We start from the raw sequence: 121,896 nt of genomic DNA on the forward strand, positions 1-121,896 counted from the left end.
ATTGGACACCACTCGACGACGACGGGCCTTTCTGCTGCTGCTGCTGTAGCTGTTGCTGCTGCAGCTGTTGCTGGCGCTGCTGCACGAGCGAGGTGCCCGAATTCTGTACTACGGAGTTCCACGGAGAATTTTCGGCGCTGGGGCCACCGCCGTCCGCTCCGCCGTACCCGCGTTTCTGTGGGTTGGAAACCCGCGGAAAGGCAATGGACAAAACGGAACGTTTTAAAAAATTTGAAGGGACACGCTTAAAGTCCGCCTTAAAGGGAGACTGAAGCACTTTTTCTGAAAATCGGGCTGGCAGCAGCATCCTATAGTTTTCCATACTGTATGCTGGAATATCGCATCCAAATAAGGCAAAAACAAGTGCGAATTGCCTTTTTTAGCCGAAATATGCGGCCTGTGCCGCGGGGCACGCCGCGCGGCGCGCCGCCGCCCGTGATTGGTCAAGAGAGGTCGTGACGTCACTTTGAGGACTGGAGAAGCTGCCGATGCGGATCTGGCGCTGCGTTGGGGGCAGATCGCAGCTTTCCGTGTCGTTGTAACAGCGAATACGGCGACTATTTTTTTTTACTGACCACCGAAGAAAAGGATACTACAGTTTGCTCATTCCACGTATCGCCTGAAACCAAAAAAGACACAAGCAAAAAATTCTATGCCTAGCACAAGCATACGATAGCGTCAAAGACGCGATACAGCACAACATCGGCTCGTATTCTCGGAAAGGAGGGAGGGCGCCACCAGCGCCACCGTGATCGGCTGTGCGCACACCGAGCTCCAGCAAAATCACGTCTACGTCCAGGTTCCTGACCTCGGATCGCCACCAACCGGTCTATAGGAGTGCTACTTCATCGCCTGTACGCCTGGTAATCAAAATTCCAAGCGTTCTGCGCCGTTTTCTGGCACATCAGCATCTGGCTGGCCGCCCACGCCGGGCGCGCTAAGCCAAGCCTACATCTGCACCGCCGGGGCAACGCCCCCCGCGCTCGCCAGCATGCTCGCAGCCGGAACGGCGGGGAGCTCGCCTAGCCAGTCAGCAGCCCAGGCGCTGAATCACAAGCACTGTGCTCCCGCGGTGACACGCCTCTTATGCGCGAGGAAATCGATGGAACTGTGTCATGGTTCAGCCGCGCCTTTTCGACAGAAATCTCCAGAGATCACACTAGGACAAGCTCTGCCTTTAGCCGCTCTTACGAAAGTGTTTCGAGCAGAGTAAGCTTGCTTTAGTCGGCTTGAACTCTTCGTCACAGCAGCGAGCGGTTGCGCTGCGAGCTTGTGGTCTTGCGGAAAACAGTGGAAGACGACACAGTCGCGGTCGTAGTTGTTCGTGGACACGAACGCGGAGTAGCACCTGTTGAATCTGATTCTCAAGGTCGGCTGACACGCTTTGTACGTCGCAACGCACGTAGTACGAGGAACAACGCATGCAGCACGAGAAACAACGCGCGCTGAAAGCGCGCTCGGGTGCGCCGAAGCATCCCCGGCTCCTCAACATGACGTCACGCAGGCCGACATGGACGAGGTTTCCCTCTCCGCTGTTCCCCTCTCCTGCGCTCGCGCGGGGCGCGGGAAATTTAAACATCGCGTTTTAATTGGTGATTGCGCCACTGTTTTAGCCAAAATCGAAAAAATAATTTCACAGACGTGATCAGCAATGACACTACTTCAAAACCCTAGAAGGTTAGCCGATTCGAAAACCGCCTCAGTATCCCTTTAAGGGTATGATGCGACAGCGTTAATGAGTGAATGCCCGTATATGCGGAATTGGTCACTCTGGATTTTCACCACTCCTGGTGCAGTGGTGCAACGGTTAAGCGATGCGCCACACTCTAAAAAAAAAAAAAAGGTAGTTGAGGTTACTACATTTTGGGCTAGCAACAACCGTCACATATATGACTACCTATGTAGTAACTGTGCGTAGTAACTGGAAGGTAGTAACATTTACTACCTCTGGAGAGGTAGCAACAGTAACTACCTGCAGTAACATTTGCTAGATTGTTAGATTTGCTGCCATTCAGGAAACCCTTTTCATTATATAAAAACATGGGGCACTGAGTAGCAATGTCACCAGGAATGTTAGTGTACATACGTGTGCATATTCCTATCATCTATTTCCAGATCAACGTAGTAATGGATACTACCAGGGTTATAATGAGGTAGTACAAGTGTAATGACTGCCAAAAAACGTAGTAACAGCAGAAGTCTCTACCTTGTTACTACTTAATTTTCTTTTGAGGTAGGAACAAGGTCGTAGGAACAAGGTCGTAGGAACATAGTACACAGGTAGTAAGGGTTAAAAAAAAGGCTGCAACAGCAGCCGTTACTACGTTTCCACTACCTTTTATTTCACTGCCCTGCCATGGCATGTGCTGCCACCGGTGGGTCTTGCGCGACCCAGGTTGCTCTTCCCGAGCAACCTCTCGCAAACTATAATTAATTTAACTGCCACCTACCACTGTGGTCCGCCTGCTCATAATCCGGTGGGCAGATTGGGATGACGACACACGGTCACGTGACCTAGTCGGCCCACCTAGGCTGCTTCTCTTGGGATTCTTCGCTCATAACGCCGACGACGGCGGCGAATTATCTGGGGAACGGGAGCCTTAAAGCTATCGCGTTAAAATTAGGGACCCACTACGGGACACGTGGGATGCTCTGAAGCGATACTGGGGAATTCGTTTGACGCTCTAGGGTAGCTGCTGTGTATGGTATTCCGCAGGGAGCTTCTTTGAGGGACCACTTTTGGAGCCGCTGCGGAACCACTCGTTTTGGTTTGGTTTGGTTTATGGCGTTTAACGTCCCAAAGCGACTCAGGCTATTAGGGACGCCGTAGTGAAGGGCTCCGGAAATTTCGACCACCTGCGGTAATGTCAGTGCACGTTAAAGAACCCCACTCGTTTTGGGATAGCTAATCGAATGTAAGGTTAGACTCCTGAGAAAAGAAAATGCGCGGGAACTTCCGCAATAAGATCGCACAGCGACTGGTTGTAGCTAAGCGCCGCTGTAAGGGGTCTGGTATTTCGATGGTTGCAGATGTCGAGAAGTCAGCCTTGCTCGTTCGGTGGAGTTCGCGGAGATCTCTGGGGTTCACGTTTGGGAAAGGGGTCGAAACGCGTCTCTTCTTTTGTCCGGTTTAATCACGGCAGCTATGCGAGGGGCTAAAAAGCACGTTAATTTTTCACGCTCACGAAGTTACGGTCCTGCATCTTCGACCCCTTCCAGATTGTGGACCGAACACCAAGGAGGACAGACCGTGAAGACGAAAGCTCGCGCTTGCCGCATCCGTGATCGTTTTCGCTGCAGTGGAATAAGTTTTCTGTCGCGACATAATGCCTCGACGAAATGCGGCCCCAATGATGTTTGCGCAGAGGAAAAAAAATCCTACTGTCGTAAATTAAAGAGGTGGTTAGAGCCAAACAAAGATTGCTGTTTTTCTGTAGATTGGCCCCCTACTTCTGCATTAAGAAGAGGAAGACGAGAAGCCATGCTCGCGGCTGCGCTCATTTTTTTTCTGTGCCTTGGCCACTCCCCCGTAGTGGGTATGTGCCATTTTGTTTGAGGCCGTCCAACCAACTCATGGTTCCATGCCGCACGAGCCAGCAGTCCACGTCGCCATCTACAAGACTGGTCGCTTTCCCTAGCAGCCATCTTTCTCGGATCTGGACTAACTGGGCGTTGCTCTAAGTGTACAGCATCACCACCATCATCATCATCAGCCTGACTACGCCCACTGCAGGGCAAAATCCTCTCCCATGTCTCTCCAATAACCCTGTCCTGCGCTAGCCGCGGCCACCATATTCCCGCAAACTTTTTTATCTCACCGACCCACCTAACTTTCTGCCGCCCCCTGCTACGTTTGCCTTCTCTTGGAATCCACTCCGTTACCCTTAAGGACCAGCGGTTGTCTTCCCTTCGCATTACATGCCCTGCCCAAGCCCACTTCTTGCTCTTGTTTTCAACCTCTTGCCATATTTGCATTCGGGCTGGAAGCACTATACGTCACGGGGGTATAACTCAGGTCGATCTGCACTGAGCGGCCGTAATTGACCTAAATCTGGAGCTGGACTACGAAGTGCGCACGCATTCAAACCGCTTTCAACTCTCGGTCCCGCCTTGGGGAAACCGTCCGTGACGGGTAATGTGCAGCTGGGTTTATCAACGTTGATGAAATCTTGCGCAAGGACCGCCGTTCATATGAGATGCGGTGCGATAAACCACAGGTGCAGTGAATAGGAAACGTCACAGCGGAAGTACCATATGTTCCTTTTTTTTTCCTTTCTATTCCTGGCTTGTCTCGTTGTATATCACAGTGAATTGACCAACTTGCCCAGCTTTATAACCTTTCTAATCGGGGTGCAGGATGGACGCTGGTGGTTTGGCTAGCGATCTTCAGGACGGCGGTTTGTTATAGCTCTTCCGTAAATGCACGGGTAATTGCCATTGGCCGGTGCTCCAGAGAGAAGTTTATAGGCTGCTGAATAGTTCTCACCCATAGGCAGGATAGTTCTTACCCATAGGCAGGCCCATGAAAATCCTACTTTTGTAGGGGAGAATTTCTGGGCAGAATTAACGGCCTAGTTCCATCCCCAAACGTTGGTTGAAAGTATACATTATAAAGCTGATCATCCAAAGGCTCAACTTCGAAGAAACCTTACCGGCATTCCTCAGCTCTAAATAGATGGCGAGAGCGTTGTGCACGTAGGCGATGGCCACAGTACTTCGACCATTTCTTTCCTATTGTAGCCTGCTGAGAAATAAATTCCAACGTTTAAGTTGATTAAGAATGGAGGTATACCCTTAGATCACGGTACTCGGTTGACAACTCTACATTAAAACGGTAACGCATGGACACCACAGCCCGTGGTGTCCATGCGAGGTGGGCGCATGGACACCACGGGCACTTACTACAGTCCATGTACTTGGGGTTTACGTGCCCTTCTGTGCGCTCCTTCCTCTTATAGAGAGACCTGCCTTATAGAGACCTGCATTTTCGGTTTGCGAAATTTAGTGCGTGCGAAATAATCTAACGGCGAAATCATTAGCAAGACTTTGAGGTATAGAATAATAAGTTTGCAGTATTCGCCGCAAAAGTAATGTGGGTGGTCCGTTACGGTGAAGTGATAGCATTCGACACCCCGCACTTCCGTTTATATACTCGCACAGTCAGATGTTGTCACGAAGGCAAAAAATGCACAGGAACACCTAATTACATTGACTTTTAATTCGATAGCATTAGAAGCTGTTGAGGGCCGCCGCGGTGGCTCAGCGGTTATGGTGTTCGGCTGCTGACCCAAGACGCTTGTTCGATTCCGGCCGCGGGGATTGAATTTCGATGGAGGCTAAATACCAGAGGCCCGTGTGCTGTGCGATGTCAGTGCACGTTAAAGAACCCCAGGTGGTCGAAATTTCCGGAGCCCTTCACTACGGCCTCCCTCATAGCCTGAGTTGCTTTGGGACGTTAAACCCCAATAAACCAAACCAAGCTGTTGATATATTTAGGGATGTGACGTCACTTCCGGTCTAGTGATGTCCCTGCCCTCCAGCCAATGGGAATTATCAGGTGTGGTGACGTCACCTTCCTCCAGCCAATGACCCGGTCTGGTGAGGTCTCTTACCACCAGCTAACGAGAATGACCAGGTCTGGTGACGTCATTTCCCCCAGCCAACGGGAATTATTCGCTCTGGTGACGTCGTTTTCCTGCGGCCAGCGGTATAATTTTATGACCGATGGCACAATTTTTTTTTCCCCGATGACACTTTTATTGCCATCGCAATAACACTCCAGGCTTACTCGTGGGGAGCCGGGTAAAATTATCCTTCATGGTGCCGTGAATGACGCAGGCGTGATCGGTGCCCTGGTGGCCACCGCGGTGGACCTGCTGGTGTTCTCGGCGAGCCCGCCCACCCTGCAGGTGTAGATTGAGATCCTCATGACGGTGCCCATCCTCTGGCTTCCTACATACATCGTCACCCGCGGACTGGTAAGCTCCATGTTCTCGATGCGCTGTTAGAGCCCCGCGGGAGTAGGTCAAGAGCAAATTCAAGCACTCCTTAGAGCTGTCAGATCTTGATACTCGTTGGTGAACACCGGGCAGGGCCGGATTAAGAAAAGTGGGGGCCCTGGGCTAATGCGCATCTAGGCCCCCTCTCCCTTTTCCTCCACTGATCCCCGTGCCCCCTGCTGCACTACTCGAGCCGCCGCGGTGGCTCAGTGGTTATGGCGCTCGGCTGCTGCCCCGAAAGACGCCGGTTCGATCCCGGCCGCGGCGGTTGAATTTCGATGGAGGCGAAATTCTAGAGGCCCATGTACTGCGCGATGTCAGTGCACGTTAAAGAACCCCAGGTGGTCGAAATTTATTGGCAGTCTGCTATCATTTTCTTGTACTAATGAATTATTTTTTGGGGCAAAACGTAATGCTCTTGCTTCACTGTCGGGCGACGTCCTTTGCAAATTTGTAGCTTGACACAGTAGAAAGAAAGACTGTGCATCCATCAAGGCGTTACAAATGCAAACTGTGGGCTTTGCACCAGATCTCCTTATTTGTTATTCAAAGAAAAGTCGTGGGAAAGTACATAATACTTGCCAATTAATGCTCCAAAGCTAGACAGAGGACATTGAAGGATGCCCTGCTGCGGGGTCCAGGTTACTTTTGACCACCGGCAGTTTTGTAATGTGTACTGGCATTCATGCATTTTAACAAAATATTGTTAAAATGCATAAATGCTGCTGTCAGTGTAGTCGGCATTAAGAGAAAAAATTCCGGTGGCCCTCCTGTCACTAAGTCACGTGACCTTGTGACGTTATCACAACCTGGATCTCAGAAACCCCACCAGTGGCTGTGTTTGAAACAGCCGCTGTTCCAAACATAGCCACCTTCTGTGGCAGTGGCACATCACTTAACCGCTCCTCCACTGTGCCAGGATCGGTAGGAGGACTTCCTCCGTTCAAAAAATGTAAAGTAGGGAATGGCCAATATTGCATACTTGGGCATGTAGGTAGAACCTAGGCGACAGAGAAGGACTACTTGTGCGAGAGGTATCAGTAATGCTATTGCACTGTATCCTTAAGTGTGGGTTAAGCGTTACGTGATGGCGAAGTAATTCTTAAGTTCAGGTTAAGCGTTACATGATGGCGTAGGAATTCTTAAGTGTAGGTTAAGCTTTACATGATGGCGAAGGAACGAATAGTTTCCATGGCTGTGAAGTGATATGCCAAGAAAACCCTAGGCCCCTGAAGGGACCATTTACGCTATCACATCATACCCTGAAGGCGGGGCTTAAATGCTCCATCAGGTTTTTGTCCCTAGCTAAATGCATATGAGCATTGAAACCGTGGTGTGGTGCTCGTCAGCTAAGTGCCTAAGCCACTGAGTTTTTGTGTAAACATTGGATTAGGGCGCTTAGCTTGTACTAGCTAAGTACAATAAGCCTCTTAGTAATCAACTTGCCTAACTTTGTTTTCTGGTGGCAAGATGTATTAGGCTGTTTCATTTCGACCAAGTTGTCTATCCACTGGAGAGAGAACTTAGAGCAGTCAGAATAATGAACACAACAGGAAGGGCACTTCTCACTGTACTTCCAGTGGTTGACCCTCTTGTCTGTCCTGGCTTCACTTGTTGCATCAAGTTGCTGATTGTATGGTTCTACACAGGGCGCGTGGCTATTGAATACTTGGATCCAAACCCCGAAGTGCAGAAGAAGTACGCCTTCAAGTGTCACCGTGCCAAAGACAGCAATGGCATCGAGCTCATCTACCCTGTGAACGCAACTGTGAACGCATTCCACAACTTGTACAACACATTTGCGGCGGGAGACAGTGACGGCCACGTGAACATCTGGGACGCCTTCAACAAGAAGCGTCTCTGTCAGTTCCATAAGTACCCATCGAGCATTGCATCCCTGGCCTTTAGCCATGATGGCTCGCTGTTGGTTATTCATTCCTCTGCGAACAGGGCGAGATTCATAAAAAACCGCACGACGCCATCTTTGTGCGTCGTGTCACTGATCAGGAGACAAAGCCGAAACAACTCCATTATCACTGACTTGTTTTTGTTTTATTTCTTTATTTTATTCAATAAACATGAATGTTTAACTCTGAACACCTGTACTGTCTCCACTTCAGCACCCCTTTTGAAGTGACCTTGTGAATTGTTCTTTTTCCGTTTTCATTTTGCTGGATGACTTTTGAGCTTATAAGCTTTTAAGCAACAGGCATTAGCTGCATATGGAAAGTGTACAGCTTGGTTGATTTCAAGAAGCAAAATTGGTTGTTAGTAAGTGGAGCTCAATGCTCACTGTACTTTCATCCAATATTTTCCTTGTTTGCATTAGCTGAACTCAAATTAGAATATCGAAAATTCGAACTCGCCAGAATCGAGCTTTTGGTTCATTCGAACTGACGAATTGGCCGCGTCTGAATTACGTGTATATCAGTAAGAAAAAATGCCCACTAATTTGAATGCACGAGCGAGTGCCACTGTTAATTCGCTCAGTCTGAGCTGAGATTTGCCATCGGGCATCCGCAGGCCAGAAGTTGAGTGGTCGCACGGCGAACGAGTAACCACGGCGAACCACGGCGAACGATTGCATAAGCTGCCACGCGCAGTCTGCTGCGCTGAAATTGGCCATGGTTTCTTTGCGGCAACCGAAAGCTCCTCGCGAACATAAACGTAAGCCCAGCTGTGCTGCTGAGAAACGTAGCAAAACATTTTAAAATTCTATGTTTTTGGGCATAGGAACGTTTCTTTCCGCTTGGTAAGCGGCTTTGGGCAGAGTTTCGTGAGAATAGTATGGCAACACTGGGATAGCAGACGGCGAGTACGTCTCACGAAACTCTGCCGCGGCTTTTGTGGAAACCCTCGCACATTGACTTACATTAGAGGAGTGAAGACTGTCACCAGCGCTGAAATCACATACACAGCCAGTTTAAACCACTAGAGTGGTTTATCACTGAAACAATGTTATTTATTTCTGTCACCAATATCGGGTGACTCGTATCCCCATCGAGGCGCCCAGTTGTGGACGTGATGTCACTGCGTTGTTACCGTGGTGGCAGTCGTAACTTAAAAAAAAATATATCTAGAAAATCAGAGCTAAATATAACGATTTACTTGTAGTGGCAAACAAAAAAGTCAGTGGTGGGAATGCTGCGGCGATTGCGCAAACTTGCGCCTTTTTATTAAATCTGATACATGCTGCTACAAAGTGCCGAGGGGCTGCACATGCGCGGGAAGGCTTAGCGCGGTTTACGTGTCCGCTGTTTAGAACGCCTTTGTCGGTGACTGCTTTGCACCCGCCGCGGTGACTCAATTGTTAGGCGCTCGGCTACTGTGCCGCAGTACCTGGGTGCGAACCCGACCGCGGCGGCCGCGTCTCAATGGAGGCGAAATGCGGAAGGCGCCCGTATTCTGCGATGTTATTGCATGTTAAAAATCCTCAGGTGGTCGAAATTATTCCGGAGACCTCCACTGCGGCACCGCGGGTGCACAGTACCATGTAGTAACTGAGCTGACGTCGCATGAACAGAGGCTTCGGACGACGTAGGCGGGACTCGTCTCAGGATATTAGGGACGGAAACTACCTCGACCGGGTAGTTTTGCCGGTAGAAATCCGTCAATGCATTAGAGTCGGAGCGCTCCCTACCCAATGGGCATTGGAAGTCCCATGGATGTCCTGCGGACGTTTAGGATGTCTGCAGGACGTCCATGGGAGGTTCAGTGCCCATCGGATAAGAATGTGCTGGTGGGTCGTCACGATAGACGGAGAGGGCCAAGGCGCAGCTCCTTAGAGAAAAATACTCGGGGGATGGAAGCACCGTGGAGTCTCTGCTGGGAGCATTTCCCGCAAGGTAGTAGCCTCGGCAGTTACGCGAGCAGAGTTGGGATGGCTGAAGAGGATACTACAACGCTAGGAATTACTCAGGAAGGCGCCAGCACCATTCTTTGCGATTACAAGACGGTCCTCCGCAACATTGCGCGAGGGCGAATCTCCGCCACCGAGTACCACGATGCCAAAAGGCAGGAAAGTTATTGGCCTGGTTTGGGTCCCGGCTCATGAAGGGGCCGCTCACCAGTACGCTCGAGGTTTTGTCAGCCGTGCTGGTGAGGAAGACTCCGACGCGGGGACCTTGCGAATTGAGACGCTGGACAGCTGCCAGGCCATTGCGAGTTATTACAGAGATCTTAGGGGCGAGTCTGCCTCCCCCGAATACGTCGCTGAGCCGAGATCAAGCCACCACGGGGAGGCGACTGCAGACACGGTCGCTGCCAAATTCATGGATCAGTGCGAATATATTTCTGATCTAGTAAATCCTTACTGCCAGCTTTGCGGTGAACTAGCAACGCTGGATCACATAATTTGGGATTGCGCGGAGGATCTGTCTCCAGCAGGCCTGGTTATAGCTCCCTCAAAAGCATGGGAAGCGTACAGTCCAAGGCCGTGGCAAGAGTGCAAGAGGTAGCCAGAAATATTTTTCGAGGGTGTCATTCGCCGCCGGTAGAAAAGTAAAAGAAAGCCTTAGCCCAAACAGTATCGTAGTCCATAGAGTTAAAATACTTTTAATTGCTTTCATAAAGCCGAAGGGTCCGTCGTTTCGTTCACTCTAACCTCTACATAAAATACTTGTGCACACAGGATTGCGTGAACTTGATTCGCAGAGAACATACGTAAAAAACGAAAAGTCGCGGCAGTTTCAACTATTTTCATGTGATTTACAACACAAGAGCTTCTGCTCAATAGCAAAGTCAGCAACTGCGAACGAATGGTATTTGTCAAAATTTATACTTCATGCATGTAAACCTGCGCCCGGCCGCAGAGGCGCTTAAAAAAAGCACTTTTTATTTTCGTAATAGTTTATGATCATTTGAGGACAACGCAAAGGATGAAAAAGTAGGCTGACGTGAAAAGGTATGTTTAATCGGGTGAACTGTGCCTACTGTTAAAAGGAGTGCCATACTTCGTGCGGTAGCGAAGAGGTGTGATTCTTCTCAGCAATAAGTTCCGCTTCCTATTCTAGAGCCACGACAACGTAGTACATACATCGATCTTTTCAGGAATAAACCGACACTCTTCTTATTTTTGCTTTTACATTTTAATATATCGATGCGGTGTGTAAATAGCATCGGCGAAATAAAAAGGCCGAAAGGTGTGTGAGAGAGAGGAGATGCGGCACTCAGAAAATTTCGGGGGGGGGGGGGGGGGGGGGAAGGGGTGCTCTGGCACTGACCCCGCAATGTGCAATATTCGCAATATTCGCAACATTCGCAACATTCGCAATATCCACAATATTCGCAATGTGCTTTCCTTCACTGTTTATGCTCTAGTGATATAATGGTAACGTTCCAAGGCGCCCGTTCAAGTGAGCGCGGTTTCATCGATAACCTGCCTTATTCCGTTGCCGTCTCTCCTATCGGGGTGAATAGGTGACGTTGCACTTGCATGAAGCAGCCTGAAAAAAGTCAGTCGAGCGCGGTAGGGCGAGAGCCTAAAACTTAGGTGAAACAATGCGATCGCCGCCTAAAAAAAAAGAAACAAAGGTTTTTGCTGTAGCCTCAGATGGAACACGTGCGAAGTAAGGCAAAATATAAGGTCACACCCGCTTGTTCTCGGCACGGCGGGCGAGAATTCGCGAGATTAGGCCTAAGTCTACCGGGCAGTAGCGATGCGGCGGCAGCATGGCCGCGCCCTTTCAGTGGTGTTCGGGTGTAATTATCTTAACTATTGGTGACGTTGTTGGAAACTGACCTTGACTGAGTGAACTAATGAAACCCTTCCTGCCTCGCTCGTCGAACTGTGATGTCTCCTGAAGACCTGCATTAATTGGGGCCTTGAAACTATTGTCAAGTTAGAGTCGGACCAGAATTGAAGAACCCAGCTATTACCGCGGCGCCTGACAACGTCGTGTTTGTGCCACCTGTTCGCCTGTCCATCGCTAAACACGGCGGATAACCTCTTCAATCACGAAACAATGAACTTCTGCAAAGGTGCCACTGCTGCCAGCCAGTCAACGAAGTGCGGTGTTTTCGGCGTCGCCCCTTCAAAGGGGGAACTCGGCTTGCATGGACGATGCCTTCCCAAAGCTTCATCCGCGGCAGCAAGAACGGTAAGTGCGATTACAATCGGTCCGTTCTGCTACTCGCACTGCTGGATTCGCGAGTTTTGCAATACTCGAGCTTCTGTTAGCGTAGAAAATGCGCTGAACGCACTTACGAAGATAGCGTAACAACTTTTATCCGGAGTGATTTCTGGCGCCAGTCGCAGAAGCACAGCTAGCTGTAAGCAGGGATAGGCAACATGCGATCATGTGTAGCTGAGGGGTGATCGCGTGTCTGTTGTTGGTCTAGAAGTTAGGGCACAGCTGCAAGCAACGATAGGCAGCACGCAGTGATGTGTAGCTGAGAGGTGATCGCTGATCTAGAAGTCAAAGGCACGCCCTGAGACGAGCGTCTCTTCTAGAAAGCTGGGAGGGAAGTAAGCACCGAAGTTGTCGCTCAGCGATTACTGCAGATTAAGGAATTAGAAGCACTGTTTTTCCCGGTACCGCAGGGATGGAACTTTCGTACCAGTGGGTTTAAGCATTCTCCTTTAGGAGAGAAAAGGAAATGTGGGGAGGTTAGCTGGAAGAGGACACCGGATCGATACCCTGCACTGGGGGAAATGGATGAGAGGATGTCAAGGTGCACGAGAAACGGTAAAGCGCTGTTCTCTAAAGAATGAAAGAGCCGTTCCACTTCGTAACACCTTAGAAGCCTTCATTTTTTAGGTGATAGAAAGGCACGAGATTGGCTAGCATCGGCCCGAATGCTCCGTCTTTTGCATCGATTGCACTGGCACGCATATATTGACGAGGGGGCCCGAAGTTTCGCCGATACTTCAGCCCACTCAAGTTGCGCTACTATGAACTATGTCGAGGGCATTTTGTTGGCACTGTGTGGAGGGGGGTGGGCATTTTGTTGAACTGCGTGGAGGGCATTGTGCTGCCGGCTGCGTGCCTCAGCTTGATGTGCCGCTCTGCGTTCGCACAACAGAGTACGCGGCCCTGTAATTAGCCACAATGTGTACGCAGAAGCAGAAAACCTTCGCAACGTTGTCGCAAAAAAGCCCTTGGCGTGAAATTCCTAACTATTCGGCTCCGGCATACATGATCGTATCGCACAGGTCTTCATTAACTAGTCGCGTTCTTTTATTTTTGATACCTTTTGATCGGCCACAACAAGAAGTAGGACCAGATTCATGCCAAGCTGTCGCAGACACGATGCGCTGCCAAGTTCCAATGCTATCGGGATTTGTTCGCCTATCTACGTAGCGGTTTGTTGCGATTATCTTTACAGTCACCATTCAGGTTCATCACCGCCGACGCGCGGCCTTAGCAATCGTCTTTCGCCAGGACTCGCGTATGCGCGCCAGACGTGATTAGAAGGCTGGCGAAATATCGCAGTTTTGAAGCGAAAAGCTTTACTACCCGCACTACAGCCGCGCTTAGCGTGAGCCGTCGGAGCCAAGATTTGCCGCAGCTGCGCATGCGCGAAACCGAGCGACGTCACGCGCGGCGCAGGTGGCCGCAGCCGCCGCCGCGCCGACTCCGCCGCCTGACCGTTCGGCGCAGCCGCGCGCTACTGCGCATGTGCGCCGCCTCCTCACCGCCGCTACTACTGCGCGCTCGCCTCCTCGACACCGTTTGACCTTTCGCTGCAGCCGCGTGTTTACCACAGTTACTACGTATGCGCAAGGAGGGCTATATAGCGGGCTTGCCTACACCGTTATCGTGATGCTCCCAGTGCATTGTGCGCGAACTGCGACAGCCATGACGTCAAGCAAAGCATAACTGCAGCTTTTCGCTTGTATATCCAGGCTTAACCAGAGCTAAGCCACTGCCATTTTTTTTCACTTATGATTTCGCAATGTTAGAAACGGTTCGCAGAGAAGTATGTATACGGGCTTTGCCAAAAACACCATATATGTTTCACCTAAGATGTTCAGCAATTTTTTAATATGGGCTTTTTCAGTTAGAAGAGTGCTTTTTATCTGCATAGCATTGTCAGCGGTATAGCTCATCAGAGTACTGCTAAAACATGCTAACTTGTAGGCTGGTTAACTAAACTTTGCAGTTGCTCATTTTTATTTAGTGAGATGCGTGAAATCCGTCGTGAGTAATATCCATGCCAGTTTTTAGAATTTCGAAAACGCATTTACTTTCGCCCCGCCACGGTGGCTCAGTGGTTACGGCGCTCGGCTGCTGACCCGAAAGACGCGGGTTCGATCCCGGCCGCGGAGGCCGAATTTCGATGAAGGCGAAATTTTAGAGGTCCGTGTGCTGTGCGATGTCAGTGCACGTTAAAGAACCCCAGGTGGTCGAAATTTCCGGAGCCCTTCACTAAGGCGTCCCTCATAGCTTAAGTTTCTTCGGGACGTTAAACCCCAATAAACCTATAAACCAAACCAAAAGCATTTACTTTCGGTGCTGTGAGCCAACAATTTTGCCTACGTCGCGTCAAAATACACGCGCTCTCGAAAATCTTGCAGGCGAAGCAACCCCTGCAGTGCTCGTAACTCGTCCAAATAGCCAAAATATGTTGGGCCATAGCGCGGAGAGCAGCTGCGTTTCAATTCTAAAAACTGATATTCATATTATTTGCGCTGGGCCACATGCCTATCAGTAAATAAGGAGACTAACAGTAATAATTAAAAGTTCACTATTTTATATCAGTTACCATCCTACTAGTTAGTAGTTCTTAACTGTATTCTGATGCGCTACACTGCGGACAATGCTGTGCTGAAAAAGCGCTCGTGTAGCTCAAAAAGCCCATTTTCAAAACTCGCAGGTCTTCTTAAGTGAAAAACTCGGTATGTAGTACAGCCTGCCTAGTTCGAATCCGGGCCATGCACCGTGGCTCGCTTTGGCGGTCCAAATCTGTCGGCTGTGAGGCGAACTGTTGCTCACCTGTCCGGGACTTCCCAGAGTGCTATAGACAGCCCCAGTACATGACATATAAACAAACTTTTTTTGGCTGTTTTCCTACAGCGGTTGCATAGTCCAGCGCAACATGAAGGTTCACTGTCGCTTAGGCCGAAAGGCACCAACAACTTTTTACTGGTGTAAGGTTCGTTTACTCGCCAGCCAATAATAAAAATGGCGGTACAGTGTTGAGAAACCTAATGACTAGCTGTGCTGATGTGTGCTGTACTCAGCCTTCTTGAGGCATTGCACAGCGTTAGAGTACTTTAATTTAGGTGAATTAGGCCCGAAGTGATCGCCTGCAAATCGCCAGACTACGTATTATCGTGCTCAGCATGCAGTTCAGCGCCTGCATTCGACGTCGACCATGCAGCGGTATGCGCTACGCGGTCGCAAGGTTAGTTGGTGGAGCGTTGTCTAGGAAAAAGTAAATATAGCTGTAATTTAAACGTACACTGAATAGTAATCTGAACTCGTCTTTTTACCGCGGGAACTCGATCTACACGTTCTAGGAATTCTTAGAAATTTCGAATTATAGTCCTGTGCGACCGATTTCCTCAATTTAAATCGAATTAAACTTCCGTCTCCCGCCTTTTTTTTGAACTCGCCGCAGACGGTAGGAGGAGTCAACCGATATTTCAACCAGTTCCGTGGCGGCTTGCCGCTCTGCCATCGGCGGAATGATACGTACCGGTCGGCGAAAGCAAAGAGTCCGCGCGTATTTTTATTTCTGTGGGCCTAATTTGCGGCTATGTAGCCTCTGGCTGGAGTAATTTATTCACGGCAACCTAAAAAACAAAATACAAGCGAAAGCGAAGCCGCCACACGACCGCCTGAAAGGCACTTCACGCGTTAGTTGACTCCTCCTACCGTCTGCGGCGAGTTCAAAAAAAGGTGGGAGCCGGGACGTTTAATCCAATTTAAATTACGGAAATCGGTCGCACAGGACAATAATTCGAAGTTTCCATGAATGCTCGGAACGTGTAGATCGAGTTCCCGCGCTAAAAAAACTAGCTTCGATTACTCTTCGGTGCACCTATAACACACACCACACAGAAAGACTGACGGGACGGGACGGGCTCCGAACGACAGCGCCCGTCCTGTCTGCCTTTCTGTGTGCTGTGTGTTAAATTAGCCCTGTTTTTACCTTTTGTTAGATAGACACCGCTTGAATGTGTCGTGATGGACACTGCAGAAGACCATGCACTTTCTAGTACCAGCTGCGTGTATAACTTTCCGACACCGCCGGGCGACCGCTGCTTTGTGATTGGAGCTCCGCCTATAACTTGAGTATTTCAAGACATAGTGAGCGCCATGGTGTCCGTTCATGGCGTCTGTGGCAACAGTGTTCAGAGTTTCGCTTGAACAGCGTGGGATCCCCACGACTGTATGGTACACGAGTCACTGTCGCTGCTATGTCGACTTTCTTTCGATGATCCCAGGCAAAAGTTAATTCACCCAAGAAATGGTTTGGTTTGGAAGTCACATTTACAGACCTGCCTGCATTTTGTAACCGTTACGTAACTCTATGCTGAGCCACGTTGCAAACTTTACTACGTTTTCTGGCGTGCAGGGGCTTGTCAGTTCTGGTGAATGACCGTGACGTTTTCTCTTTACCGCAAAGTCAGTTTTTTTTAGTGCTTCGGCAGTAGACGGATCAGTACCGAGGCACTTGATCGTCATTACCTATGGCGTCCTAAAAATCACCTTCAGTTCCCTCTGCCTGCCAGGTAGCACCGAAGCATTAGACCAATGTGAAATTTTTCTTTCGGTCAAACGTTAATTAAGTTTTCTTAATGACCTTTTTTAATAATTTCTTTACGTTACAGATGAACATCCTAGTAAACTTTTTCTAACATTAATTAAACATTATAACAACGTAAATGTAATATTGTCGAAAATAATGAAGCAACCCTGCACTAGTATGCAGGCCCACCATTGTGACAATTTAATCAACGCTTTGCAAGGACCAGCAACGAAGGCGACACTTCGTCTCCACAGTAGAGCACAACATGCGACTAGAATGTACTTACCTCCGAAAGCATGCAGTGGAGTCAAGCTTACACGCCCATTACTGAGAGGTGTCCCATGAGTGGTAGTAGCGAAAGGATAATAAGCAGTTTAACAAAATAATCTGCTTGAGCATGTTACCTATGGCGGGCACAATCTAAGAGATTTAGTTGCGCGAAGCACTGCTAGTTGAAAAACATGTTTACTGTAAAATTAGTGGAGAGTGTTCTGGGACTCGGTGCTAGAAATACATCTGCAGTGTTTTATAGTTATGATTCAAATATAATAATGTTTAATAAACAATAAGGAGACATTGCTGACTTGGAACGTTAAATATATGTTTATGCTGCAGCGTTTACCATCATTTGTTCATTTTTAACATTATAACAAGAGTTGAAAGCCAGGATTGGAATAATATTTATGTTCAGTGTTAAACTAATTTTTATGTGTAACATATAAACTTAAATATTAATTTCTAACAGTTAATGCAACGTTTCAATGTAACAATGTTACTGAACTTGCATAAATTTTTCATAAGATTGTTCTAATTTTCTCGTGCTACCTGGGCGTGGCCAGCATATCGCCTTTGACACGTGTGGGGATGTGGGAGGGACAGCTTTATTTTAACAAAAAGGATCCTTTGTTCTTGACCAAGAGTCCAGGCGTCTGTGCTTCACTGAGAACTCTGTACACTTGCCATGATTGGCTAGCTGGTTGAGCAACTAGCAGAATGTCATTCCATGAGGAGGCGAACCGGTTGGGTATGGGGGACCTGCCATCGGTTGGGGGCATTCCCACACCGTGTACTGTGCGATGTCAGTGCGCGTTAAAGAACCCCAGGTGGTGGAAATTTCCGGAGCCCTCCACTACGGCGTCCCTCATAGCCTGAGGCGCTTTGGGACGTTAAACCCCCATAAAACGTCCCACAGGTTGTGTATGAGGGTGCCTTGGCCGCCCCACATGTTGAGCAGAGTAGGGAGGTCAAGGTGGGGTGGTGGCGATGAAGGAGGTGCGATGAATGTCTGCAGTTGCCGCCAGACTGCACTGTATTTTGAATTTCGTGTACGGTGAGGTGGTGGGAGGGTAAGCGCCTGTTTTTGTAATAAGTGGTTTTTTTATGTGAGAAGAGCCCGAGAGGATTCCTGCGTGGGTTTGGTTGTCCCATCTTCTTGGGGCCTGAAGGATAGTTCTCGAGTCAGCGTATGAACACGCTGGTTACCGGGGATCGATACTTACCCAGGAACCCACGTGAGGGTTATCTCTTGGGTAAGCGTATGTCCTGATGCGAGAATGCGTCGGGCGATTGACGTGATAACGCTTTGCTGAGTGACGGTACGCAGCTTTGGAGACGGTGGAGATATCCGTGATGTTGGGATCTTGTGCATAGTGTATAAGCACCAAGCCCATGGCCGCGCCTTCAGCCTCCGTGGGGAAGGTGGCTGCGGCCCCGATGGTGCCATCCTCGATAGTAGGCGGGGACAGCGGCATAATAGCCCGGTAGGGTGCGTTGTGCCGCGTTTACATACATGTCGGGTCTGCCTCTGTAGTGCTTGTTGTAATACTAGGCTCGTGCCTGGCGTCTGGCCCCGTGTAGCTCGGGGCTCATATTTCTGGGTAGAGGTTTGATGCGCATTGGACCCTGGATGTCAGGTGCAATGATTTGATAGTTGGGGGCAGGTGAGCAGGTAGATTGGAGCCTGGCGAAGATGCCGTAAGAGATGTTGCCCGGTTTCTGTGCGGGTTAGTTGAAGTATCTGGTTGTCTCGTTTGGCTTCGTGGAGTTCCGAGATAGTTTTGTAGGTGCCCGTTGAGAGTAGTGATTTGTGCTAAGCGACTGTGGTAGGCGGAGCGTTGAGATTATTGCCTTTCTAATAAAAACATCAGCTTTGTCTTGTGAGAAAGCGGTAAGGAACGTGAGAAGTCGTGTCTGGTGATGAGGGCGTCTGTCATATTAAAGGTTTCCCTCTCCGACAGTCCATGGTTGCATGTGGCTACACTGTGGACAAGACCCTCGATTTGTTTGGTTCGCTTCTCTAGGAGTTGTACAGGGAAGGTTGCATCCAAAGCGTCCTGTATGTGCAGTCCAAGGACCTATGAAGTCAAGGACGTTGGAGTCCAAGGAGTCTATTGACCAACTCCAGGGGACCAGCGGTATGTGGTCGTCGTACATTCGGAGGTGCATGCGTGGATCCCGGGGAAGTGGTCTGATCATCAGCAGTTCCGATTTGAGCGGGGAGCACATAAGGCCCATATTGGTCAGGTTCGAGGTGATGATATCAACTGCCAATTGTAAGGTGTCTTGCGCCTCTCCTGTGGAGCCTTCAGTCGTTGATGTCGGCGTATATTGCCGAGTGGAGGTCAGGTATGTTGGTCAGTTGTTTGGCCAGCGGGGCTAGAGTTACAATAAATAAGAGGGGGGAGAAAAGAGCTCCTTGTGGGGTGCGCCGGTTGGGGAGGGAGAACGGAGGTGACGGTATAGTGCCGAGTTGGATCTGGGCCGTTGATTGTGTCTTATTAAGAAGGCTTGGATGTAGCGACACATTTGCGAAGGTTATGTTCGTGGCTAGTATTGTTTCTGGCTACTTTAACTATCTTATCCATATTTTTATTTATTTTATTTACATGATACTGGAGACCTTTTTGGTCCAAGCAGGGAGGCAAAAGCAAATTGTACAAGAAATTGTTACAGAGCATTGAACAAATGCAGCTTACGTACATACATATGTTTAAAATTCATGCATGCAGCTATAAAAGCACTCCGAGATACATCTTCGTCATATCTAAAATAGTCACAAATGCAAGTTTCAGAAGGGCATTTTGAGTGGTTAAAAGATATATATTGCTAATGACATTTCCCTCTTTGTCTCTTAGCGCATACATCTAGTATCTACCTATGAGTAGTTTTTTCTTCACTGCTTTTAGGCTACCTCCGTTCCACTCCTACCTTTATTCCTTCCTTTGCGGCGCTTTTCGGGTTGTCCACCGAGGTGTGTGATGCAGTTACTGCATCATTTCATTTCCTTAGAACCAATTCTCAAACTAATTTTGTTTTCTTCAGGGCTCGGCTTAAAACCTCGAAGTCCGTCTCAAATACAGGAAGCATCCAGTAGCAGCCGGCCTCAACACGATTGATTCCTTGTTGCGTGCTGCCCCTTTCCATGTTGATCGTATTATTAACTCTTCCTCAAAACACATTAAAAAAAGTAATCAAATCAGTTCCAAAATACGATGCACAGAGCGATCTCCACAAAAGCGATTGGCTCTCCGAAGCGCGCGTCCCGCCCTACAACTTTGATAGGGCACACTACACTCTCTCTTAAAATTAAAAAGAAAACAAACTAAACTGACCCCGGAGTTGAGTTCTACACGGGTCTATCCGGCGCCTTCCTAGAACACATTCAATTATGACCTCCCGAGCGTTTCCCACGCTTAAGACGTTGCCGTAAACCGGAAGGGTCACTGTCGTGCGATCTCCCCTTCGGAGTGTGGGGGGGGGGGGGGGGATTTGTAGTTGGCCGTTTGCGATCTGCTGTCGCTTGCCGTTCTGATCATCTTTCTTAGAACTGTCCTATCTCCTACTCTCTTCTTGGTTTTTCCTTTTTTCCCGGCAGCGAGGGCTAACATTGTGTGGCGGACGACCCTGTTTCGCGCCATATTAGGTTACAGTGGTGGTGCGCAGTTGGCGTGCGTAGGGCTTTTTAAGGGCTCCTGTCCAGTCCCCATGTTGGGCTCCGCGGTGGGCGGCTGGCGCCTTTGTTGAACACCAAAACTTTTTTATGGCTTCTCATTTTTTAACGCCGATCTCCGCTGCAAAAGAGGGCGCACCGAGACAGCAAAAGTCTTCCCAAATAACCAAAACAGCTTAGAACGGTTCCACGAAGTGCACTCTGAACACGCAGAGAAGAACGGCTAGATGCATTACACCATTTTTTGTCACCAGAACTTTCACAGATAGCATAGGCCAGGGCTATAAGATAAAAAAAACCAGCAAACGGTGACCTCCTACTAGTAATCCTGTACAACCACCAGCACGAAAAGTAAGCAGAAGTCACCTCTTTTGGAGACACACCTGTGACACTCAACCCACCCCGATCCTTGAACACAGTGCGAGGAGTTAACGCAGACGACGGCCTTAGGCATGTAACAGAAGTACTTCTTGAAGGACTAGAGGAACAAAACGTGACTAACGTGTAGAGAATAAAAATGAGGAGAGGCGACCAAGAAATAGCCACGAAACACATCATCCTGACTTTCGCATCAAGCATATACTCCCAGAATCCGTAGAAATCGGCTGTATGAAACTTCACTTCGGGCAGTACATACCAAACCCACGACGTTGCTTTCAGTGCCAACGGTATGGCGACAGCTCTCAGAGCTGCCGAAGCCAACTGACTTGCGCGAAGCATGCTTCACACGAACATGATTCTGATAACTGTACACTTGAACCACATCTGTGCGTAAATCGTGAGGGCAGCCATCCGACGTACTCATGTGCATGCCTAATAGCGATATGCGAAATACGCAGCGCCAACTCTCGCCGCTCCGAGAACCAAGTCCTCCGTGTTGGTTCCGTACAGAAAACGAAACCGCGGCCCAGCGTTTCGTTAAAACGGCTGCGCTTCGTTTGAAAAGTGAAATGCCGATGGGCTTTTACGCTACGGTGTCCACTATACAAAGAAACTACGATGCGTGCCAGAACCTGGTGTGTTCTAGCTTGTCGCTTTTCTATTTCTTTTACTCTGTCCCAACGTTCTCCAAATGCCATGCGATCGAGGTACAAACTTAGGCTCTAAGCACGAAAACATTCTAAAAAAACTATAATATCTTCCGCCGCAACCGAGAGCAGGTTAGCAGACGTTCGGATGGCGTTCCCATCATCGTTAAAAATGGAGTTGCATTTCGCGAACACAAGCTTAAAACTAGATTAGAAACTGTGGCAGCCATCCTACAAACATTTAAAACATTTACGGTATGCTGCGTGTACCTGGAGCGACATGTTAATCTAAGCAATCATGAATTAAAAGACCTTTTGGAGCAGCACCCAGAGCCATATCTAATATCTGGAGATTTTAACGCGCACTCCAGCATTCAGGGTACTGACAAAACTGACACCAGAGGACAATTCATTGAGGATGTTATACTGTGTAATGACCTCTATCTATTAAACACTGGAAAACCAACCTGTTGTTCTCCTAGCTCAGGACAAATGAGCTGTATAGATTTATCTTTTAGTTCGCCATCTATTTTTAGATACAAAATTTGATGACCTAGATAACCCACATGGAAGTGATCATCTGCCTATACTAATCAACATCTTCACTAGAAGTCACTCCATCAAAATCATGACGTTGGAAGCTGCATCTCGTCTACAGGGCACTGTTCCGAGAAAAGGCCAGCCTAGAAAAAAAATAGTTACCGACAACCTCAGTTTTAGACAACCTTAACGAACTTTTCACGACGTGTACTATTACCGCTGCGCGCCTAGTCATCCCTCAGTCCTCTGGAGTAGGAAAACAGAGTAAAAAAGTATTGCATACAAGAACGTAGGGAAGCTAAAAAGATAGAAAAGAATGCTTGGGGATTTTCCCGTAGGTATGCAACGCAGGATAATTGAACAAACTTTGGTTTGATTTTTTTTATGGGGTTTGTCGTGTCCGGTCGCTGTGTTGAATGCAGCGAAAGACGCACACGGTACTTTTAGACTTCGTTTATTTAAAGCCGATGAGGGTGCGACCAGCGTCGACCGAGGCAGGAGCCGAACTGGCCGCCCGAAGAAAGGAGGGAGCTGAGAAGCGTCCACGGGAGGGAGTGGCTTCCCAGAACAGGAGGAGGGTGCGGGGGCGCACCGTGGGGGGGCCTCTGGTGACAGCGTGCGACGAAGGGCAAGCGGTCGTTAGGAGGAGGATTGAGTGGTCGTTAGGAGGAGGATGCGAACTGTCGTTAGGAGGGGAATGCGAGTGGTCGTTAGGAGGGGGCGCACACACACAAAAGCAATATGGGGACACAACACTTCCTTCCCCCTTAGAAAGTTGCCTGGTATCGTGCAGGGGGTCGGCGCTCACGCGTGGAGGCGCGCTGGCTTTGTGCGCTCGGGGGAGAAACACTTGTAGGCTGGCTGTTGTTCGCTGTGTCTCCTAGGTCTGTCCTGGGCGAAGTCTCTTCTTCCGGGAAGAGGTGCCAGGCTATGTGGGAAGATCGTGCACGTGTTCTCTCCGCTGGCGGACAGCTCTCAGACGGCGTCGTAAATCTACGCAGCTGGTTGAGATGTCGGCGTGCTACTGTGCCATGTATGTTGACGAGCCAAGAGCGCAGGCCTATGCGTCTGACAATTGTAGCTTCCTCCCAGCGTGGCTTTTTCAGAAACTGTCGGGCGAGGACGCGCTGCCCCTCATTAAGCGTGCCGCAGCGCGGAATTGCTTTTTCTTCCCGGAACGTCTCTGCCTTTGGCTCGGGGAGGATGGCTGTGAGCTGGGTTCGCATTTCACGCTCGAACATCATTTTCGAGGGGGTCTCGCCTGTTGTGCTCTGAACCGTCGTGTGCTGCTTGAAGAGAAAGCGCGCAAGGCGGCGCTGCAGCGAGCCTGTCTGATCTCTTTCAAGGGCGCGTTTTAGCTCGGCTACGTAGCGCTCGGCTTGTCCGTTTGTCGCTGGGTGGTAGGGGGCCGATGTAACTGGTGAGATCCCGTTGTCGCGATAAAACTTGAGGATCTCCGCAGACACAAACGGTGTTCCGTTGTCCGACACTACCTTGCGCGGCAGGCCGAACGTTGCAAATAGTGATCGGAGGTTGTCAATGACTGCTGCCGAAGTCGTCTGTCCCATTTGCCTTATCTCAAGCCACTTTGTGTAGGCATCTACGACCACAAGGAAAGTGCAGCCCTCAATTGGTCCTGCAAAATCAATGTGCAGTGTGTGCCATGGTGTGTCTGGCTTTTCCCATTCTGGGACAGGAGCTTTCGGCGGGGCGCTCCGGCTGCTCTGGCAAGGCTTGCATTCTCGCACCACTGTTTCGATGTCGTTGTCAATGCCAGGCCACCACATGTAGCTTCTGGCACACTTTTTCATTGCAACGATGCCCCGATGTCCGGCGTGGATGAGAGACATAGCTTGTGCGCGTAGTTCTCTCGGCATCACAACTCGGGACCCAAATATGATGCAGCCGCGATGGGTGCTCAACTCTGTAGCTCGCCTGCGGTAAGCGTCGAAGTTGTCCCCTTTGAGTTTATGCACGTTGCCTTGTTGAACAGCTGTGTAAACTAGCCGGAGAGCTGCGCACTTCTGCGTAGATGCTGCAACTGTGCCTGCTGTAAGCGGAGGTTCTGGCAGTGCTTCGAACATCAGAACGTCTCCTGGTGGAAATGGTTCGTCAACAGTTGCGTCTAGTGGCAGACGGCTTAGCGCATCGGCGTTTTGATGTTTGCCGCATATCATCACGCCTAGTGGAGAAAACCAGTTTCTCCCTAGAAGGCTTGATCCTGTGCCCTTCACAACAAGCAGAGGTAGCGTATGGGTCTGGCCGTTGTAGTTAACCTGCACGTTGGCTGAGCCCAATAGTGGCAGATTCTGTCCTGACCACGTTCGCAGGTGCGTGTCGTCTTGTTGCAGGGCGGGTGCGTCAGATGGCCATGAAGTTCGGAACGTGTCCTCACTGATCAGAGTACAGGCTGCGCCGGAGTCCACCTCGAACTTAATCAGCTGGTGATGTACGCTTACTTCTGTAAAAATCTTCGGTCGCGTGCCGAGATTCATGGTGTTCAGGTCGTACAACACAGATGGTGTTGCTGATGTTGTTCCATGGAGATCAGATAGCCGCGTATTCTCTGAGGCGTTGACGCTGTGATTAGGCTGGGAAGGTGACTTTATCTTGGCAAGTCTCCGTTTCGTAATGCATGCTCTTTCGATATGCCCTCGCTTGCGGCAAAAATTACACGTGGCTGACTGGAATCGACATCCCTGGGGGTTGTGTTGGTCGTCACACCGCCAGCAGCGTTGTGCCTTTTTGACCGATTTAACAACAACAGAAGGCTTGCGCACCTGGTTGCTTGTCTGGTGTACCGGCTCGGTGTTCCGGCGAATCCCTCTCTGCTGGTGACCGGCGCTCTCCGCTCGAACGGCGATGTCGTAAGCTTTGCTGAATGTGAGGTCCTTCTCAGCGAACAGGCGCTGCTGCAGTGACTCGTCACTCAGTCCGCACACAAATCTGTCGCGTAACATCACGTCCAAGGGAAGCATGGTGGTGTTAGCAGAAGAAGCTGCGTCTCCCTCCTGCCCGGTAGCTGTTGTCGACAGCGTTCCAAAATTGCAGTCGGCAGCGAGCTTCTTGAGCGCGGCTACGTAGGCGCTCACAGTTTCTCCTCCCAGTTGATCTCGTCGTTGGAAGCGAGCCCGGCTGTAGACCTCGGATGGCCTTGGGTCGTAGTGCTTTTGCAGCGCTTTTACGATGTCGTCGTAAGACACTGCCGCTGGTGTGCTTGGCTGAATAAGGGCGCAGACAGTATCGTAGGTCTGCTCCCCGCACAGCGTCAGCAGGTTGGCCCTCTTCAAGGCTGGGTCTGTGATGTTGTTAGCTTCAAAGTAGAACTGAAGGCGTCCAACCCACGATGACCACGATGAGCCGTTGAATTCTGGTATCTGATTGGGAAACACTCGCGTAGCCATGGCTTGTCAATAGCGTTGCGTAGCGCGGGTCGAATCCACTTTCTCGTCGCCACTGTCGTGTCCGGTCGCTGTGTTGAATGCAGCGAAAGACGCACACGGTACTTTTAGACTTCGTTTATTTAAAGCCGATGAGGGTGCGACCAGCGTCGACCGAGGCAGGAGCCGAACTGGCCGCCCGAAGAAAGGAGGGAGCTGAGAAGCGTCCACGGGAGGGAGTGGCTTCCCAGAACAGGAGGAGGGTGCGGGGGCGCACCGTGGGGGGGCCTCTGGTGACAGCGTGCGACGAAGGGCAAGCGGTCGTTAGGAGGAGGATTGAGTGGTCGTTAGGAGGAGGATGCGAACTGTCGTTAGGAGGGGAATGCGAGTGGTCGTTAGGAGGGGGCGCACACACACAAAAGCAATATGGGGACACAACAGGGTTTAACGTCCCAAAGCGACTGAGGCTATGAGAGACGCCGTAGTGGAGGGCTCCGGAAATTGGGACCACCTGGGGTTCTTTAACGTGCACTGACATCGCACAGTACACGGGTCTGTTAAGAAGGCGAGAGTGTTGTGTTTCTACCCCCCCCCCCCCCCCTTTAACTCCCTTTGTGTTATTTATTCACAAAGGAAAATTGGGTCACTGACCAAGTCAAGAAATGAAAAATGACGGTTCTCTTTGTGTGTTCCCGTCACACCTGTGTCCACTTCGGACCACGTGGGCCCGATCAAGCCGCTACCGTGAACAATCGCCAAGGTCGACAACCTCGCGACGACCATGGGAAGTGAGAAGCTTGGAATGCCCCTCCGAGCCTCAGCGGATTAGTGTGGCAGGGATGTCAAAGGCCATTGTCAGCCAAAACCCCAGCGAAATTCCTTGAACGGAGTGCAGCGGCGACGAAGGCAGGCGAGGCCCAGGAGCTATTGTCCGAGCAACCACCGTGAATGCGGAGGCGACCTGGCGGCGCCGTCACGCTGGCGGATAATTGAAGAATTCTGTGTCCCCGACTCGCGTTCTGGGCAATCGGCGGGGAGGCAAGTTCATTCCCCTGCTGAAAGACTTCAGGAGATTCCTTTCCCCGCGGGGCTGGATGAGTCAGCAATCTTCCCCTCTCTTCGACCCAGCTGCGACAGAGTGGACAAGCTCGCACCTGCCCAGCCGTGGGCGGTAACAAGGAGGTCCCCTTCGGTCCATCCGATTGGACAGTGCTCGTCGACCATTTTTCCCCAGCCAGGGATCTGGGGAAACCGGACGATATTTAACTCGGCCGTGAGTGTGGCCGAAAAAAAGCCTGCTAGCTCCAGTCGACTACGGTTGACGAAGACGTTCCCCTTCCACTGAGAGCCATTCTCAGTCCCGCTCTATGTAAATAATGTAATTATGTGAATACAGTTTTCCCTTCACTTCCCCTACTCCCCGTCTCCGGCCCACGTTTCCTTCCTCCTTCGGCACTGCGGCGGTGATCCTGGACCCGATGCCTGGTGGGACACGCATCTAGCATCGACAAATATATCAACTGGTTGGCAGCGGCGGGATCTTCCACGCTTGGTCCTGGCTTCGGCAGTGGTGAGCGCTTGACTTTCTTTGAGAATCTGCCAGGCTTGATAACTCTGGAAATTTATCACTTCCTGTAGATTGTTTTTTCTGCACGTGCTCGCTTAAGCATTTCACGTAGCAGCTTATTTTATGAAAGTCCTCGTTCGGAAGTTGCCATGGATTTGAGCAAGCTAAAGAAGCCAGAGTTGATGTTGCTGTGTGAGAAGCTGGGTATTGAGGCCAGGAAGAGTCACAGAAAGCCGCAGCTGATTGAGGCTATTGAGGAATGTGGTGCTAAGGAGGGAGACAAAATTTTGGAGACCTGGGAAGTCATTCAGGAGGGAATCAGGAACGCTAAGGAGGAGGCCGACAGGGTTGAAAGGGAACGCAAGGAGGAGGCCGACAGGATTGAAAAAGAACGCCTTTACCGCAAGGAAGCCGCTAAAAAGGAGGCTGACAGGATTGAAAAAGAACGCAAGGAGAAGGCCGACAGGGTTGAAAAAGAATGGCAGGAGCAATGCCGTAAGAGACGCGCTGAGCTCGAGGAACTACGTAAACGAGAGCAGCAGGAGCTCATACGTACGACTCAATTTCTCAGACGGAAAAGGGCCCGAGATCGGTTGAGGACTTTTCAGAGAGGCGAGAGCTTCAGAACTTTCCTCGCCAGTTTTGAACAGATATGTACGGAAGAGGAACTAGATCAGGGCGAATGGTCAGTGATGTTGCTGGCCATCCTTCCTTGCGATGTCAGCGCCGTATTAGCGCGACTGTCCGATGAGGATGCCAGCAACTACGACAAAGCGAAAAGTGCCCTCTTCCGATACTTCGGAATTCGTGTACAGACCGAATCTAAAAGCCGAAGTGATAGCAGCGGGCAGCGCTCCCGTCAGTGCGTCAGTGACCAGCCAAAGAGCCTCGCTTGGTCAGCTACGCACAATGTAGTTGCTCAGAAGAACAGTGGCAGTCGGGAAGCTGATGCGATAATCTGCGGCACGGAGCGTCGTTGTCAGTCACCTGACAGCGACTATGGCGCTCCAAGCCAAAGCGCAGCGTTGGCTGAAAAGCGGGATGCCGCAGAGATTGCCCTTGCAACCCAGAAAGGTGTAGGCGAAGCGCCGAGATGTAGTCCTCCAGAAAGCAGTCGCGCGCTGAAAGCGACAGATGAAAGTTCTGCTTTAAGCGAGGAATGCGCCTCATCGCTGCCTGGAAACAATGATCAGTTCAACGATCAGGGAACGACAGCCGCTCGCGACCAAACACCCGAAATTGAGTTATGCGTCAATGAAAACTGCGTGTCTTTGCCAATTGCCTGCGTCGCGATCGAGAGCCCGCTCGAGGTGCGTCTGACCGGGGCAGCCGTCTCCCAAAACCTGCCTAAGCAGCATCCCTCGATTTTCTCAAATCGCTTGGATATGCTGCCCCAAGAAAAAGGCCTTTGTTTTGGAGACAATGCTGCGCAGGTCCTTACCATTTCGAAGGCTCGTGAGGTCGCGGCGCCAGCAGAGCACGTGGTTGAACAGGGCAAACCTCAGCCTGTAAGCCCGAAGCCTGTAAATTCTCACAGTGATGAGCCAGAGCCGGCTCTAGTAAAGACTGGCGATGAAACGGACGCCGGCGACTTAAATTGTGACGGCTCCGCGTTACCTAATGACGAGCCAGCCCAGGACTTACTCACTACTAGCACAGGGGTAAAGAGTACCAACAGTAGTGCAAGCTATAGTGAGTCTTCCGAAGGAGGCGCAAATGATGAGCTGGGGCTAGGTGAGGAACTGAAAAAGAATCTAGTGTTGCCCCACTCAGATGGCTTTCTCGAACTCCTTCGTGTGGACAGGGAAACGTTCGCCGCTGAGCAAGAGAAAGACCAAACCGTACAAAATTTGAGTCACCAAAGTGACATAGGTGTGTCACGGAGGAAAATACCTTTCCAGCTCCGTTCTGGCCTGCTGTACCGCCAGTATAAGGATAGGAAAGGTATCCAATACGACCAACTTACTGCCCGCGTCGCGATCGAGAGCCCGCTCGAGCTGCGTCTGACCAAGGCAGCCGTCTCCCAAAACCTGCCTATGCAGTATCCCTCGATTTTATCAAATCGCTTGGATATGCTGCCCAAAGAAAAAGGCCTTTGTTTTGGAGATAATGCTGCGCAGGTCCTCACCATTTCGAAGGCTCCAGAATTCGCAGAGCCAGCAGAGCACGCGGGTGAAGAGGGCAAACGTGGCCCTGTAAGCCTTATAAACTCTAACGGTAGTGAGCCAGAGCAGGCTGGATCACAAACTGACAATGAGGCGAACGCCGACGACTTAACCTGTGACGGTTCCGCGATGGCTAGTGACGCGCCCCGCAAACCAACAGCGAGGGTTTCCACAGAGCGGCGGCGTATAGAGGTGGCCAAACGGGGAATGTTAATGAAGGGGAAAGTGCGCCTCATGTTGACTGCTGCACAGAAAACCGGACAACCGGTTACCCGCCCCAATTTGGCACCTCAGCGCTCAAGAGTTCGCACGCGCCGCTTGAAGGGAACACAAGCTAAGGGGACGCAACGCGCGAACCCAATCCGAGAGAGACGGATACGCTGGCACGGCATTCGCACCCGTTCGTTCCCTTCTCGCATTCTGCTTTCTGAGCGTCAGCCAAACTTCAGAACCGCGAGACTTGGACGAGGAACAGTTAAGGGTCCCAAGCTGAAATTCCTAGCCTTGTGTCCTGTTGCACCTGCTAGAGTAGCTATCGGACCGCGGCCGCGCAGGGGGCGGCTGAAAAATAGGAACCAGTAAATTCCCTGAGTCGCACCGCTGTTTGCGGGCGGGTTCGAGGAATAACCCGTTCTTGAGTTGAATGCTTGTCTCTTTTGTTCATTTAACTCTCCTGTACAGAAATGCAAGCTGAAATTCCTAGCATTATGTAATGTCTTATCTGCTAAAGCAGCTGTCGGACCACGGCCGCGCAAGGGGCGGATATGACGCATAATCTCATATTGAGTTTAATGCTTGTTTTTGTCTTTTGTTCATTACACTCTCCTATGCGAAATGAGAGTGAAATTTTGGAGCTTGGCATTGCGGGACTCAGTTTACATGCGTTGCAGTAAAGTGCGAGGTAATGGAAACGCTGATGGCCTCAGCCGAAGCTTTCCCGTGTAATGCCCTTTCCTGACTCCCCAGACGTTATTCCGCTATGCAAATTTGTATTTTGTTTTTTTTTTTTTGCTTTAGCGGGAATCATTTTTGTCTGTTTTGTATGTGTGTTCAGCAGCTCCACCTTCCCTTTGTGCTCTCACGGGCGGTGGCTTTCTGTGACATAAACCGTGCTACGGCACCCCCCCCAAAATTTTAGAAAATTTTCCTCCCTTTTGGCTAAACAAGCTCTGTGTATTCTGGTTTGGTCAAACATGTCAACTTTCGGAGGAGGACGTAAATTTCACGCTACAGCTCATTTTCTCTAAAGAGATTTTGTTGACCGAAAACAGCTTGGCAGTTCTTGAAGTCAGTTTGGCGCTTTCTGCTTGTTGGGCTTTGGACTTTGCTGGTTGAGCTCGTTACAGCTGTCAACGAAGCAAGAAGAACCTTTGGGCCCAGCTGTGACCAAAGGCCGAACGGACACAACTCCAGGTCTCTGCGCGCAGCAGCGTTGGCTGCAACCACTACGAGACCTCTTCGGGCGGCGGACGTGCTGTTGTGTTTCTACCCCCCCCCCCCCCTTTAACTCCCTTTGTGTTATTTATTCACAAAGGAAAATTGGGTCACTGACCAAGTCAAGAAATGAAAAATGACGGTTCTCTTTGTGTGTTCCCGTCACACCTGTGTCCACTTCGGACCACGTGGGCCCGATCAAGCCGCTACCGTGAACAATCGCCAAGGTCGACAACCTCGCGACGACCATGGGAAGTGAGAAGCTTGGAATGCCCCTCCGAGCCTCAGCGGATTAGTGTGGCAGGGATGTCAAAGGCCATTGTCAGCCAAAACCCCAGCGAAATTCCTTGAACGGAGTGCAGCGGCGACGAAGGCAGGCGAGGCCCAGGAGCTATTGTCCGAGCAACCACCGTGAATGCGGAGGCGACCTGGCGGCGCCGTCACGCTGGCGGATAATTGAAGAATTCTGTGTCCCCGACTCGCGTTCTGGGCAATCGGCGGGGAGGCAAGTTCATTCCCCTGCTGAAAGACTTCAGGAGATTCCTTTCCCCGCGGGGCTGGATGAGTCAGCAATCTTCCCCTCTCTTCGACCCAGCTGCGACAGAGTGGACAAGCTCGCACCTGCCCAGCCGTGGGCGGTAACAAGGAGGTCCCCTTCGGTCCATCCGATTGGACAGTGCTCGTCGACCATTTTTCCCCAGCCAGGGATCTGGGGAAACCGGACGATATTTAACTCGGCCGTGAGTGTGGCCGAAAAAAGCCTGCTAGCTCCAGTCGACTACGGTTGACGAAGACGTTCCCCTTCCACTGAGAGCCATTCTCAGTCCCGCTCTATGTAAATAATGTAATTATGTGAATACAGTTTTCCCTTCACTTCCCCTACTCCCCGTCTCCGGCCCACGTTTCCTTCCTCCTTCGGCACTGCGGCGGTGATCCTGGACCCGATGCCTGGTGGGACACGCATCTAGCATCGGCAAAATATATCAAGAGCGAAAGATCGATGTATCCGTCACAGTGCCGCAAAAACTTCTCGGCAAAATTATGTGTCGTCATAAACAGCTCAACAACATTAAAACACATATGGGAGAAAGCTCTAAAGATAAATGGCAGCTATTCCCCATTCACAGTTCGCCTTCTGACAGCCCCTGCTGTATAGACAGATATAGAACAGGAAAGCATTTCGGGTGAATACTTTTCTGCAGTTTCCAGTTCGTCACAGTACATAGAAACAGTCCTAAAATACAAAAACACAGCTGAAAAACACACTGACAAAAAGTGGCAGCACAAATGAACCTTGCAATAGTTCAATCACGCTTCAAGAAATCCATGAACTAACTTCCACTGATAAAAAGGCTGCACCCGACCCATATGAAGTACCGTCTTTGTCAAAAGTAACCAGGCTAGATGGTTTGCTTCTAGCTCGTGCAGTGGAGCCCTTACGGCTTCCCTGAAGCTGTAATGGTCGTTAAAGGTAAGGACTGGGTGTCTTCTTACCTTCCAACCTCTTTTGATCTTTAGGAAAGCCCCATGGGCTCCACTATACAAGCTAGAAGCAAACCATGCAGCCTGGTTACTTTTGACAAAGACGGTACATTATCAAATGCTAGCCTATCTCTCCAGATATGTCGTAGATACACTTTGAAGACTTTTTTGTAACAAATTTTGGGCATTGGGGAAAGTACCCGAAACCTGGAGAAAAACTATTATTGTGCAGTTTCTTAAACCAGGAAAGCCACCAACCTCTCCTAACAATTATAGACCCATAGCCCTTACCGGTTGCCTCTCAAAATACTTTGAAAGTGTCCTGAATATGAGATAAACTTTTGTCCTTCTATCCTCCGAACTTATTGACATCCGTCGGTGTGGTTTTAAAAAGGGATGCTCCACTCCAGATCACCTAGTTCGTCTTGAAATGCTGTCCGGGAAGCTCTTGTACACAAACAACACTGCAGTCTCTTTTGATTTAGAGAAGGCATACGACACAACCTAGAGGTTCGGAATTATTCAAGACCTTGCCGAGCTTGGCATCCGAGGCAGAATGTTGACCTGCCTAAAAGACTTCTTATCTAACCGTCAAGGGCGTCCGCAGAATTTTTTGCAGGGGGGGGCCCCATTGGTTGTTGGCGCCGGAGGGGGGGGGGGGGGGGGGGGTATGTTCGTAGCAAAAAGGCACTATTTGCGGAGTAAATTTATTTATTTATATATAAATAAAAAATAAGTTAAATACACACATGAAAGAAAAATTACAAACAGCAAATTAAAGCGTGGCTAGGAGAGATACATTGGAGTTTATCAACGAAGAAACAATCAAAATTAATAAAAAATGCAAAAAGATACTGTCACTTCGTGGAGAAGAGTGCTCAGTCTTGCTGCATACGGGTTCTCGACTCACCCGGATTGATGACCAGCACACAGCACAATATGGTCACAAACACGCAGTCACTCAGTCAGTCTTCCTTGAACAGCAACTGTAGGCGCCTCGGATTTTTCTGGGCGAATTGCGTGATTACACGGGTGATAAATTCATTTCTGTGCTTCATTACACGCTCTCGGTGCACACTCATCATACACATTGATTGGAAAAACGGTTGAACGCGTACGTTGAAAACAAAAGATGACTATATATACAACGAAAACTTTAACACGTTTTGGCGGGCTAGTTGGTTAAGCATCTTGAATAAACAGCGCGAACGAAGACGAGCACAAAAGTCGTCCATTTTCTTGTCTTTTGTGCTCGTCTTCGTTCGCGCTGTTTATTCAAGACAACGAAAACTTGTTTACAAGAAAGGTGCACGCTCGCAGCTTCATACACCTCGCTCCATCTTGCTCGCGCATCCGCACAGTCGAGCAACCGCACACACACTGCTCGCCGCTCGTCGTTTTCTCGTCCGCTGTCTCGGTTGTTTTCAGCTTCGTTGACGACCGGCCACTAAAAACACCGAAGCACAAACACAGCGGCGCGCACACGTGCAAGGGCTTACTTCCGCGCGACTTCCGAGGGGAAGGGACACTCGCCACTCCGGTCGCAAAATTTGTTTTGTGTGTTTTTATGGGGTTCAGAGCCCCAAAACGACTCAGGCTATGAGGGACGGAGTAGTACAGAGTTCCGGATAATGTCGACCACCTGGGTCTCTTTACCATGACATCGCAAAGTACATCGCATCGCAAAGTACATGGGCGCTGTTGTGATTTGAGACCCAGCCAGAGGTGACAGGCGAGCCATGCAGGCAGGCGCCATCGGGCTGCGTTGACCAAAGGCGCTGGTTTTCGAAGAAGACGCAAGAAATGCTGGTGTGGGGGCGCCTCTGGAGACTGCGTCGCCGTGAACAAGAGCAGCTAATCCCCTTTGCCGAAGATTCTGAAAGCGGCGCTTCTACCGAACTGCGCTCTCCCGTGGATCGGAGGAGACAGCGAGCGGCGGCGGCAACTCATCGCCCGCTTGCCCCTGAGCAGCCCGACAAAGAGGGGTGGACACGGCTGATTTGTCCTTCCCTCCTGAAGAGTTCATCGGTGGCCGGCGTAACGAAGGCGAAAACAAGATGCCCTGTGCACTGTCTGCCTCCGTGTCGCTATCTGTCTAGAGATCAAAGAAACAGGCACCCATCTCAAGGCGGCTCGAAACACATGCTCGCCGGTGCCGCTGTATGTCTGCAACAGGTCGCCCTTCAACAGAGCTAACGATGGTGTGGTTTGAAAACGGCGTAAAGACGCGCGCCCGGACGCGGCACTTCGCAGATGTGACCTAAAGCGTGGAAGCGGGGCTGCTTTTGCCCTTTTGGCTGAGCGCACCACCGACCCTGGCGTGCGGCCATCACTCACGGTTCGAGTGAGTGATTTTCCAGGGAGGTGCAGCCGCCCCCCCTTGCCCCCCCCCTCCGGACGCCCATGCTAACCGTTCATTCCATGTACGCCTAGGCTCAACCCTTTCGAGGAATTTCATTAAGTAAAATGGATTACCACAGGGGCGTATTTTAAGCGTAACACTTTTTGTTGTAAAGGAGAACTCTGTTATTAAAATAATTGCAAGGTGCATTATGTATTCACTCTATGTAGACGTTCTTCAGATGGGCTGCACATCGTCCAATGTGCCAACAAGTGAAATAAACTGACAACATGGACAGACAGAAATGGTTTCCGCTTTTCTTTAGAGAAAACAGTGCCCATTTTTTTTCTCTCTGAAACGAGGCTTAAAGGCAGATTCCACCCTACACCTGAACGAAACTGAGCTACCCGTAAAAGATCAACATAAATTTCTAGGCATAACGTGTGACATAAAGCTCCGTTGCCAGCCTCTCATAAACGCGCTGAATAAGAAAGCCTTCCGATCCTTGAGCATACACAAAGTACCTTCACGAAAACACTGGGGGGCAGATAGGACATGTCTTTTAGCAATATACCACTCTGTGGAACGCTCTGTCCTGGTTTATGGATGTATATTGCATGGTCAGCGAGACCATCGTATCATAAACGAGTGGATCCATTACATAACTTTGCACTGGCGCCTACAGGTAGTTGCCCATAAATAGTCTTGATGTAGGAACTAACCAACCATCATTTACAGACAGAAGAACCATGCTTACGTGTTCATATATTCTAGAAATTCGTTCACAACCTAAACACGTCTGTCACCAAATAGTTACAATGTGCCCTTCTAGAATACTTTTTAACAATAAACCGCAAACTACCAGGCCACATGCTTTTGCGTTTTGAAGAGATGTGCCAAAACATCTTCGTAGAAGACACATTACCTGGCATTGATCGAAGACGAGATCCACTGCGGCCCTTGGTACAATTTTCGTGCAATCTGTGATTTCACTCTTGCAGAGTTCCGTAAAAAAACAAACCACAAAGCAACATGTAATAGAAGAACTTCTTGCGCTCGGGGAAAAGTAGAGTACTTTCAGAGCTTTTTGTACAGATGGTTCAGAAACAGATGTTTACGTTGGAAGCACAGTGACACAAGGGAATTTGAATGAAATAGTAAGGCTTCCGCAATGTGCTTCCATCTTCACTGCCGAATGTTACGCCATCTGTGCAGCCACTGAAAGAATACTAAACAAGAACCTCACAAATAGCATTATTTACACAGACTACATTAGCAGGGGGACGTAATTACGGCAGCTTTTAACACATACAGCCGTTCATTTAACAAAAAAAAAAGAACGAAAAAGCAAGAGAATCGCAGGTTTTCAGGTATAATCGGAGTGCTTCCCTTCGAGTCGTGAACAATATTTCTGTGTATTCTCGTTCCATACATATAAATAGTAAATATAAATATAATGAACTATTATCTCCACCTGCATAACCTAGTAGTAGTAGTAGTAGTAGTACAAGACCTTTATTCGGCCAAAATTTACAGGCCGAGCATGTCGACCGCTTGGGCGACCAGGAGTCGCTGTTCTGCCTCCCCTTCAGCGCCAAGCCAGTCGAGCCAGGTGGTGATGGATAAAGAAGGTGGAGGGTAGGAACCCGACTGCTGAACAGCCGGGCAATAGAAGGCCAATGAGCCAGGTCCACATAGATACAGGGGCAGTTGGGACAGGAAGGGTCTGATCGATAGCGATAGAGAAAGAGGCGAGACGGGGTGATAGCTGCATTCATTTGGATGTGCCGAAGAAGGCCAGCCTCCGGCACCGTGAGCGATGGATGAGGGGCCTCTCCCTTGTTCTGGCTCGTAATTCCGGGAAGCTATCTCATGAGACTAAAGATCTGATTAAGAAACGGCAAAGCATGAGGACGTCTAACTCCATAGATAGAATAGAACTAATAGAGCTGTCGAAGTTAATAAATAAGCGCAAGGTAGCCGACATCAGGAAGTTTAACATGGAGAAAATCGAGCATGCTCTGAAGAGCGGAGGTAGCCTAAAAGCAGTGAAGAGAAATTCTAGGCATAGGTAAAAACCAGATTTATGCGATAAGAGACAAAGAGGGCAATGTCATTAGCAATATGGATAAGATAGTTAAAGTAGCCAAACCGTTCTTCACAAATCTATACAGTAGCGATTGCAATCAGAATGTTACTGAGAGAGGCAGTAGAGCACACCAATGGGACATCCCATCAGTAACAAAGGAGGAAGTAGAAAGCCTTAGGAGCAATGCCAAGAGGAAAAGCAGCTGGTGAGGATCAGATAACAGCAGATTTGTTGAAGGATGGAGGAGAGATTGTGCTCGAAAAACTAGCCACCCAGTATACGCAATGCCTTGTGACTTCGAGCGTACCTAGAGCTTGGAAAAACGCCAACATTATCTTAATTAATAAGAAAGGAGACGTCAGGGACTTAAAGAATTACAGACCGATCTGCTTATTGTCGGTTGCCTGCAAGGTATTTACTAAGGTAATCGCTAATAGGGTCAGGACAACCTTAGTCTTCAATCAACCAAATGATCAGGCAGGCTTTCGTAAAGGATACTCGACAATAGACCATATTCACGCAATCAGTCAGGTGATAGATAAATGCGCAGAATATAATCAACCCTATATATAGCCTTCATTGATTAAGAGAAAGTATTCGACTCAGTAGAAACCTCAGTAATCATGCAGGCATTGCAGAATCAGGGTGTATAAAAGTGTTGTGTGAAAATGTTGGAAGATATTTATAACGATTGCACACCTACCATAGTTCTCCATAAGGTCAGCAATGAAATTCTAATAAGGAAAGGTGTCAGGCAGGGAGATACGATCTCGCCAATGCTCTTCACTGCCTGCTTACAGGAGGTATTCCGGGGACTGGAATGAGAACAGTTGGGGAGAAGAGTTAATGGAGAATACCTGAGTAATCTGCGATTCACTGATGACATTGCCTTGCTCAGTCTCTCAAGAGATGAGCTGCAAAGCAGAACGGTAGGTCTTAAAATTAACATGCAGAAAACCAAAGTAATGTTCAACAGTCTGGCAAGGGAACAGCAGTTCGCAATTGGTAGCGAGGTGCTGGAAGTGGTAAGAGAATGGCTCTACTTAGGGCAGGTAGTGGCCGCTGATCCAGATCATGAGAGGGAAATAACTAGAAGAATAAGAATGGGGTGGAGCGCATATGGCACGTTCTCTCAGATCATGAATGGCAGTTTGCCGTTATCCCTCAAGAGAAATGTATATAACAGGTGTATCTTACCGGTACTCACCTATGGGGCAGAAACGTGGAGGCTAACAAAGAGAGTTCAGCTTAAGTTAAGGACAACGCAGCGAGCTAGGGAAAGAGAAATGATAGGTGTGACGTTAAGAGATTGGAAGCGGGCGGAGTGAGTGAGAGAAAAAACGGACGTTAATGATATCCTAGTTGCAATGAAGAGGAAGAAGTGGGCTTGGGAGGGCATGTAATGCGAAGGCAAGATAACCGCTGGTCCTTAAGGGTAACGGAGTGTATTCCAGGAGAAGACAAACGTAGCAGGGGGCGGCATAAAGTTAGGTGGGCGGGCATACGATGGCTGCAGCGGGCAAAGTACAGGGTTAATTGGAGAGACATGGGAGAGGCCTTTTCCCTGCAGTGGGCGCAGTCAGGCTGATGCTGATAATGATGATAATGTCCCCGTGAATGTGTCCATAAAGTTGATTATTCATAGAAACGAATATCCGGGAAAAACAAGCCAATTTATTACGAAAAGAAGTTGGTGACGAGAGTTTGCCTCTGTGCATACCGAGGAGAGCATTATTATTCAATGCAGACAAAGCTGAGCTACGTGAAGGGCGTTCTCTCGGTCACCATTGTCCCAAAGATACTGAAGCGTTTTCTGTGGAGACCCAAGCCATGGCAGCACTCTTCGATGGCTAGATTTAATCCAAGTGTTTTTTGTTTTCTTCATAAGCGCACTAAATTCGCATGTGTACTCGCCACTCTTGCTCTTCATAGAAGCATTCAGTTCCATTCTTGATGATGACGATGAATTCTTATGGCGCAAGGCCATAAGAGGTCAAAGAGCGACACGGCACAAGGTTTTTTCGTTGCACAAGGTGGGGTCAAAGACCCATTTCCCAAGTATTTCACCCTAAAGAAGCCGAGCACCAGGCCAGGGGAATCTTGTGCCCATTGTATCGCCGGTGGGCATCCGGCGGCACTGGGGACATTCAGTTCCATTCTTCCGAACTTCACGCTGGCCATTGTAAGGCTTTCGACTGGCTTCGCATCGCCTTCACTAGACAGCTTCCAAAGAATTTTCTACATATTCATGAACAGCTTGCTTGGTTGAGATGTAGGATGTTCTGGCTGTTCAGAAAGAGTGGTAGCTAGTGTACTGACACCGTCGATGTGCATCAGTGGGTCGAAGTGCAACATCACAAGATAAGCTTACAATATTGTAAATAAACAAAAAAAAACGAAGTTGTGCAGCTTGGTCTAGGCGAGTGGTTGCGTTCCTTTTTCCTCCGAGGAATGCCGCAGTTGTTTTTAGCGTTGGTGGCGTCAGAGTTCAACTCCCTGGACGAGTGTTCGCGCCCTGCTCGTTTCCGGTGTCCCCGTATACCTCCCTATACTAGGTGTGACCGTGGCCGGGGCACAAACAGGTGCTGAGTTTACGTAGCCACGAGCTCAGTGCCACGAGATCATCGCCGCGCGCATTCGTACCGCCTTGTTGACTTCAAAAGTGTGCCATCGGCATTCTCAGTTGACCCAAGTAACGAGCCCATCAGCCTGTATTCTGAGGTTTGTTCACCATTGCTGTAAATTTTCTGCGTGGACACGTCGACCTACGGAATGCGCTGTACGCCTCTTTAGCAGGCTACGAGACGACGTAACAGCTTGCTGCCTTTGAATACCCGCGCCTTGTGCATTCTTGCCTGCCCTCCGCTTGTTAGGGCGGTGACTGGAGAACAGAACAGTGGAGGGGCAACCCACAAGTAGGCGTGAAGTTATCAGCAGATCAGCTCAGGTCTCCTTGACGAGCCGTTAAAGGTTTCAGAGCCGCGGCCGGGCTGCAGCGGGGTGCTTTGAGGGCTCCGGATCCGTGGACCGTGCGAGTAACCCGAGAGACGCTTAGACAGCCATGCTGCTCTGTTGATACTTATGACTTGGAGGCAAGTGCTGTCTCGCTTTTCGAAGAAATTACTGAGCGCTTCTCCCGAGTTCTGCATGTAGTAGAGGGCAAAGGCGTGGTCGTAGTTTCCTGCCTAGCCGAAGGCAAGGAAGCTGTAGGCGTTCATTCTCTCCCTTTTGCTTTTGGAAGAACCGCCGCACGGGAGACAGCAGCGAACGGATTGCTCATTTGGTCCAACCACGTGACAGCTATTGTTTTTTTTTCGAATATTTTATATTGGTTGTACGTAAACCTAAGTTCTTGGTCTCCAGTACCGTTCTGCCTCTATCTAGCAAGCTCCCTCCCTGGTGAGGAAATTCATCGGCCACAAATCACGTCAGCCTCCGGAAAATTAAGAGTAGGGGATCGAGAGAAAAAAAAAAATTTACTCGTGCGCTGCGACAAAGACGAGGTTACTGCTTTGCATTGGTCGAAATGCTTACTGAAACGCAGGAGAGAGAGAGAGAGAGAGAGAGAGAAACAACTTTATTGCCATAGCTTGAGTGGATGCTTGTAGCACGACAAAAAACAGACAAGGGACAGAAGACGAACGGGACAAGCAGCCGCCGCGGTGGCTCAGTGGCTATGGTGCTCGGCTGCTGGCCCGAAAGACGCGGGTTCGATCCCGGCCGCGGCGGTTGAATTTCTTTGGAGGAGAAATTCGAGGCCCGTGTACTGTGCGATGTCAGTGCACGTTAAAGAACCCCAGGTGGTCGAAATTTCCGGAGCCCTCCACTACGGCGTCTCTCATAGCCTTAGTCGCTTTGGGACGTTGAACCCCATAAACCAACCAACCAACGAACGGGACAAGCGCTCCCGTTCTTGTCCCGTTCGTCTTCTGTCCCTTGTCTGTTTTTGTCGCGCTACAAGCATCCACTCAAGCAAAATGAACCAACTCGCCCAGCAAAAAGTGTTATTGAACTTTATTGCCATAGAGTGGCGGGATTTAGGGCAGGTGGGCTTGGTGTGGCCCCCAGGTGGGGGCGACTTCCTGGGCCCACGAAATGAGTGCCAGTTGGATGCTCTTGTCTGGCCTTCTGAGGAGTTGGTTCCATCCTTCCTCGGAGGGAGCTGGCAGTAATGTTCTAGGGGGCGGATTTCGAGCGCAACCCCAGAGGATGTGCGCCTGGGTGGCGATTTCTCCCTGGTAACAATTTTGGCAGACGGGGTCGTATTCCCCGTCTGTGATGAGTGAAAGCCTAGAATGGCTAAGGATGGAGTGTGTCTGCAACCTGCGGAGCAAGGTGGCTTGCGCTCGATTCAAGTCGGGGTGTGGAGGCGGGAACTGGCGTCTCATCTCTCTGTGGAGGTTGGTAATTTCGGCAAAGGTCTGGGGAGCCTCGGCAAGAGCGTCTGGGTCCGTGGGGCCGGCCGCCGGGTTGGTTAGTCCTCGGGCTAGTCGGTCGACCCCTTCGTTTCCAGAGTTTCCCGCGTGGGCGGGTGCCCAGACCAGGTTGGTCTTATGGTCGGGAGTGCAGCCGCGAAGGATGCGTGCAGCGGGGTGGCAGATAACACCTGCCGAGTAATTTTGTATTGCTCTTTTGGAGTCGCTGAGGACTGTGCGGGTACGTGGGTCAGCGATGGCCAGCGCGATGGCGGTTTCTTCTGCCGCTGTCGGAGAGTGAGCTACTACTGCGGCGGCGGTGACGAGAGTAGATTGTGGCGTGGTTGCACAAGCCACGTATGTGTTTGCACTTTGCCGTGCAGCATCTACGTATATTGCGTGTTCGTCGGCAAGGTATGTGGCATCTAGTGCTTGGGCTTTCAGCTGACGGCGCGTATCATGGCGGCCAGGTAGCATGTTTTTGGGGATTGGTTTTATAACTAGGCGGCTATAGACCCCTATCGGAATGGGCGTCGTGGGGTGGACGTCGCCTATGGGGTTGATGTTGAGACGGTCAAGTATGAGCCGCCCGTGTTTAGTGCGGGAGAGGCGGTGCATTTGGGCGGTCTTGTGTGCCTCTATGAGTTCTGTGAGCGTGTTGTAGATGCCGAGTTGGAGGAGGTGCTGTGTGCTGGCGTACTGAGGTAGCCCCAGTGCCGCTTTGTACGCTGAACGTATAATGCTGTTCACAGCTTCCTCGTCCTTCCGGCGGAGCTAGGTGATAGTAGGGGTAGGAGTAGACTATCCTGCTAATGAGGAAAGCTTGCGTGAGCCGACAGAGGTCATCCTCCTTCATACCTCTGCGGCGGGTGCTGATGCGGCGGATAAGTACAGCGTTATGAACGCCGCTGTGAGGTTCTTAGTTTTGTTATTTCATTGCCCAAAGTTTGTTTTCATGCAAAGAAGACGTAAACACACTGAGAAAGTTAGGTCCTTGCGAAAATTCTCCACGTATACATAACGAAGTCCGTACTAGCGAGGTACGACTATATATAATTCCGAACCACGATGAGGGTGAAACGCCGTGCCATGTTTGATGAATACATAGTATAGCGTTGTGCTAAAATAGGCTAGTGGGAAAACAACTCAAATGAATAAAGAAGGAATGAAGGGATGGTCTAGCCAATACCATGCGACTGACATACACGTCGAATGCATAAGCTTTGACTGATTCGGTTGCTTCGTAAGCAGCGTCACTTTTTCCCGGACCATTTGCGTTGGGAACTATTATTTAGACGCTGAACAAATATATTCCAGATGCTACATCACGAATAGTTCACCTACCACGTGTTTTTTTCGCCACATTTTGCATTGGGCTGATCATGGTGAAAAATTCGTGGTCGGTGTCGCACAAATCTATTCACTCAATTTATTCTTTTCATTCACAGTTAGTGAATCGAATCGATTACAAAGAGGCGCTATGGAGTGCATAGGCGCGCAGTTGTCCTCTCCTTTTTAATTTCTCCGGCACCAGTCCTGTTTTTAGTTTGCGATTCTCGTGGGCATGGCTTCGTCATCATTCTTTTCTTTCCCTTTCCTTCTATCATAGGACATAAGTTAGGTTGGCGAGCTGTTTTCGTAAGGATCGGCAGCACACTACACTTTTCTTCAGGCGTTTTGCAGGGGCTTCAGATGCCTTGCAGAGAAGCGAGAGGTTTCGCTCAGGTGGACTTCGACGGGCGAGCCGATGTAAAAAACGCGCATTCCAACCTATGCGCCGTTGTGGCCTACCTGTTTTCACGAGTGTAATTTAAAGAAAGTGGACATTTGTGATAAATAATAAAAAATAACAGCCAAATATACAACGAAGCCGCTTACAAATACATATAAATGGATACAACTTGGTTCTGTCGTGCCTTAATGAGCGTTATTCCTGTCGCGTGTGTCCTGCAAAATTTGTATGTTTGCTCATGATTGTGTTTTTTATCAAACCGGTAATATAACACGTATCATCAAATATCCCTCAAAAGCGACCTTAAAAAGCGGTATTAGTTGCTGTCGACATAGAAGCCATACATAAACGCTCCGAGCTCTCATGCCAGAATACCGGCTTTTCTTCTTGCGTATACTTGGGATAGTGTATGCAATGTCGGGTGCAAAATGTGGTACGCAACATTAGAGGTTGTATGGCTTGCTGCTTTTGCGGCCATTTTCGGCATTTAGGCCAAGCTGGAGCGCCACTCATCGAAACGAGCAAAATGACTTGCCTCTGGATCAAAACGGTCTCCTTCGATCACAGTACACCACATATCTAAGGTGCCGTAACTAGTTGTTACCAAGCTTCTCACATGATTCTCGGTCGATAGATTTTTATTTGCCTACTCAAATTTGTTCTATTTATTTTTGATTTTTTTGAAGCCGGTATCCGACCTTGAGGTCGCTCAACCTCAGATGCTTAGAAACACTTCTAGAAAAGCTACCAGAGCCATGTCTGTTAGTCGGAGAACTCCTCTTTCTGGGGAAGTGGAGAAACTAATCCCAGAGGTCGCATTTTAGAAGATTTTATTCTGTGCAGTAATGTGTGCCTACTGAATTCAGGAAAGCCCATGTACTGCTCCCTAAAAACTGCAAAAATTAGCAGTTTAGATTTATCGTTTAGTTCACCATCACCTTTTAATGATGTTAAATGAGATCTTCTGGACAACCCACGCGGAATGGATCATTTTCCACCCATTATTATACCTGAAGAGATAACTGTACAGCAGCTGTATCCGACCAGTAGTCACATACGAGGCAGAAATGAGGAGGCTAACGAAAAGGGTTCTGCTTATGTTAAGGACGACACAGCGAGCACTCAGGACCAATGCCACTCCGCTAGCCCCGATTACACTGTGGAGGTCGACAGGACCAACACACCGAGGTATAGCCCGCAGGCAAATCGTTTATTTGGGGTGATTCCAAAATACGATAACCGCCCTCGGTAGCGCAGGCAGCAGGAAACGGGCACGGGGAAAGCTCGATGTCACCTGGAAAAGCCGCGTTTGTCTCATGGCTCCGTCCATCCCGTCCATCCCGTCACGCGTTGTCTCATGGCTCCTTCAACTCTCTCCCCGTGGTGGGCTGCCCGTGCGGCCACCGAATACACGAGGGGGAAAGGAGGGTCGCCCACGTGACGATGTGGATGCTGCTTCCCAGCTTTCTTCTCTGCCAACCCCGAGAGAGCCGGGAGGGTAAGGGTCGCTGTAGGCCATTTGAGAGAGTTCGGCAGGATATGCGCCGCCTAGGGCGGTCGAAGGGTAGACTGGATGCTCGCAACTGTTATCCCCAACCGTTCCCAATCTAGGTCTCCGAATACCTCAAGCAACTAGGCGGTGAATAGCATTGGAAATATAGTGCCTCCCTGTCTGACATCCTTCCGTACTGCAATTTTATTGCGGTGGTTATGGCGGACACCTGCGATCCTCTAGTCAAGTGCACCCTCGGAGGGCGAAGCCCTCCTCTAAAATAAGCAAATCACGGAACATGTGCTACTCTCGCTTGCACACACTTCCTTCTCTCGACCTCATCCCCTCGACCTCATCCCCTCCGTTACTCGCATCCCCATCCCCCGAAAAATTAATTTGGGCCCACTGCTCTCTGGAGTCCCGTTGTAGTTTTTTCGGGCGCGTTCCGACTCGTCCTATAGAAACTGCCCCCTTCCATACGCCGACCTAGGACAATGCCACTTCCATTGTCTTATCGCCCTCCCAATACCTATACTTCTCTCAAAATCCACCTAGCGTGCCTGGCTGGGATCGGCACAGCTGGCCGACTAAGTAGCCCTGGGCGCTCTCCCAATGTCGTGCTGCTCTACCCTCCACCATGCTTTTCCATCCGCCACCATGATTTTCATTACAATAATTCAGCAATATGATGGCTTCCAAAATTCCCGTCATAAGCTGTTCTAGTGTGAAGACAGTGGCATTCTTCGGCATTGAACCCCAGTCCTCCGGCTCAGTAGCCGAACACCCTTACCACAGGGCTAAGGCAAAATGCAACAGCAGCCATGGGCTGTGCACTGTCCGGGCGCGTTAAAACGTCGGGTTGTCCAGATTATTGTGAAGATCTTCACTGCGGTGTCTTTCATAGCTCATGAGCAGTTTGGGGACGTTAAACTGAGCACAGCATGTAGCACTGTCACCTTATAAAAGCTGAAGCTGATCCAGGGGTTGCCTGGATCTTTTCTTATCTTGCCCTTAATTCCCTTACTCCCCCCCCCCCCCCCCCCCCCCCTGGTAACAAATTTGTGCAGGTCCGTGCTGTACCCGAGCGCGGGGCTGGATGACCGGAGGAACAGGAGAAGTTGTCCACGTTGCTGCGCCTGAAGCCTTGGGCGGCAGAGCTCACCGTCTCCGAGAACCTGCACACGGTGAGCACATCGCGCAATTCAGCCAAAGCTAAAATGCTGCGGAACCATCTAAATGCATAGTCCGCAGGAGCAGGACTAAGGAAAGCGAACTTTTTTGGATGTCTAGAGTATATGAACTCCCCTTACTGTCACAGTTGTATTGTGGCCATGATGTTCATGAATTATAAAAGATCAGTTGCGTTTGGTATATTTGAAGGACTGGTCATACTTGCAGTCTTGCTTTACATGTTGTTGGCACCTGTGCACTGCTGCAAGCGCGCTATAGTAGAAGATATACGCGCAGTGCAAAAGCAAGGAGGTGACACATCAGGGAAAAAAAAGGCGAGGATCCGTGTGCGAAACTACATATACATGAACTACGCGGACGACTGGGTGCTGTGTGAGTATTTGGAACCCCGGGGCCTGCTGAACTAGTTGCAAGTGAAATTAGTGATGACACATTGGAATGATGCGTGAGTCACGGATACGCTGCGAAAATGCTGAGAATGATTGAGTAATTGGGTGCGATGTCAGGCGTCACTGCAATTCAGCAGTGACGCCGTATGGCTGCTATTTAGTAATTACTTCCTTATTATAAATTTACTTCACCGTGGGGGATTTCCCTAAACATCGCACTACTCCTGTCTTCTAAGGTCCCTATAGTGGCATGCTAATTGATCGCATGTATAAAAAGAGAAAAAAATTCCAGAAACAGAAAAGAACAAAGAAAATACCTGAAGAGAACCGTAGCAGCGTAGTAGCACCGGGCTAACCGTGACGAAAGTTGACAATGGGCTACAGTTTCAAACCCCCATAACGAATTTGCGCAGGTCACGACTGTAGGCAGACACGTGGTTGGATGACTGGAGGTGCAGGACACGTTTTCTACGTACACGAGAATCTTTGGACGGCAGAGCTCACCGTCTCCGAGGACCGGCACACGGTGAGCACGTCACTTATTGCATTCCGTGCGACAATGCCGCAGCGTCAACGAGATGGTCTGTAGAAGCAGCAGGATTGTGAAAATTGCAAACTTGACTTGGCTGCACAAAGTACCTGCGCTCCCCACACTCCCACAGTTGTGTTGTAGCCAGGGTGTTTATAATATATCTCAAGGCAATGATGTTCGGTATATGAACGGACCAATCATGCTCGTCAGTGGGAATTTCGAACTGCATTTTCTATGACTGCTCAACTGTGAGCATTATGGAGTAGTAGTATAAACTTCATTCCGCAAAATGGGACGGGGTTTAGGGGTTGGGGTCTTGAGCAGCAGGTGGTGTTCCTAGGTACAGGGTCCCATTGGTTCTTGCTGCCTCCTCGGCCCGCTCAACCAGCGCAAGCTGATCTTGCGGGTCGGAGCTGGACAGAAGCTCCTCCCGCTGCTCGACTGACGGGTTTGTAATTTTGGGCTCTATCGGGCTCGCCCGACAGCCCAATGTGGAGTGGTAGAGGGTGGCTATCTCTCCGCACCACACGCATTCTGGAGTGTATTGCGAAACACAAGGCGCCATGATGTGAGGAGAAAGAGGCCTAGCTTCTCTTTCGAGGGTGACAGCGCCCGAGCAGTTACTTTTGTGAGACAGGATGAACATCATAATCAGAGAGGGGGGTGGGGGGGGGGGGGGGGGGGGGGGGTGGAAAGGAACGCGGATTTCGCGCGGACTGTTGACGACGCGCAGAGACATTGCAGAATCGTTTGGAGATAGCGACGGCCCCACGGAAACGTTTTCCCTTACAATCAGGCTCATCCTTGCATTGATTCCGCGGAACAAGAATTCCTTGCTGCTGGAGGCTAAAAAAAAAATAATGTGGCTTGTAACCGCTTATGAAGTGAATGAACGTAATGGCCTCATTATACGCGGAAAGCTTACAAGAAGGTTAGGCCCTAGCGTCCAATGGTGCCCATCAGGGTGGTTCCTGTTATCGTGTTCTCCCCGCCTTTTCGGTCGGGTTTTGCACGTTGTTCGGCGGCTGCCGGCATGGTTCACTGGAACAAATTATTCGCTTTGTCGCTTTGGGGACCATAGACGAAGACACGTACAAACTGCGAAAACGAAGTGCCCACAGTAATTTTTAACTGGCTAGCGAAGCAGCACTTACCACCAATTCGTTCTGCACTGTTTAGTTCACACGCTTCTACTGCAAAATTACAAGACATCAACATGACGAAAGCCGGCGCTGTGGCCGCTGGGCCCAAAAGACGCTGGTTCGATCCCGCGGCGATCACGTTTCCACGGAGGCGACATGCTAGAGGCCCATGTGCTGTGCGATGTCAGTGCACGTTAAAGAACCTCAGGCGATTAAAACCTTCGGAGACATTAACTAAGGCATAGCCCATATCGTGAACATGAAGACAGGAGGGACTCCGACTTATAACTTTGTTTAATGAAGGTACAGTCGGGGACAAAAGTCTCCGGACCACGTGTTCCTCTAACGAAGCCGATAGCTTTGCTAATAGTCGGCGGCTGGGGACCACCCTTGTGGAGGCAAAAGTTAAATTTTTGTTCTTTCATCTCCACAAGTGCGGTCTCCAGCTGCTGTCTGATAGTAGAGCTATAAGCTTTGTTTGAGGAACACGTGGTCCGGAGACTTTTGTTCCCGACTGTACCTTTATATTTCTATATCGATCGGCACACTGCTGTAGGTACCGAGGAAGGCCACAGCAAGGACACGTGGACAAGACATCCGAAAGATACCACGCACGCTTTTTTTTTTTTACTGGACGTTTTGTTTCATAAACGTTCATGAAACAAAACGTCCAGTATAAAAAAAAAAAGGTCTGTGTGGTTGCTGCGGGCTTCTGCGGTACCTGCAGCAGCGTGCACCCTCCTCTTGCGCTTCGCTTTTTTTTACCCAAACAACTTATATGGTTCCAAAATTTCCTTGGCCCACCTTTAGCTGCGCGATCAGGGGATTACTTTATTTTACTCTGGACGAGGACCTATACAAGCAGTTTCTATCATCGATAAGATTCCCATTTTCGGTCTATTCCTTCCTCTCTGTTTCCCTGAAGCCACCCGTAGTTGTTCAATGACCTCCTTAAATTCCTTATTGCGTCAGCCTCGTGGTTTCCTTTTCCTTCCCAGCGGTTTGTAACTTTGCTTGTTCCATTTCCATACTGCTGAGTAGTTCTAATTACAATCCCACTTTTCCATGGGGCGTTAATCTTATGCTTTCTCAACGCCTGCTGCTATTAGCGCTATTTGTTGGACGTTGAATTTTGCTTTCGTTTTTTTTGTGCTTTATACATTTCTCTTTTGATCAGGGCACGCATATGCAGAATAATACATCTATGATCACATCCTAGGCTATACTCTCCCTCCTCGTCTATTTACATTTTGGAAAGCTTGCTGTACAGGGTGTTTCACGTAACTTGAACCAGTGATTAAAAAATGTGGTGAATCGGATTTGGGTGCAACCAAAGACATATTGTTTCCCGTCGTGTGGCGCTCCTCAGTGTATCTTTAAAATTCTGTTTAATTAGTTAAGCATCAAATTAAGCAAGTTTCCTAATACTCACTTTAGAGGCACGTGCGTTCTGTTAAGTGTGTAGAGGGGGTTTAGAACGAATCGATTCAGTTTTTTGTAGCAACGTACTTCCTCCTGATCATCATCAGCCTGACTACGCCAACTGCTGGGCAAAGACCTCTCCCGTTTCTCTCTATCTAATAACCCTTTCTTTTTGCCAGCTGCGGCACCCGTATCCCCGCAATCTTCTTAATCTCATCCTCTCACCCAACTTTATGCCCCCCCCCCTCCCCCCCTACTACGTTTGCCTTCTCTTGGAATCCGCTCCGTTACCCTGAAAGATCAGTGGTTATCTTGCCTTCGCATTACATTCCCTGAAAATGAAAATTGGTTTTGAGGAAAGGAAATGACGCAGTAATTGTCGCACATATCTCGGTGGACACCCTAACCGCGCCGTAGGGAAAGGGATAAAGGAGGGAGTGAAAAAAGAAAGGGGGTGGTGGTGGTGAAAAGCATTTATTCGGCTATATTGCAATTTATTCGCCTTCGTCGTCGTCGCCTCTCTGGCTGCGACTTCATTCTCTTTCACCTGATGATTCCCATCGTCATCGCTTGAGGCTGTTCGCTTGGAAGACGTCTCTGGCGAAAGGGCTAGAATAAACGTCTTACGTGAAGTCTTCCCTTACAATATTTACAGAGAGGTGCTTGCCCCTGAGAGGCCCCTAGTGGGTCTCGCCCCTTGCAATACTTGGCGGACTCCCTCATTCCGGGATCTCGTTGGTCATGACCACTGCGCACGTCCTCCGAACCAGGCCCTGTTGGGCGGATAGTTCCTGGCAGCCGGGCAGGACCGCCCCCCCAGTCCTCGCGGGTAGGGGAAGGGGTAATGGGGGGGAGAGAAGGATTTTTCATGCATGCCCAAACCATGTGGAAGGTGTCGGCCACCTCCTCACAAAATGAGCAGCGGCCTTCCAAAAAGGATTAAAGTGCTTGAGAACCGCCGGACACAGCAGGGTGTTTTTAATGTTTGTAAAGAGCCTGAGGAGAGTTCGTTCGCCAGCTTTACCCAGTCCCTTCATAGGAACCGGGTAGCGCCGGCGTGCGGCACGTTAGTGCTCAGCAAAGTCTTGAGAAGAAATAAGAGGGCTGTGATCTGGGTTAAGGTCCTCGGAAGGAATGCCTGGTGCCCGGTGAGTGAGTGCGCGGGCTACCTCATGGGCGGCTTCGTTACATGGCATGCCTTGGTGGCCGGGGACCCATATGATTGAGCGATGAGTTGGATCGCCGTCGCGAGTACTATGGTGAAGAATTTGGTAGAAGAAAGGAAGAGGGGCCGTCGTGGCGGTGGCGAAAAACATTTATCAACAATTAAACAATTACAGAGATGTGATTTGGGTAGGGCCCTATTGGCACCTTCCCCTCACAATACTAGGTGAAGCCCCTATTCCGTAATCGCATTGGCAAGCAACGCCATCCTCGTCCGTTGAACCGAGACCTTTTTTGGGTCTTGAGGTCTTGACAGCCGAACAGGACCGCCTCCCAGTCCTCTCTGGTGGTGTTGAGGCGGAGGGGGGGGGGGGGGGGGGGGGGGGGGGGGATAGATGGGCAATCCCAAACCATGCGGGAGGTGTCAACCACCTCCCCACAGAGCTGGCACGCGCCGTCAAAGGATGTGTTGAAATACTTAAGCCCCGCCGGGCACAGTACAGTGTTAGAGTTTTGATGAGGAGGCGCTCGTCAGCGCGTCCAGTCTCTTATAAGGGGTCGGGTAGTGCCGGTGCTCCTCCTTGTAGTAATCGGTGATTTATTTGAATGTAAGGGCCAGATTGTCTGATTCGGAGTAGGCTTCCAAGGACAGGGAGATAGCCCGGGGAGAGAGTGCGCGAGCGGCCTGATCGGCCTGTTCGTTTCCCTGGAGTCCCTGGTGACCGTATGCCCAAATCAGGTTGCGTGAAGCTGGATCTTCGCATCGGCAGCTAAATTGCAGTATGCGCCAGGCAAGGGAGGGCCACTGAGCCACCGCGGCTCCGCTTAGGCCCCATTTATTCCTCTTGATTTCATCTACGATGTCCTTTGCCAGCTGCGGCCACCGTATCCCCGCAAGCTTCTTAATCTCATCCGCCCACCTAACTTTCTGCCGCCCCCTGCTACGTTTGCCTTCTCTTGGAATCCACTCCGTTACCCTTAAAGGGCAGCCCGCAAGGGCACCTTGTGTAACGAGGTGTTGGTGCTTGGCGCCACCACGGACCCTTAGCCCCCATACAGAAGCTGTCATCCGTACCGTGGCGATAGGTTGAAAGGTGGAGGGAAGAAACCTTGAACGGTGGCGGTCGAGGAAGTGGTCAATCCTCGGCCGATGGGCTCCTCGTCTGTCTACCAGGCGGGGAGTCCCGGGACCTTCCTCTGTGTATAAGGGTGAATCAGAGGCGACAAAGTATCAGGAACCCTTAGTTTATACATGCCGTATGGAAAAATCTGCAAAAAAATCTGATCGACCCCCGAAAAGGGGTCGCACCGATGTGAAGAAACTGAGTCCACAGAAGCCAGAAACGTTTGCGAAGTTTTTTATGCTGCACTCAAACACTAATGTACCGGTAGCCAACCTATCTGCATTTGTCATCGCCAACACCCTAAAAAGTTGTGTAGGCAAAGACTACAAAGCAAAAAAGCAACGAACCGGAGACCTCCTTGTAGAAATAAACACAAAAGAACAGAGCACCAAACTGATGTCATTACAGAATCTTGGAGAAATGAGCATACAGGTAACCCCGTACCGCACCCTGAACCACTCAAAGGGCGTCATATCTGAATATGAACTCCTACAGAGTACCGATGCGGAAATGGAAGAACTAGCCGAACAGGGAGTAATAGCAGCCCGACGAATAACCATCCGGAGAAACAATGCTGAAATCAAGACCAAACATATTGTACTAACTTTCAATAGCACAACTCTGCCTGACTCCATCCATGCCGCATACCTCCATTGTAAAGTCCGCCCATACATACCGAATCCGAGACGATGTTTCAAGTGCCAGCGCTTTGGACACAGCATGTTGGCCTGCTGAGGCAAACCCACTTGTGTCACATGCGCAGAAGACGCACATACAGAAGAAAGATGCGAACGCACACCAAAGTGCATCAACTGCAATGGCGCACATGGCGCGTACTCCAGGTCGTGCCCAGTCTGGAAAACAGAAAAACAAATCATAACTTTGAAGACCACAGAAAACCTGTCCTACCTTGAAGCAAAAAAACGCGTCTCTTTCCAACAGAAAGGGGCATACTCTGAAGCGGTGACGCGGGGACCGCCGCCGCCTTCAGTTTCTGTCGGCACACAGGTCGATCCGAAGGACCTGGGGACGACAACCAAGTCCCCACCACAGAAGTCGGTGACACAGTCCACAGGGCTGAAAATTTCGCGGGAAGACCACGCGATCCTCGCCGGAGGCCCTCAGGCCCCACTTTCAGCAGCGGCATCCTCGGCGACAGACACCCAGAACAGCTCTGCTGAACTGGACCTGTTGCCCCACCCCTCTAAGAAGGCAACTGCTGACCCAAGAGACTCTGCCCCTGGAGCAGAGCATGATTCACTATTGCCAACAAAAAAGACGAATGCGAAGTCCACGGGCCATCGCAAACAAGAAACATCCTCCACGTTCACCGTGGAGGAGATGGATGTCAGCGAAAGTCCGCTGACATCTAAAACACACGTATCCGCGGATTCTCCGCGGAAATCCGGCGCCACGAAAGTGGCGATGGATACAACTCCTGGTTCGCCACCGCTGCAGCGGCGGCGAGACTCCCTAGAGAAAAAAGGGAAACCACGAATCACTGCCCCTGAGAATAAGTAACTTTCCCCAATCCCCAACTTATCACAATGGCGTATCTAATACAATGGAACTGTAGAGGTCTACACAGAAACTACACAGACATAACCGATACGCTCGAAACAATGGCACCTACAGCTGTGTGCCTGCAAGAAACGAACCTTGGGCCACAGCACACAAACATCTTAAAAAAATATAATATTTTCCGGAAAGACCGAGTGCAAGCTAGCCGACTCTCAGGAGGCGTCGCTATCATAACGCAAAGCGATGTCCCTGCAAGAGAGGTATCATTAAAGACGAACTTAGAAGCGGTCGCAGTAAACATCATTAGCCATAAAACAATAACAATATGCTCTGTGTACATACCACCACACAACACAATAGCCATGCATGACATAGAAGAACTTCTGGAACAGTTGCCAGAGCCATATGTAATAATAGGGGATTTTAACGCACACTCCTCATTCTGGGGAAGTGAGCATACTGATTCCAGGGGTCAGCTCATCGAGGATTTTATTCTTTCGAATAACATATGTTTAATGAATGCGGGAAAAGCCACGTACTGCTGCCCCAGCTCTGGAAAAATGACCTGCCTCGATTTAGCATTTGCATCACCATCTGTTTTTAATGATTTTATTTGGGATGTTTTAGATGACTCCCGGGGAAGTGATCACTTACCTACGGTTTTAAAACTAACATCAGCTACATTCGTCCTCCCTACGAAGCCACGGCGATGGAAAATTCACCTCGCCGATTGGGCACTTTTCAGAACGAAGGCCACACTAGAAAAAGAATATGCCGAAACCCTTACTATAGAAGAACTAAATGAAAAATTTGTCACATGCTTAATATCTGCAGCAATAGAAGCCATCCCACAAACATCTGAAATTTCACGAAAAACACATAAAGTTTGGTGGTCAATGAATGCTCAATGGCTAAAAAGCAGCCAAACAAGGCTTGGGGCAACCTTCGCAGATATCCCACTGCAGGAAACTTGCTCATCTTCAAAAGGGCTAGAGCCAAAGCACGATACATTAGACGCAGCGCAGAAAGGGCATCATGGCAAGAGTACATATCCTCCATAAACAGCTCAATATCATCAAAGAAAATGTGGGAGCAGGTGCGGAAATTCACAGGAAATTTTACTCCGTTCACATTTCCAATGCTAACAACACCCGGTACTCAAACATTAGAAGAGCAGGCCAACATATTGGGTGAGCATTTTTCCACAGTTTCAAGCGCATCCAACTACACACACACATTTCAAAAGCACAAAACAATAGTAGAAAAAAAAAGCCTGCCCTTTGGAACATGCATACATGAAGACTACAATCAGCTTATTACCATGCAGCAACTAAACACAGTACTAACATCCGGTAAAATGACAGCACCAGGCCCAGACAATATACATTATGCCATGCTTGCTCACCTCTCTGAGGCTGCCATAGAGGCTCTCCTAAAATTTTTCAATAAAATATGGATGAGTGGAGAAATCCCCCAAGCATGGAAAGAAGCAATCATAGTACCCTTTCTAAAACCTGGCAAACCACAAACTAGTCCCACCAGTTACAGGCCAATAGCACTAACTAGCTGTATAGCAAAATCATTCGAAAGCATTCTAAACATCAGACTAACCTTCATACTTCAGTCCCAGCAACTTTTAGATATACACCAGTGCGGTTTTAAAAAGACATGTTCCACAACCGATCACCTTGTACGCTTTGAGAACACAGTCCGGGAAGCGTTCATCCACAGCCAACACTGTATCGGAGTCTTCTTTGATCTGGAGAAGGCTTACGATACCACGTGGAGGTTCGGTATCCTCCGTGACCTAGCGGACCTAGGTATCCGCGGCAGGATGCTGAGCTGTTTGAGCGACTTCCTGACCAATCGAACGTTCAGAGTCCGCCTAGGCGCAACCTTCTCCAAGACTTTTATCCAAGAAACTGGAGTGCCCCAAGGGTGCATCCTCAGCACGACCTTATTTGTCATCAAAATGAACTCCATAGGAAAAGTAATCCCAAAATCGATAATGTACTCAGTTTACGTAGACGACCTCCAAATAGCATGCACGTCTTCCAGCATACCTACCTGTGAGCGGCAAATACAAATAACAATAAATAAACTGGCTACCTGGGCAGATAGAAACGGATTTAGATTTTCCCCTCAGAAAACAGTAGCGGTTCTGTTCTCTTTGAGACGAGGCCTACAGGCCGACCCCACACTATATTTAAACCAAACCCCACTACCTGTCAAACAAGAGCATAAATTCCTAGGGATGACTTTCGATAAAAAGCGCACTTTCTTGCCACATATAAACAGCTTAAAGAAAAAAGCTTCCCTGGCCCTCAATGTGCTGAAAATACTATCAAGAAAACGCTGGGGGTCTGATAGAGCTTCCCTGTTACATATATATCGTTCTCTGGTTCGCTCTAAGTTAGACTATGGGTCCATAGTATATGGCTCAGCAAGACCGTCCTACATAAAACGACTGGATCCTGTCCACAATTTTGGTTTAAGGTTGTCTTCCGGTGCTTACAGAACTTCACCAATAGCAAGTCTGTATGTGGAAACTAATGAACCTTCCTTAGAAGATCGAAGAACAGCACTAACTTGTACATACATCCTCAAAATCCTTTCTCAGCCCAAACATCTCTGTTACCCAATTGTCACGAAATGCCCATCCCCAATACTCTTCAACAACAAGCCCCATGCGATTAAGCCGTTGCTCTTGCGCTTCGAAGAAAAATGTCAAACTCTGAACATACTAAACGAAATCAAAAATATTGCCCCAAGACACGAAGCGCTGCCACCGTGGTACACTCTCCCCACAGTGTGTGACGTCACACTAACACGCCTCAGGAAAACCTGTACACCACACGACCATATAATACAAGAATATCTAGCACTACAAGAAAAATACAGAAATTACACGTCATTTTATACTGACGGGTCAAAAACTCATGCTCATGTAGGAAGCGCAGTAATACAAGGAGAAAATAAAAATGCAGTACGACTGCCGTCTTGTGCTACAGTTTTCACCGCTGAGTGTTATGCCATTTGTGTTGCGGTACAGAAAATAACAAATGAAAACATCAAAAACAGCATCATTTATACAGATTCACTGAGCGTTCTTACAGCATTAAAATCCAAAAATGCCACGGAGTCACTGAGAGAGAGAGAGAGAGAGAGGGAAAGGCAGGGATGTTAACCAGAAAGGATTCCGGTTGGCTACCCTGCACAGGGGAAGGGAATGAGGGGAATTAAAGAGGAAAGAGAGAAGTAACGGGAAATAATCACAGTCTGTCAATTAAGGCAGTCGCTCTCAAAAAGCGAAAGAGTGCCTTGTAAGCCTTGATGGCAGTTGACTGTTGTGGCCACGGACCGAGGATCTTGGCCTCTGTGAAAGGGCGAGGGTCCAGGCGGTCCAAAGCACATCGCAGCTTATGTCTTTCGGCTACAAAGGCAGGGCACTCACACAAGATATGGGTGATTGTCTCATCACAGGCGCAGTTCACACAAGAAGGGCTGTCGGCCATCGCGATCCGGAAAGCATACTTATTCGTGAAGGCAACACCGAGCCATAGACGACACAGTAGTGTTGCTTCACGACGCGCTACATTACACGGAAGACGGAGGCGCAGTCCAGGGTCCAAAGTCCTGAGGCGACGGTTGCACAACTCACCAGAGTTCCACGCCGAAAGTGTGAGCTCCAGCCTCAAAGAACGAAGCCCACACGCTGCGTCAGCTCTCGTAACGGGGATATTAACGGGGATTCCATCATTGTGGGCAGAACGGGCAGCTTCGTCAGCCTGGTGATTGCCATGAATGCCGCAGTGGCCCGGCAGCCACTGGAAAATTATGTTATGTCCTTTCAATGTGGCGTCATGGTAGAGCTTGCGGATTTCGGCAACGAGTTGTTCGTGTGACCCACGGCGTAGTGCAGTTTGCAGGCCTTGAAGGGCTGCTTTAGAGTCGGTGAAAACTGTCCAGTCATCTGCAGATTCCTGACTAATGAACTGAACTGCAGCCCGTAGGGCAGCTAGTTCTGCACCAGTTGAAGAGGTGAGATAGGTAGTCCTCACCTTCATTAAAATAGACCTGGCCGGTATCACCACAGACCCAGCAGAGCTTGTTGAAGTCACTGAGCCATCTGTGTAGACATGTATGCGGTGTTTATGGTTAAAATGCAAATGATGCAGTGTCAGTTGCTTGAGAGCAGGCAATGATAAATCAGATTTCTTATTAATTCCAGGAATAGATAGGTGCACCCGGGGTTCATGGAGACTCCATACGGGTGAGCATGATCTTGATGGGTGGGCGAACTGCGAAGGAAGATAGGCACGGTGAGCTTGAATTACATTTGCAAATGCAGTATGTGGTCTGAGTACGGGTAGAGCTGCAAGATGATGACTCGGAACTCGCGTGAGGTGCCGAATGTGTGTTCTCATGGTTTCAACAGCAATGTATGAAGTAACAGGATGCTCCCCAGCGACAAGAATAGTGGCTGCCGTTGAGGCACATTTAGGTAGCCCAAGGCAGATTCGTAGAGCTTGCGCTTGAACACTTTGAAGTGTCTGAAGGTTTGTCTTTCTGATATTGTTTAAAATGGGAAAGCTATACCGCATGTATCCCAGGAACAGCGAACGGTACAGTTGAAGCATCGAGCGTACAGATGCACCCCAGGACTTTCCCCCTAGGAAGGAGAGAATATGAACAATCGCTGTCAGTTTCTTTCGCATGTCGTAAAGATGGGGACTCCACGAGAGGTTCCTATCGATAACAACGCCAAGGAAGCGATGGTTTTTCTCATAGGGAATGGCGTTGCCATTAATATTGTCACGTAGCAGTTGGTACAGGTAGCGCCGCGTCCAGACGGCAGAGGAACGCCAACACCGAGATGATGCCAGCGCACACCGAGACGGCCAGGATGGAACGCCGAGCTTCGTCTTCTTCAGCAGCGAACCGCGTGGCGCACGAGCTGCGTGCCGAACAGCCGCCGAGCGGCTATTGTTGTAGACGCGGCATTACCCTCCCTCTCGGAAAGAGCATCGGCCCGATGCTTTAACAAGAAAATAGAGAGAAAGAAATAAAAAAAAACACAGTAACACACAGCACTTAGTCACTGAATGTCTCGCGAAAAATAGGGTTTCATCCGCACTACATGAACAATCTCTGGTCTCTGCTGACGGCGAGTAGTCTGGGAAGCCCCATCCGGGAGAACTTCATAGGTTACGTCACTTAGCTGACGGAGAACTCGGTAGGGGCCGAAATACTGCTTGAGCAGTTTTTCGGAAAGACCACGGCGTCGAATGGGGGTCCATACCCACACTTTGTCGTCCGGGGCGAACGTCATCAGTCTGTGGCGGCGGTTGTAACGTCGGGCGTCACGGTCTTGTTGGTTCATGATGCGCACTCTTGCAAGTTGTCGAGCTTCTTCTGCGCGAAGCGTGAACTCCTGGGCGCCAACGTCGGGGTCGCGGCCATCATGGGGCAGCATTGCTTCCAACATTGTCGACACTTCGCGGCCGTACAACAGACAGAAGGGCGTCCTCCGCGTTGTTTCCTGTTGAGCCGTGTTATACGCGAAAGTAATATATGGCAGGATATCGTCCCAAGATCGATGCTCAACGTCAACATACATGGACAGCATGTCGACGAGAGTTTTGTTGAGGCGCTCGGTCAGGCCATTCGTCTGGGGATGGTAGGCGGTTGTTTTCCTGTGAGTAGTGCCACTCAGCCGCATGAGGGATTCCAAGAGTTTGGCAGTGAAAGCGGTGCCTCTATCTGTGATAATTAGTTCTGGAGCGCCATGGCGGAGGACGATGCATTCCACGAAAAATTTCGCAGCCTCGGCTGCTGTGCCGCGCTGGAGGGCCTTGGTTTCAGCGTAGCGCGTAAGGTAATCGGTGGCAACGATAATCCACCGGTTTCCCGAAGATGATGTTGGAAAAGGGCCGAGAAGGTCCATGCCAACTTGCTCAAACGGGAGTCTGGGCACTTGAACGGGATGCAAAAGTCCAGCTGGCTTGACAGGGGGTGTTTTTCTTCGTTGACAATTACGGCACGTGCGCACATAGTGTCGTACAGTCGCTGCAAGCTTAGGCCAGTAATAGCTCTTTTTGATCCGAGCCAGAGTGCGGGCGTAGCCGAGGTGACCTGCGGTGGGCTCGTCGTGACACGCCTGCAAGATTTCTTCACGGAGATTCGCTGGAACAACGAGGAGGTAGTCGCTTCCGGTTGGAGAAAAGTTGGCTTTGTACAGCACGTTGTTGCGCAGACAAAAGGAGGACTGGGTTCTTGCGAAGGGCTGGGGAACCTCCTCGGTACGTGCTTCCAGGAAGTCGATGAGAGGTTTCAACGCCGGGTCTTCACGTTGCTGACTGGAAATAGTCGCTGCGTCTACGGCTGCGATGAGAGGAAAGTCCGGTTCGTCGTCGTCGAGCGCAGCTTCGACTGGATATCTGGACAAGCAGTCGGCATCGTTGTGCTGGCGCCCTGATTTATACACGATGGACATGTCAAACTCCTGAAGGCGTAAGCTCCAACGCGCAAGGCGGCCAGAGGGATCCCGTAAGTTCGTCAACCAGCAGAGACAGTGGTGGTCGGTTACAACTTGAAAATGCCGGCCGTACAGGTAAGGTCGAAATTTTGTCACAGCCCATACCACGGCAAGGCATTCTTTTTCGGTCGTGGAATAATTAAATTCAGCACGAGACAGAGTGCGGCTGGCGTATGCTATTACACGCTCAGCACCGTCCTGCCACTGGACGAGTACAGCACCGAGACCCACGTTGCTGGCATCTGTGTGGACGAGAGTCTCCGCCCGAGAATCGAAATGACCAAGGACAGGCGTGGATTGCAAGCGTCGCCGTAATTCATCAAATGCCTGCTGCTGCTGTTCTGTCCACGCGAATGGGACGTCCTCTCTTGTAAGATGCGTCAACGGTGCAGCAAGTCGGGAAAAGTTGGCAATGAACCGCCGGTAATACGCGCAAAGGCCCAAAAAACGCCGGACCGCTTTCTTGTCCGAAGGAGTGGGAAAGTTGGCGACGGCAGCTGTTTTAGCAGGATCCGGCCGGACTCCACGATGGCTGACGACATGGCCCAGGAAAAGGAGCTCCTCATAACCAAAGTGGCATTTCTCGGGCTTCAACGTCAGGCCGGCAGATCTTATAGCCTGTAGCACGGTCAAGAGGCGCTGGAGGTGTTCTTCGAACGTTGGCGAAAATACAACAACGTCGTCCAGGTATACCAAGCACGTCTGCCATTTCAGGCCCGACAAAACAGCGTCCATCATTCTCTGAAATGTTGCCGGAGCTGAACACAAACCGAAAGGAAGGACCTTGAACTCATAAAGGCCATCCGGCGTCACGAACGCTGTCTTCTCGCGATCCCGCTCGTCAACTTCGATCTGCCAGTAACCACTTTTTAAGTCCAGCGAAGAAAAGTAGCGCGCGTGCCGCAGCCGGTCAAGAGAGTCGTCAATGCGTGGTAACGGGTAGACGTCTTTCTTGGTAACCTGGTTAAGCTTCCGGTAGTCAACGCAAAATCGCAGACTACCATCCTTCTTCTTAACCAAAACCACAGGCGAAGCCCACGGGCTCCTCGACGGCTGAATAACACCATCCTGCAGCATCTCTTTGACTTGTTCAGCTATGGCTTCACGCTCCCTCAGTGAGACACGGTATGGGTTTTGTCGAATTGGTCGGGTACTGTAGTCCGTAATGATGCGGTGCTTAGCGAGAGGCGTCTGTTTGACTGCCGACGTAGACGAGAAACAGTCTTGGAACTGATGCAGTAGGCCGACTAGGCTCTCCCTATCGGCTGGGGGTAAGTCTGGGTTCACGTCGAGGATCAGCTGAGGTGTGCAAGAATTGCACGTTTCGCTCTGGAGGGCAAGGCAGTCGTTAATTTCAGCGATTCCCTCGAAGTATGCGACCGCAGTGCCCTTGGCGATGTGTTGCCGTTCGGTCCCGAAATTCGTTAGAAGGACATCTGCCAGGCCGTTCCGTAGCGTGACGATACCCCTCGCGATGCAGACCCCATGAGAGAGCACAAGCGCAGTGTTCTGTTCTGCTACGCCGTCAGCACTGCACCGGTCGTCACAAATGACAGTAACGAGGGCACAGGATCGCGGAGGCACGGTCACATCGGCGTCGATTATGCGCAGGGCCACTCTGCGTGGTTCGGTGTCGGCTGAAATCGTTCCAGGGGTCGAAAATGTTACCAGACGATCAGGAAGGTTTATGATGGCACCATGCTCACGCAAGAAGTCCATTCCGAGGATCAGGTCTTTGCAGCAGTGCGGCAGAACAACAAAAGTGCCAACAAAAGCAGAATTGGCAATGGTGACTCGAGCAGTGCATCTTCCGACAGGCGTCATGAGGTGACCGCCAGCAGTACGAATTTGAGGTCCATCCCATGCTGTCTTTACCTTGCTGAGGCGATCCGCGAGGTGCTTGCTTATTATCGAAAAGTCCGCGCCTGTATCAACTAAAGCAGTCACTGGGTGCCCGTCAACGTGAATGCGGAGGTCGGCGCTAACTGCATCGGTGTCAGGGAAACTCGGGTTCACAGAATCGGGCTGCGGCGGCATCGGGATCTCGGCATCGCGCTCCGGCGGCGTTCGGGGGTCTTCGTTATATCCGCTGTCAGCAACCTTCCCCCCTGAGGTCGCCGCTTTCAGTTTCCCCGGCGCGGGCTTGGAGACCGGCCCCGCCGTCCATCTGGGAAAGCCTGGCGGCTGGGCGACGTGATGCGTGCGGGAGACGGAGATCGGGGTCGGCAGGTAGAGGTGGTGTCATGGGCAGCAAGGTACTCCTCTATTTCGTGGGGTCGCTCACCGAAACGGGGACAGGGAGCGTCACGTGGGAAACCCCGGAGGCCGATTTCACGGTAGGGGCAACGGCGATACAGGTGGCCGGCTTCCCCGCAATGGTAACAGAGCGGCTGCTGATCAGAAGTGCGCCAAACAGCCGCCTTCCGGGCCGGTGGACGCATGGCAGGTCCTCGCTGAGGCCGCTGGTAGAATGACGGTGACGGAGCGGTTGGCGGCGGCGGGTGGTACGGCAAGCGTTGCACAGGTGGCAACTCGGAACGGAGAGCCGCGGCGTAGCTCATGGGGCGTGGCTCCGGCATGACTGGAGGAGGCGGTGAAAATGCTTGGCGAATCTCGCCGCGCACAACCTCGGTAAGAGCCGCAGCCGTCGGATCAGAAGAGGCAAGGGTCAGGTTCTGGAGCTCTTCACGGACCACCGCGCGTATGAGCTCACGCAGCGACGCATTGTCGCTGGACACGCTCAAAGAAGCCGCACTGGCGCTTGGCTCACCGCACAAGGAGTCATTTCGGCGGCAGCGCTGATGCAAGGCCCGCTCAATGGCGGTCGCCTCTTTGATGAAGTCGGCTACCGTCTGCGGGGGATTGCGGACCAAACCAGCGAAGAGTTGGTCCTTCACACCTTGCATCAGGTGGCGGAGCTTCGTGGATTCCGCCATATCTGGGTCAGCGCGCCGACAAAGACGGGTCACGTCCTCGGCGAACATGGCAACGCTCTCATTAGGCTTTTGGACGCGGGCGTCCAGGAGGCGCCGCGCACGATCCCGGCGGTCCGTGCTAGCAAAGGTGTCCCGGACCTGCTGGCGAAAGGTATCCCAGCTTTGGAGATCGGCCTCCCTGTTCTCGAACCAAATCTTGGCTCCGTCTTCGAGGGCGAAATACACGTTCCGCAGCTTCTGCGCAGGGCTCCATTGGTTGAAATCGGCAACCCGCTCAAACTGGTCAAGCCAGTCTTCAACGTCTTCGAAGGTGACGCCATGGAAGCTGGCTGGCACGCGGGGTTGCTGGAGCGTCAAGTGTGAAGCGCTAGCCTGCGCCATGGTGGTATGCTCACCAGGTCGATGAGTGCGTGCCTCTTTTGGGAGAAGACCAAACTCTGGGACCAGTCCCAGGAGGCGGCGGCTGCTGCGGTGAACGGGCGTGCAGACAAGGGGTAGCTGGTCGGGACTCGATGAGCGGCTGTCTGAAGAGGTGTTGGACATGGGACGTCGAGCCCGCAACCTCCACCAGTGTCACGTAGCAGTTGGTACAGGTAGCGCCGCGTCCAGACGGCAGAGGAACGCCAACACCGAGATGATGCCAGCGCACACCGAGACGGCCAGGATGGAACGCCGAGCTTCGTCTTCTTCAGCAGCGAACCGCGTGGCGCACGAGCTGCGTGCCGAACAGCCGCCGAGCGGCTATTGTTGTAGACGCGGCAATATATATGGGGTAACTTGTCATTTTTTTTCGCGTGAACGCCACGAGGGAACACTTCTCGGTTGAAATATTTAGGCCCTGCTGACGAAGGTATAACGTCAGTATCGTTGCCGCCTTTTGTAGTCTCGCACGAACTTGGGGACGGGTCACGCTTGATGCCCAAATACAGATATCATCGGCGTATATTGAGATCTGGACTGATTGTGGCAATGAGTCAACCAGGCCGACGAGAGCTATGTTGAAAAGAGTTGGGCTCAGCACTCCACCCTGCGGGACTCCGCGCGAATTTAGATGCGAAGAGGTTGGTCCGTCTTCAGTCTGGACAAAACACGACCTCCCTGACAAATAGCTGCGTATCCAGCTGAACATGCGGCCTCCAATCTGAGCAGCTTCTAATGCGTCCAAAATGGCCTGATGCGTTACGTTGTCGTAGGCGCCCTTGATGTCCAAGAATAGTGCCGCAGTCAATCTTTTCAAGTTTTTTTGGTGCTGGACGGACGATACAAGGTCAACCACATTGTCAATGGAAGAGCGGCCACGTCGAAACCCAGACATAAATGCAGGGTAAATTTGGTATCGCTCCAGGTACCATTCCACGCGTGTTAACAGCATTCTTTCCATGACTTTCCCGACACTGCTGGAGAGTGCAATTGGTCGGTATGCTGAAATGTCGAGTGGTGATTTTCCCGGTTTAAGGAGTGGTAGGAGACGACTGGTCTTCCATGCATTAGGAACTATGCCCTCGCACCATGACTTGTTGTATGAGTCCAGAAGAACCCGTCGAGCCTCTTGGCCAAGGTTGGCGAGCGCGGAGTATGTCACACCATCGGGCCCCGGCGATGACGACCTTCTGCAACAAGCCAGCGCAGCGTCAAGTTCCTCCATGGAGAACAAGTTATCCATTCGTGAATCCCGCGAGGGTGGAACATCACTGCAGTGCAGCGTTGTGGATGGGTTCGGTTGGCCTGTTATCCTTGCGCAAAATTCTTCGGCTACCGCGACCTCGCTGCGTCTTTGGTGGAGCGCGAGGGATTTAAACGGGTGGCGCTGTTGAGGGGACGTACGAAGGCCACGGATCACATTCCAAACGCGTGACAAAGGCTTTCGTGGGTCAAGTGTCTCGCAAAATGTTCTCCAACGTTGTGTCTGCAGGGCTTGAATTCTGCGCTGGATTTTCTTCTGCAGGAGTCTTGCATCTCTGAGGTCTAAGCGCGACTTTGTGCGTCGGTATCTGCGCTCTGCCCTGCGCCGTAGTGCCCGCAGTTGTTGTAATTCAATATCAAAGTCGGTGTACTTTGCGACGGGGTTGTAGCAACACGTTGCACTCTCCATGACCTCCTTAATTTTTTGTTCAAGACCTGTCGAGAATCCTTCCATGCATGCATCCTCCATACGCGCTTTAAAAACTGTCCAATCAATGAGCTGCATACGTGTGGCAGAACGGGACGTGCAATGGCCGGTAAAAATCAGGTAGGTTGGGATGTGGTCACTGCCATGGGTTTCTACATCCAAAAACCATTGGACGTTGTTGGTTAGGCATCGCGAAACGAAAGTCAAATCTAGGCAGCTGCTATAGGTCACCCCTCGAATATACGTCGGGGTTCCGTCATTTAAGCACTGGAGGCCGTGGTCAGAGGCGAAGGAGACGAGTTTCCTTCCACTAAGGTTCATCCTAACGCCTCCCCACATGGTGTGGTGAGCATTGAAGTCACCTATAATCACCCATGGACCGGAGGTGGCTTGCATCAAATCACTCAACCTTTTTTCGTCAAAGCGGCTTGACGGCGCCATGTACACAGCCAAAAGCGTAAACGTGAGGTCACGGCTCTTCACTGTGAGGCAAACATACTGGTTGTCATTGTGTGGGGGAACCGAATGATGCACATATGTAAGTTCACGTCGAATGTAGACGATGACTTTGCTGGTTCTGTTGCGCGTGGGGGAAGTAAAAGCTTCATAACCGGATAATCGCAAAATGTTGGGTAGATTCGGTTCACAGATAACAAGAATGGGGAAGCGGTTTTCTTAAACATAATTTCGAATATCTGAAATCCGGGACTGGAGCCCGCGGGCATTCCACTCAAAAATAAAAGCTTGCTTGACTTTCTTCGTAAAAGATTGTTCCGGGGGAGCCATGGTGCCTTCTAATGAAGAGCTGCAAGAACTGGCTGTAGCGCGTCCAGTACTTGCAGTGCGTTGTGTGCTGCTGGCGTGCGCAAGCCGGACAGCAGAGCACGCATAACATTCATCAGTGACGTTAGCATTGCAATCACTTGTGTATCTTGGCCGTTGTCGGAATCGTGCCTTTTGCCCGGATCATTTGTAGGTGTTGCAGACATGGGGTGCGGCAACGTACCGGACGAAGTGTGTGCTCTAGGCTTTGGTAGTGGTGGCCACGTTGTGTCAGAGGCAGCAGGGCGTGTTTCACGAGTCGCCAGGCTTTCCTGATTTGTTGTCGGTGGAGGCGGACAAGCTGCACTGCCGCTTGGGGTCTTCTCTTCGAAGGTATTTGTGTCATTCAACGACCTTCGGCGGCGGCGCGAACGACGTCGTCGCACCTTTGCAGCGGCTTCTCTGTGGGTGGAATGATCACGCACCATTTGCTTCAGTACCGCCCTCTCTGTCTTTAGGCGAGGGCAGTCCTTCGAGGAAGAAGCGTGAGGGCCACGACAATTGGCGCACTTCAAGGCAGTCGCGCGGCAACTGTCGCCGCTGTGGGGCTCAGAGCATTTTGGGCACACAATGGTGTTTGGACAGACCCCGCTCACATGACCAATCTTCATACATTTCCGGCACTGTAGCGGCTTAGGTACGAATGCACGGACTGGGTGACGAAAGTGCCCCACCTTCACGTAGGATGGAATGCAGTCACCCTTGAAAGTCAGCTTAACGCATGTAGACCTTCCAAGGCGCTTAACTTGCATTATAGAAATTCTGTTGGTTGCCGGCTTGATTAATATGGGCAAGTCGGCGTCAGGGATAGCGATGTCGACGTTGTAAATTACGCCAGCCGTGGTTCCGCTGTCTTGTAGAATAAGGGGGCGTACACTGATATTTCCCAGTTTGGTGATGGCGGCCAAACTGTCCAGCTCGCTGCGCTTCATGACATCAATGGCAATGATGTTCTTATGCGGGTTAACTCTGACGTCTTTAATCCCTCCTGGTACAAGGCTTTCAAGGAATACGGAGATGGCTTGCCTGTTCAGGAGATTCAAGTTTTCTGTTGGCTCCAATGGCACGAACAAGGCTGTATGGGCCTCGGCACTTCGCGCCGTGATGACCGTATCCGTACTTGAGGACGTCGTTGACGTCGACTCAGTTTGTCTCCGCAGTCTGCGCTTGGCCTTCTTACTGACGACGGGTACAAACCCATCGTCGGTCGAGGAGTCATCACTTCGGGGAGTCGAGTAGTCATCACCGTACACAACGGTGTCCTGGCTGCTGGAGTCACTCGGGGCGTACAGGCGCTTCCTCTGGGCGGCCGTTGCCGACCCACCGGGATCCACAGAAGGCACAGCGGCCTCCACTTCCATCGCCGTGGCACAAGGGGAGCCGACATGTGTGCTGCACAAGCCGGAACCATGGAAATAAAACATGTGATTTTGCCTCCTAGGGATTACATGAAGTTAGTACGTAGCAAACTAAGAGCCAAATGGCAAGCCTCTTGGGAAAATGAAGGAAACAACAAGCTGCATACTGTAAAGCCCATTTTAAAAGAATGGAAATCATGCCGCCATAAAGAGCGTTTTATCGAAGTAATTTTATGTCGTTTACGCATAGGTCACACACACATCAACCAGAACTTCTTATTAACAAAAAAAGACAAACCTCTGTGTGAAATGTGTGGTGAGGAGGTCACAGTAAATCACATTTTAATTTCTTGTTCGCATCGCGAAGTACTTAGAAAAAAGTTTTTTACGGCATTTTACAATGAACACATTCCATTTCATCCCGCATTGCTTTTAGGCGAGCAAACACTTGTCGAGTTTTCACTTGTTTGTAAGTTTCTAAAGAAAGCCAATGTTTTAAATCTTTTATAATGTAACCTCTGTACACTTGACATAACATCATCTAACCTTGTGTTTGGCGCATGATAGCCATAGTTGCTTATGCGCCATAAAACCCCATATAACGTAACGTAAGCTTAAAGGGCAGCTGCACCACTTTTTGAGAATTTCGCGATGTTCAAGGATTCAAATCTATATAGGCTGTAGGTAAAGCATGCCAAGTTTTTTTGCACTAGCATTTAAAATGGTCACGTAATCGACGATTGAATTTTGCGCGTCTCCTCAAAGCACCAAAGGAGTGCGGGGAAGTTTAGCGTGACGTCACAGAAGGTATGATTTCAAGTTACCGCTGCCGTCAGCCACACACTAGCGTTCCTTGTTGAATGCTGCCTAACAACGTTCGGAGGGCATTGCCTTTGGCGACGTTGGTTATTCCTTCAAATTGGGCGCGTATGCATTGAAAATGTACCGATACCTTCGATGACGTCATCATGCCCCCCCCCCCCCCCCCCTGGCGTTGTGCTCTGCGAAGAAGCCCGAAGGCCGTCGCGATTTTAATCGGCGATTACTTCACCATTTCAAATGCTAGCCCAAAAGGACTACGCATGCTTTACCTGCAAGTTTCACACATCCGACCCATTTAAGCTCATCGATTTCTGAAACCAATGCAGTTGCCCTTTAACGACAACCGGTTATTTTGCTTTCGTATTACATGCCGTGCCGAAGGCCATTTTCTCCTCTTGATTTCGACTGGGATGTCCTTAACCAGCGTTTGTTCTTTCACCCACTCCGCCCGCTTCCGATCTCTTAACGTTACACCTATGATTTTTCTTTCCATAGCTCGATTCGTCGTCCTTAGCTTAAGCTGAACCCTTTTCGTTAGCCTCCATGTTTCTGCCTCATAGGTGAGTACCTGTAATACATCCGTTGTATACTTTTCTCTTGAGGGATATTGGTAAACTACCATTCATGATATCTGAGAGAGCCTGCCATATGCAGTCCACCCCATTCTTATTCTTTCAGTTAATTCATTTCATTTATTGTTTTCTTAAACGCCTGAAGACATTACATAAGGGGGGACGTATTGTTGAAACGGCGTAAGGCGATGTGAACATGCATAACAAACAGGAAATCAAACGTGCACACTCACATGGCAAGGGCTCCAACCATGACAGGATTCGACAACAGGTGATACACCACTCTTGAAAGACAGATTAAACAATATTTGCTGCAAAGTGCGCTTATGCGACCAGGATCTGTATGAGATGAATTTTTATTTTCTCCCGGAATGTTTTGTGATCAGTGCATGAAACGATGTCGTTAGGCTGTGAATTCGAGTGTTCTCGCGTTGGCAAAGAATGGGTTGTTGTAAGCATTCGTGCGGGCACCCTATGCGTGCTATCGGGTTTCCGTGACTGAGCCGTAAGGACGTTCGTAGTGACGTGGTTAATAGAGTGTGTCGTGTTCTCGTGCTATGACAAATGTATTGAGTAATCATAGGCGGGAAACGACAGGGCGTGACTCGGAGGGACTGCTTGAGGGCGGTGACGCCGGTTTCTCTTGAGTAACATGAAGTAATGAACCGACCTGCACGATTTTGGATCGATTCCAAATCGACGGTGAGATATGATTGCCATGGGTGCCAGATGGATGATGCACACTATAATTTTGGCCGTACAAATGTTTCGTACGCCAGCTGTTTTATGTTAGGGGATGCAGATTTCAGATTACTTCTCTGGCAGCCAAGTGTGAGTGAAGTATCGGAGCAAATAGTTGTAATGTGGGTGGCCCATGAAAATGATGGTGCGAGATGTACACCTAGGTGATTATAAGATATTGCAGCGGTGATCGGCACTGATGAGATACTGTTAGTGTGCACATGCGATATGGTGGGTTTGTGAGTGAAGGAAAATGATGTGCATTCAGATAGATGTAATGGCGCTCGCCATTTTTCGCACCATGATGCAATAACGTCAAGGTCCTGTTGCAAAACAAGGTTATCAGTCGGGATATTTATTGCATTATAAATGGCGAATCATGCGCGAAGACTCGTAATTTGCATTGAATGTTAGAGGGTAGGTCGTTAATGTATATTAAGAAAAGTAATGGTGATAGGCCGGCCCCTTGAGGGACACGTGATGTTACATCTCGTAAGGGTGACTACAGGTTTTCTTACTGAATTTGATCCTAGTGCCAGTGGAAATAATCTACGCGCTGACTGATATAATCTGCGTGCCATGAATTTAATCTGAGTGCAAAACATTTAATCCACGCGCCAGCGTATTTAATCCAAGCGCCAACTCAAACAATGCGAGCGCCAACCAATTTAATCCCAATGCCAACGCAAATAATACGTGCGCCAGCTGTTTTAATCCAGGTGCCAACCAATTTAATCCACACTCGAAAAACGAATGCTGTAGAAGACTCCAAAGCATAGTACACGAATACCAGGAATAAAGATTAGGTAATTTTTCAAACCATGCGATGCCTGAGCGAAGTGTCCACATATTGCATAGCTTTTATCAATATTATAACCAACACTACTTTGATACAAGTGTTTTAAAGCACCGTTTAAAGCGCACAATATCAGCATTAAAAAGCTGCACAGGGGCTCAGTGCTATGGCTTACTGGCTCTTTATTACGACCATAGAACGGAGGAGGGCACAAATGCACACACTGTTTATAATGTAACATTGAATCCACGGTCTTCAATAAAAGATGCGATTATTTTGTCAGATAGTCAAAGAAAGTGTTAATAAACCGTACTTTAGATTAGCCCTACGTAGTTTCGTGTGAAAAAAAGGTACACAGCCAATGATGGAAAGTTCCAAAGCAAAAGGCAAGTTTTGCGCCTCCATTTCTTGTGGATTGTCGTCTGCTTTTGCAAAATATGCTAGGACAACAGAAAAAGACATAGATATGTGCACTCGTTATAGAAATCTGTGAACTTTCTTTTTCAAGAAATAAGATTTATTTCTCAAGCACGTAAAAAAGCATTGTTAAAAACACAGAAGAAAAGGAAGTTTCAAAGCAGACGGCTTTGTGTGTGCCGCATTGTGGCTACATTTGCACAACGGAGTAGAGCCGGACGGTGGTGGTACGCACTCGTATACTATAAGCAGGTGATAGTGTACCACTTTTCTTACATCTCGCATGGACATTAACGCGCAGTATTTTCTTCCATGGAAGCCGATGAGCCGTGCTCTTAGGTCCTAATTGGACACCGAAAACGAGGACCGCCATTCAAGCTCCCAGATGCACCAAGAAGAAAGAACAGCAAAGTCTCTGAACATGACAGGGCCAGAATTCTCGATGTGTCAAGGCGCGGAGGAGATGTGAAAAAAAATGGCAGACACGCTGGGCATCAATTTAAAGACAGCAAGAGCAATTGCAGCTACCGATAGAGAGGTGTTGAAGAAAGGCGGAACGTCGAAGAAATTCGGAAATGAGGTTGTAGCGGCTCTCAAAATTATTATGGACAACAACCCTGCTTTCACTCTAAAGCAAATAAAGCAGGCGGCGGAAGAAGAATTGCCCGGAATTGCCATCAGCACAAGTAGCATCGATCGCCTACTGGATGCGCACGGCTACTCTATGAAGTTGGTGACTCAGAGGCCGATCGACCGCAACAGAGATGACGTGAAACGCACCCGCAAAACATATGCGCAGTGGCTGCAGTGTGAAGGACCCCGCTTGTGCAGGTTTTACGTTGATGAGACCAACTATAACATATGGTGTTCAAGGAGCTTCGGCCGTGCGATTAAGGGGCAACCTGCGGTGCAGACGACGACTGGCACCAGAGGCGCAAACCTTAACATTATCGCCTGTATGTCAGCAAATGGTGTCATACATTGGACGGCTGTCGACAAGGTTCACTGGGTCGTGTTTAACGAATTTTGGAGCGATATATCAGCCCGTGTCGAAAGTGAAGAGCCTGGTTCAGAAGCCGTTTTTATTTTTGATAATGCTCCCGCTCACAGCCAAGCGGAACAGGCAATCCTGGCCAGTCAGCTGCACTCAATCAAGAGGTTGCCTCCTTACAGCCCATTTTTTAACCCTATAGAGGAAGTGTTTTCGAAGTTCAAGTCTGAAGTCAAAGCTTTCCTCAGCGAGCGGAGAGACTTGGCGCTCACCACTCCGCCCGGACTGACTAAAAGGGAGCATCGGCGCAGTTTATTGCTCGACGCTGCTCCACACTGTATGCAGCAAGTACAGCGAGTAGAATGCGCTGCTTTCGACCGCCATAACTTTTCTTTTACACCCGCAGCTTTGCGTGAAGATGACATGTAAAATGTGAGATCACACTTTGCGCCACCTAATGTCCTACAGAAAATAAAACTGCATTTCAAAGACGGCCCCTTCTGTGCTTGTATAAACCTAGATTGTTAACACCGCTATAAGGCAGCCGCCAGTAGCTATTCTTGACTTAGGCTGTAAGCTCCGGTGTAGCTTCTCTCACTTTCCGTTCTAAAACTAAATAAACCTTGAAGTGAAGAACCGTTCCTCCGGTTCTGTGACTCGTCCCACCTAGAAGATCTCTGCATTACACTGCTACCTTTGTTTCTGCTAGTGGTGTTGAATCTTTATCACAGCCTCCCGAAAAAATTCTGCTCCGGTTGCATGAAAACAGTATAAAGGCCGGAATTGTAACTAGCATGCAGATTCAGCGCATAAGACAACCCATAATCAGCAGTGCTTACCCAACTAATTAATACACGACAGTCACAAGCCTCAAGAGTTGCATAAAATACTGAGGTTTAACAGCTGCTAATGGCTCTTTGATGTTGCAAGGTATGCGAAGAAAACGAAATAGTGCATGAGAATGTGACTCACAGGCTTGCATGGTCTCAGAAATTATCTTAACTTCGCTTTATTTATTCTCTGTTCGCATTTATTCGCATGCGGATTAAATTGGTTGGCACCTGGATTAAAACAGCTGGCGCTTGTATTATTTGCGTTGGCACTGGGATTAAATTGGTTGGCGCCGGATTTGTTCGAGTTGGCGCTTGGATTAAATACGCTGGCGCTTAGATTAAGTGCATGACAATGAGATTAAATTACATAGCAGGCAGATTATATCTGTCGGCGCTCAGATTACTTCTGCTGGCACTAGGATTAAATTCAGTGGGAAAACCTGTAGATGTCATTTGCGGATTTGAACTTCGAGCGCTCTTTTAAAAAAATGTTCAAGCCAGCATAATTAGATTGGTAGGAATCCCGAGGCACGAAAGTTTCGCAAACAGACGATGATGAGATACGCATTCGAATGCCTTTGAAAAAGTCTAAAAAGATTGCATCTGTCTGGAGGTTATGGTCCATGTCCTTAAGTATGTGTTGGGTGAACACGGCCAGCTGTGTTTCACGTGAAAGCGATTTCCTGAAGCTATACTGATGCGGATAAAAGAGGTTAATTGAATCTAGGTGGGACATTGAGTTTGATGCTATAATGTTCCCTAGAAGTTTAGAATTTATGCTAGTAGGGGATATTATATGATAGCTGGGCATGCGCAATCACCTGTTTTGAAGATGGGAACAATTTGGGCTATCGTACGATCATCAGGAATACTTCCCGTGTGCAATGATGGGGTAGATATTAAACGTCTAATCTAATCTAATAAATCTAATCGAGCCGATTAGATTTATGTCTATAGGGTAGAGGATACACCAGAATTTGATGGGATTTGTTCTGAGAATAGATATAACAAGCCAGGAGATAAAAATTTGTCTTCCCTTTCATGATCCGGAATAGCGGTCACTACGTGACCTAGGTAGACGTATTGCCTTACCAGAGTGCACGTTTCTTCCCTCCTTTATTACTTCTATTTCGGCGAGGTTCGGGTGTCTATCGAGACGTCAGGAAGTTAGAGCGGCATTTCCGTTCCTCAAAAACGAATGTTTTTATGCTGCGGAAAAGGTAACACTGGAAACTAGGCAGTTTTTTCGTGTAAGCTGGCCCTTGAGTCCGTGAAGTGTGCTGGGAAATCCGCGAGGGGCAGAAGGCCGAGTGTGCACTTGAGCACAAATCCGCTAATGCCAATCAGCTTTCGCGGATTAATGCGCTAAGCCGGCAAGCTTAGCGCGAGGAACCTTTCAATCGAAAGCCTTACTAGCTCAATTACGATAAAAACGGGCGGCGTATATTTTTTTATTCAGTTCCGATACTCCCATGGCCCACAGGGCATTATTGATTTGAGCGATACATAGAAACAAAAAATTCATTGGTTACAGGAGGGCATAACGCATACAGCAAAAAAAAAAAAACCACTACTGTGACACAATGAAAGATAATCAAGAGGAAGAAATGGGCTTGGGCAGGGCATGCAATGCGAAGGCAAGATAACCGCTGGTTCTTAAGGGTAACGGAGTGGATTCCAACAGAAAGCAAACGTAGCAGGGGACGGCAGAAAGTTAGGTGGGCGGATGGGATTAAGAAGTTTGCGGGGATACAGTGGCGCCAACTGACAAACGACAGGGTTAATTGGAGAGACATGGCAGAGGCCTTTGCCCTGCAGTGGGTGTAGTCAGGCTGATGATGAACTGGCGGAAATATGTCAGTCGATAAACCGAAGCACGAGAATGAATACATATGCCAAGAGGAAAAAAATCACACAAGGAGGCAAATTGATATGAGAAATATAATAACGCCATTTGTGCAAATGTTGAACACTCAGATGGGCACGTTATAGAAGGCTATAATGTAACAGAATGCATGGGTACAACCAAATGAAACGCAGAATAGAAAAATTCAAAAATGACTATGGTAAGCAATCATATACTGACATCTTCCTCTTGAACTCTTCAATCTCATTTCCGAGTAAAACTTGTGGTGGAAGGTGGTTCCACGCCGACGATGCATTTGGAATGAAAGAATTAATGCATATTGTTGTACAGCACCAGGGAACGCCAACTTTGCATGATCGACCAATGTGGGGTGAACCACATGTGCGTCGTCAGTGCATCTCGAAGAATTCAATTCATCCTGTAAATTTTGAAGAAACAGACACATGAGTGATACTGCCCTGCTAAGGAAAAGAGGGGTTAGGGACAATTATTTTTTTATTTCATTGACCCTCGACAGCCCGTCATAGTTACGGGTGATAAGACGGGCAGCTCGGCTCTGTACTGCTTCCAGGTCATCAATAACATCATCAGCCTGACTACGGCCACTGCAGGGAAAAGGCCTCTCCCATGTCTCTCCAATTAATTCAAATAATCATAAATTACTTAGGTATTCTCCATTAACTCTTATCCCCAACTGCTCCCACTTCAGGCCCCAGAATACCTCCTGTAAACAGGCAGTGAATAGCAAAGGCGAGATCATGTCTCCCTGCCGGACACCCTTCCGTATTGGAATTTTATTGCTGACTTTATGGAGGACTATGGTAGATGTGCAATCGTTATAATTATCTTCCAATGTTTTCACATAAAACTCTTCTACACCCTTAATCCGCAATGCCTGAATGACAGCCGAGTTTTCTACCGAGTCGAATGCTTTCTCGTAATCGATGAACGCTATATATAGGGGCTGGTTATATTCTGCGCATTTCTCTATCACCTGATTGAGAGCGTGAATATGGTCTACCGTCCAGTATCCTTTACGAAAGCCTGCCTGATCATTTGGTTGATTGGCCCCGCCGCGGTGGCCCAGTGGTTACGGCGCTCGACTGCTGACCCGAAAGACGCGGGTTCGAATTTCGATGAAGGCGAAATTCTAGAGGCTCGTGTACCGTGCGATGTCACAGCACATTAAAGAACCCCAGGTGATCGAGATCTCCGGAGCCCTTCACTACGGCGTCCCTCATAGCCTGAGTCGCTTTGGGACGTCAAACCCCAATAAACCAAACCAACAATTTGGTTGATGTAAGTCTATGGTTGTCCTGACCCTATTAGCATAACAGAGTTAGCATATTCGAATTTAGCGCGGACACGTGACTTGTACACAAGAAGCTTGACAGGTGCCGGTGCTAAATAAAAATTAAATTTCAGATGTCCAAGCATGCGGTTAGAATGACGCCGAGATGTTTGTAAGATGTTAGGGGTGTCAGAATAGAAAAAGAAATAAAATAGGAAACGTAGCACGAATTTCTGCGACGCAAATGTGCATTACATTACACATAGCCGCGTTAAGCGTCATTTGCCATTGCGAACACCAATTAGAGATGGGTATTAGCTTTGCCTGGAGTGATGGAACGTCGTCTGCAAAGAGTCCTATTGAAGATGTTACATTTTTAGGGAAGTCGGTAATGTATAGAAATGCATTAGTGTGTGTGCAGTGGCACATGGTACGAAAACTCCCAACAATGGCAAGAAGAATAGGGTAGCGTCAAAACAGAAGCTTGAAAGAACGCGAACATTAATTCATAGAAAAGGAGACGTCAAGGACTTGAAAAATTACAGGTTGGTCAGTTTACTGTCCGTTGCCTATAAGGTATTTACTGAAGTAATCGCTAATAGTAGGTATAACCTTAGATTTCAGTCAACTGAATGATCAAGCAGGCTTTTGAAAAGAACACTTCACACAGACCATATTCATACTATTGATCAGGTGATAGAGAAATGAGCAGAATATAACCAAACCCTATATATACCGGGTGTCCCAGCTAAATGTAACCAAACTTTTAAAAAAGGCGAAGTGTCATAGTCTAGTGAAACCAACTGAGAGTTGCTCATAAGTCGCGTGGCCTAGTCTTGAGTATTTCTTCGCCCTTCAAAGTTAATTAATTAGATAAGTTTAATTAGCTAACTTTTTAATTATTAACTTCAAGAAGAAAGTGTCAATACAAAAGTTTTAGATCACCTCGAAAAACCGCTAGTAGTGCTGTTTCTGTCAAGTTACGATTTACGTAGATTCATTTATTGGCATTAAAAGAAAGTTGTCACGTGACCAGCTGCTCGCTCACTTCTCTGCCCCAATGTGCACCCAAAGTCTCATCGAGGAGAGGACTTCAGAAAAAATGGATTTTATTCTTTAAGGCGCGTCTTGGGACGTTGAAGTGGCACAGTTGTCATGTGGAAGCTTTTCCTTATTGTGCGGGTTATGGTTAAAGGCTGGTAAAAAAACTGCTTTACGTAAATATTACTTTGCTGCAAATGTCTCAGTAAGCTGTTTCTCAAAGCGATCTAGAACTTCTCCATTGACACCGTGTTCCTCAAGTCAATAATTAAAAAGTTAGTTAATTAAGCTTAACTAATTCGTCAACCTTGAAGAACGAAAAAATACTGCAGACTAGGTCACGCGACTATAAACAACCCTCATTTGGTTTCAGACGGTAGGCCACCGTGTGTTTTTTAAAAGCTTGGTTACATTTAGCTGGGACATCTGGTATATCGCGTTAATTGATTACGAGAAAGCGTTTGACTGAGTGGAAATCTCAGCTGTCGTGCAGCAATTGTGGATTAAGGGTGTAGAAGAGTGTTATGTGAAAATATTGGAAGATATCTATAGCAACTGCACAGCTACCGCATTCCTCTATAAGGTCAGCAATAAAATTCCAATAAGGAAGTGTGTGAGGCAGGGAGACACGATTCCGCAAATGCTATTCACCGCCTGTTTGCACGAGGTATTCCGATGCCTGATTTGGGAACAGTTGGGGATAAGACAGGGTTAATTTGAGGGACATGGCAGAGGCCTTTGCCTTGCAGTAGGCGTAGTCAGGTTGATGATGAGGATGTATGAGACCAAAAATGGCTCAGAATACGGTTCTGTGAGCAGGAAGTTAAAATTCGAGAATCGTAAGTCATTAGCATACATAAATCAGGCGGTCATTCCAGGTGAACTCAGTGTCAAGTAAGGCATCCGAACATTTAAAAGATGAGCCATACGGAACCAGCGAGCGAGTGCAACAGTAGTGGAAGAGTTAAACTTTTTTCAAATGATTCTGGAAAGAGATAAGCTGTTTTAGAGACGTTCACACTAACTGCATTTTGCATTTGGGAGCTTGCGACTGAGAAGCGGTAACCTTGAGTGGAGTGTATGCAAGTAGTATCCGATCCACAGATGTCACTGCCTTCCTAAGTCACCCAGGAGATGAAGTGAAAAGCATGATCAATGAGTTAGACAGTCAGTGTAGAACGGGTCATGAGTGGATAATAACTAGAAGAATAAGAATGGGGTGGAGCGCTTATGGCAGGTTTTCTCAGATTATGAATGGCGGTTTACGAATATCCCAATTGGTACAAGGCGCAAGGGTGGACAGGACGAACGAAGAACGAACACGGACAAGGGGGGGGGGGGGGGGGGGGATAAATGAAAAAAGAAAAAAACTTTATTGTAAGAGAAATTCGGGGCACGCCCCAGGGTCCCCGCACGACACCACTGCACTCAAGTGTTATGATCCTAAGGTCGATAACACTGGCAGCCCAGCCGGGTCTCCCAGTCCTCCCATGTCTTGAGGTTCTCTAGGTCCCACGGGGGTGGGTCCGCCGGGCAGAGTCGAAGGGTTCTGAGCATAGGGAAGGAGTGAAGGGAGAGAGTGTGTAGTCTGTACCAGAGTGTTGCTTGTTTGTTATCTAGGGAGGGGTGGGGAGGGGGCAGAACTGGCGTGAGGCCCTGTAGGCCTACGTCAGCACGCTGAACGAGTGCATGCGCTTCTCCGTGAATCCCCGATCCGAGACCACCTGAGCCCGGTCTAAAGAACCTCGGGCTAAATGGTTGGCGGCCTCGTATCCGGGATTCCCGGAGTACGCAGGCACCCATATCAGCTCCATTTGGCGGTGTGGGGGTGCATCGGGCGAGTCCAGTATGCCAAAAGCAGGGACTTAGACTCGGTATCGAGCAAAATGTAGAATCGCAGTTTTCGAGTCACTTAAAATGTACCGGGCTTCCGTGCGGGTGATATCAAGCGCAGTGTCTGCTTCCTCTGCAGCCTCTGGGGAAGTGTCTGGAGGGAGAGGTAGTGTGAGGAGGCCACCACACCCGCTGTCGCTTCATCATCCGTGCAGGCAGCGTCCACCCATACGGCGTCTGGCTCGGAGCCGTACGCTCGATGGAGTGCCATCGCACGTGTTCTGCGGCGCTGGTCATAGTGGGACGAGTGCATATTCCTCGGAGCTTATTTCGCTGTTACTTGCGACAATGGGACGGTCGGGACGGTTTGGTTTGTGAATTTTCGAGAGGAGGTAGAACCGTGCGGGGACTGGTCTGGCCGGTGTCATTGCTTTAAACATATCCTGGGACATCTTTTGTTTTTGAAGGAGAGATGTTATCTGATTGTTAACTTCGACTTCGAAGTCTCCTATGGGGTCGCCAGTGAGTTCAGTGTAAAAGTGTTTATTTTGGAATTGTCAGAAACCTTCCTTTAAGTAATCGGTCTTGTCCTTAACAACGATAGCGTCGCCTTGGTCCACAGGCTTGATGACTTAAGGGGTTTGTGGGCTGCTTTTGGTTTAGATTTTGAATACGATGATAGGAAATGCTATTGAATACCAGTGATGTATACATATGTAAATGTTTACCTCTGTGTTTGGCTGGAATCCATGATTTGCCGGGTGTCCCTGGTACGTTCATTTCGCGGTCTGTTTCGCGGTTTTGGAAACACTCACGCAGGCGTAAGTTCCATGCGAACTTATCTGGATCCTGGTATAATTGGAACTGACTAAATTTCTCCCGTCATGGGGTAGAAGGTTAGACACGTAGAGAGGAACTCATTCCGATGATTTGAGTGCCAGGCTGGATACGTTCACCATGTTATCAGATCTAATGGAAGACTCGCTATTAATAGTCGCGCAGTTCTTCTCAGGGCTGACGTGTTTCTAGTAGGAGGCAGGGAACGGGGCATTGTTGTGACACCAGCCTGCCTGGGTTTCCTAAGTACTTTCGTTCTTCGAATTTCTTTTCCTTAATTATTTCTGCCGCCGTGAGATCCGGTTAGCGACGGGTATGCTCCAATTCGATTGTTTTTCGTTGACTGTGCCGTATAAGTAGGTCTGCAATGCATACTGAACGGTTGCGTAGAATACCTCTCCACTCAGGCTTCTCGTCGGCATTAAGAGCGGGGTTAGTTGCAACCGCAAACCGTTTGGTACGTTTCCCTCTCATCATCATCATCGCTCAATCTTGTCTTCGGAGGCGTGGCCGCCATTCTTGCTGATTGTGAATAAGGGTATTTCACCTAAGACTCTGCACAGTTTTTAAGAATATGCTCTAAGCTAGAGGAGGGCTTCTACCCGACAGCACCTCGTGCCGGCAATAATTGGGGGTTGCATAAAAAAAAAGAAATCATGTCATGCCAGCCGTTTGCCGCGGAATGTTCCGGATGGTGTCATAGGATTCAGCGCGTCGTGCAGCATAAACTCACTATTATTACTATCAGTATTGATCGATTAAGCAGTTGAAACAATTTTAAAAAAATGCAAAATCTGTTCAAAGGTGCCAAACTGACCAGAATGGAAAGCCTAACCAACTATACCGGGTGTTTTTTTTAGAAGGCCCAAAATTTAAAAAAAGGTAAATTGCTTTAGATTTATTTTAGCACTGGGGCTATACTGGAGGCTACGGCGGGCGCCAGGCAAGAGGAAAACTGCTTTAATTAGTTCGCTGATTAACTAAATATGTTAATTAACATTTCTAATTTTTGTTTTAGGGGCTATGTTGTATTCGCAGAATTGGAGATCGTCCTCTGAACAGTCGAACCGAGTAAAAACAATTTCAATTAAAAATTTTACACGCACGTTAAGAGGCGCGAAAAATTCAGCCTGGTAGGCATCTTCACACCGTAACGCAGCGGCGGGAGCGCCTCTGACGTAGTTCACTGCGCCCTGCGCTATCGCTGCTTATCTCGCTTCGCTCCGCGGCCTCTCGGAATGCCGCGCTGGAACAAAAACGCATTGGGCGCATTTGTTTTACAGTCCCGGACTGTCCGGGACTACTTGCGGACTCGAGTCCGGTATTTGTTTTTCTCGGGCAGCCCGAAAGCTCCGCCCACCTGCTTGCATCGCCATAGCAACGCGTTCGTTTTTAGCCTATGGCAGTCCGCGGGCTGCTTGGGGCTGCTGAGAAGGCAGCAGACGATAGCTGCGCGCCGCGCTGGCAGCCATATTAAGTTAGACTCCGTGTGCATTTTGAGTGCTTTTCGTGTCCCTGGAGGTCGATATCATGCGTTAAACCTTCACATGAGCTCCGTAGCTCCTCTCTGAGCCATCGCAAGACTTTTTGTTCTTGCATCTTCGTTTATTTTCTTGAAATCCACCGCACACGGACGCGCGTTCGGAGCTCGAGCGCGTATTGTTTGCTCGTGTCGTCAAGAGGTTCTTGTTCGCTTGTTTTGCCACATGCTGTCTGTACGCTTACCTGAAAGCATCGCAGGTGAACCACTCGTATACTGGAGCAGCTATAGAGCTTGTTGTCAACATTTTTGCGGAGGCTTTCGTCTATCCGCCTTTCCGCAACGAGTTGGGCTACTTTGTGCGAACTTCGCCGCAAGCAGTAGCGGCGAGCATACCTCCGAAGCTGAGTTCTGTAATGCACCTACGCTAAGCTGACAGTACAGTCTTTAAATCGACTCAGTATCATGATCGAGCGCACGGCGTTGCTTCGGCGTCGTAGTGGCCGTGGCTTGCATCGTCTGCTAGCAGATGACAGCGTCCTTGTACGGTAACCGAGGGGGAGCCCGACTCTGGCGCCGTGTTCGAAAGCAGCCTATGGCAAGTAGGTCATGTGACCATGACGCTTTTCCTGTCCGAGCGGAAGCCGAGACCTGCCAGCAAGTAGTCCGGGACTGGAAAAACAAATGCGGCCATTGACACAAAGTGCAGGGCGGAGCGAGCTACGTCACAGGCGCTCACAGACGCTGTGTTACAGTGTGAAGCTGCCTACCAGGGTGACTTTTTCTCGCTTCGTTACGCGCGCAAAAAATTTTTGCATGAAAATCTTTTTTCTTGGCTGGACTGTTTGGAAGACGATCTACAATTCTGCTAATACAACATATCCCCTAAAATAAAAGTTAATTAGCGTATTCAGCTAATCAGCGAACTAATTAAAGTAGCTTGCCTCTTACCTGCTGTCCGCCGTAGCCCTCGGTATAGCCCCAGGGTTAAAATAAATGTAAAGGAATTTACCTTTCTTTAAAAATTTTGAACCTTTCAAAACAAACACCCGGTATGCTATCGCGCCACCTTCAAGGTGGAGCTCAAGTGTCCTCTGCAATATTTTATTCGGCATCGGAGTGTTAGCTTTCAGTATCAACCAGCATGCTGCTGCAGGTACCGTAGAAGTCCGCAATAGCAACCAAACACTGACAAGAAATCCGAAAGGCACCACGAACACTTTTTTTTTATTGGACGTTTTGTTTATCATGAACGTTCATGGAACGAAACGTCCAGTAAAAAAAAAAAAGAGCGTGTGTACGTGGTGTCTCTCGGACGTCTCATCAGTGTGTGGTTGCTGTGGACTTCTGCGGTGCCTGCAGCAACGTGCGCACTCCTCCCGCGAATGCGGAATGATGCGAGGAAAAAAAAAAGAACCGTCCTCCCACGGGAACACCTCCGCTGGAGCAACGGGCATCCGCCCTCTGGATACCCGGGGGACAGCGAGAAGAAGAGCTGTGCTTTTAAGCACAGATCCTCCCCTTGTCCTCCACACACGGCGGCCGAGCTGTGACGCTGGTGGAACCACCAGGCACCGTTTTATTTCTACAGCGATCTGCTGTGCCGGCGCTGGGAATCGAACCAACGTCGGTGGGGATATTCGCCCAAGCATTGCCAACTGGCGCGCTAACCACTCGGCTACCGTGCGGCTCTGGCGTTTGACGGCGTCGGCGAGTGCTGATAGAAGGGACGAAGGGAAGCGAAGCAGGCCGAAACAGAGCATGCGGGGGGGGGGGGGGGGGATGCGGTTATCTCGAGATCGGGCGTGCCAGCAGAAACATGCTACGCGTCGAACGTGGAGCGGCCGCACTACTGTGGAAGTGCGATACCGCGTGGGGCACCAGCCCCGTCATGGTATTTCGTCCGTGCAGATGAAAGAGAGTTGGGAATGCGAAAGCCGCAACCTGAAACTCGATTGGTGCCATGTAAGCGTTGATGGGACCAACATGGCACGGAGTACATCGCTGTACACATTCAGCCAAAGCGTTGAAGCACTGTGTACTGTTTATTAAATATAATACAGATTTCTGGCCCTTGCAGCCGGACCGAAGCGGAAAAAATATCGCGAGAAATGAACGCTCACACGTAATCGTGTTGCACTAACCCAAAGAGGCAACAAAACAGGAAAAGGGCAAATTGGTCGAAAGAGACCAGTTACACTGTCCAGTGTCTGAAATGGAAAGTGAACAGTGTGTACTGAATATACGGGACACATCACATCGTCTAGTGTCTGAAATGGGAAATGAACAACGTATACTGATTGAAAGAGACCAGTTGCACTGCCTAGTGTCTAAAATGGAAAATGAAGAGTGTATACTGAACGAAAGAGACCAGTCACACAGTCTAGTGTCTGAAATGGAAAATGAACAGTGTATACTGAACGAGAGACCAGGTACACAGTCTAGTGTCTGAAATGAAAAATGAACAGTGTATACTGAACGAAAGAGACCAGTTACACTGTCTAGTGTCTGAAATGAAAAATGAACAGTGTATACTGAACGAAAGAGACCAGATACACAGTCTAGTGTCTGAAATGGGAAATGAACAGTGTATACTGAACGAAAGAGACCAGTTACACTGTCTAGTGTCTGAAATGGAAAATGAACAGTGTATACTGAACGAAAGAGACCAGTTACACTGTCTAGTGTCTGAAATGGAAAATGAACAGTGTATACTGAACGAAAGAGACCAGTTACACTGTCTAGTGTCTGAAATGGAAAATGAACAGTGTATACTGAACGAAAGAGACCAGTTACACTGTCTAGTGTCTGAAATGGAAAATGAACAGTGTATACTGAACGAAAGAGACCAGTTACACTGTCTAGTGTCTGAAATGGAAAATGAACAGTGTATACTGAACGAAAGAGACCAGTTACACTGTCTAGTGTCTGAAATGGAAAATGAACAGTGTATACTGAACGAAAGAGACCAGTTACACTGTCTAGTGTCTGAAATGCAAAATAAAGAGTGTATACTGAACGAAAGAGACCAGTTACACAGTCTAGTATCTGAAAAGGAAAATAAAGAGTGTATACCGAATACATGATATCCATTAAACAGTCTAGTGTCTGAAATGTAAAATGAACAGTGTATACTGAACGAAAGAGACTAGTTACATAGTCTAGAGTCTGAAATGTAAAATGAACAGTGTATACTGAACAAAAGAGACTAGTTACACAGTCTAGTGTCTGAAATGGAAAATGAACAGTGTATACTGAACGAAAGAGACTAGTTACACAGTCTAGTGTCTGAAATGGAAAATGAACAGTGTATACTGAACGAAAGAGACTAGTTACACAGTCTAGTGTCTGAAATGGAAAATGAACAGTGTATACTGAACGAAAGAGACTAGTTACACAGTCTAGTGTCTGAAATGAAAAATGAACAGTGTATACTGAACGAAAGAGACCAGTTACACTGTCTAGTGTCTGAAATGAAAAATGAACAGTGTATACTGAACGAAAGAGACCAGTTACACTGTCTAGTGTCTGAAATGGAAAATGAACAGTGTATACTGAACGAAAGAGACCAGATACACAGTCTAGTGTCTGAAATGAAAAATGAACAGTGTATACTGAACGAAAGAGACCAGATACACAGTCTAGTGTCTGAAATGAAAAATGAACAGTGTATACTGAACGAAAGAGACCAGATACACAGTCTAGTGTCTGAAATGGAAAATGAACAGTGTATACTGAACGAAAGAGACCAGTTACACTGTCTAGTGTCTGAAATGGAAAATGAACAGTGTATACTGAACGAAAGAGACCAGTTACACTGTCTAGTGTCTGAAATGGAAAATGAACAGTGTATACTGAACGAAAGAGACCAGTTACACTGTCTAGTGTCTGAAATGGAAAATGAACAGTGTATACTGAACGAAAGAGACCAGTTACACTGTCTAGTGTCTGAAATGGAAAATGAACAGTGTATACTGAACGAAAGAGACCAGTTACACTGTCTAGTGTCTGAAATGCAAAATAAAGAGTGTATACTGAACGAAAGAGACCAGTTACACAGTCTAGTATCTGAAATGGAAAATAAAGAGTGTATACCGAATACATGATATCCATTAAACAGTCTAGTGTCTGAAATGTAAAATGAACAGTGTATACTGAACGAAAGAGACTAGTTACACAGTCTAGTGTCTGAAATGGAAAATGAACAGTGTATACTGAACGAAAGAGACTAGTTACACAGTCTAGTGTCTGAAATGGAAAATGAACAGTGTATACTGAACGAAAGAGACTAGTTACACAGTCTAGTGTTTGAAATGGAAAATGAACAGTGTATACTGAACGAAAGAGACTAGTTACACAGTCTAGTGTCTGAAATGGAAAATGAACAGTGTATACTGAACGAAAGAGACTAGTTACACAGTCTAGTGTCTGAAATGGAAAATGAACAGTGTATACTGAAGGAAAGAGACTAGTTACACAGTCTAGTGTCTGAAATGGAAAATGAACAGTGTATACTGAACGGAAGAGACCAGTTACACTGTCTAGTGTCTGAAATGGAAAATGAACAGTGTATACTGAACGAAAGAGACCAGTTACACTGTCTAGTGTCTGAAATGGAAAATGAACAGTGTATACTGAACGAAAGAGACCTGTTACACTGTCTAGTGTCTGAAATGCAAAATAAAGAGTGTATACTGAACGAAAGAGACCAGTTACACAGTCTAGTATCTGAAATGGAAAATAAAGAGTGTATACCGAATACATGATATCCATTAAACAGTCTAGTGTCTGAAATGGAAAATGAACAGTGTATACTGAACGAAAGAGACTAGTTACACAGTCTAGTGTCTGAAATGGAAAATGAACAGTGTATACTGAACGAAAGAGACTAGTTACACAGTCTAGTGTCTGAAATGGAAAATGAACAGTGTATACTGAACGAAAGAGACTAGTTACACAGTCTAGTGTCTGAAATGAAAAATGAACAGTGTATACTGAACGAAAGAGACCAGTTACACAGTCTAGTGTCTGAAATGGAAAATGAACAGTGTATACTGAACGAAAGAGACCAGTTACACAGTCTAGTGTCTGAAATGGAAAATGAACAGTGTATACTGAACGAAAGAGACCAGTTACACAGTCTAGTGTCTGAAATGGAAAATGAACAGTGTATACTGAACGAAAGAGACTAGTTACACAGTCTAGTGTCTGAAATGGAAAATGAACAGTGTATAGTGAACGAAAGAGACTAGTTACACAGTCTAGTGTCTGAAATGGAAAATGAACAGTGTATAGTGAACGAAAGAGCCTAGTTACACAGTCTAGTGTCTGAAATGGAAAATGAACAGTGTATAGTGAACGAAAGAGCCTAGTTACACAGTCTAGTGTCTGAAATGGAAAATGAACAGTGTATAGTGAACGAAAGAGCCTAGTTACACAGTCTAGTGTCTGAAATGGAAAATGAACAGTGTATAGTGAACGAAAGAGCCTAGTTACACAGTCTAGTGTCTGAAATGGAAAATGAACAGTGTATAGTGAACGAAAGAGCCTAGTTACACAGTCTAGTGTCTGAAATGGAAAATGAACAGTGTATAGTGAACGAAAGAGCCTAGTTACACAGTCTAGTGTCTGAAATGGAAAATGAACAGTGTATAGTGAACGAAAGAGACTAGTTACACAGTCTAGTGTCTGAAATGGAAAATGAACAGTGTATAGTGAACGAAAGAGACTAGTTACACAGTCTAGTGTCTGAAATGGAAAATGAACAGTGTATAGTGAACGAAAGAGACTAGTTACACAGTCTAGTGTCTGAAATGGAAAATGAACAGTGTATAGTGAACGAAAGAGACTAGTTACACAGTCTAGTGTCTGAAATGGAAAATGAACAGTGTATAGTGAACGAAAGAGACTAGTTACACAGTCTAGTGTCTGAAATGGAAAATGAACAGTGTATAGTGAACGAAAGAGACTAGTTACACAGTCTAGTGTCTGAAATGGAAAATAAAGAGTGTATACCGAATACATGATATCCATTACACAGTCTAGTGTCTGAAATGGAAAATAAAGAGTGTATACCGAATACATGATATCCATTACACAGTCTAGTGTCTGAAATGGACAATGACAGTGTATACTGAACGAAAGAGACCAGTTACACTGTCTATTTTCTGAAATGGAAAATGAAGAGCGTATACTGAACGAAAGAGACCAGTTACACAGTCTAGTGTCTCAAATAGAAAGTGAACAGTGTATAATGAATAAATGAAATTGCATCACACTCTGTCTAGCACCTGAAATCCTACGAACTCCTGCGAATTTGAAGTGGTCTCTGGCGATGGCACTGCCGTTGCAACCTTTTGTTTCTTGCAGTAACTTATATCCTGCTGTCCCTTCGTGCAGGTGTGAAAGAGCACTCCACGCTGGATAGTGGCCCCACCACGACCAATGTCCACGCACCTCCTTGTCCTCGGCCTGGGACTGAAATCTCCGCTCCTCCCATCCGTGCCACTGCCTGCGAGGGTGGAGATTACATATGGTCGTTACAACTTCGATGACGCATTCCTCATTCAATGCACGTGACACTGCCATTATTAGTACGGGAGCATCTCTGTGCGGTAGGCCACGCACATGCCAGAAAATGTCTGCCATTCTCGAATCATTAATTACCATGAGGTTACATACGTTTCGCTCACAGAAACAACGCTCCTTTGCGCGCGCCATTACCGACAGGTCCCTTCCCGACCTGTCAATCTCACCGATACGGGGCACCAGGAATCCCAAATGTAACAACCCTCCAACGCTTTTGCGTGTTACTGCATACGTACGCTGAAGCATCCCACAAGTTTTTGGCTTGCGCTTCTCCACCTACAACAAAGCCATACCCGTTCAAAAGGTTCCCGGCCATCTTGCCTCGCCGCGCGGCTACCTTTTTCACCGCCGAACAATCGCACCGATCGCGTTTCAAGTTGCTTTGGCATTCCGACCTTTCTTTTATCTGCACGGACGAAGCACCATGACGGGGCTGGTGCCCCACGCGCTATCGCACTTCCGCCCTAGTGCGGCCGCTCCACGCCCGATGGCGAGATAACCGCATCCCCCGCGCATGCTCGCTTTCGGTCTTCTTCGCTTCCCTTCTATCAGCACTCGCGGACGCCGACAAGAAACAGAGCCGCACGGTAGCCGAGTGGTTAGCGCGCCAGTTGGCAATGCTTGGGCGAATATCCCCACCGACCTTGGTTCGATTCCCAGCGCAGGCACAGCGGATCGCTGTCGAAAAAACTGCGGCTGGTGATCCCACCAGCGTCACAGCTCGGCCGCCGTGTGTGGAGGACAAGGGGAGGATCTGTGCTTTTTCGCACAGCTCTTCTTCTCGCTGTCCCCCGGGTATCCAGAGGGCGGATGCCCGTTGCTCCTGCGGAGGTTTCCCCGGGGGAGGAAGTTTCTTTTTTTCTTTCCCATCGTTCCGAATTCGAGGGAGGAGTGCGCACGCTGCTGCAGGCACCGCAGAAGTCCGCAGCAACCACACACTGACGAGACGTCCGAGAGACGCCACGGACGTTTTGTTCCATGAACGTTCATGAAAAACAAAACGTCCAGCAAAAAAAAAAAGAAGGGTACGTGATGCCTTTCGGATGTCTGGCCGGTGTTTGGTTGCTATTGCGGACTTCTACGGTACCTGCAGCAGCATGTTGATACTGAAATGCATCCGAAAACGCTACGTACGGTTTTTTTTTTAATGCACTCATATCCTGATGTTCCATAAAAAAAAAGAGAAAAAGGGCGTACGCAGTGTGATTCGTATTTCTGCCTAGTGTGTGCTTGCTGCGGTCTTTCAGGCACCTGCAGCAGCGTGCCCTTTCGTATCATAATATCTAGCACATTCATGAAAGTACGCACAATACAGCGGCTGCACTCCTCATTGTCTCTCTCTGCACTGTCAACATCTTCGTGTCTTGTATTGTTGCTGTATTAGCGCGCGCACTGCACAACGTAAAATTCATTAGCTCTAGTTATTGCTTTGCCAGCTGGTCCATATCGTCTTGCTACAACTGAGCAACGTGAGGTGCAGGCTGCAGACAATCATTGGAATTTACTCTCCTTGTGCGAATGGCTCACCACTTCCAATTATCACAGTCCGTTGCAACTGCCGAATTGATGGCCACTTGCCACAAAAGTCTGCGAGAATCCGGTAAGTGGAACCGTTAACACTTAGCGAGTCTTCTCTAATTACTGGCCTCCGTCTTGAATGCGCTACGTAGTTCTACATTGTGCAGTTCACGCGGTGCTACAGCAATATTGCATGTCACAAACATGGGGAAGGTGCAGAGTGAGTCGATGAGGACCGCAGCCACTGTAAACAATTTCCTTTTATGATGATCATTTTATATCGTTATACTAATAGGCATGCCGCTGTAAATACCATAATAGACCGCAGCGAGCACACATCAGAAAGACACTAGGCAGACTTCTTTTTTTTTTTTTTTACGGGACATCAGGATATGAGAGGATGCTAAAACAATTATCCAGGAACAAAAAACCAGACGCGTACGTCGCGTTTCCGGATGTCCGGTCGATGTACGCTCGCAGCTGTCCTCCACGGCACCTCCAGCACCGTGCCAATCAACGTCCTGCGGTCGCAATCAGTAGTTCCCCGCTGAATTTACTCATGCAGCGCAGTCGTCTCGCGTACACCGTATCTTTGGTTTGGCCCGTGGAAACCCGTTTTTCTCGCGCCGACATTCCGCCGCTTCGATTTTGCACTTTCTGCATGTTTTAACCTCCATAGCAACTCCTTCGCTCTAGAGAAGCCTGCAGGCAGTGGTGCGCAGCTGCCGGGAAACTAGCAAAACGCGACCGCGAAGGATGTATATAGTGAGTGTTCAACTTCAGACTTTACACATCTTTTTTTCTTCTAAAATAGGCTTTCTGTGTTCAAAAAGCACTTTTTTCGCACTGTCGGCGGTGTAGTACATCAGCATGCAGCTACTACGTGCTATCTAGCAAGACGATAAACCAATATTCAATAGCTATCTTCTAAACTGTTACTGTTACGAACCTTGATTATTAAAGGTGCAGTGAAGAAAAATCTGAACACGTTCCGAGCATTGTTAGAAGCTGCGACTTATTGCCTTGTGTGGCCGATTTCTCTAATTCAATCGAATTAACGTCCGGCTCCCGCCATTATTTTTTGACTTCTCCCCCGTACGGTGGGCATAGTCGACCAATGCGTGGAGTGCCTTCAGCCAGTCCCGTGGAAGCTTTGCTTTCGCTTTATTTTGTCTTTTTGGTTTCCGCGAATAAATAGTTTCATTCGCAGATAATATAGTCGCAAAATACGCGCGGACTATTTGCTACTATACTCCGTCTCACTACATGTTTGCAGCACTACGAAAGGTAGAGCTCTCTCGTCCAATCAGGATGGCGCGCACTACATTAGTGTGTTCCTACGCGCCTGTTGCTCGATCCACCCGGATGGACATCAGGTGGCTCGTTCCATATAAAAGAAGGCGTACTGCTAATTAGCTTCTTTCTACATCTAGCAGGGGGCGCTTGATGTCTGTTTATTTTTGTACAGGCAGACGCCCGTTCCAGACGCACTGGCCCCACTTTTTCTTTTTTTTCTGTCGCCACCTGTTTGTATCATTTCCTCTGTTGTCCCGTCACAGTTATTTTCAATGTTCCTGCTATGTTTAAATGAATTTATTTATTCCAGCATGGCCACTATACTATTAAGCAAATGCAAGGGTCAAATGCAGGCCGGGGCAGCCGAATGTCGATGTTGGCGAAATGCAAAACCCCATGCGCTGCGTTAAAGTCAACGCACAAGCGGTCAAAATTAATCCGGAGCCGTCTGCTACGGTGTCTGCAATATCTCATGAGAGACGCTGCGAGGGTACTCCGACTTTCGCGCGTACGTTAGCACATTAATGGGGCTCATCACAACTCCACTCAACTCTGCTGGTTTGTGTCGTCGTCCAGGTTGACAACAACAGATGGTCCTTGGTCAACAGCATCGTCAATGACATGGTCCAGTTTCCTCATCCCATCTTCCTCACTAATAGCACGCTGCACGTAATTCTTCCATTTCTCAGTAGTCACTTGCATGATGCCTTGCCAAACCAGAGGCTCCACGTCTTAGAGCTTAAGCGTCTTGTTTTGACTGGCGACGAAGCCCTTGACATCGCTCCACACAAACTCTATCGGGTTCGATTGGCAGTGGTAGGGTGGCAGGCGCACATCGAGACGGCCAGCAGCTTCGGCGCTGCAGTCCACACGGTATCGGTCCCCACCTGTGTTCACGTTGTTGCCAAGCTTCATGACCTCGGCCTTCACCATGTCGCTACTCCACGCGACCCGTTTTCTAGGTCTATGTCTTTTTTTGAGGCTACTCATCCGCCGCACTTTATCCTGCTTCACAGAATGATATGGCGCGTTGTCCATCGCTGTAACGCAGCCGGCTTCTTCAGGGACAACATTCGGCCCGCCTTCAACGTCTGCGTTCTCCACTGGTAAAGCGTTCGCTCGCTCACCTGAGTGAGTTTTACCCTCCTCTTGGTGAGCGCATTCGTACTTGAACTGCCCCCGTTCTCGACACGAAGCACTTCAAGAAGCCAACTGCGATGGTCTGCTTAGAAAAACAGCGCACTGTCGGTGTAGGGCACACTGACGACACAACCGACTCGGCCGGCGCCATGTTGGAAAATGGCGATGCATCACTACCTCGCAGCAAGCCTCCGCAGAGCTGTGTTCGTACGGGCTTTGTTAATTTCACCAGTGATTGAAGCACTCTATACCACCTAAATCTACCAGTCCACATTATGGTTTGGTTTGGTTTATGGGGTTTAACGTCCCAAAGTGACTAAGGCTATGAGAGACGCCGTAGTGGAGGGCTCCGGAAATTTCGACCACCTGGGGTTCTTTAACGTGCACTGACATAGCACAGTACACGGGCCTCGAATTTCTCCTCCAAAGAAATTCAGCCGCCGCGGCCGGGATCGAACCCACGTCTTTCGGGCCAGCAGCCGAGCACCATAGCCACTGAGCCACCGCGGTGGCTTAGTCCACATTATGCTTTCAATTGCTGTGCTCATTGTTTGATTAATAGTCCTACACTGCTCAAATATTCGAGGGACTATTTTTTGTGTTCCTGCAGCCCTGATTGGACGAGAGTGATCTGCCTTCCGTAGTGCTGCAAACATCTTGTGAGACGAAGCATACGTATTACTCCGCCGATGGCACAGCGGCAAGCCGCCACGGCACTGGGTGGCGCGTTGGTCGACTCCGCCCACCGTACGGGAGAATTCAAAACAAAAAAAAAAGGTGGGAGCCGGACGTTAATTTTAATTTAATTAGGGAAATCGACCACACAGGGCAATAAATCGCAGTTTCTAAGAATGCGAGAAACGTGTAGATTGAGTTCCCGCGGCAAAAAGACGAGTTCAGATTTCGCTTCACTGCACCTTTAAGAGGACTGCAGCCCACAGTAGCATCCAAAGTTTTTACAATAATAACGGCTACCCTCAGCGCTGTGGCACAACAAACGTTGTCTGTTTCGACGTCTTACATGCACTAGGGAGTTTGCTGTGCCTCCAAGCTTCTTGAAAGAGCGTGCATTTTGCCTCGATGTAGCCACGTAACTCGTCGAAATAGCCAAGATTTGTTGGCCCACAGCGTCGAGGGTAAGCGTATTTTCGAAATTATAAAAACTGCTGTAGAAATTACGATAGGCTACAGGGGTCTCAATAACTAAGCAGCCTACTAGTAATAGTTAAAGAGACAGCTAATGAGTATTTGTTAATCAGCCTGCTATTTAGAATGTGTTAGCTGTATTCTGATGTAATACTCAGCTGACAATTCTAAGCCGAAAAAAAGTGTTCTAACTCATTACTTTTATTTTTAAGAAATCCTGTACTGTCTTCGGGGACACACCCTAATGGCCTAGCCTTCTGAAACATTTTCTGCGTACGGTCGTCCACACACCTGCTGAGAGCACTTGCATCATTTAGCTCGGGCCTAGGACCGGAACCAGACCGGGGGAGGTTTCGCAAGACATTCCGGCCTGTATGTCTGCGCAGCAGTCAATGCAAAAACTGTGCTCATTTCTTTTTCTTTTTTTATTACAATTATAACGTTCATCCTGCCTTCGACTTCGAATTGCTCACGCAAGGCAACCCTCGGAATATAACATCAGTCTCTCGTACTTTTCATAACACTCACTCTTCACCGAAAGCACACTTGTGCAGTTTTCGAGAATTCAGTTCGGAGCTGACACTTACACTCACCCGATTATTTGGGCCAGTTGCTATAGCATTTTCGAAATGTAAACGTTACCTTTGACAGAACGAGCACTCGGTTTCCATTACTTATTCTTCAGGCGGGAAAAGCATTTGTTGCATGGTGTTAGTAACAACTTTACTTTCAAGCAAAAAATGAAGTGAAATCAGCTCTTTCCCGGTTGTTGGTTGGGTGGACGATTAGGTTTTCCGTGATTTGCTGAGGGTGTTGTCCAGAGGAGGGGGGGGGGATGTATCTGCCTGTGTTTGTGGAGGATAGCCAGCAGTACAACGGGCTTCAGACAGTTCTTGTAGAGTGTTACGGACCCACATGCGGAGGAGCCTGTTGGTTGAAGTCCCTTGAGGCGGATTTAGGCCCGATTTGTCATCAGCATCAGCCTGACTACGCCCACTGCAGGACAAAGGCCGCTCCCATGTCTCTCCAATTTACCCTGTCCTTTCCCAGCTGCGGCCACCGTATTACTACACATTTCTTGATCTCATCCTCCCACTTAACTTTCTGCAACCCCCTGCTGAGCTTGCCTTCTCTTAGAATCCACTCCGTTACCCATCAGGGCCAGCGGTTATCTTGCCTTCGCATTACATGCCCATTTCTGCCTCTTGATTTCGACTAGAATGTCATTAACCCGCGTTTGTTCCCTCGCCCGCTTCCGATTTGTTAACGTCACGCCTATTATTTTTCTTTGCATAGCTCGCTGCGTTGTCTTTAAGCTGAACCCTCTTTGTTACCCTCCACGCTTCTGCCCCATAGGTGAGTACCGGTAAGATACATTGGTTGTAGACTTCTCTCTTGAGGGGTATTGGTAAACTGCCATATGCGCTTCACCTCATTCTTATTCTTCTAGTTAGTTCCCTCTCATGATCATGATCAGCTGTCACTACCTGCCCTAAACAGCCATATTTTCTTCCTAGACGGTTGAGTATAACTCATTGATCATACTTTGCAGTTCATACCCTGATCGACTTAGCAAGGCAATATCATCAGCGAATCGCAGATTACTAAGGTATTCTCCGCTAAATCTTATCCCCATCTGTTCACATTCCGGGCCCCGGAATACCTCCTGTAAACATGCGGTTAATAGCATAGGCGAGATCATCTCTCCCTGTCTTATTAGCACGTTTACGATGTGGGAATCCTGGCTTTCCGCCGTCGCCTTTGCGCGGCTGTGCCGGCCTCCCGCGTTGTTTCTCCTCTTTCCCTTGCTCCCGCCTCAGGCGGTGGAGAGGCGGCTGGGTGACTAATCACTGTCATTTAGCCACAGCTCCGCCCCGGCTCGCCAAGGGCCTTTGCCATTGGCGCCTTTTGGCGGGAATTCGGGAACCGCTTTGGGCGGCCGCGCGCCGCGCGACCGTCCGAGCGGGGCCGAGAGAGAGATCCCTCCGAGACAGCGAAAGGTGCGTGCGTTACTGTTTGTCCCTGCCGGCCTTTGCCGCTCGGGCCAGTGCTTACTCGAGCTCGCCCGCACGTGTCCTCTGACCTGCAGCGGCTCGAGCCTGTCCAGCGGGGTCCAGCGACCTCAGACAGGCGTACCTTGCGTTGATTGCCCACTCTCTCTCGCAACCGGCCCAACGGTCGACACGAGAGGGAGATCACAGCACTGCCGCGGGGACATTCTCCTGCAGCGGCGTGCTAGCGGCGCGCATTACTCGAGTCGCTTCGTGCGCGCAGCGGAGCCTTGCTCCTCGCGCGCCCCCGGGACGGGGTGACTATTGAGTGTTTGTGTACTTGCTGAAGGAAGACGTGAATAAACGTCTCCTTTGTGAACTTGGAGGCCTATTTCTTTGCGGCGAATCGCTCTCCTCCCAGCGGAGGTTGAGTGCGCCGCATCGGTGTCCCAGTGTGTGTGTGGTGACGGCTGATCGGGGCCCTTGGCTCGCGCGAAGCTCGAACCCGCGGTGGGTGGTGGCCTGTGTCCACTTAGAAACCCACAACTCTTTCCTCTTCTATCTTTGTGAGGTGGAATATAGGGCAGTGAGTATACCATTCTGCTAATCACGAATGCTTGTTTGGTATTTTTTTTATTAGCCTGATGCTTTGATGTGTCATGACCGTGTGTTTGGACAAACGTTCCCAGATGCGGAGTTTCTGTACCTCCGATACTGGGAGGCCGTCGACCGTCACTTGTATAGAGGGTTTTCCCTTTTTGTGACGGCCCGCAGTCGGGTGGAGCAGCAGGATTCGGTCAGCGAGTGTTGTTGTGTTTCTACCCCCCCCCCCCCCTTAACTCTCTTTGTGTGTTCCCGTCACACCTGTGTCCACTCGGACCACGTGGGCCCGATCAAGCAGCTACCGTGAACATTCATCGAGGCCGACGACCTCGCGACGACCATGGGAAGTGGGATGCTTGGAATGCCCTTTGCGAGCCTCAGCGGATTAGTGTAGCAGGAATTTCAAGGGCCATTGTCAGCCGTAACCCCAGCGAAATTCCTTGAGCGGAGGTGACCACTATAGAGGCGAAGGCCGGGGACGCGCCGGAGTTATTGTCCGAGCGACCACACCAAGGCGACGAGCCGGCGCCGGTCACGCTGGCGGATAATTGAAGAATTCCGTGGCCCCGACTCGCGTTCTGGGCAATCGGCGGGGAAGCAAGTTTATTCACCTGCTGGAGGACTTCGGGAGATTCCTATCCCGCAGCGCTGGATGAGTCAGCATCTCCTCCTCTCATCAACCAGCTGCGAGAGAGTGGAAAAACCCGCACCTGCCCAGCCGTGGGCGGTAACAAGAACGTCCCCTTCGGTCCATCCGATTGGACAGTGTTCGTCGACCATTATTCCCCAGCCAGGGATCTGGGGAAACCGAACGATATTTAACTCGGCCGTGAGTGTGGCCGAGAGAAGCCTGCTAGCTCCAGTCGACTACGGTTGACGAAGACGTTCCCCTTCCACTGAGAGCCATTCTCAGTCCCGCTCTATGTAAATAATGTAAATATGTGAATACAGTTTTTCCTTCACTTCCCCTACTCCCCGTCTCCGGCCCACGTTTCCTTCCTCCTTCGGCAATGCGGCGGTGATCCTGGATCCGATGCCTGGTGGGACACGCTTCTAGCATCGGCAAAACAAATCAACTGGTGGGCAGCGGCGGGATCGTCCACGCTTGGTCCTGGCTTCAGCAGTGGTGAGCGCTTGACTTTCTTTGAGAATCTGCCAGGCTTGATAACTCTGGAAATTTATCACTACCTGTAGATTGTTTTTCTGCACGTGCTCGCTTAAGCATTTCACGTAGCAGCTTATTTTTGAAAGTCCTCGTTCGGGAATTGCCATGGATTTGAGCAAGCTAAAGAAGCCAGAGTTGATGTTGCTGTGTGAAAAGCTGGGTATTGAGGCCAGGAAGAGTCACAGAAAGCCGCAGCTGATTGAGGCTTTTAAGGAATGTGGTGCTAAGGAGGAGGGTGACAAAATTTGGGAGACCTGGGAAGTCATTCAGGAGGGAATCAGGAACGCTAAGGAGGAGGCCGACAGGGTTGAAAATGAACGCAAGGAGAAGGCCGTCAGGGTTGAAAAAGAACGCCTTTACCGCAAGGAAGCCGCTAAGAAGGAGGCTGACAGGATTGAAAAAGAACGCCTTTGCCGCAAGGAAGGCGCTAAGGAGGAGGCTGACAGGATAGAAAAAGAACGCCTTTACCGCAAGGAAGCCGCTAAGGAGGAGGCTGACAGGATAGAAAAAGAACGCCTTCGTCTCAAGGAAGCCGATGAAAGGCAACTTGCTTTAATGCGTTTGGAGTTGCAAATTTTACTGGCGAAGCGCGCCGAGAGGAATTCGACATTAAATCAGGAGGTTTCGGCGCGAAGTGAAATTAAAATCGTGAATGAAAACTGCGTGTCTTTGCCCATTGCCCGCGTCGCAAACGAGAGCCCGCTCGGGGTGCGTCTGACCGAGGCAGCCATCTCCCAAAACCTGCCTAAGCAGCATCACTCGATTTCCTCAAATCGCTCGGATATGCTGCCCAAAGAAAAGGGCCTTTGTTTTGGAGATAACGCTGCGCAGGTCCTTACCACTTCGAAGGCTCGTGAATTCGCAGCGCCAGCAGAGCACGTAGTTGAAGAGGGCAAACCTGACAGCGACTGTGGAGCTCCAAGCCAGAGCGCGGCGTTAGCTGAAAAGCGCGATGCCGCACAGATTGTCCTTGCAACCCAGATAGGCGTAGGCGCAGCGCAAAAAGGTAGTCCTCCAGAAAGCAGTCGCGCGCTGAAAGTGGCAACTGCAAGTTCTATTGTAAGCGAGGAATGCGCCTCAGCGCTGCCTCGAAACAATGATCAGTTCAACGATCAGGGAACGACAGCCGTTCGCGACCAAACACCCGAAAATGAGTTATGCTCCACTGAAACCAGCGTGTCTTTGCCCATTGCCCGCGTCGCGATCGAGAGCCCGCTCGAGGTGCGTCTGACCGAGACAGCCGTCTCCCAAAACCTGCCTAAGCAGCATCCCTCGATTTTCCCTAATCGCTTGGATATGCTGCCCCAAGAAAAAGGCCTTTGTTTTGGAGATAATGCTGCGCAGGTCCTTACCATTTCGAAGGCTCGTGAGGTCGCGGCGCCAGCAGAGCACGTGGTTGAAGAGGGCAAACGTGACCCTGTAACCCTCATAAACTCTCACGGTAGTGAGCCAGAGCAGGCTGGATCACAAACTGACAATGAGGCGAACGCCGACGACTTAACCTGTGACGGTTCCGCGATGGCTAGTGACGCGCCCCGCAAACCAACAGCGAGGGTTTCCACGGAGCGGAAGCGTATAGAGGTGGCCAAACGGGAAGAGTTAATCAAGGGGAAAATGCGGCTCTTGTTGAATGCTCGACTAAAATCCGAACCGCGTAGCCACCCCAATTTGGCACCTCGGTGCTCAAGAGTTCGCACCGGCCCCGTGGGAACACAAGCCAAGAGAACGCAACGCGCGAACCCGATCCGAGAGAGACGGATTCGCTGGCACGGCATTCGCACTCGTTCGCTCCCTTCTCGCATTCTGCTTTCTGAGCGTCCGCTAAACTTCAGAACCGCGAGACTTGGACGAAGAACAGTGCAGGGTCCCAAGCGGAAGTTCCTGGCCTTGTGTAATTTTGCACCTGCTAGAGTAGCTATCGGACCGCGGCCGCGCAGAGGGCGGCTGAAGAATAGGAACCAGTAAATTCCTCTAATCGTAACGCTGTTTCTAGACGGTTTCGAGGAATAATCCTGTTCAGTTTATTGCTTGTTTCTTTTTGTTCATTTAACTCTCCTGTACAGAAATGCAAGCTGAAATTCCTAGCATTATGCAATGTCTCATCTGCTAAAGCAGCTGTCGGACCGCGGCCGCGCAAGGGGCAGATATGACGCATAATCTCATATTGAGTTTAATGCTTGTTTTTTGTCTTTTGCTCATATATCTCTCCTGTACAAGGATGAGAGCGAAACTTTGGAGCTTGGCATTGCGGGACTCTGTTCACATGCGTTGCAGAAACGTAAGAGATAATGGCAACGCTGATGGCCTCAGCCGAAGCTTTCCCGTGTAATGCCCTTTCCTGACTCCCCGGACGTTAATCCGCTATGCAAACTTGTATTTTGTTTTTTTTGCTTTAGCGGGAATCATTTTTGTCTGTTTTGTATGTGTGTTCAGCAGCTCCACCTTCCCTTTGTGCTCTCACGGGCGGTGGCTTTCTGTGACATACACCGTGCTACGGCCCCCCCCCAAAATTTTAGGAAATTTTTCCCTTTTGGCTAAACAAGCTCTCTGTATTCTGGTTTGGTCAAACTTGGAAACTTTCGGAGGAGGACGTAAATTTCACGCGACAGCTCATTTTTCTCTAAACAGACTTTGTCGACCGAAAACAGCTTGGCAGTTCTTAAAGTCGGTTTGGCGCTTTCTGCTTGTTGGGCTGTGTACCTTGCTGGTTGAGACCGTTACAGTTGTCAACGAAGCAAGAAGAACCTTTGGGCCCAGCTGTGACCAAAAGCCGAACGGACACAACTCCAGGTCTCTGCGCGCAGCAGCGTTGGCTGCAACCACTACGAGACCTCTTCGGGCGGCGGACGTGCTGTTGTGTTTCTACCCCCCCCCCCCCCCCCCTTAACTCTCTTTGTGTGTTCCCGTCACACCTGTGTCCACTCGGACCACGTGGGCCCGATCAAGCAGCTACCGTGAACATTCATCGAGGCCGACGACCTCGCGACGACCATGGGAAGTGGGATGCTTGGAATGCCCTTTGCGAGCCTCAGCGGATTAGTGTAGCAGGAATTTCAAGGGCCATTGTCAGCCGTAACCCCAGCGAAATTCCTTGAGCGGAGGTGACCACTATAGAGGCGAAGGTCGGGGACGCGCCGGAGTTATTGTCCGAGCGACCACACCAAGGCGACGAGCCGGCGCCGGTCACGCTGGCGGATAATTGAAGAATTCCGTGGCCCCGACTCGCGTTCTGGGCAATCGGCGGGGAAGCAAGTTTATTCACCTGCTGGAGGACTTCGGGAGATTCCTATCCCGCAGCGCTGGATGAGTCAGCATCTCCTCCTCTCATCAACCAGCTGCGAGAGAGTGGAAAAACCTGCACCTGCCCAGCCGTGGGCGGTAACAAGAACGTCCCCTTCGGTCCATCCGATTGGACAGTGTTCGTCGACCATTATTCCCCAGCCAGGGATCTGGGGAAACCGAACGATATTTAACTCGGCCGTGAGTGTGGCCGAGAGAAGCCTGCTAGCTCCAGTCGACTACGGTTGACGAAGACGTTCCCCTTCCACTGAGAGCCATTCTCAGTCCCGCTCTATGTAAATAATGTAAATATGTGAATACAGTTTTTCCTTCACTTCCCCTACTCCCCGTCTCCGGCCCACGTTTCTTTCCTCCTTCGGCAATGCGGCGGTGATCCTGGATCCGATGCCTGGTGGGACACGCTTCTAGCTTCGACAAACAAATCAATGTGCAAGGCCTATACAGGCCACGCAGTCCGTACAGCTTCCGCTTGGAGGCTTTCCTCCATTTCGCCGGCATTTTGCCGTGGTCGTCTGCGTAGGAGTGGGATCCGCTCTAATTTTCGGCCCATGGGTATGGGAGTGGTGTCGAAGAGTAGTGGAGATAAAACTCAGCCTTCAGATGTGCCCCTGCTTTCTAGAGCTAACGAGAGGGATTGTGTGGACCCAAACCATATCTCCGCCGTCCTGTTACTCATAAAGGCGGTTAAATACGCGTGTGTTCTAGCCCCTACACCTCAGTAAGATAGTGCGTTTAGTTTGGTTTCGTGCGTCTGCCGTGTCTCACGTGTAAAATTTCTTCTGAGTAGGGGTGTGCGAATATTCGAAATTTTCGAATATAATTCAAATATTTTTTTATTAATCGTGTTCGATTCGAAATCCACATATTCGTGTTGTTTCGATTATTCGACACGACGCGAATATTCGTATCTAGCCGAATATTCTACTGCGAGCACCGGCGTTCATTTCGGTCCGCAAGTCCTATCGACAGACATGACAACATGGCGGCGCCTAGAGCAATGCGTAACGTTGGGTTCTAGGCACTACAGTTGGGCCATGCAGTAGCTGACTGCACTGGTGAACTTTTTTGTGCCTATACCTGCGAAGCTGGTATAGTCAGAGCAGTGCACGAAATACCTCTCAATACGAGCCAGTTCAGTGCCAATTGAGAGGGCATTTTCTGTAGCTGGAGAAGTTGTTTCAGCTAGAAGGGAACTACTTCTGCCTGACCAAGTAGAGCAGCCGACAACCTTTTATGTTCATCCCAGCAACGCGCTTTTGTGCTTATGGCAAGCTAGCCTTGATCAATGCTGTGTCCTAGCCACCTTCTCTGATATTTTCACTCTTCTAAGAACAGTGCTCGAGACTGATACTTTTTGTGCAGCCACACGCACCTTTCGTGCTCATTTCATCACTGATAGTTGAACTGTGATGTTCTTGGGTGCTCAAATAAATGTTTTGTAGTGGTTAAATGTGTCTGTCCTTGATTATTCGTATTCGATTCGTATTCGAAAAATTTGATATTCGCATACCCCTACTTCTGAGATTTGAAGCATCACGTCCTGCGTCGTGTACAGTTTGCTTCTAAATCCCAGCCTCGCATGGGGGAAGAGGCCGTGTTTTTGCATGTGGGTTTGGAAACGGCTGAGGATAGCGTGTTCGTACAGTTTTCCTAGGCACGAGGTGACCGACATGGAACGGAGACTTGCCAATTGAACTGGTTTACCTGGTTTTAGAATAAAGGTGACCTTAGCGTAGGTCCATTCCGGGAGGGGGTGCCCCTCTCCAGTGTTCATCGAAAAGCTTGGTTACGGCTTGAACCAAATTTTCGTCCAGGTTCAGTAATGTTTTGTTGGTGATTTTATCCGCGCCCGGCGCCGACATGGTGCGCAGCTTGTGCATACCTACTCTCACTTCCCTTGTCGATATGTCTTCGTCAAACACGGGGTTCAGAGGGCTTGAGTATTTGAGGGGTAGGCTTCTAGCTGTGGTTGTGAGATACCCGTCTTTTAAGTTTTGGATCAAAGCGCTGTCTTCCACATTTAATTTCTTGGCGCTGCGATTTACGTTACGTTGTTGGAAGTCTTTAGTGTTTTATGCTTCTAAGAGGCAACGTAGAAGCTTCCACGTGTTTTTCAGTCCCAGATTTGCAACCGCATGGAAGCAAATCCAGATTTGCTTCCATGCAGTTGCAAATCTGGTCCCACTGTTGACGGGTTAGATGTACTGCGTGTGCTTCAATCTTTTTCCTAAGGCTGCTATCCTTAGTTTAAGAGGCCGTGTTTGTTTTTCAGCCATCTTTTTTGCATACTGGAGTGTGTTTCCCACATGTGGACAAGTCTGCTGTCCACGATTTTCGTTTCCCGATTACTCGGGATGTGGCACTTCCGACGTCCTATGTGAGTGCATTCACCCAGTTTGCAAGGTTCTCTATCTCAGTAGTGGATTTCTTCCGGAGATTCCTGAATTTATCCCAGTCTGTGATTTTTAGTGTCCTTTTTACAGAGGGAGAGATTGACTTCAGTGCGGAAGTTGTTTCAATGTTGTAGTCGTCGCTGTCTAGGGAGCTCTGCGTGTTGGTTCACAAACACTGTGCGATGTTTTTGGTGATCGTGGGATTGGGTTGGTGTTTAGCTGCGCGCTGTTGTGTATCGTTAACGGGTTAGGGCCTCATTTTGCATTAATGTCCAGTGTTGCGATTCTTTTCTGCACTTTTGCTTGTAACCCCAGCTTACGTTTCTTGCGCTAAAATCTCCTCGGGTTCTTCGCGCAGTTGTTTAGCACTTTTGTAATAACCGCAAGCGGAGGGGGCGAAGGGGGGGGGGGGGGGGGGGCTCCGCTGCTTTTTGGCGCGCTGTACGTGTTGAGGATGAACAAGCTGGGGCTTCTGCTTTGGGACGGAGGGGGAGATGCAACGGTTTGTCTGATGTTGCCATCAGACCTCGGGATGCATCGGGCGGTTGGTGTGTGTGTAGTGTTTTATGGCGCACAGGCAACTAAGGCCATCATGCGCCAAGCATACGGTGTTACGAAAATTTTTCCGCTGAATTTTATAGAAAAGTGAAGAATCATCGGTGGTGTAGGGGGCCTAAAACGTTAGTGCGACCTAGTGATCACATAGGAAAGAATTTCTAGAAATGGCTAATATTAAAACCTTTAAAGGAGGTTGGACACCTCAGCAGCTATCCTTGTTGTCTTGTTTTGTTAGCAGGAATTGGTCCGTAAGGTGTGTGTGGCCTATTCGGAGATGACAGAGAACCACTTGCTTGAAACGTTCCTGCTGCACACATGACTTCCATTCACCCTAAAGCTATCTTTACCAAGCGCAGTTTGCTATTTACTTCATTTTTCCAAGGCGAATGCCCTTTTTTTTCTTAATTTACGTTGTACTAAATTCGTGCAATCCTTAAATGGTATACATTGTTTATTTTGTCTTCCCACAAGCTTCAGCAGCGCACAAATCTGCTCTGTCGTTGCCTTTCATTCTGACATGACTGGGGACCCAGCATAATTTTGTCTTTTGCTATGTTGTGAATGGTGTCACCCAGTGACGGAGTGATTGCACTTCTAGAGTGAAGAGATATCAGTACCATTAGGGGGCCTGTGTAAATAATACTGTTCGTGAGATTCTCGTTTACTATTTTTCCTGCAGCTGCACAAATGTAAGGACAGCGCCCGTCCTGTGTTTTTCGTGTTCCTTCTGTCCTCGTTCCGTAGCGCTGTTGTGAATCTATTTGTCAGGTAATGTGTCCTGTATATTGAGATTCTGGCATATCTCTTCGAATCGCAATACCAGTGGCCAGGTAGCTTGCGGTTTGTGGGTAAATAATATTCAACAACGACATTTCGCCACAACTGGATAGTATATATGTTTTGGTAGCGATTCTTCTATATTCAAGGGAAGTTTCATTTATTTCTGCACAGAGGTTGACTATGGGAGTTGTTCTGTATGCGCCACATGAGAGCGCTAGGCCTCAGTTTTGTACTCGATCCAATTTTTACGGCATGACAGACCTGCCCAACCGTACAGTGAACCCATAATCTAATAAGGAACGTACCAAACTGACAGTTGCAGACGGAGTGCTCAGGCGGTCGCATTTATGATAAGGACATCAGCTTTATCTTGTTGTGTTTTGATGAGAAAGTGGTAGGAAAGGTGATAACTCAATCGGCTGGTGATTCGGGCGTCTGTCATGTTAAGGGTTCCCCTCTTCGACAGGCCGTGATTGCATATAGCAAATCTGCGAATTAAGCCTGCCGTTAATTTCGGTTTCCTTGTCTAGGAGTTCTATATGAGGGTGGCACCCAAAGTGTCTTGTATATATAGAGGCCAAGGATTCCGAGTCTGTTGGCCAGGGGTGTGTCGCAGTGTATGCGTAGAACCCGAGGAAGTTGTCTGATCACGTGGAGTGATCATTTGAATGGAAAACACTTAAGGCCCATAAAGGTCAGTTTCGAAGTGATAATATCAACTGTATATTGTAAAGTATTTTATGCCTCTCCTATGGAACCTTTTGTCGTCCATGAAGTGGTGTCGTAGGTGTATAGTGCCGCGCGGAGGTCAGGTATGATAGTGGGCTAACGCTATTTTCAGTAGGAGGGAGCACAGAACTGCACCTTGTGGAGTGTCACCTTTATTAACCCTCCCAATCCAGAACACTCCACAAGGTGCAGTTCCTGGCTAAACAACTCACCAACATACCTGACCTGGATGGGGACGGATGGTATAGTGCTGGCTGGAAAACATGTTCAAACAGTTTTTTCAGGCAACTGATGAGGGAGACAGGGCAAAGGCTTCGGAGGATGACTGCCTTGCTGGGTTTGGGAATAAAAGTGATGTGTGCATGTTTCCAGGTGGAGGGCAGCGCTCCATCAGTTCCTAAAGTGAGGTGTCGTCAAGGTTGCGGAGGACCTTGTGTGTCATGTGGTCTGGTCCGGGGGCTGTTGGGCGGCGTATGGTAATCAGTGATCGTTCGACTTCATCAAGGGTGTTGTCCTTGTCGAGGTTCGGATTAGGCCGAGGGGGCCCAGGACAAGTGATTCCGTCCCAATCGATAGAATTGTTTTCGCAGTGCATATGTCTTGTAGAGTTCGGTTGATGTCAGTGCCCTTTTTGTAGATCAAGGTAGCGAGACGGTTCTCGCAATCACAAAGAGAACAAGGAAGAGGAAAGCCTCAGGGTGCTTGCCAGCGTTTCGGCAAGAAGACTTCGTATGGCCCAGGTGAACAGACGCCCCCTTCCCCTTCCTTGTTCACTTTGTGTCTTTTGTAGATCAAATTGAATAATCTTCTTGACTCGTTTGCTGGGGGTGTGTAAAGCTTGCTCAATCCTACTCGCCCAGGGAGCTGGTTCTGGCGCAAGATGAGAGCCAAGTTTGTCTCGCTCTCAGAGGAGTTGAGTGCTTTGGGTTATTGGAGTTTACAAAGCGACTCAGGCTATGAGGGACGCCGTAGTGAAGGGCTCCGGAAATTTCGACCACCTGGGGTTCTTTAATGTGCACTGACATATCACGGAAGAGAAGAGTGGGGAAGAAATATTTTGGTTTTGAATGTATGGGTAGTGAAAGATGGGGAGGTTGCTGCCGAGATAATCTGCTAAGACACCATGTGGCTTAACCAAGACGTGCGGGCTTGCATATGTAAGCAAGGTCACCGAGGGCCCGCATGTAACACGTGCCGATTCTTGCGGGTGTGTTTAGGTTTGTGTCGGTGTACGGTTTATAACTGGTAAGGTTTAAGGAGTGAGGATGGCTGTGTGATGTGTGGGTGCGGTCACCGAATAACATTTAAATGGGTTATGACTGCGTTTTTCAGACTCATTTTGTTCGCTATGACTCTCGGAACAACTGGGAATGAGGTCATTTGGTGCAACGAGTAATTTGTAATTGAATTTTTAAAACTTGTGCTGTACCGTGTGGTAGTCAGGTAAGACTAACGCGCTCGCGATTCATGACGCCGTGAACCAACGCTCACGTGCTTTCTCTCAACTGAACGAGTGAACTGCGCACTCCTCGTAACGAGCGTAGGGGAGTGGGTGGCTCGCTGTTCGGGATAGGAGTGCTGAGGGTAAAGGGGGGGGGGGGGGGGGAGTGACGGCAAGGGGACAAAGGCAACAGAGGTCCGTGTCCTTCCCTTTTCTGTCTACTGCCGATCTCGGCGGCTTAACTGTAATGTGTCAAGGTGATTTTGCATCGGTTTTCCACCAGACGGCGGCGCTGTCGGGGGAGGGGCTTAGAGTCAACTTCAAATTGCAATTTTTAGCTAAAATGCCCACGTAGAGCCCTGCTTCTTTTTTTAAGTATACATAACAACGGTCGTGGCTAGAACGCCACGATTTGTTGGGAGATCATAAATGACCCCTTTAATGTACAGGTTGCTTGTTCCTGCGTAACTGCGTTTGGTGTGGAATTCTTCTGTCTGAATGTATTGTTCGACTCCTTGGTGAGTGGTATATGGTGTACGTGACGGTGGAGATGAGCCTGTTGGTTGTGAATGGCCTCTTGGGGGGGGGGGGGGGGGGGGGGGGGGGGTTACGCTTTCTGGACGACGTATACCTTCGTGCGTGTCCTACTGACATGCACTGACGGATGACTATGTGAGCAGCCTATCCGTCAAGCTCACCAAGACAGCACAGGCATAACTGTGTGTGCCCACCCTCCGCCATTCCTAGAAAAGCTTTTCCCGCCAAAAAAATAAAACGGTTGAAAGTAATCGCTCGTTCTGTTTGTCGTCTCTCTGCTTCAGGCCTTCCTGTCAAGGTTATCGCTTCACTTCAAGAATCACACACAAGCATGATTGCTCTCTCAGTATACCAAAAACAGGTTTCCTTGTGATACTTCATAAATATCACGGCTGCAACACCGCTGTCGCTGTATGCATGAGGAGCACATACTATAGACATATAAAAAAACTGCGCTTTCCGCAGTCCTGTTGCTACTCGCCCCACTGTCAGAGTTTGTGCTTCGTCTACAGACCATTCAGTAAACTGTGCTGCATTCTTGCGCGGCCTGAAATGAATGATGTGCTCACCGTGTGCTTGTCTTCGGTGAGCTCTGCCATCCGAAGCTGCACTTGGAGCTACGTGGAGAACACGTCCAGCACCTCCAGGCATCCAACGCCGCGCTCGTAAACAGTCGTGTCCTGCGCAAATTCGTTACGGGGGCTTCAAACAGCAGCCCTGATGTCACACTTTTCCAGAGCACATGGTTAGCGCGGTGCGAGCAACGGCGAGCCCCTACTGCAGCTGCGTCGGCGCGTCTTTCCAGTAATGCAAGTTTGGATAGCTTCGTGGCTTGTATACTATAAGTAGCACTTGAGAGAAAACGCTCGTTCTGTCGTCGTCTCTCTGCCCCAGGTAGTTTTGTGAAAATTAGTCATTCCATTGCAAAAATCACACTGAAGAGCTTGATTGGTCCATCATTAATACACCAAAAATGGTTGCCTTGTGAAAGTTCATAAACATATGGTTACAACACAAGTGTGACAGTACGGGGAGCGCATACTAAACGCATCCAAGAAAAGATGTCAGGGTTTTAACTTGGTTAAACCTACTAGTGCGAAAGCTCTAGTTTTTGCCTATACCAAGTATTCTTTGGTCCCAATAGGCTAAGGTCAAATTTCGGGTGTGGCCCGGGTCATACTTTGGAAATGCCTCAATTCAAATTTGGAGGTCGCCATCGTGTTTGGCTTGGTCAATTATGGTTGGACATAGATTTTGGTACAAAGTTGAGTGAAACCGTGGGCAGGGTGTGTGCCTCATGTAGGGCATTTAAAGAGAAATACGCTCTGTTTAGCGTTTGACATTTCGCCACATCCGTGCGCAGTGCGCATTTGTAAGGAGGGGTACATAAGGCGCGCTTCCCCATAGAACAGGCGCAGACACTCGCCATAGCAGGAGAAGAAAAAGCAACAGTCGGACGGCGCAGAAACACCCTGGCCAATCCCCCGCCATGGGTATGTGCCATTAAGCCTGAGGACATCGTCATCATCATCAACACCGATCCAGAAGTGGTAGCTTGGGAGTTGGCTGAAAAGCAGCGAGAGCTTTTCGCTTTGAGATATCCAGGCTTAACCTTAGCTAAGCCACAGCCAAATTTTTTAGTCGGTGTTTCGCACTAAAATTTCACTCTACGCTGTCCTGCTTTTACTCGTCCGACTGTACGTGCTCGTGCTTCGTCTACAGACCGTATAGCTGTGGGTGCGGCATTCTCGCGCGGGCTGAAATGAGTGAGCTGCTCACCGTGTGCCTGTCCTCGGCGACGGTGAGCTCTGTGCCGTCCGAAGCCGCACTTGGAGAACGCGTCCAGCACCTTCAGTCATCCAACGCCGCTTTTGCGTACAGTCGTGACCTGCGCAAGTTCATTAGGGGGGCTTGACACAGCAGCCTCTTGGCAGCCATGACGTCACACTTTTTAACAGCACGCGGTTAGCCCGGTGTCACCTACGGCGCGCCCCTGCTGCAGCTGCATCGATGCGTCCTTCAAGTAGCGGAAGCACGGATAGCACAGTCACCTGGTGTACTATATGGTAGCTGGCCACTTCAATCTGCTGCATTGCAATATGTAGTTTTGTGACCGGCGAAACAGGACACAGGGGGTATTTGCTCGGATAAAAATTGTTGCAAAAGTTAATTAGAGTGTGCCTCCACCGTGTAACACATCGTGTGTGGCGCTGACGAGCTGTGATACCCTTTCGAAAGGATAGCAATCTCTAGAGGGCATGGGTCAGTGCGGCACAGCTATCTCGATCGACATAAGACACTTTCCGAAAACGACTTTCTTTGCTCGGACCATTTCGTCAACGTCGGCTGCAGGACAAGTCTCACACTGTTGAGGACCCTCGGAAAACATCATTGAAACGAGAGCACTTGAAACCTGATGCTGGGCCTTCCAATTTCTCAAGAATATTCGACTAGTTGTACGCTTCGGAAGAACAGATGGAAAGAAGTGCATGCTATTTCATCCATTAGTGGGGCACAAGCGAAAGCCCCGTGAACCAGCGTTGATTCCTCTCCCGCAGGGGACACTGCAGTGGCCGATCATTTATCATTGGACACGTCTCGGAATCCTCTCAATGTCCATCACATTTGCCTAGCAGCCTACTTCCTTGATAGGAAATGGTTTGCATACCATGCTAATGAAACTAAATAGGACGACCATTGTTCAGATGACTTCGCAACTCTTTGGCCACCGTGCACGATCACATATGTTCCATTCGCTAAATACGCAACATAGCCCGGCTAAATATACATGTATGCTGTGAGGGCCTACTTTTGCGACAGTTTTGCGTTGGATGCAGTGCTTTAAATGCCCACAACGTGCTTTCGACGATTGACGCCTCTCGCGGCGATTGTTTTTAGCAGGGTCACCACCTCGAAAAAGCGTTGGCGTATTCTGCTCGAGCTGAGAAAGGTAAATCCCAAATTTTTCTCCGTGTAAGCATGCCATGTGCAAATTCTATTTATTTTAAGCTGGAAGACAGGTTTGGAAGCGGCACCCGGCTTATTTCTCCTGGGCTGGCGGGGTTTGTAATCGCCTCTATGCAGGTGGCGGGAATGAATCGCCATTCGATATTGCAAGCGTTCTTGAAAGGAAAAAAAAATCACAAGTCACAAAATCACAAATCAATCTAGCGCTTGCGGGTCGATGGTCATGTCATTATGTATTGAAAAAAAAAAACAACAGATAGCCCTAGAAAAAATTACTGGCTGTGCTCCAGGAAGAAGGGTGGCAAAGCGCTGAGGGGAAGTCGTGTTAGGTAACTCCTGCGATGCTTGCTCAAAACGAGGCTCAACAAGCGTTGAAAATCAGTGACGGCGTCAAGGGTACGCGACGGGCAGCGGCAAAAACAGTCACGCAGGCACCATGCCTACGTAAAAATTAATTCTCCGCTCCTCCCCAGTAAAAAATTTTCTGCCCGCGTTCCCAGTTAAGTATTATTAAGGAGAATATTTTTTACCTATTTGAGGACTTAAAAGCGTCGCAGTCCTGCTATCACGGAAATAGTTAGATAACGTGATCACATCAACGGAGCAGGACGCTGCTGATTGGTTTATGATTTGGTTTTATGGGGTTCAACGTCCCAAAGCGACTCAGGCTATGGGGGATGCCGTAGTGAAGGGCTCCGGAAATTGCGACCACCTGGGGTTCTTTAGCGTGCACTGACATCGCACAGCACACAGGCCTCTAGAATTTCGCCTCCATCGAAATTCAGCCGCCGCGGCCGGGATCGAACCCGCGTCATTCGGGCCAGCAGCTGAGCGCCGTAACCACTGAGCCACCGCGGTGGGGCAGGACGCTGCTGAGTACGCTCAGCATTTTGTGTGCAGTAAAATTTGTTCAAAGTGCTTACATTATACTGGTACTATAATTTGGAGAACAGTACTGAGTACGCGCTGTATTTGGTCTGCATAGTAATATTTGTTCATTGTGTCTAGAATACATTGCCACTATAATTTGGCTAAGATGTGTTGCCATAAAGGCTGCGACAGCAGTTCCAAGAATGTGGAGCTCTCGATCTAGAGTCGGCATATTTACTCTACGCAGGAGTACACTGGCTTCAGGACGCCTACCCCGCCTGCTGCCTGGATCCCGGACAACACGACTGCTGACTATGATCCTCAGTGGTTGACGAAGAGAAAGTGGAAAACCTGCTGGAGCATCTGGTGTTGCTGGTCTGAAAGCCCTCGTGGCTGGACGGTTCCGGAGGCTATTCCCTACATCGCGGAAATTCCAAGCTGCACAGGATGCGTCGAAGAATTCACTGCACAGCTAACTGACAGGGAAGGTTTGTTTATGTTTACTGAGGACTACCTAACAATGTCATGGGCATGAGCTTAGGGATGGCTCTCAAGGTATGCAATGTGGTGATGTCACTGATAGAAAACCCGGCATAGGTTTCGCGACTAGTTTAACATCATCTGCATGAAGACATGACCACCGACCTTATGGAGCAGGACATCAGCAATACTTTATGTGTGACCCATGGAGACTGGGATGCAGCAGGACATCAGCATGCCTTCATGTCTAATCTCGGAGATTGGAGGGCTACAAAATTCTCACCATTTGCACTGTGTCAGCGTTGCGCCTTGAGTGAATATGTCTCGTGCAGCGTGTCAGCTCTCGCTCCACCATTTTCGCCAAAATGAACAGGTTTGTTTTGCATTTGTCTCCTTTCTGGCACTGCTCGTCGATATTGGCTAGAATACCCATTCCCAGAGGAACTGGAACTCAGTCACCAGCTGCCATATCTGATAACGAAGCAGTGTTGGGAATAACGCAGGATTACTGGCAATGGGTGCTTGGTACTAGGTCGCTGGATACTGGGAGGTAAGTGCAGCATTTATGAAACATCGAGGTCTGTGCTCATTAAAGAGACAGTATATTAATTACTGACTGAAACACGTGTCATGAGATTATATTCGAAAAAAAAGTACCATGATGTAAGAGTGGAGCAGTGTCATATCGGAGGAAACAAAAATATATAATTTTAATTTGGCATTGAAAAACGCCTAAGAGCGATGAAGCCTTTCCATTATTGGTGTACCCACAACGTGACCGTATCTCCGAGATGTGCACTGTTTGGAGCGGTAACCACGGTCTTCTAGAACGTCAGTGTCCACACGACGGACCGGAGCACGGGAGAAAAGGTCACGTGAGTGATGTGCGACAACACACCGAGGGAAGGAAAATTCTAGGAACTGCTGTCCTCTTCGCTCATCTCGCGCTGCCCTCTATTCGCGAGCAAACTCAGCGTAAGGGGGCACTGTGATGTCTGGCGGCTCACAACAACGTGACAGCCCGTTGAAAAGGGGTGTGAACGTGGACGTGATCATCGTCATCATAAATATATTGCTACACTGGGCAAGATGATGTATTTGCAAAGGTCCGTACGTGGTCTGTGGATATGTCCATGCATATAACTGGTCGCTTTGAAAATGTATTGCTGTTCCTGGCTTGCGATGAAATTCGCGCTGGTTTGTGGAAAGCGGTCACGTTTTTGACGGTGAGCGCTTAATTCTGACGTGCTCTAGAATCCCCATGGGCACTGAAGCCGAAGTTGTGACATTATTTGCGGGACAGATCCGCATATGAGATAGCGGTCTGACTGAGAGATGCATTTACGGAGTCAACAGTAGAGTAACCAAGGTGTTCCAGCTGTGTCCCCAAGAGATGGAAGTACGTCAGGACGGTGTTCATTCATTCCCACAGATAAGGACCTCGGTGATTTTGCCATCAATGAGCATGAAAGCCAAGGCGCCGCGCTCGCCAGATGTTCTTTCACTCTTCGCGCTCTCTTATGTGCCGCGTTGTTGCCGCTAAATTTTTCGTTGCAATTAGCAGTAGAAAAAATTCTTCGAGTCGAATGCTAATTATGCTCTCAGTAGCGAATATGAAGCTACCTTTGGCGAAAAGGACAGCAAATAATTCAGGGGCACTTTGACTGTCTAAAGCATAGTGTCGAACCGGAACCGAACCTGAACCCGAAACAGGAACAGAACCCGAATTTTCACCCGAAACCGTAGCTGAACCGAACCCAAAGCCTTGCCATTACTGGTGTACCCACCACGTGATCGTATCTCCATGAAGGTGGGTCCAGACGTGCGGACCGAATCGCGGATGGTACGCGCGCGTCAGCGCGGTTATCGTGACACGTGCATCCGGGAGTCGGTCTGAACGTCGGGCATTCACACGAACGCAGCGGACAATCCGCGCATACTCTCGCCCACAGCGGGCTTGCGCTGTTAGCGTGGCTTCGAAAACTCAGCTGCCGAGAGTTTAAACATGAACGCCGAACGAAAACGTCGTCTCGCCGCACTGGTTGTCGCCATTAAAGCGTCTGAGGGCGAGAAGGAAGCTTTCGCGTCTAAAACGGTTATGTTGGACAAAGTCAAGGTTGGAAAAACAGTGTTTGGCCATGCAGGACCTGCTGTACGAGGACCTACTTGAATGCGACCCGGAGAGTACAAACGCTTGCTGCGGCTTAGTCCAGAGCAGTTTTACCAGATACTGGCTCACAGAGCTCCTTCTCTCCATATTCACTCAAATAAGCAGAAACAACAAAGCTAAGCGGGTATTTACGCACACGTTCAAATACACAGTACGACGCAGCGAGAGAAATACGAAAAGGAGGACACACAATGGCCGCATTTGTTTTTCCAGTCCCGGACTACTTGCTGGCAGGTCTCGGCTTCCGCTCGGACAGGAAAAGCGTCATGGTCACATGACCTACTTGCCATAGGCATGCCATAGGCTGCTTTCGAACTCGCCGCCAGAGCCGGGCTCCCCCTCGGTTACCGTACAAGGACGCTGTCATCTGCTAGCAGACGATGCAAGCCACGGCCACCACGACGCCGAAGCAACGCCGTGCGCTCGATCATGATACTGAGTCGATTTAAAGACTGTACTGTCAGCTTAGCGTAGGTACATTACAGAACTCAGCTTCGGAGGTATGCTCGCCGCTACTGCTTGCGGCGAAGTTCGCACAAAGTAGCCCAACTCGTTGCGGATAGGCAGATAGACGAAAGCCTTCGCAAAAATGTTGACAACAAGCTCTATAGCTGCTCCAGTATACGAGTGGTTCACCTGCGATGCTTTCAGGTAAGCGTAAAGACAGCATGTCGCAAAACAAGCGAACGAGAACCTCTTGACGACACGAGCAAACAATACGCGCTCGAAGCTTCGAACGCGCGTCCGTGTGCGGTGGATTTCAAGAAAATAAACGAAGATGCAAGAACAAAAAGTCTTGCGATGGCTCAGAGAGCAGCTACGGAGCTCATTTGAAGGTTTAACGCATGATATCGACCTCCAGGAACACGAAAAGTACTCAAAATGCACACGGAGTCTAACTCAATATGGCTGCCAGCGCGGCGCGCAGCTGTCGTCTGCTGCCTTCTCAGCAGCCCGCGGACTGCCATAGGCTAAAAACGAACGCGTTGCTATGGCGATGCAGGCAGGTGGGCGGAGCTTTCGGGCTGCCCGAGAAAAACAAATACCGGACTCGAGTCCGCAAGTAGTCCCGGACAGTCCGGGACTGAAAAACAAATGCGCCCAATGCTGCACACGAGCTGCAAATGCGGCGAAAAGCGCGCCAAAACGAAAGGCGCCAGCACGGAGCAAAGCCGACTTCATTCAGGATAGCTAGCCAGACGAGCGCACCTAGAAGTAAAAACAATCCCGGTCCGCCGACAAGCCCTCGGACTGAAAAAGGCTCAAGGTCGCTCAGAGCAGGGACGTTCACGTTACGTGGCACGCGGACAGCGCTGACGCGCCCGGACCATCCGCGATCCGGTCCGCTCGTGTGCGGATGCTGCGGATGCAGAGGGAGTTGGAACTGGTCCAGAACGTCAGGGCGATGCAGGAGCAATACGGCTACGCCGATCCCGGAGCTTCGAATGCGGAGCGAGTGGAAAGGATTGTCCGACAGAGCCACCCCACGTTTGCTCTCTATTTGCGGAAGAAGTCACTGCGGCGACTTGAACGAGCTGGCTGTGGCAGCGCGTCGGGTAGAAGCCGAAATCTCGGCAGCCTGCGCCGCCGCTCTACGCGCTCTATCACACCAAAAGAGTCCTAGATTTTTCGTGCAGGACTAACGCATTTAAAAATTCCTTTCCTTGCGCACTATTTGCGATTGGAATTGTTATCCGCCGATACGGTCAACTGTACAACGGTTTCGTGATTCCTCTGCGCCCTTGTGCCTCCCCCCATCAAAATGCATTCATGTTGTAAACAGTATCTTGTGTCTTTGTTCTGATTTATCATTCAACGTCCTGTATCTAATTGTTTGCTGTTTCTGAATTTGTTGATTTGTATTGTCCACTCCTGCCTAAGTCCTGTATCTTAGGCCTGTAAAATAAGTAAAAAAAATTTTACCAGCACTTCTGACAGATACTCTCGGCTTGTATGCTGACACGCGAGTTTACGGCTACTTTTTCGGTTTGTCAAGCAAGAGAAGCGGTATTTTCCGTAAAATAATATTTATATTGCATTTGAACGACATTTCCGAGATAACTCATTAGCAGTGTTTATACTCGGGTAAGATTTTTGAATGCCTTGGTAGCGTTACCGTCATCGTGGCTTTTGTGAAATTAAGTGATTTAACTAAGTGATCTAACAGTCCTTGAATTTACGGTGCCTCACCATAATTGAAATGTGCTGTAAATGCGAAGCAAAAAAAAAAAAGACATGCGTGTAGCCTTTGGCAAATTTACAAATATGTGTAATTCTTTAGGTGCTTGGCTCAAATAGTACTTTGAACCTTTCTTTACAGAAGTCTTTTTGCAGCAATGCTGTCAGCTGCTTACTGCTGCATTTCACACCATCCGGTCATGTGGTGATATTGGTGTTTTTTGAGACTGAGATCTTCTAGAAGGGATTGTATATATTTGAGGTGTTTGGCAAGTGGTGGCCCCAAAATTAATGTGTACAGTTAATAAATCTCACAGAAGGGTCCAGGGATCTAGAAGCAGCTGCAGTTAGTGAAAAAAATGGTTCTAGGAAAAAGCTAAAATACTAATTGACCAAGATGATTGGCCTACAATCAAAGAAACTGCTTGGATTTAACGTGGTGTTAGAGTGAAGGCCTTATGATGGTCAAGGCATTTCCAATTGTTGCCCATGCTTGGCCTTCCTTAGAATGGCCAATGGTTGGCCTGTCACCACATCTAAACACAAACTTTGATTGGTGTCCAGCATTTCGCCAGTTATGGAAGCGTTGGCCACTGATGATTTGCCCTGCTGAAAAAAGTTGTACGATGCAATAAGCTCATAGAGTTCGTCACACAAATATCATAGAATTATCATACAAATCATAGAAAATTATCATACAAATGTCATACATTTCTGTAAAGTCGTGCAATCATCAAAAAGATGTCACAGAATATTATACGAATTGTGTAATATTTTATGAGGAAGCCTCTATGAGGTTATTGCATCATAGATTTTTTTCAGCAGGGTGAAACCGCAGTTTCCAGCGCGGTGCACACAGCTACCGTTGCAACATTCCGAGCTGCTTTTCTTCTCTTTTGTCGATTTTCTGACGGGGATCCTGTCTGAGGCAAAGTGTTCGAAGGACTGAAGGGGCAATAAATGAAACGTGCTTTGTCTTGCTGCAACCTATACTTTCATTTCAGTGTCAGAGTTAGGTTTGGGGTTTCGAATAACGGAATAAAGTTTTTTCTTTACAAATTAGGACTTTTTCAAATGTTTATAGTTTCCCTCTTTGCGCGCAATCTGGCGGTCCATTCTTTTTGGTATGCAAGCCCTCGAGCAGCTGCTGGAAGACCCTATGAACCCAGCAACGGAAGAAGCAACAGTGCCTGCATTCGTGTAATAGTGTTTCCCTCTTGGCATGTGCACAAATAAATAGAAGTATGCGCTGCATATTGTCGTTGTCTTGATTAGTATACCAAAGCATTTCCCGCTGCCCAAGGCTGCAGGGCAGTAATACGTCAACTGTAAGTATTCAAGTTCCACTATTTCCCGATTCAGACAGTACAGCTGTAACGGAGGGTGCTTTGTTAAGCACGCATAGCTCGTAGTGACGGTTTCTACTTTCAGTTACTCTTTGTAGCAGGCAACGTCTTTTTCTGCGAGAATGTCTCCGAACCTAGCACCACACTGACACTTGATGATGAAATAAAACTCATTGGTTAATAGACTGCAAACAACAGAAATTGAAAAATGAGAAAAGAACTTCCTACTGCTGGCTGGAGACTGAGAAAGAAACTTCAGTAGCGTTTGTAATTTACTAAGACGACCATGTTCAGGAAATTAATAGAAGATGCCATTCATAGAATTCCTCATCAACTCATGTTGCGCTTACCAATAACAGAGCTCCTGTTGCGCATAAAACGTAGCATATTTTGCATTACGTCCGTGGACATCAGCTGGCTAGTTTCTGACTCCGTGCACTAGTATACGTTGTTTGTGCTTTCTACGTGACGTAGGGTGCCTATTTATATTCCTTTTCGTCGCGATTTAAACATCCACGGTTGTTCTCTGTGCGAACGGAGCGACCAACGAATGCCACGACGCCAATGCCGGAACTTGCTTTCAATTTCCCAATACAAGTTTTAGCGCTCGGTAAGTCCTTTTAATGCGTTATGCTCGCTTCAGCAGTTTTGGTCCAGCACGTCTACATTGACGCACCTGTAGGGCATCTAGGGTTTTTTTTTTTTCCAGAAACCCATAGCGCCAAAGGCATTATAGTGGGGCTACAGGAAACAAAAAAAAAAGAGTGCAGCTTCACAAGAGTGACAAGAAAGCATTATTTCATGTAACCCACAACACATCTTGAACGCACCTCTGCCATACAAGTTTCTATGCTTTCTGTAACATTGAAAGCGATCTGACTATACTTAATCAGCAACTTCACTACCTAACCATTATCCCGTGACCAGATTAACGGACGGCCTAACCATATCAACGAATACACCAATTTCATAAACCTTTTTTTTTAATGCATCGGAAATTAATTTTGAGAAAAGAAATCACCGCTTCATTATGCTGACTTTCACATGACCAGTGCGACCTGGCTTTTATTACCGTGGTACACGTATTTCTTGCCGTTTATGAAGCATCGTGCGTGAGATTGACTTCTTCGACACTGATTTTCGCGAAACTCCCTACACTTTATTTTTCCTTGCGTACCCCTTCCCAAAAATCCTCTTAAATGCTAACTTTGCTTTTTTTTTGTTTAGAAAAAATTTTATTTACATATGTACACATGCCAAGGTTACTAGATACATTCACATTTACAAGAACACATGACACATGTAAGGCGAGCCAACTAAAGAGGTACCATAAACATTTCTAAGTTACTAACAGGAATGGGCGATGTAAAATAGGAATGCATATATACCGATTGTCAGAAGAGCGAAAAGGCAATAACTGGACATTGAAACATTGAAAAGGATACTTTCGCGCCAGTTTGGCCTAAAAACCAAGACAATACGACCGTTATTTACAGAAATAAATGGGCATGACCACTGTCGGAGAAACTCTTCCTCACCCAAGAAAAAGAGTTCCTCGGACAAAAAACTGATCAGCTCCCGTCGGAGACGGCCGGGAATTGGCCACACAGCGCGGCGTCGAAAGCCACTAGCGACCGCGGCGCATCGACTGCGCCATAAACTAAAAAGACCTGCAACTATTAACAGGCGAGCAAAACGGCCGCTGGGGAAGCGGCCGCGGGAGACGAAGCACGAAATGCCCTGCCCACGAAATCCCGCATGAACCGCGCGCCAAAAGACACGCGCTACAACACAGGTGACTGTAGCGTGGCGATTAGATTCCGGGAGCGGGCAATTCGGACAGGTACTGGAGCGTAACACACCCCACCGTTCTAACCGATCACAAGTAGGGAGCACTGCCCAGCCAAGTTTCCAGACAAAGTCACGTAGATGATCTGGGAGAGGTGTCGACGCTAAACGCGCCCACTGAACCCGGCGCATAGGTGAGCGGCGAGACGCCGGCAAAACAGGTAACAATAGCGTGCCCATAATGTCCACCACACGGTCTGCAACGATGTTGACAGCAGGTGCTACTGCTCTAACATGCCTGTAAAAGGCCACTGATGAAGCGTAGAAAGCTGTAGGTTGCTCTGACTGGGGTCCATGATTAACAGGGGCCGCCGGATCCAAAAAGCGTAAAGAAGGGCCCAAAAAGTACCGAGCCAGGATTCGCGCCGGAGACGCGTTTCCTAGCAGGATACGCAAAATACTCTTCAACGCTAACAGCGAGGACGTGACGGACAAATTTGGAAAGGCAAACCCTCCTCTCTCCCGTGGTTGTCCAAGAACAGCACGGGCCACAAGCTCGGTTCCGCCTGACCAAAAGAACGAAAAAACTGTAGTCTGCACTCGCCTTATGACACGGAGGGGTGGTTTAACAGTGCAGCAGAGGTACCAGAAGGCACCGAGCATGACGGACTGAACCAGGTAGCGCCTCTCAAGCAGAGGCAAATCGAATGTCTGCGCCCTTCGCACACGAGCTGTAATGTCTTCGACGACTGAAGACCACACACCATTCCATATTCCAGCACAGCCGTAGGTCACACCTAAAATGCGCATCTGCGCGCACCACTGCAAAGGTATTGAAGATGTAATACGAGTTTGGGTAGACCCCACAAAAAAGTAACAACACTTCGAGTAATTAAGAGCAGCCCCAGACAAGGAGGCGTACTCACGGAAAACATTTAAAGTTTCAAGCAGGCTGCGTTCATCAGCTAAGTACAGAGTGATGTCGTCTGCATAAGCAGTGACGCGTACCGCTTCGCTGCCTGGCAAAGCCAGACCTCTAATAAAGGAGTGGCGATTGACTGCCAAGAGGAAAGGCTCTAATGCTAAGACAAACAAAAGGGGGGAGAGCGGACAACCTTGACGGACGCCGCGGCGAACATCAAATGTGGTACTTTCCCGGCCATCGAGGAACAGAGTGCTTGAAATATCTCTGTACATCTCTTTAATGAGAAGCACGAAAGAAGGTGGGAAGCCGAAAGCATCCAGCATCCCGTAAATGTACTCGTGCTCTAAGAAGTCGAACGCCTTTTCCTGATCAAGGGAAACAAGAAGACCCTGTGCGCGCCGTCGTAAAGTATACGCTAGGATGTCTCGCGTTACAGAAGATAAACTGTGTATTTCACGGCCTGGGATGGAGCAAACCTGGTGGCAGGAAATAAGTGACGGGAGGAGAGCTCGTAGACGACGAACGAGTAATTTTGCTAATACTTTGTAATCTGAATTTAGCAGGGTGATAGGGCGCCAATCTGCCGGACATGTCGACATAGGAGACTTTTTAGGAATAAGGACAATGCGGCCTCTTTTGAATGATTCAGGAAATACGTGCTCAGTAAAGCATATTTTTAATACTTCCGAGAAAATAGGGCCCACACTATCCCAAAATTCTAAATAGAACTCCACAGGAAGGCCGTCTGGACCAGGCGCTGAGCCTCGTTTCATGGAGTCCAACGCCTCCTTGATTTCATCTGTTGTTGGCACAGCCATAAGGCCGTCATGGAGTTCAGTTGAAACCTGCGGCAAGCCTGCTAAAAATGGGGCTGCGGAAACGACATTGCGATCAACTAGAATGACCGACTGAGCAATACCCCTGAAATGGCTAAAAAACGCACTGAAATTCCTGCCACCTGGTTGGGACGTAGCCCCGGCGGAAGATGCAAACGCAGGGGCACCTTGAGTGTACAACAGCTCTTGGCGGGCCAACCGAAGCACCTCAGGATGAGCAGTTGGACTGCGTCGACAACGCCATGCAGCCGCTGTCAAAGAGGAGGCACGTAAAAGACGCTGTAGGCGCTCCGAAAGCTCCTCTTTCCATGCGCACATAAGCGACGAAGGCGACGGGGTGCGTTGAGCAATACGTAGCTTCACCGTCACCACACGCACCTCATCTGACACGCGAGCCCTAAGGGCTCGACCAGATGCGGCGCAATGGTGACGCCACTGCTCCTTCAGACGGTCCCAGTCACCAGGCACCGCCCCAACAACCGAAAAACGCAAGACCCGTGTGAGCCCCTGGTCCAACCGCCATGGTCTATGGGGTGATACTGCAGGCGCCGGAACCGTGAGTAATAGAAGAAAAGGGCGGTGGTCTGATATGTGCACCGGCGAGGATGGCAGCGTCAGTACATTAGCTACACACACTGACCGCGAAAGGCTCGCCGGAACGTACGCCCTGTCTAGCCTACTCGACGATAACCCGCGACGCCAAGTCCACACAAAGACGTTGCCATAGAGGAGCTCATACGCGTCCGTGAGCATGAAATGGTTCACTAAGCGGCGCAACTCGCGCGCATTCCAGCCTGGCCTACCCCTACCAGGGCCTTGCACATCGGCGACCGTATCGAGCACGCAGTTGAAATCGCCCAACATCACAACATTACGCCCTCCAAGAAAATACACATCTAAATCTTTAAAGAATGCGTTTACCAAATTGGAATGCGCAGGCGCATAAATACAAAGAATTCTCAGGTGAAGTGCGTTAAACGTGCAGTCGAACGCCAACACGCGTCCAAGCGCATCGTAGGTAACATGATGATCGCGCAACAGTGAGCGGTTCAAAACAAGAACGCCAACGCCGCTAGAACGCGTGCTGGCGTTCGAAAAGAAGGCATCGACGACAAACCTACGCTTGAATTTCAACACGTCACTGAGACGAAAAAAATTGGTTTCTTGCAGGCAGACGATATCGCAACCCGAGGAACGAGCGAATGCGACCACCGTTGCCTGCTTCAAAACACTGCGGAACCTTGCACGTTTAGAGTAATAATTTGAAGGTTAGTCATTTTGGAAATGAAAAATGAAACCTGAACAGTCGTGATGCTTAGGCAATACAAAGCGCGCCACGAACGGCGCTAAACCACCTCACTTTTTGCGGAGGGTCGGACCAGAGGAGGCACGAGGCCTCCTTGGCCGACCGGCAGAATTGTCCGAGTCCGTAGTCGACGCATGTGGACGCTTTAAGCTCGAACTTAAAGCGACCATCTCAATATCCGACGACTCTTCGCTAGAAGTGCTAGCGCTGATCCTCGATGTTGAAGAGGACGGCGACTGCACAGGGTCAGCGTCTGGAGATGATCTTGGCTCTCGTACAAGCGATGACGAAGACGACGATGGCGGCGTCGGGTCCTCCTCAGGCGTGATGACAGTCTCGTCAATGACGAGGTTGACTGAAGAGGCCGAGGACGTCAAGCTGCTGTCGTCACCGTCGACCTCAGCTATGTCGGCGTCCCTGCTCAAAACCGCAACGCTGGCCGCGGGCTTTAGCGCGGGCTCCGAGGGTGGCACGTTCTCAGGCTCAGATTTTTCCAGGGACACAGTAGGCTCGGCCCCTGTCTCATCAGGGACGCTCGGAGAGACTTTGTTAATTAGCAATCCTTAAAATCTGCTTTTCAGCGTAGGAAGCGAAAATATTAATCGAAGGACGATCTCTGCAAGATCTGGACTTGTCCAACCTACGAGCACTTTCATTTTTACCGATTCAACACACGTTTGATTTACACGTATAACTGCGACAGATATAACGAACGCTCGGCTATTAAGGCGAAAGCCTTTAATGCCCCGTACTGTTGTTAGCAGACGCGTCGGCAGCCGTGTCGACAGACGCGTCGGCACGAATGTCGACAGACGCGTCGGCAGATTCGTCCGCCTTTCGGCATCACTGCTTAATAGGCTCAAGGTTCCAGCATTAATAAAGGCGCATCTAGTGAATGCATGGGCTTTATAAATAAAATAAAAGGAGTAAAGTCAAGGAAAGGAAAATAAAAACTAAAAATAAGATGTGAAAATAAAAATAAAAAACAATAAAATTAAGAATAGGAGCAAAAAATAAATAAAAAACAAGATATGAAAAATAAAAAAGTAAATAAAAACAAACAGTGGCCAGGAAACGCTTTCGCCTTGCAGCACTTTAGTGAGCCAAAGTGCCCCCTGATTTTTTCTGCATAATGCACTGAGCTAGAAGTGTTTGCCTAGTGCATCTGCTTGGTGCCGAAATGTACCGCCAGCAGTGATAACAAGAGGTAATGTACTACGTGCACCATGCCCTCGAAGTGATTTTAGTGTACAGTACACTTTATGCGTATCTGCGTAAGAATTTACACAGGAGAGAAACGACTGCTAACTTTCCCGCTTGGATACATCGAGTACGCTTGCATTTGCTTTAGCTCGCTTAAAGTTCAAGTTGCCAACCGTAGAATTATAGCGAAACTTTTACAACGAATTATTTTCGTTCTCACGAGCTCTTCTGCAGTGTGCATCCTGCCCTGCTCTACGTTTGCTTTGTATTTCAACTGGTGTCTTTGAGATGGATTTCTGTGCAGCGCCTATAATACGCAGTGCGACCAAGAATTGAAATTCATCTATACCTAGTTATGAAATTGATGAAGATGACAATGGAGCATCTTTCGATCAGCAATCCGTTCTTTAAACTTACTAGGATTATTTACCTTCGGGTTTATATTTTATGTGCATTTTAGAGATATGGGAAAGAAGTCACTTCTATAGAGATTATCTACAACAGCCCTCACAGTAGCTGCCAATAGCAAGGTCTATCGCAGCGCGTTAGCTGTGTGCTGCA

The 121,896-nt window shown here is 49.0% G+C and overlaps 1 protein-coding gene and 1 long non-coding RNA gene across 2 annotated transcripts; one reads left to right on the forward strand and one right to left on the reverse strand.

Moving 5' to 3' along the window:
* The first annotated feature begins 11,984 nt into the window (after positions 1–11,984).
* Positions 11,985–86,523, forward strand: LOC149340956 (uncharacterized). Its single transcript, XR_016283681.1, has 4 exons — positions 11,985–12,097; positions 45,379–45,495; positions 46,305–46,417; positions 86,481–86,523. It is a non-coding gene; the product is annotated as an uncharacterized LOC149340956 (long non-coding RNA).
* Positions 51,261–120,874, reverse strand: LOC149340957 (uncharacterized). Its single transcript, XM_089549898.1, has 4 exons — positions 120,187–120,874; positions 107,046–107,154; positions 105,836–105,946; positions 51,261–51,348 (listed from the first exon to the last, which is right to left on the reverse strand). Exons 1-4 carry the CDS (start codon positions 120,266–120,268, stop codon positions 51,288–51,290), a joined length of 363 nt encoding a protein of 120 aa, XP_089406024.1. The 5' UTR covers positions 120,269–120,874; the 3' UTR covers positions 51,261–51,287.
* Positions 120,875–121,896: the final 1,022 nt, after the last annotated feature.

This window comes from Amblyomma mixtum, chromosome 6 (assembly GCF_055824585.1).
Source record: "Amblyomma mixtum isolate Tamu chromosome 6, ASM5582458v1, whole genome shotgun sequence".
NCBI classification, from domain to species: Eukaryota; Metazoa; Arthropoda; class Arachnida; order Ixodida; family Ixodidae; genus Amblyomma; species Amblyomma mixtum.

Coding starts and splice junctions, on each gene's coding strand:
- LOC149340957 (XM_089549898.1), bottom strand. CDS start 120,268: ATGCGTCGACTACGGACTCGGACAATTCTGCCGGTCGGCCAAGGAGGC. Junction 107,155..120,186: donor GGTCCGACCCTCCGCAAAAA/GTGAGGTGGTTT, acceptor GAACTTGCGCAG/GTCACGACTGTACGCAAAAG. Junction 105,947..107,045: donor TCGCCGAGGACAGGCACACG/GTGAGCAGCTCA, acceptor GAATTTGCGCAG/GACACGACTGTTTACGAGCG.